Source organism: Limanda limanda, chromosome 7 (genome assembly GCF_963576545.1).
Source record: "Limanda limanda chromosome 7, fLimLim1.1, whole genome shotgun sequence".
Classification (NCBI taxonomy): Eukaryota; Metazoa; Chordata; class Actinopteri; order Pleuronectiformes; family Pleuronectidae; genus Limanda; species Limanda limanda.
The window spans coordinates 7,052,444-7,195,196 of NC_083642.1; the positions used below are offsets into that span (position 1 = coordinate 7,052,444).

The 142,753-nt window shown below is 41.8% G+C and overlaps 9 protein-coding genes across 16 annotated transcripts in view; 5 read left to right on the plus strand and 4 right to left on the minus strand.

The window, feature by feature from the left end:
• The first annotated feature begins 5,908 nt into the window (after positions 1-5,908).
• Positions 5,909-34,653, plus strand: mitfb (melanocyte inducing transcription factor b). Of its 7 annotated transcripts, XM_061074786.1 has the most exons (14): positions 5,909-6,016; positions 10,966-10,981; positions 12,161-12,211; positions 12,805-12,814; positions 19,202-19,228; positions 19,670-19,907; positions 28,279-28,494; positions 28,594-28,689; positions 29,379-29,496; positions 29,701-29,793; positions 29,913-29,963; positions 30,105-30,180; positions 32,994-33,141; positions 34,156-34,653. In XM_061074786.1, the coding sequence occupies exons 1-14, from the start codon at positions 5,909-5,911 to the stop codon at positions 34,546-34,548; spliced, it is 1,641 nt and encodes a 546-aa protein (XP_060930769.1). In that variant the 3' UTR covers positions 34,549-34,653. The 7 variants fall into 7 exon arrangements, with proteins under 7 accessions (XP_060930769.1, XP_060930771.1, XP_060930768.1 ...); XM_061074788.1 differs by lacking the exons at positions 10,966-10,981; positions 12,161-12,211; positions 12,805-12,814; positions 19,202-19,228 and adding an exon at positions 16,840-16,860 and having other exon boundaries at positions 19,683-19,907; positions 29,907-29,963; XM_061074785.1 differs by lacking the exons at positions 10,966-10,981; positions 12,161-12,211; positions 12,805-12,814; positions 19,202-19,228 and having other exon boundaries at positions 5,909-6,012; positions 19,667-19,907; positions 29,907-29,963.
• Positions 34,654-38,415: 3,762 nt separating this feature from the next.
• LOC133004673 (2-epi-5-epi-valiolone synthase-like) lies at positions 38,416-42,123 on the minus strand. Its single transcript, XM_061074145.1, has 5 exons — positions 41,996-42,123; positions 40,284-40,914; positions 38,971-39,207; positions 38,626-38,878; positions 38,416-38,504 (listed from the first exon to the last, which is right to left on the minus strand). The coding sequence occupies exons 1-5, from the start codon at positions 42,121-42,123 to the stop codon at positions 38,416-38,418; spliced, it is 1,338 nt and encodes a 445-aa protein (XP_060930128.1).
• A 2,926-nt stretch (positions 42,124-45,049) lies between these two features.
• Positions 45,050-56,836, minus strand: LOC133004756 (forkhead box protein P1-B-like). 2 transcript variants are annotated; one of them, XM_061074267.1, is made up of 16 exons: positions 56,742-56,836; positions 54,038-54,178; positions 50,933-51,070; positions 50,749-50,838; positions 50,055-50,175; positions 49,841-49,946; positions 49,640-49,747; positions 48,990-49,077; positions 48,582-48,659; positions 48,287-48,482; positions 47,974-48,050; positions 47,758-47,859; positions 47,483-47,610; positions 46,722-46,767; positions 46,450-46,610; positions 45,050-45,873 (listed from the first exon to the last, which is right to left on the minus strand). In XM_061074267.1, the coding sequence occupies exons 2-16, from the start codon at positions 54,161-54,163 to the stop codon at positions 45,711-45,713; spliced, it is 1,728 nt and encodes a 575-aa protein (XP_060930250.1). In that variant the 5' UTR covers positions 54,164-54,178; positions 56,742-56,836; the 3' UTR covers positions 45,050-45,710. The 2 variants fall into 2 exon arrangements, with proteins under 2 accessions (XP_060930250.1, XP_060930249.1); XM_061074266.1 differs by having other exon boundaries at positions 48,281-48,482.
• Positions 56,837-58,930: 2,094 nt separating this feature from the next.
• On the minus strand, positions 58,931-64,048 carry LOC133004784 (eukaryotic translation initiation factor 4E type 3-like). Its single transcript, XM_061074301.1, has 7 exons — positions 63,572-64,048; positions 62,544-62,616; positions 61,872-61,966; positions 61,729-61,789; positions 61,571-61,637; positions 61,334-61,489; positions 58,931-61,225 (listed from the first exon to the last, which is right to left on the minus strand). Exons 1-7 carry the CDS (start codon positions 63,727-63,729, stop codon positions 61,179-61,181), a joined length of 657 nt encoding a protein of 218 aa, XP_060930284.1. The 5' UTR covers positions 63,730-64,048; the 3' UTR covers positions 58,931-61,178.
• A 41-nt stretch (positions 64,049-64,089) lies between these two features.
• On the plus strand, positions 64,090-70,120 carry LOC133004783 (serine/threonine-protein phosphatase 4 regulatory subunit 2-A-like). The gene is made up of 9 exons (XM_061074300.1): positions 64,090-64,211; positions 65,611-65,692; positions 65,833-66,003; positions 66,802-66,895; positions 67,014-67,051; positions 67,181-67,255; positions 67,463-67,612; positions 67,710-67,978; positions 68,910-70,120. Exons 1-9 carry the CDS (start codon positions 64,178-64,180, stop codon positions 69,215-69,217), a joined length of 1,221 nt encoding a protein of 406 aa, XP_060930283.1. The 5' UTR covers positions 64,090-64,177; the 3' UTR covers positions 69,218-70,120.
• Positions 70,121-72,196: 2,076 nt separating this feature from the next.
• guca1b (guanylate cyclase activator 1B) lies at positions 72,197-73,503 on the plus strand. The gene is made up of 4 exons (XM_061075335.1): positions 72,197-72,400; positions 72,836-72,985; positions 73,095-73,209; positions 73,379-73,503. Exons 1-4 carry the CDS (start codon positions 72,197-72,199, stop codon positions 73,501-73,503), a joined length of 594 nt encoding a protein of 197 aa, XP_060931318.1.
• Positions 73,504-75,020: 1,517 nt separating this feature from the next.
• Positions 75,021-78,033, plus strand: oard1 (O-acyl-ADP-ribose deacylase 1). The gene is made up of 5 exons (XM_061075369.1): positions 75,021-75,126; positions 75,221-75,401; positions 77,371-77,429; positions 77,525-77,637; positions 77,742-78,033. The coding sequence occupies exons 1-5, from the start codon at positions 75,082-75,084 to the stop codon at positions 77,887-77,889; spliced, it is 546 nt and encodes a 181-aa protein (XP_060931352.1). The 5' UTR covers positions 75,021-75,081; the 3' UTR covers positions 77,890-78,033.
• Positions 78,034-120,276: 42,243 nt separating this feature from the next.
• Positions 120,277-130,920, plus strand: LOC133005584 (synaptotagmin-2-like). The gene is made up of 8 exons (XM_061075311.1): positions 120,277-120,472; positions 120,841-121,001; positions 125,604-125,741; positions 126,111-126,278; positions 126,761-126,928; positions 127,672-127,789; positions 128,153-128,286; positions 130,705-130,920. The coding sequence occupies exons 1-8, from the start codon at positions 120,277-120,279 to the stop codon at positions 130,918-130,920; spliced, it is 1,299 nt and encodes a 432-aa protein (XP_060931294.1).
• An 8,581-nt stretch (positions 130,921-139,501) lies between these two features.
• Positions 139,502-142,753, minus strand: part of LOC133005520 (protein phosphatase 1 regulatory subunit 12B-like) — a 12,489-nt gene continuing 9,237 nt past the window's right edge. Inside the window, exon 7 of the mRNA XM_061075225.1 lies at positions 139,502-139,819. Coding sequence (XP_060931208.1) covers positions 139,733-139,819 — 87 coding nt within the window. The 3' untranslated portion in view covers positions 139,502-139,732. The remainder of the gene's footprint in view (positions 139,820-142,753) is intronic.

The window sequence follows — 142,753 nt, forward strand, 5'->3', positions numbered from 1 at the left end:
TTTATGGAAGTCTCATTGTATCACATGACATCAGGTTATAGTATTTAGATTTCTCATTAGTTGTCACCATGACAACAGCCACGTTTCCGGGACCCATATTAAAGTAAAATGCTAAATAGGCTACGGCAGATTTCTTTCTTTTGCAATGTCATTAAGATTACATCAAACACAACATACAAATGTTATAATTATAATTATTATAATAATAATAATAATTATAATTATGATTATTGTTGTTAGTAGTAGTAGTACTAGTAGTACTAGTAGCAGTAGTAGTTGCTATTATTATTAATAAGAAGGAATCAATCCCAGCAAGTAAAATGTGACAATAATTACCTTAACCACTGAACAATATTAATAAATTCAGGAAAAGATGGCAACTGAAATACAACAATATAAAAAAAAAAAAACATTTAAATAATGTTTGCATTAACAAATATCCTAGTTTTAAGCTGTTTGGTATCAGAGGCTAATAGACTGTGTTTCTATCTTAACAAACTCTTACATCCTATTGCCGTCCTGTAAGAGAAACAGGTTTTATGTACGTTTAGCTTGCTCGGATGTGTTGTGTTTGCACGAAGGTTTTCTTTCCCACACACATTTGTATGTATATCGCATGAAACTGAGCTGATGTGCCGGATGTGTTTAGCATGTCGGACTCAACTGTCACAGGACACTTCAAATATCTGTATTGTTTGAATACCAACATATTTAATTGACTTTACAGCTCAACCTGTAGAACATACACTGAAAACATCCAGACTATTCAACATAATTTCAAGTTAACACATTGCTGGCGGGCAAATATACGTTTAGAAAATATAAATACCCCTTTGGTCGATGTAGCTTCGCTGCCAGGGCAACAATTATTTTGTCCATGCCACTTTAGAACACTGCAGCCAATGGATGAGGAGGAGAGATCCCAACCGGGTCCCAAGATGCTGGACATGCACCCAGGACTGATATTTATGTTTTATATTGACATTTGTAACTTAATTGTGCAGAGGTCCTTCAAACATATATACAAGGGATATTCACCATCTTGTCCTATATTCTTAAAAAAAAACAGCACCTAAGTTGGTATTCTGAAAAGTTCAAATCAAAAGACACAGTAACCAGATTAGCGGTGTGTGTTTCACAGGTGATACTCTGGAGTGTGGCTGCTCCTGAAATATTCATCGCTGACTTTACTCTTTTACTCGATTTTTCCAAAACAGACTGACGCAAATAAACAGGAGGCGTCAAACTCAGTCACACAAATAAACCCAGCGTTAATTTAACATTGAGATAAACTGACATTCTGCCTTTTGTGATTAAAGTCTGGTCCGCACTGCTGCTACTGTATGTCCTCACAAGGTCTACAATGAATAATGTTGTCAATCAGTGGAGAGAGGCCCTCCCACCACACCCCACAACCCCCCCACAAAGTCTTGTATTTTCTGACATCAGACATGAATAAATATCTCATTAAGATCCCCCATAACCATCTGTCCAGTGAGTCTCCTCCTTACAGGACAACGCTCTAGTAAACAAAAGAATAGGATTCCCTCATTACCCTCGTTACCCTCGTTACCCTCATCAGGCAGAATTCACTCAGGGAACTTGGGTAATACTAAGAATGTGCTTCCCTGTAATAACTAGCACATCAAACTTCTACTAAATCCAGTAATTTAAACATGTCGCCACACAGGACAGTAGTCAGCAAATATAGATGTTAATTTAAGACGGTAGCTCTTTTATTTGTGGAGCATTTTATTTTGAAATCTCTTGTATATAGATGCAAATATCTTCAAGAGCTCCAGAGTTGTTAGATATAAATATTAAAAGACAGAAAGTTCAATACAAAAATACATCAAGCAGGACTGCAGCATGCACAATACTCTGAACTGTGCAATATGGGAAGTTGTTTTTGTGTTTTTATGCATCATCGATTGTGTGTGCAATTATCTCTCTGTGTCCATTAAGGCTTAGTCAAATGCTGTTTGGCGGAGGCTTTATGCAAATACACCCACACTACACATCATTGTAATAAGAACTGGAGGGAGTTGGAAAAACAACAGATAACTTGATCTCCTGCAGATGTAAGCATGATGCAAAGGTTTGGGACAAATGAGTAAACACTGCGATGGGGAGCAGAACAACTGTGTACTTTTTCAAAACTACAACTTTGAGTCAAGACAATGATACTCATCAGATTTGTAAGTTGTTTGTCTCTGAATTAATTGCAAATTTCCTCTTAACTATGTCTATGAAATACTGGACAGATGGTGTGTCTGGTTTCACAACCCAAACTGTTTTAAATCACTGTATGTGTGTTTTTGTAAAGTTCTGTCTTACCACGCAGTTTTCCTTTTTCAGTTTTTCAAGTTGAGAGGCTGGGACTTTATGATCAAATAAAAACTTTATGATGACTGATCAAGGAGGGGAGTATAATCCCCTCTTATTCACTCTATTTGGACTACTGGATGTAAAACGGTAATAAAATGATAGGCAGAGACAAGTAGGCCTATATATAGAGTTTTGTTTGCAGTATGATCAGTGACTGTCAATATGTCAATCTGAGTTTCCTGGAAGCATAGCAGACACCCTGGGTTCGTATACCAGGATGTTTTGACTCGAGCACAAGGAAGTGGCAAACGGCCGCAGCTCACTGATCATATCTGTCTCCCATGAATGAGCCGCGACTTAAAACATGAGGAGAGTAGACAGAAGTAAAGAGGACTTGTGTGTTCACACCTGAAACTCGTCCCTGCTGCTGTCGTGCCACAGTTCAGGTCACGCTCAGTGTTACGAGCCGGTCATGTTTGCACTGGCTGTCACTGTTTATTAAAACTTTACAATGCTGAGTAAACGATGATGTGTTAGACGTTGTAATTATGTCCATGTGTTCTTTTATCTCTTGGCACGTGGTCAACACAATGCTGGACGTTATTCTATTGTGGGCCGCAGCTTTAATGCCATGCATTGTACGATATGTACATGTCAGCAGACTCACCGATTAGTGGTTATAACTACACCTGTCAAAGATTTGGTATGATGCCAATATTTTAAAATATATTTAAATTCTTGTTTGCCCAGGTTAAAATAAGTTTATTAAATAGAAAGATAGATGGATAGATAGATAGATAGATAGATAGATAGATAGATAGATAGATAGATAGATAGATAGATAGATAGATAGATAGATAGATAGATAGATAGATAGATAGATAGATAGATAGATAGATAGATAGATAGATAGATAGATAGATAGATAGATAGATAGATAGATAGATAGATAGATAGATAGATAGATAGATAGATAGATAGATAGATAGATAGATAGATAGATAGATAGATAGATAGATAGACAGATAGACAGATAGACAGATAGATAGATAGATAGATAGATAGATAGATAGATAGATAGATAGATAGATAGATAGATAGATAGATAGATAGATAGATAGATAGATAGATAGATAGATAGATAGATAGATAGATAGATAGATAGATAGATAGATAGATAGATAGATAGATAGATAGATAGATAGATAGATAGATAGATAGATAGATTCTTTAAATTGAGGAAACAGGATTATAATTTGTAATGCCTGTTTGCCCACGTAAAAATAAGTTTATTGAATAGAAAGAAAGATGGATAGATAGATAGATAGACAGATAGATAGATAGACAGATAGATAGATAGATAGATAGATAGATAGATAGATAGATAGATAGATAGATAGATAGATAGATAGATAGATAGATAGATAGATAGATAGATAGATAGATAGATAGATAGATAGATAGATAGATAGATAGATAGATAGATAGATAGATAGATAGATAGATAGATAGATAGATACTTTAAATTGAGGAAACAGGATTATAATTTGTAATGCCTGTGTATGCAGTATCATGTATTTGTATTTTATTTGTTTAGATGGTTGAAGAGGATCTATCTAATTATAACTTGTTTACACACTGTTCTTCAGGCTATAAAAGCCTCATTTCAAATGTTAATCTCATGATTTATTGGCATAATCTTAATTTTAGTGTAAGAACTATTGCACTCTAATAAAACGCAGGGAAGTCATTGTATCTTTTGGCATAAAATGGAAATAATGAAGTGAGGTAAAAGTATCTGGCATCGGTTTTGGGACCGGTTACATCCAGTTTTCTGTGTTGTAGAAAAATATTTCGTTGTTTTACCCAAATTGTGTTTCAACAATACAAAACATACTGTGTACTTTATATCAGAAGTATCAAAGACAGTATTTAATATACCCACTTGAGGAATTACAAAGGGCATTGTCAGGTCCTCACTCAGCAGAGGGCCCTGGGTAATCACGACCTTTATTCACCCCACAATAAAATGTGTTGCTTTGTCGCCTGTGTGTGAGACTGTGTCTTCTGTGAATACACTTGAAGCCCTGCAGGTCCTGCATCATGCCTCCTGATCCGACTGCAACCAGCTCTGCTTTTTTATATGTTTCTGAGCAACTGTGACTAAGAATAGAAATGTTGTGCAAATATTGGTGTTCTTTAAAAGCAGAATGTTTCCTTGCAGCTATGTCTGTTTTAAGTGATCATGGTTTAATTGAATGCTTTATTTATGGTCTTTGAAGTTTGTGCTTTCCAGCAGAGGCACATTTGCATGATATTTACATTGGTAAAACGCAGACTTTAAACCAGTTCAGCAGGATGAGACGAATGCAAATATTGAACTTGAATTTCCATCTTGTAATGGAAGGTGCCCCCTGTGGGCACACAACACTGGCTGACTATTTCCCCTTTTGTTTAGCTCTCTACTGCCCCCACGTGGTAGATAGGAGTCCCACTGAGGGGAAGTTGGTGAGAGTGAGAGAGTTGAGGAGGAGACGAGCAGCAAAGTCAAGTCAGTGTCTTCAAAGGAGGGAATCAGACATGAGGGTCGACCCAGTCTCCAGGTTAGTTGTGATTTGAGAGTAATGGGTGCGGGATCTCAATGATTTCACACTGGACATTTTGGGACAATGAGACAAATGGGAGATTGACTATTGACAATATTTGGATTTTGTGTTGTTTTGGTTCAGATTTGACCTGGATTTTTGAGTAGGTGCGTTTGTTAATTTGACCTTAACAGAGATGCATGTGTTACTGTTGTTGTTATTGCTATTGTTGATCATGACATCATCAATAATTTGTAAATGGTTTTAGCTCATAGTATTTCTTTCAATGGACGTTTAACACATAGGTAAGACATGGCAGTTGTATCTATAAACACAGGGGTGCTGTACAGGGACATTCAAAACAGCACATAGACAAAATGAAAAGGTTCAAAATGATAAAACACAGCTTAAACATAAACTTTATTGTGATTATTAATAATTTGTTGATTTTATCCTCTCATTACATTATGTACTAGTCTAATAGTAATAATCTAATATTTGTGCTTTAACAAAGTGAACCAACGAAAAACGTGTTCAAATAACGATATTACAAACTTATGTTAATATTTGTAATATATAATATATAAAAAAATGAGGCGCAGTATGAGGTATTAAAATAAAAATCATATAAAGAACTTTGGAAAACTCTAAATCCTAATGGACATGTATTAAATAAGACTTTATTCTATCTTTAAAAAGCTGCTGACACTGATTAGTGAAGGAAATTAAAACTTTTTCACTGCTTTAATCGCTCGGATGCTGCGACCAATGAAAATCACGCTGACACTGACAGCCGCGGTGCACGCCGGGAACTGTAGTGCGCTCCTCTCCGGCAGCCCCTCCGCGGTGCTGTGTCTCTCCGCCTTGCGGGACTACAGAGCCCCGGGTCCCGGACAGAGGAGAGTCCGGTGCTGGAGCGAAGCACCGCGGCACAGAGACAGCTTCCAGCCCGGGTTCGTGTCCTCCTCTCCGCCGAAACTCTGACATCCGACATCATGCAGGCGGAATCCGGGATCGTCCCGGACTTCGAGGTGGCGGAGGAGTTCCAGGAGGAACCGAAGACCTACTACGAGCTGAAGAGCCAGCCGCTGAGAAGCAGGTCAGTCCCCCGGCTCCGGGACAGCTATTTCCCACGCTGCAGCGGTTTTGGTGTTTAGGTGATAATTAGTCCTCGGAGGGTTTCGTCCTCCCGGGGGACGTGGGACGAGCTGCTCCCCGGCCCCGGAGCCTCGAACCCGGGACCCAGCTCCAGGGATTCTCCCGCTGACTTGAAGTTATGCAACACTTGGGTGTTGTCTTGTCAACATCAACTTCAAATATTAGCTGGTGGAGGAGCAGACAGGTCAGAGGTGGACGAGATGCTGCCTCACGGATCAGGTTCAGAGCCGCAGCACCAAGGGAGTGTTGTTTTTAACTTGGATCCCCCCCCACCCACCCCAAATAACAAATTTTAAATATTCTATGTTAACCCTAAAACAATAATTTGAATTAATTGGAATTGTCAGTTCAAAAAAAAAAAAAAAAAAATCACTCTGACACAGAAGTGGAGCAGTTTGGAAATTTATTGTCAATCATAATAATCTCAGTTAAAATTAATCAAAACAACAGATACAGATCCCGAAGAAGAGACAGAATCTGACTTTGAATTGAGTGGATTATCATTATTAATAGCCTGTTATTGCATCAGAGGATAAAATCAAAAGCCTAATAAAGGGCTGAGCAATAAAGACCAAAAACAAATCAAGATACAAGTTTTCCCATCAGTCAATATCAATGAGTATCTCGATAAATGTCATTTTATTTAATTTAAGTTTAATGTCAGGTTTTTTGCTGTTGAGTGAAGCTTAGGGTTTTAATCTCAGAAAATGACACTTTACGAATCTGATGTCGATCAATAATGTGTTTATATGTTTGCAAAGTGCATAATCTTATATTGCTGTTGATGGAAATGATATTGACGCTGTTGTTTTGCCCTAATTTTGGATCTGAGGGTATCTCTATATTCTGCATGTTGTTCAGTCCCAACAAAGCAAAGCTGTTATCACAGAAAACATGAATCAATAGCTGATATTTCCTCTGGCCTCTCGGGACCCGGACACACAAACACACTCTCTGCTGCACTCAGAGTTATTAGAAAGCTATTTTCAGCGTTGGCACATTGAGGCCTCTCCAAGCAATCAACATGGAGCTGAGTCAGGTCTGCGGGGGGGGGGGGTCTGGGTCTGACCTTTCACCCCCTTTTTCTGGAAGTGTGAGTGAGTCTGATATGTCTGTTTGTGCACGGTGTTAAATCCAGGTGCCGTTATCTCTCTGCGTGGTTCAGGAGTTCAGCACATCAATGCTTTGTGGAGAGGGAAGAGTGGGGGGGTGGGGGTGATGCTTATTTGCTTTGTGTTGGAGAATATTTGAGGAGAGGATTGTGATACCACTGTCTTATTGATAAAATATCGGTATCACTTAAATAGAATAAGTAAATAAGCTGCAGCAAGCAGCCAGCCAACTTCGCTTAGAATGAGGACTTGGAGCCAGAGGGGGGGGGGGGCAGCTGCCCTGGATCCGTGCTAACTTAATCTTGTTCTTGGATCTGCCCAAAAATAAAACAACAAATTGTAATTAGAGATATTCCGATACTGATGCCAGCATTAGAAACGCATCCTACTGTTGATAAAACTTTCGTTCTCCTGAAATCACTTCTTCTTCTTCTTCTTCTTCTTCTTCTTCTTCTTCTTCTTCTTCTTCTTCTTCTTCTTCTTCTTCTTCTTCTTCACAGCAGTTGCTCTATTCTGCCAATTGCCAAGTATTGTTTTGAGAGATGCTGCGAAGAAGTGATTCCCAGCGAGTGGAGCGTTAGCCACAGCTAGCTAGAATGTCAGCACTTTTTTGTTTGCACTATATCACGCTGGAAAGTCCCGCAAAAAAGAAAAAGTGATGTGCACCAGATGCAACACTTTTCAGTTTCAAGCTATTTACAGGAAGTAATTGTTGTGTATTCCTAGAGGTGCTTATTTATGTTCCAAGTTATGACTGTCGAACTAGATAAGATAAGTTCAACCTGAGCCAGGTGGCCTAGCAATGACTAGTAGCATATAGCAGCTGTTCAAATATGTCATATAAGTTGTTATTTAATTAAAAAATGTTTAATGCAATGGTATTGGTACTCGTTATCCGCCAGGTATTGGTATCGCGAAGGGAAAATGGTTTCAGAACACGCACCAGACTTTTATTATTCATCCGGACGTGGTTATTTCCATAGTCCCAGCTGTTTGTGTCTCACCCTCAAAATCCCTGTAGAACCCCAGACTAATGCATTCACGTTTAAAAACTCACCCCTGTGCCTGCGTGCTGAAGACAACACATCCCTCAGCAGAATCCAGTGGGATTATCAGTGTTCTGCATGTGTCAGAGGTGGTGATACATGGCCTCATTGTGAGGCTGAGACGTGTGGAGGACACTGCACCACTGTGCTCACACAGAGCTCTTAGTGCAGATGTTCGGTTGACTCCTCTCTTATTTTATTTTTCACGCTCGCGGGTTTCTCGACATGTTGTTGCAGATCCTTCCTCTGAATTCAGCCAATAACACAAGGCCGGGGGGGAGCAGAAACCGTCACGTCCAGCAGTCCCAACCTTTAACCCAGTTGTGCATTTTTTAAACTAATTTCTTCATTAGTGAAATGCCATTACGCTGTCACATACACACAGGCTGACTCGGAGCTGTGTTGCCGCTGGCAGAGCCGGCGTGACTGAAGGAGCAGGAGAATCACAGATTATTTAATTTCCTGTGGAATAATGTGGAAGTTGTGTTGCGTCAATCCAAGGTGTCCCACTTCCTCTTCCCGTCACATGAGGATGACCCAGCACAGTAATAATAGTCACAATGACTGTGTTGTGAGACATTGTTGCGCACAGTGGTTATAAGTAGCTCCAGTGATTACTGACTTGTGTGATATCTCGTCACGGCTCCCACCCGCTGTTTCTCGATTTCAAATCTCAAGTGTGACAGAATGTGATGTCGGCTTTCGCGGGTCTATTTGTTTTCTGTCTGCGCATCGTCTCGCCGGCGCTCTGAGGCGGGGGTGCAGACGATGTGCCAGACGTTTTGTGCCGAATATAGACGTGAGACAGGCGGTGAAGCCGGTCGTCTGTGCAGTGTAAATAAGCTGGATAAATTTAGCAGTGGATGTGTTATATCTGAAACCGAGACTTAGAGGGGGATCATTTTGTTTGCAGGAATACTTGACATGTAAATCCACTATAAATATTTATGCTGCAGTCATACTGAGGCTTAAAGACTTATGATGTGCTTGTAGTTCACGAGGTGACGTCCATGTCGATTCTTAAAATGAGACGTTTTACTTTGGTGAATATAATATAACAGCTTTTTTTTCAATAACTCCCATCAAATATGACCTAAACTTTATAGGAGTATTAAAGTTCACTGTCATATGAATAGAAAGACCTGTGCAATGAATTTAAGACTATATTGTAATCATCACTCTGATGGAAGCTTCCACAGCTGGACACCAGGGCCCCACTGATATCTGTTTTTAGGGCTTGATGCTTATAGGAATATTAGGGAGTAGAAAATATGAAAAGACTGATATATTGGCCAATATTTAATTTAATAAATTCTTATCAAATTGAATCAAGTCTTGATATTTAACAGTTTAACCTAATTATAAACAAAAAGAAAACATTACTACAACCAAACATGTAGAATATGTCTTTATATAAAATGTTAACATAATTGCACACATTTATTTTACATGGTTCATTCCTTAAAATACATGTTTGAATACAAGCACACATCGGCAAATACAGCTTGACTGTCCGTGATGCAATTATATGAATCTACTTCCTCTGTTTGTGATTGATGTTCTGTTCAAGAATCTTTCAGAAGATCAAAACAAAAAAACTGAATATTCATATTAAAAGTTATTTTAATGCAGAGGTAGACACTTACCAAACTCTGTGTGAACATTTTAATCACTCCTACTCTTTCCCCATCTGGAATATGACACTGAGAACCAAGTGTATCAGAAAGAAAATCAACCTGTACTTTAAAATAAAACATGATACGTATTTTGAAACCTCTCCATGAATGATATTGCAAATTGTGTGAGACAGATCGCTGAGTCAGGGGCCGGCGGTTGTGAAAGTTTGTATTAGGAGCAGCTTGTTCCCACGAAGAATCCAAGACTGAGATGCCAGGAGATTCATCCAAGATCTTAGAAAGAGCAAAAGGGCTAAATGACACAGGCAGGTGTTATAGCTGCAGTAAAATAGTTAAAGGGCAACTTGTCCTGCAGTCAACATCACTTTGCTGCATCATAACCTCATCTGCTGAGTCTTTTTTGCTGTTCTGCCTCAGAAAACCCTCCGAAACTTCGGATTATTGTTCTGCTTCATGAGCTGTAACACTGACGGTCTGTGATCTCTGTCAGCCTCTGTTGGTGACCGGTAGGAACTGCAAAACACCGGGAGGGCCACCTCAACAGGTTGCACCCTCACCTGCTATTTACACAAGTCCTTTTTTAACAGTTAACAAACATTAGTCTTTTAGGGCGTTAAGTATTATTTTCTTTACGGATTAGTCTGCAGGATAAGTTCTGGATCGATGTGAACATTTTATGGCCTATGAAACATGTAGTACAAATAGATCAAGTGAATCTACTTTGGCGTTTGCTGTCTGCGTGAAAAAGGAGCTCGTAGCTCTTCTCCTTAAACTCACATCTACAAACGACAGTTACATTAACTTTTCTCTTTTATTTGCTCATGGGCTGTAAATTAAGGATTAGTATTATTTTCCCGCCGTGAATCATCACCAAGGGTTCCTTGGCTTGTTGACTATAATCGTCACCTCCGAGGGGAAATCGAGTTGCGTGAAAAGCCGCTCTCTCTGTGTTTGTTCAACATTACAACGTAATTGATATGAACTTGAGAACCATGGACTCACTCAACCTGCTGCAGGAAAGCGTATTGAAATCCTTCCCCTGGGATCAGTGTCCTTGGTTGCTCTGCTTCCCCCTTGTTGAAGCACCGAGGGAAGAGAGGGAGCAGGAGCACACCGTCCTGCTGAACACCAGTAAAGGTTATTATGGAGGGCACAACACCTAATTATAGAAATGTAAACCAGCAAGTTCAAGTTATTTCACCCGGTGCTAGCTACCGGTTGGAAATACCAAGCAAAGACCCTGATTATCTCTTTGGATGCTTTAACAGCTTACCCTGCTTTGTTTTGCTCCAGCAGCAGTGCTAATTAGCAGGGAAGATGGTTTTACAGCATTTATTCCACTGTTTGTTTGAAGGAAATGTGTATTAGTGAATTTTTTGTAGAAAAATGCAGCATAGTTAAGCACTGATGGTTGATGGTTGTGGTGGACTTCTACATTTGGATATTTAGGCTCAACACTAATATGTTTTATTTAGAAAATGGGATTTTCAAACGAAATAAATCTTTCTCCGACGGAACGTTCTGGTTCCGAATCGGATTTAATCCCCTTCCATATGAAACATGCCTGAAAACACATCGCACCAGGCAGTGGATCATGAGTATAAACAAGAAGGCATGTGTGTGCCATGCAGGGCTGAAAACGCCACTGGACACGGGCCTTGTTGCAGATTGCCCCATTAACAGCTTGTCTCCTTCGCACGCAAGAAGTCGTAGGGTTGTGAAATGCAGAGTTTAGCTGCACGACAGCTGTTTGCAAAGACAACAGGGTCAGCATTCTACACTAGGTGCCGGGGCTAATGTCGGCTGGGGGGGCGGTCATGTGATAGAAGCCTGACGAATCAGCGAAGGCTTCATCATCACTGGAAAGACCCGGACAGCAACACGGTTGTGAGTGTCTACGTCATCGATTCTGCCCGTCCAGACTACAACACATCCCAGCTTGTAAACTAGAGCAGGGTCAGCAGGGTTTCCAAACGGCTCCGCTGCAGCTCTAGAACTCTGGAGTAGTGTGGACTGCCGGCGGATCTGTCCTTTTCAAATTAAAACATTTGACTGTAGCCTTTATCAATGTGTCATCTTTGATTTTAGGAAATGCTGTTAAAAGCTCTTCCCTTTTTTCCGCAGCTGCAGGATGTTGGGTTTCCTGTGGTTTATGATCTGTGTTCAAAAAGCTGCACTGGTTTTGTTTTCTTGTCAATTGAACTGGTCGTACTTGAGTTAATACAGAGTTTATACCTGCAGTTGTTTACATGGTTGAACTATGGTTGAACTTTCCGAAATCGTCATCATGTCAGTGCAGACACTAGATTACAGACGCTTCCCATTATCACTGATGTTTCTTGCTAGTAACTGACTGTGGGGGGTGATGCCAGCTGCAGCACTCTCTATCTGTGTGTGTGTGTGTGTGTGTTTGTGTGTGTGTGTGTGTGTGTGTGTGATCAGCGGGGGAGTCCGAGCATACGAGTGCACTGTCATGTCGGGTCAGCGCGCTGTGCTCCAGCAGCGAGGTCGTGCGGCCTGTCTGGACCCCCCCGCTCGGCTCTGTGAACACCTGCACCGGGCTGGAGACAAACTGGAGGATGCAGTTTGATCATCACACGCAGCTGGTTTGCACGACGGCGTTTTAACAGCTCGGTTTCACAGCTTCCTTTTAACGTGAGATCTCATTAACGGTTTCCCGTCTCATCGCTCTTGCACTACTCTCCCTTTATAGCTACGTGATGTTCACAAGACGTCGTGCACGCCCACTTTCTGCCTTACAATTGCATTGTTGTTCCGCCCTCATGCCGGCAGCAGAGGTAGTCGCAGAGCTGGATTCCATGTTTGTGTTGAAGGGAGAGCCGGCATGGCAGGACTGACGCTGACTGTTTCCTGTGTTACTCGTCTCACCTCTGAGTTCAGGGCGGTGCTTTGCAATATAAGATAGCACTCTAACAAGATGTGGACTTGTTTGATGGATAGTGAGGGAGTCAATGTACGTTTTCATCCAGAGCAGCAACACTAAAGCCTCAGCACAGTAGGACATCTTGAGGGTGAGTACTCGATCTGTTCGTTCAGTGTCCTGCCCAAGGACATGCAGATTGGAAGAGCCTGGAATCGATCCACTGACCTTCCAATTAGTGGACGGCTCCTGAGCCACAGCTGCTCTGCTGGAGGTTTCATCCAATTGAATCTGTGCAGCTTGCTGGTCTTTGCTTTTGGATTCCTGACAGGAAGGAGACAATCTGAAATATTACCAGTGAGCTTCTGTGGGTTTTGACAGGATGGGCACCAATTGGTAGTTGCATGTTGACCTTTGAAGCAACTCAACTTCCGATCCATGACATAACGAAGCCGCTGGTTTGCTCCGACCTGTTTGATGGTCGAACTTGACGTTCCTCACCTCGCACCTTTCTAATGATGCAATGTGGTCTCGTCTGACAGTTTCTGCAGCTTCAGAAACCGAATGTGTTCCCATGTCAGGCAGATCTGAGGACGTGGGAAAGCAAGAAGGGTTTGCTCTTCTCCCTCTTGTTCTCTAGTTTCTAATTCCATTATTCCTGACACTGTTTGCTTCATTGCATGTACAAATAAGTGCAACAACATAAATGCCTTTGAGGAGAGATTGTGTTGAAGGGTGCGGATTTATCCACATTTGAACAATTATCATGTTTCAACATTGTCTGGCAATATATAGAGGCATCTCTGTGGGAAAGGTGCTCCATACCTTTCCCATGGTCGTCCCCCAGGGATGAAAGCTCTCCTCTTTTATGGATGAATTTTCTCAACTTGCCGAGAAGCTTAAAGTCATTTAATTGTAGTTTAAACATGGATACCCTCAGGCTGTGGACATTTATCTCATATACTGATGGATCATTTCATATCTAGTTAACAATACCTTTACTTTAACCTAACCTAACATTTGTATTTGCATAGTATGGTTTTCATGTCCATGTCCCATGGCAGTGGCAGTAGCAGGAGGTGCACAAAAATGTATTATTCTAATGATAAATATAATTTAACTACAGTTATATCTTTATCTATTTCTTAAATGTTGTTTTACAAAGTTAGGAAAGCAATGTTTAAGTCAAGGCCGATGTTGCCTTACAAATAAATCTGAAGAGAGAAACTTCCCACGTTCAGAAGATGGATGTGAAAACAGCCTTTCGTGTCAAACTCTGCTCATTCGTCATTCTGCAGAGTGAAGGTAAAACTTATCATTGTCATAAATCTGAAAACAGGCTGGTTTCTTTAGCTCATGAAAAGTTGGCCTTCTTTTCAGACCCTGTGTCTTTTCAGACCCTGTGCTTTTACTGGACAGCGTTGAAGACCTGGTTGCCGGGTGTCCACTCTGAGGTGGCAACACATGTCCTGAAGTGAAACAGTATCTCTGTGAGGTTTTAAAGTGTCGTGTTGATGAACGGTGTGTTTCCAGTTGGCGCCTGCCCTCTGCTCTGCTCCTCTGTTGCTCGGGACGGGGCTGGTCCTCGGCCTGGGACTGTGTGGCGATTGGAGATTCCAGGCCAGGCCCTGGAGCCTCCCCCCTCTGACACTCTCTCAGCGCTGCACCGCCGGCATGACTTTCACTGCTCTCCAAGGGCGGGTGGTGCACCTTCAGAAAAAACAAACAAATATGGAGGCCTTAGGAGTGCAAGTGTACAGACCCTGCTCCTTTGACTGTCTGTGAGTATGAAGCCTCAGCATCTGTGATATTGTTGGCACGTGTTGAGGGATAAGTTGAATTATGTGTGTGTGTGTGTGTGTGTGTGTGTGTGTGTGTGTGTGTGTGTGTGTGTGTGTGTGTGTGTGTGTGTGTGTGTGTGTGTGTGTGTGTGTGTGTGTGTGTGTGTGTGTGTGTGTGTGTGTGTGTGTGTGTGTGTGTGTGTGCGTGTGTGTGTGTAGAATACTACAATTACATGTGTACATGAAGGACAGTGTGCACAGAGCAGTGTGTTGTAAAGTGTATAGGTCTTCAGCAGACTTCTCCTTGTGCAGTGTGTAGTTTTGAGTAGTTTTGGTTATAACTTGTTAAATTGGGGAATAAGCATTGAGCTTATGTGTAAGAAGTAGATAGCTTAAAAATCTAAGAATCTGAAACATCACAAAAGGCATCAAATGGGTTTATTTTGTAGCAGAAAAGTAGTTTGAGCAAAGTCAAATAACATGTCTTCCATCAGTCTTTAGATCAGGTTGTTGTTTTACCGTTATTGTCCATGAGGTAGCGCTGTTCATCGGTCACTAAAGGTTCAATCTGATTTACCTGCAGGGGCACAGGTGGCCCTGGTCTGACAGATCCTGTATCAGCTCAGGTTTGACACACGATCGAACCCGAGTTGCTCCTCTGAACTTTCACTTGCCTTCGCTGTTTTCTCAGAATGCAAAGCTATTTCATTATCTCGGTTTAGTCTCCGTCACACCGTCAGTCGGTAAAACCTGCGTCAAACACTCGTAAAACACGGAGTACGATGGAGATTCAGAGGAATCATGAGTTGGGTGGGTGGGGCTCTGCAAGACTGTGCAGCCATTGTTTTGTTTTTTTCTTTGAGATACACAAATGTGAGAGGAGGTGTGCGCAATCACACACACACACACACACACACACACACACACACACACACACACACACACACACACACACACACACACACACACACACCAGCGAAAAGTTAAAAAGGACAAAAGAGCTTTTTATGTATTTCAGTGGTTTGTTTGGCAAAATGCCACGGAACAGTTGAAAAGAAGAAAGAGAAGTTGATCTTTGCTTTGTAGAGAGTTTCTGGTCAGTTGTACACACACACACTAACACACACACACACACACACAAGTCCATCTGCTAATCAGGAATTTATGAACAAGAAAATCATGAGGTGCTACAACTCTCTCGCCGCACACCTCAGCTGTAAATCTCTCTCCACTGTTTGGAAACATGTAATTAGTCGAGCGTAATAAAACTCTTCCAGTGCAGACCCTTTGATGTGGTTGAGACTTCCATTTATCTTTCAGGTTTTGTTTGCATTTTAATTTCAGCCCAACTAATATATAGAAGTAGCTGATAGCTGTTGTGTTAATCTCAATGTTTGTAAAGACACAGTCATTCTGCAGCAAATAGGAATGTATGTGTACAGATCACCAAGCCAACTTGGTGCTGGATATGAACGTTGCCATCTTGTGTCAAGTCGGGGATGGAGCCTTAGGTCCTGTCGATACAGGCGCTCGACCAATCATGAGCCAGCTGTAGGGATGGGGGAAAAAATCGATTCAGTTACAAATCGCGATTCTTGTGAATGACGATTTTAAATCGATACGCTGCCTCCCAAATCGATATTTAAAAAAAAAACATGTTGACCAGCTCTTGTTTTTGCACAAGAATCTAAACATACCTAAGCACTAGCTTTGCATCGCCTACATGCAAACAACAATAGCCTACTTCTTGTTTATTTCAAAGTTTATATTTTAAGTAAACTTTTATTCATTCTATTTAATTTACCTTTTATTTATTGTTTAAAAGTAGCCTAAGTGGCATACATTTCTTTATCTGTCAGTTTGTGTGCAGTTGACAGGGGCTATACAATAATAGGGCACATTTTTATTTATTTTCTCTATTGGCTGCCCGGCAGTCATTAAGTTAATGTTAATATTTGAAATAAAACTGGTAAAGCTCTAAGTTAATTTGACTGTGTTGTATTTGAAGGAATGATTCAACATTTTTCCATGGTCCAGTATTTAAAATAAATAAATAACCAAAAGAAATCCCAGGAAATCGCAATATCGAATCGCAATACATACAGAATCGCAATACCCACAGAAATCGCAATATATATCGTATCGCCACCTAAGTATCGTGATAGTATCGTATCGGGAGGACCCTGCCGATTCCCATCCCTAGCCAGCTGTCAATCATGACGTCATGAAGCATCAAATAGCTAACTGGGTGGATGGTTGGGTGTGTAGGGAGGGAGGGAGGTAGGGAGGTAGGGTACAAAACCACTTCAAGAACCCACGAAACAGTCGATGTGTCTTTTCTCTGGCGTGCTGACTCTGGTGTAGTGTCTCTTATTCCTGGAAGTGCTGCTGCACCTTCAGGATGTTGTTTTGTTTGAGATCAAAATGATCGTATGTTTTCGTAGAGAACGTTCAGAACAGTGTGAAGATGTTTTGATCAGACGAGTTGTTGCCAGAACTATTAAAAGTCGGCCTGTTAGACTCAGGGGCGTCGCCTGGGAGTGATGTGTGTTTTTCTGGTGTAAAGTTCACAGGGGGGGAGCAGATAGAAAGCTGTGAAAGAAGCTTCTTGTGCAGAGATAACACTGTTTTTGAGGATGAACGTGTTAAGCTGAACTTTTGAGTTTGAGTCACGAAACCAAAATGGGAATACAAGTGATAAAGAAGCTTGTATCACGGAGAGGAAGAAGTAATAGATGTATTCATAAAAAATAGTGTGAGAGAAAGATCAATAGGGACATTGATATATGTGTGCGAACACGGCAGAAATATCTTTAGGCTACATTTTATTACTACACTTTCATCCACCCCTATAAAATGTAACATCCCACAAATGTGCACTTCCCACTGGACTAATGCATGCTGGGAAGGTTGCTAGTGGCGGATGCTGCTAATAGCTGCCCTGCAGACAAACAAAAGATATGTTTACATACAGTGAGTCTCACCAGAATACCTGCATTGTTTGCATCCATGTTTATAGGAGTCTTCTTCCTCACTGCTCCATTGCTTTGTTTGTTGCTGCTTCGCCTCCACCATCTGTCCAGCAGTGGAATGGCATGAAAACTAAATTAACACGTCAGTCGCTGTGTCTGTGTCCTCGCCTGCATGTAGTGTGTGTGGACCCACTCTTAAAGTCTACCCTCTATGGTGCTAATATCTTGAACTGAAGTATTTAGGAATTCAAATATATACTCTGTCAAAAGAAAGGAAGGATGGATGGATTTATGAGTTGGTGGTTGGATGTGTGGTTGGATGGATGGCTGGCTGGCTGGATGGATAGATGGAGAGTTGGCTGGATTGAGGGGTGGATGGATGGTGGTTGGATGGATAGAAGGTTAGATGGAGGGTGGATTAAAATAAACCCAAAACATTTTTTGAACTTTAAATTTGTGTCCAAGACAAACCCCAAAATCTGAATCTAATGAATTACTACGTCTCGACATTGTGTGCATGAAGTAATCAGTACAATGTGAAGTCTGTATTTCTCCAGCATGTTATACAACAGTGTGACATTTGAAATGATAAGGTTCTAATTAGGAAGTAATACAAGATTTAAAAAAGATCAGCACCTGTGTTTAGCATGGGAATACAATCAGCGATTATATCTGTTGACTGTTGTTTCTTGATCAGTCATTTCAAGTTGCAACTTCAATTTCAGATTCCTGTTTGTAATGAAGAGGACAAAACAGACACATATTCAGTTTCAATCATAGACATTTCCTTATTCAATTTCTGCTGAAAAATGACACATGACTTAGCTAACATGACATAACTGGGTTATCAAAATTGTTGCCTGCGAATAAAATAATCGGCCACTTGTTTCAGCTCTAGTTTAATCACAGTTATGCTCACGTTGCCTGAAGTTCAATTTTTTTATTTACGGAACCGGAGACGAGAAAAAAGGAAATGAAACTACTCTTTTGTTGAAACTCAAAAACACTCCACACAGTGGTGAAGGGGAGGGGAAAAGGAGAAATATCAAAAGGTTCGGTTCTGACGGCGGAAAGTGTTTGAAATGTCTCTGATGAAAGGAGCACAACCGTTCAGTTAAGTCACTCACACGAAGGAATCGTGAATACAAACTCAACTCCAGCTAAAAAGAGTCATAAAACCTGTTTGTTCATTAATTTATTCAGGAACTATTTCTCCTCTTTCCTCACAAACGAGTGGAACAACCACATAAAAGCTTATTCAACTGTGGATAACGGTCCGAACATGGTGGTTTTATGATATATTGTATTATAATGTTTGCTCTTGTGCACAGTTCAGTGGGTGTGGTGTCAGACAATGAGATTATATGCAGTGCAGAGGGGAGGCAGAGGCAGGGGGGGGGGGGTTATTATGGTATGTTGGGGAAAAGGCTGCAGACCGAAGCTGTGTTTGACTCTCCGCTGGCTAATTAGTGCGATTACTGCACAGCTGGATTGGCGAGACGTTTTGCTGAGTTTTATCAAAAGGATCACTCACTCGACGAAGGCTCCGGCCCGACAACTTCTGCTTCAGCAGAGTCTCTCTATTTTCGGACCGCAGGGCTCTGTCTGGGGGAGAGGCCGTCTAAATTTAAAGAGAGTGGGAAAACTTGAAGCAGAGTCGTAATGAAACATGTTCCTCTCTCTGTGATGTGCGTAAAGAAGAAGCTGTAAAAGCAGCGGCTGCCTTTTGTCTACTGTTCCAAAACCTAGGGATGAATATTTTATTGATATTTATCACAAATGAAAGAAAGAAAAGAAGCAAATGATCATATTTGAGAAGGTGGAATCTTAAAATGTGACTGAAATTCAATCATTTTCTTCGATAGTCTCTGCAGTGGTTATTTTCCTTTGATCAGCCACTTTCCTTTCATCATGTTAACCTTTTACTCCGTCTGCCCTCTTTCCATCTTCCTCCACTTTTTCCTGCTCATCATCCCCCTCTCTCGTCTCTCTTGCTTGACCTCTCCCTCCTCGTCTGACCTTCCCTTACCCTCTCTCTGCCACCACTCTTTCTTTTCACCTCTCCTCACCTCACTCATCCTATCACCCCCCCTCTCCTCTCCTCCCTTACATCCCACCACTCTCTCTCCCTCTCTCGTTCATCTGGCATCTCTCTCGTCCCGGCAGCAGCCCGTCGGAGCAGCACGGCTCCTCCAAGCCCCCGCTGAGCTCCTCGGCCATGACATCGCGCATCCTGCTGCGGCAACAGCTGATGCGGGAGCAGCTCCAGGAGCAGGAGCGGCGGGAGCAGCGGAGACAACAGGCTTCCCAGTACCCACAAACCACGGCGGCCCAGACCCCCGCCATCAACGTCAGCGTGCCCGCCAGCTTGCCGCCTGCTGCCCAGGTGCCGATGGAGGTGCTGAAGGTGAGCAAAGAACAGCCGCGGTGGTTTGTGGTGGGGGAGGAGAGGGAATGTGGCAGCTTGTGGGATTATCAGGATGTCAAAACGATGACAGTGTAATGTGTAAAGTTTCCACCTCTGGAATTAGAAGTTGCATGTGTCACTGCAGCGGTCTGACCGGTGCGGGCGGAGCTGTATTTATAGTTATTCACTCGTGTGTGGACAGTCAGGCAATCAAGGGTTTTCTTTGACTGTGTGTAAAAAAAAACACAGGAGTGAGTGGAGTGTGTTAAAATGCGTATATGGGGATTATCTTTTCCTGAGAGAATTCCTCTTTAATGCATGCTGTGCTTCCAGCCATTTGGATTTAGCCATCTTTAATCCTATTTGCTCAGCTACATTCACATCTTTTCCGAGCTTTGATTCCCTGGCAGTCCGAGGGACAGCAGAGCGCTGAGGTTTGGCTGTAGTAGTAGAGAGAGCGTTGTGTGAGACGCTGCGTTTCGACAGGACTCTTCTGGTGAGTTTCTCTGTTTGTTTTCAGGAAGGTTGTAGTCTTTATGAGATGACGTTAGAAATGTGTTTGAGCGGTTTTTTGTGACGCTGGCTTGCTGGTCCGCGATTGAACATTTCTGTGTCCTTTCTATTTTGTGATTTAATCTATGAATTAGTATCTTTTAGTTTTTTTCCCAGTACTCTTTACTTGGTGTCTTTGATTTATAATATTATTAAACCTCATAAAGTTGCTCGGTGGGAAGATTTCAAGGATTGTTTTGAGGCGATCTTGACGAAACTCTTCAGTGAGACGCTCCTGTTTCAGTTTTGCATTTGTGCTCTTTTTTAGGAAAATGTGGCTTTTACATGTTTTGAAGCAGATTTAAGTGAACTCAGAGTTTTTCATGCATTTGTTCTAACAAAGTGAGCTTCTGTTTTTATAATTGATTTAGTTTCTTCGGTTTTTTAAAAGACTAATGTGACCTTCATGGGAATCTTTTACACACTTATAATATTGCATTTGTGCATTTGTGTTTATTTACACTATTTACACTTTTAAAATACTTTGGTTATAAAAACTGCTAGAAAACACAAAGCGATGTTGTCTCAAATATTACCATGATAAAATATTGCATAGTATACCTGCTAAACATTACAATGTGAACTACAGCAATAATTTAGAACCCTCAGTGCAAACGAGGTCCACTCAGGGAATACATCAAAGTTTTTTAACATCAAAGTTTTAACTGTGTAATTACTGCTAAATTGAGCTGTTGAATCCTTTGTGTTGAACCAAATCCACACTCAGAGATTTCATGGTTACTTGGCTCAGCCACGCTTTCATCGCCCTGGATGTGTGTGGCAGCAGCAGGAGGACACACATACAGTATCTCCATTGAAAACAGTGCCCTCCTCATGCAGCGTAAACATTACTTGCTCCCCATAATCTGCTGCTCTTTGAGAGGTTTAGGACGCCCCCACCCTGAACCCCCGCCCTGTGTACAATACATCAAGTTAGAGTAATTTCTCTGCTTTGCCGAGAGCTTACAGACATTCTTCATTGACTGAAGTCCGGCGAATGAAAAGGCCGTTCCAGCTTGGCGCTGTTGAGCTGGGTTAACCTGCTCCCCTGTCTGTGGGTAGATTAGCAGAGTCCACAAAAAGCTCAGGGGTACCAGGCAGAGCTGCTGGACCTCAAAAAGTGCAAACATTAAGCTCAGATGAGTTTATCTAAAGACTGATTGGACCCTTAATTAACCAAGTGACCTCTGACCTTCTGGGGAATAAGTAAAGGATCAGTTTAGGGATCAAGACAAAGGCGAGCACAGCCTTACCACACACCGAACGCTAATTCAGTGAAGAATGCTCGTAATTAGCCCCCACTGCTTTCAGTCCACGGCGTATTCAGGAGAGAAAAAGCACTGCTTTGAAATGTATGTGGGATAACTTCCTAAAAGGGTTAAAAAATGATTTCACGATTCCTTTTTTTCTTTTCAAAGGATTTATGGTGCCATGAAAAGAACAAAGTCTTCAACCTCGTAAAACATGTACGTTTCTTTTGGATTAAACCGCGAGAAGCTCGTGACTAGTACGCATCAGAAAGTATACAAAGATACCACACAGATATTTGATTTGGCTTTGGTTCGGATAATTAATTCGAAGAGACGTTCTGAATTTGAAGTAGATTACGTCCAACACAAGATTAATCTATAATCTACGATAATTTACCGTGTATTTCTGCAACACTAAATAGATTTAGCCCCAGTATTTAACTTTTAGCTTCTGGAGCATTGCAGCTGCACAGAACTTCTCGCCACATAAGCCTTGATGCTAATTTTAACATAACATTTTTCCTTTAAGTGTTTGTATTATGCTGTTAATTTGCCAAGCTTCTGCGTAATAGCATGACGATACGTCAGAGGCGAAGAAGACCACACGTTGCTCTGATGTAGCTGCTCACACAATAGCATCACAGTTGTTGTGTTGCAAGTTCCCCAGTGCACGTTAACGGCTTAACTGTGAGACAAAGTGGCCTATTCTTCTCGTCAGCGCAGCAAACCGGGACGTACTTGTTAACGTATCCTGGTCGGTCCATCATGGAGTGCCCAAAGCACACTTGTAAAAAAAAAAAAACGAAAACAAATCGCCGTTTGTCATCCTGTTCTCCCCCTGCGTCCTCCCTCAGTGTTTCTGACTCGTTTGGGTTGCGTTGCCGAGGCCCCGGGGCCGACGGCTGCTGAGACATAGTTGTTCAACAACAAGACGTCTTGTTTGCTGTGGTTGCTGATGCTGAGAGCGAGCTGGCTGATGTCACATTTACAAACAGTGTATTTAGGAGAGAGTACATCCAGTGAAGTTGGGCAGAGTAAAGTTTAAGTCGTGTCTCCCGGCTCTGAGAATTCTCCATAATTGATTTGCTCTGCTCTGTGGTTTCTCCGCCGGCTGACCAGTCCTGTCTGTGGTGCATGTGTGCACGTTGTGAATGTTCGAAGAAGAGCCTTCAATGACTTTTCACTTTCAGACCAGTTCTTCCTAACATCTTAAGGCCGAGATGTTCCAGTTTGAGCTCTGCAGCCCTCTGGGGCTTCAGTGAACTCAAACCAGTGAGATCATCTCATTATGTGTGATAATTTAGGAAATCCCTGAGGACAGAAACAAGCTGGTAAAAACACCAACGCTCTTTTCAAATGCAAAGGCAAAGCTAAATCGCTAGATCTTTGAAATGACTTTTCACTTTATCGCCTAAGAGCTGCAGCTAATGCTTGTTTATGTTTTCATAATCAATTAATCTATAGATTATTTTTGTGTATTAAATAACTGAGCATTGGGCCTGTAAAACTATGCAATGCACATTAGGTGTATTCACATTGTTTTGTTTTTGTTCGACCTACAGACCAAAACCTAAAGATATTTTAATCCCTAATGAGAAAAAGAAAAGCAGATAATCCTCACTTAATCTCCAACTAACAACTTTAACTTTGAATCTGTGATTTTCATTTGATCAATATATGCATACATTGACTACTGAGACAAAAAGTCTGCACTGGGCAAAAAAAACATTTTCTAATGGGCCACCTCTGACTTGTAATGTAATGCACTCACCGACCTCGCAGCTTCTATTCTTAGTGCAGGAGGTGAGATACAATTGTATGCAGCTCCGACAATAATCCTCTGCACAGTTCTTTTCTATGCAGCCAGAGGCCTTATGTTTTCAGGTCGTCCATCACGTTCTCATGAAATAACTCAGTCGAGGGATTTCCTTAAACATTGATGCCAACGTTCACCTGGACTCTCAGATTAACTGATAAGAAAAATCAAGGCCACTGTGGGGTTGTAACAAATTTGATCCAAACGTTTTCCTGAACTTGCTCAAATGGTCAAAGGTTAGCGTTAGAGTGACCTCGTGTTTTTGACTTTCTTTTGACATTCATACTTTAATTATAACATACACTCAAAACCTTTCATTGAATATTGATATATTATATGAGTCTTTTCAAACATGGATGCAAACTGAAACTCGTCTGGTTGGAGGAGTCAAACGGCCGAGAGGCGGTCATTTCGTGGTTATTTCTGTTTTCCAGCTGGGCAGCTGACAGTTCTATGGATGTGTGAATTTACGATATAAACAAGGACAGACAGAGAAAGACTTGAGTCAGTGGGTCGTTCCTATCTGTGCAAAACCAAAACATTATGGCTGCTTGTTGCAGTGGTTTGTAACCTGGAGGTCAGGTGACACTTTCAACCAAAGTGTCACAAGATGAGTTTAAGGGTCTGGAAATCATTTACAGGATCAGAACCCCCCCCACCAAAAAAACACAATCAGTATCGGTAAATTGAAAGTCCTTTTTATGTTGAAATATTGCTCTTGCTCTAACCCTGACTGATGTATTTTAAAAATGCCATAATTAGAGAAGATAAGGTAAGATAAGATCAGTTAAAATATAATTAGATAAGATAATCCCACTTTCTTGTGCCAGTTTATTCCAAGATTACAGTATCAATTATATATTAGAATACAGTTAATAAAACGATAGAGAATTCAATATAAAACATAAAGGCCTAAGAAAAACTAATAAACTCATACAAAAGTGGAAGTAAGTAGCAATGATAATATTGGTGAGTAATGTGGAATATTGCACATAATATAAAGGAAAAAATATAATATTAACCATATTGCACATGAATAACACTTTTGCAAAGTCCATGTAAAAATATAAGTCTAGGGAAAACCCAGAGAAGCTGACACATAACTGAACTTAACCACTGTGGTGATCATTGTATTACTTCTGCATGTGATAGTAAACCTGACCTTCAGAGGCTCAGAGGCAGGAATAGAAAATAACAAAAGTGGCTAAAGTCTCTATTTTCCCACCAAGGCAGCTGCTCTAACATGGTGATTGTTCAGCTACAGAGAAGGACACCACACTCATGGGAAATGCTGCAGCCGCAGTTCGAGACGTTTTCCCACAAACAAATGTTAATCTCCATATCGGGAGCGAATTAAAAACTGTCACTTTGACTACGTAGAGGGGAAAAACAATCCCAGAGGATTTGATTACAGAAGAGGAATCGATTCAACGTTCAAATCTTTTTCATTTTGTCGAGCAGTAGGTAAAGACTCGATTTGCGACCAACACTAATGAACCTTTTTTCTTTTCTTTTTGCCCAAAGCGTGATCTGTGGTTGTTCCTTAATGGGTCATTGATGTCCTGTAAATGTGCCTCTGTTCGCTGGCACCAGATTTACGACCCTGTAATGAGGATTTACCGCCGTAGGTGATGTCAGTCGTATACCTGCAGGACACCACGTATGTTAATGCAACTCACATGAGTCTCCGCTGCAGAACAATGATAATGGATCAGGGCACGGAGAAAAGCTGTGACTGACTGTTTTGTTGTGCTGAGAAGTTAAAGAAAGAGACCGTGTGTAATTGATGTTTTTAAAATATCGTCCGTGGCTATTTTACAATGCACACCTGAAGGATCGGGTGAAGGTGAAGGATACTCTTTATTATCCCTGAGGGGCAATTTGTTTTACAGTATAACAGCTCTGCCATGAATTAAAACATTTGTGTAGGTTTTTAACATTGTCGGGAATATCTTAATGTATATATAGAAAGATGTATTATTTGAAAAACCTCTGAATTTAATGTTTATACTGTAAATAGAATCGCTATGACTGAACTGAATCCGTGTCGGTTGCTTTCAGACATGCACTGAACTCTCAGTTTTCTTAAATATCCTGCAGGGGCTGCGTGTGAGAACACAAATGTTTGAGTCAGTTGCTTCGGAGAATTTTCAATTCAACATTGCAGGCATCAGAAAAGTACTGGATGTTATTTGACTAGTTACATTTGAGGTCTTTGCTTCTCAAATTCTTAGAGAAGGTCAAGACAGTGAACACTCACAGCTTCACGGGCACTGGTTTCCATGAAGCTATAGTTGTCGACACAGATAAAACCAAAGCATCTCTCGTATCTAGGCAACACAGTTTGTCTTAAAAGGTGCGTTTCGACTGTTACAGACCATACAGGTGTGTTTAATAAAGTGCTCACTGAGTGTACACTTTACCTTTCTTTACTTTATTTGACAGGGACAGTGCATACAGTATGACATTTCTCAAAATATGCCAGAGTTGGCCACAGAGGCTAATTTTCATCTGGAGTCCCTGGGCAGGCGATAAACGCACTATGAAAAAAAGCATTGAAAATATTAAAGGGACAGTTCACCATAAAAGGAAAATTCACTCGTTATCTACTCACCACTATTGTAATGGAGTATGGGGGGCGGGGGGGACGGGACTGTTTGAGTCCACAAAGCATGTTCAAGGGTAAACAGTGTTGCAGCCAAATCCAATATAACTGAAGTAACTGGTGACCAGTTCAGAAGTAATAAAACAACAGAAAAATAACCACAAAATGCCTCCATGCTGCTACTGTGGTGTCGTCCAAGCCCCGACACTTAAATTTGACTCTAAACGAGGTAATTTACACTAAGTTTTTAGCCTCAATGTTTCGCTGTGATCCTCGTGCCTGGAGTCACGTTCACGTTCAAGCGCTTTTCTCCCTTTAGCAACTATAGAAGCAGCAAGAGACACAAACATAAAAGCAACAGCACAATACGACATAAAGTCTGGCTTAGGCAACATAAAACTAGAATGCGGAATTTACTGCCTAAAGTGAAACACTAAATGAGTGTTTGTGCTCAGCAGTCAAGGTTTTTTATTTTCTTTGTTCTTTGCTCCACCTGACCTGATATATAAGTTGCTGTAAGAGACTGAGTTATTTTCAGTTCAATAACCACAAGCTGTGGTTCATCCAATAACCATATAGTTTCATCTGGAGCCTGTGACCCCCCCTCAGCTCAGTAGAGCAACCCAAATCTTCTGGGGCCTCAACTGAACAAACGTATCTGTTTCCCAAATCACGTAGACCGGATTGTTATTCATTGGCTTAGAGACGCGGTTCGCCTGTTGTCTCCGATTAAAAGAGTCAATTAGAGACACGAGGAGAGGCGAGCTGCGGACAAACAAGGATGAGACAGACTTTATTCTTTGTGCTGTGTGGAGCTGGGAGCACATGCCAAGCATCCTCAGGGTTTGAGAAGAAAAAAAAAAAAAAAAAGTGGATGGGCCTATAAGTAAAAGCCCCGGGGGCAAGTCTCAGTAAAGGAGGTGGCCGTTAGGAAACAAAGGCGTTGACTGTAAGAACCACATCCTGACATCAAGTGATACACCATAAAGGAATAAATTCAGATTTTACATAAAACAACACAAATTTGAAAAGGCTCATTGTGTTATCCTGAGATTCTTTGACATGCATAACTAATTACTTTCCGTGCCCCTTTAAAGATCAGCTGGATGTGTCTGTCCTCATACTCGCAGAGCTTCGTCTCGACCGAGAGGGAAGCAGCTAGAGCACTTGGTAGTTCGGATAGAAGTTTAACACAGAAGCTGCACTTTAGTTTTGTCCTTTTTTATTTAACTTTTGACAGATCAGTCAAAGATGTTTGACATGCTTGGATATCACGGTTATGAGGTACGTTAAAGATTAAACTTATATTTAGAAGAAAAGTGTTTTATAATTTGCCAGCATACATGGGAAATAATAAGATGATGCGAGTCAGGCTGGATTTGATCAGATTTACCGTCTTTACGTCTGTAATAGTTTCTATATTTAACTATCTATCGTGTCTTTATTTCACAAATCACAGAACGTCTTTGCTGCTGCATCAAAAGAAATCAGGCAACATGCAGGAAAGGTTTTAAAAATACACTCTGCAAATGGGAGCTGGAAACACTGAGGCTCTGCTCCGGTTCTAATGTGTCTCAGCAAACTCTGTCTGAAGTGTGTTTATTTTCCTGCAGTAGCTTTTCTGGATCATTAATGCTGCGTAGGGATTAATGATCCACAGAAATCAAATGTATCCATAACCGGGGAGTGCAGAGATGGGCGGGCTTGTGATTTTCTTATTTTTTTTCATTTGCTGCTGAAAATATGCAGAGTCTCAGCGAGTGAGAGTTGTCGAGCCGGAGAGAAATATGTGGAAAATGTTTACTTGTGAGCCTCTTTGAGATAACAACTCCTGACAGTGTCTCAAAAGTAGAAATGCATAATGCATCGCGGCGTTTGAAATCTATGTCAAGTTTATTTTAATATTTAAGTCAGTGCTGTGACTTTGAGTTATTTTTAGAGTTTTCTTATAATCCAGTAAAAGACGACTTGTTAGATATGTATATATATATATCTCCAGACAATTTTTAGAGGTAGAGTATGTGAACTTTCTCTGTCTTTCTAATGAGCTCAACACGTCCTTGCTTTTATCTTTATTTGCGTATTTGTCGTATTCTCTTCTCATGTCTCCTTCCTCTTCTCCCTCCTCTTCCCCTCTCGCCCCTGTAGGTTCAGACTCACCTGGAGAACCCAACCAAATACCACATCCAGCGCTCCCAGCAGCAGCAGGTGAAGCAGTACCTGGGGAAGCTCGGCCCTCAGGTGTTGAGCCTGCCCTGCCACAACCAGCCCTCTGACCACGGGGGCATGCCGCCAGGGCCGGGCAACAGTGCCCCCAACAGCCCTATGGCCTTACTCACCCTGAACAACAACTGCGAGAAAGAGGTGACTGGATTCAAACCTGCGGAATATGGAATATACTATTTTTTTTGGTCATCTTTTGCTCATTAACTCATACTTGTTGTTATATCCGTTACGTTTTAGATGGATGATGTCATCGATGACATTATCAGTCTGGAGTCCAGTTACAGCGATGACATCCTCGGCCTTATGGACCCGGGACTTCAGATGGCGAACACAGTAAGTGTCCTCAACACTGAGTCCTGCATTCAGACCCAGTACTACAGACCCAGTACTACAGACCCACTACTACAGACCAAGTACTACAGACCCAATACTACATTCTGTTAAAGCAGAGATTACAAGGAACCCCTACAAGATAGCAAAATAATCCGGGGATGAATCTTTAAACCTTTCATGGATCCACGGACCCTCATTTGAGAACCACGGTGTTAAAGGTCACCACATGAGAGAATAGTAAACTTAATCCTATCCTATGTGATTTCAAAAGTCTCTACAGGTTTATGAAAGTTAAAGCTATCTCTGTTAAAGCATTGAATTCTAGCACTTTTGACGTTTAGGGGAAGTCTTCCTCAGCTTCTCCACAGATACTTAAGAAATGAATATAGCTGTTCATGACTTAGTCCTTCACTTAAACCTCCTTAAAGTCCCAAATTGTCCTTTCTGCAGATTTTCATCTCTGCCAAGTTTCTGTTTCCCGTCTGTATTTGTTTCTTAGTTTGTATTATTACGCAAAAGGTGCATTTTGGTGCAGATCCAGATCAGGAGGTGGATCAAGGATCTTTTGTCACTTTCTTTAACATTTTCTGTGTCACCACCTCTCCCATTAGTGCTGATTAGCATCTATGCAGGACGATTCGGTGGGGGGTCTGTGATCCCTGTTTAACGTCCTTGCTTTGTCCCCTCAGATCCCCATGCAGGCTAACATCATGGACATGTATGGTAATCAGGGTATGGCCCAGCAAGGTCTGCCCATCAGCAACTCCTGCCCTGCCAACCTGCCAAACATCAAAAGGGAATACTCCGGTGAGCTTCTCCCACCTCATGCATCGAAATCAACCGTGATCTGTGAAAAACCAATCGTATCATTCAGCTTCTCTAATGCACGCAGCTTTTTACAATTAGTTCAGTCCCCCTCCATATGTCGAGGTCAACTGTCCGTAACTGATGTGTGTTTTCCTGTGTGTTTTTAACATTTTAACTTTTAACACATCCTCGTTTGTCCCATAGTTTCACAATCCCCGGCCATCATGCACATGCTGGATAAGTCTGGTTCCTGTGGCAAGTTTGAGAACTACCAGCGGCCTGAAGGTTTCCCCGTGGGTACGTCTGCCTCCTTTACTTTAAAATGCAGAAGTTTGCTGCTGCACATTTTCTATATGATTCACTGTCACTGTTCATTTTGTGGCTTGATCTTAATGTTGTGTTATTTCTAGTTGCAGAAGTAAGAGCAATGGCAAAGGAAAGGCAGAAGAAGGATAACCACAATTTGAGTGAGTTTAAATTGCACTTTAATCACTGTTATTTCTATGTTGTACATATCAACGTAAAGGTTAATATATTAAAATACTTGTATGTGCTTTTAGTCGTCATTTCATCAGCTAATCCTATTTGTTTCTTCTCTGTTTTTGCAGTTGAGAGAAGACGACGGTTCAACATAAACGATCGAATCAAAGAGTTGGGGACTCTGATTCCAAAGTCTAACGACCCGTAAGTTACCTGTTATAGTTACTGTAGTGTCTGAAAGCATCATTTGTCACAGAGACATGTAAAGTCTCTTATGGACAAGGAAGGGAAATGGCAAGAAGTGATAAAAGTGGAAAATTTGTTTTATACGGCCGTGTAATTCACCCTGGAGCTACGAGAGCAGTGGGCTGGTAGATGGAAAGAAATAAGGCTGTGGTGGAGTCGATTATTCAGGTCATGTCAACAAAAGCAAAATAAAACTTTTGTACAATTTTAGTTTGAAATACAACCAAAAAAAGTTAAAGAATTTACCGTTGTACCAGCCCACATGTACATTTGAAGAAATGTCACAAAACTTTGAAATGAACAAACTCACAGAGTAGATGAAATGTTTTATTGCAGTTTAATGTGTTTACTTTGAGATGAAGAACTTATCAATCATATGTAAATTGTGTATGTATTTAGTGAGTGTGTCCACCCATGGTTGTTTTGTTAAACCCCAGCTGGGTGCTCCGCCCACAAACACACACACACACACACACACACACAGACACTCACACCTACAGACACACTAACTCGGTGACTGTCCTTCCACAAACAGCTAGCTTAAAATAACTTAATATAGTGAAAAGAAAAGAATGCCTGTCCTTTTGAAATCATTACTTTAAATGTAAATTCATTAATTCAAATGTAGGAAACAAATATGTTTAAGAGTTTAACGATTTTAAACCTTTATTTTTCTGCAGCTCCATAAAATCTCTTACATTCATCTATAGACGGGTTTCTGAGCTATGTCTTGGTAACAGCTGAGCGTATGAGGAGCAAGAGAAGTTGTTTTTTAGCCTGAATCAGTTTGAATCACAAAAATACTGCCTCTACAAAATATGCAAGTGGTTTTCACATTGAAACTGTAGGAATAGAGTTTAGTTTAGTTGTGTGTTTATGATTGATCACTACATTTTGCAGAGGCTTTTTGATTGACACGTGTTTCAGTTGATCAGAATCAGAATTCCTTTTAATGCCACGTATATTTGCATACATTGGAAATTGCCATGGTGTGGTTGGTGCACTGTACATAAAAACAAAACAACAATATATACAGTAAGAAACAATAAGTTATGGCGATAAATTATAGAGGAGCAGACTGAAGGCTTTAGTCGTTCAGTTGTTTTCTCCGGCGAGGAAATTGTTTTCATCTGAGTTTGTTCGTCAGTAAATTTGCAGGATTACGCGAAAAGCACATTTTAGATTACCATGAAATCTGTAGAAAAGATGTGGTGTGCGTCAGCAAAGAATCTTTAACATAGCGAGGTTCTTATAACATGTTTACAGATTTCTAAGTGATATAAATCACCTTTTGACCTTTTTGTAAAGCAAACTCCACCTTCTAAAGAAACCAGGACCCGTGTTCCAGTGTGAAACAGCAGCAGTGATACCACACAGGGTTTTCAATCCACTTTATTCCTCAACGTAAAGATTTGAATAACCATAAGAAACATGTCCTCTGCCTCATTGTGTGAAAGATCACCAACCAGATCCAACCTACTGACTAATCGGGAATTTACAAACAATGCAAAGTCTGCGTTGATTCCAATAGTTGACTAGGATCTTGTGACGGGGGGGAAAGAGGCAGTTTGACCCCGGATGAGGCGACCTTGTTTCTTGCAAACAGGAAACTGGTCTCTAACTGGGATTGTTTCCCAGTAAGTCCAGTAAAGATTGATTTCCGCCTGCGAATCCTTGACTCCAACCTTCAGTTCGTCCCAGAGCTCAGGGTCGTCCTTATGACTGCGTGTGACCTCAGCAACTTACGCATGCATACATTTCTAAATGAGCAGTGAGTCGTGCAAGGAACCAGTGACTGATTCAAATCCGTGTCCTCATTATTCTGCTCTTGTTTTAAACTGAACGGGCTGAGGAGGAGGAGGGAGGACTGCTTCACGTAGGTTCAGGCAGAATATTTAACTTGTTTGAAGCGATGATATATTTGTCTTTCTTAAAAAACACTCTTCCTCCCCCTCGATGTGTGCAGCCACTTCCTCAGCCCTCATTGAAGTGGGAATGTTGTATCGTTCTGTACAAAAGGTGCGATGGGGGGGCGTAGTTGTTTCTCCATTAAGTGTTAGTCACAGAGCCGGATTTACTTCTGTGTCAAAGAGGAATAGATGGCGTGGCGAAACGGATGCACACGCCGTTTTGTCACACGTCACGCCTCTGATTCCCAAATGTGCGCACTACACACTTTGACAGCATTATTTTAACTGTTACCGCGTAAAACAAAGCCTCCATTGTGACGGGTCCTCGTAAGAATACAACATATATAACAATACTTCATTACTTGGCCTGTGTTATATAGATATATTGTTTACTTGTGTACTTCCAAACTGTTTCCAACAACGCTCAAACCCAGAGAAATCCGCAATGGTATTCAAGGACATATCCTTTTGGTCGCCTTTTCCCAACTCTGCTACGTCTTGGGCAAACAACGCAAAACCCACTGCTAGCCAGTTAGCCAGTTAGCCAGTTAGCTGTTTGTTCTGGTCAGGTATAATGGATCCTGGTTTTTCGTTGGCGTTTGCTGCGTAACATTAATACGTTTTATTTTTACTTCCCCTCATGCGGGGTCATATATGTTTCCATCGACAATGGTGGTAAAGACGACAGCTCCCATGATCCCGCACTGGTTCACACTGTATAATGAAATGATTCACAGGCAAATCTACTATTTGGTACATACAGACTCCACACCGTAGGGCAGAGTCATACCAGTTCACACCATCCACCCTCAATACTGTGACTATAGAATATGAGAATAATGGCTCCTCTGTGATCTGCAGGGACATGCGCTGGAACAAAGGAACCATCCTGAAGGCCTCGGTGGACTACATCAGGAAGATGCAGCGAGAGCAGCTGAGGGCAAAGGAGCTGGAGATTCGGCAGAAGAAGCTTGAACATGCCAACAGACATCTGATGCTGAGGATACAGGTAAACAACAGCTTGGACCCTTTGATACATAACATGGTCATTCAGTATTTCAGGTATTCCTCAATTAACTTGTTTTTGATAATCACAAATACTTACTTTCATTTTTCCTTTCTTACTTTTGAGATAATAATCCTTTTCGTATCACTACCCTTCTAATGCACAACATGGGTTACAAATTACCCGGATCCATTTTCTCTGTTATTTTATTCATGGTTGAGTTGAAATAAATGCATTTTATCATTTGATATTCCATGTATTCATTAAATATCTTGTTTTGATAACCAGAAATCAATGTTCTTACTTACTGAATAAACATAAATCTTGTACTTAGGGAACAGACTCAGAGACCATGTGACAGAACAATATACAAATCATTAGATTAAAAGGAAGCTTAGAGTGTGGTAACTGAGTTAGAGAGGGGAGGGGGGTGGCCTCATCTTTAAGCCCACTCCACCTTAAACAAATAGATCCTTCCCCACTATTAGAAAACATTAGTACACTTTCTGGAAATGGGTCCGATTTCTGGGAAAAGGAGCAGAGGCACTAATTTGCAGTGTATCTCAAAGCGTGAACTTGTAACTGATTCACCACAAGCATCAGTGTGATTCAGCTTGGCCGGCCCTGATTGATGGATCACATTGTGGATTTGTTATGCAGTAATTAATTAGAGCGGCGTGTTGCAAAATCAGTGGAAAAAAGAAAAGAGATATTTTACGAGCCACAGTTAAGTCAGTGGAAAGAAAACGATTCCTGACCGGGCGCAGTCAAACAGCAGTTTTTCTTCTAAAGCAAATTTCATAGAAATTCATTTAAAATCCGAAAGCACAATTGGAAACGAATGTCAAGCAAAATAAGATCGTGAAAAAGAAAAGACTAACAGAGATAAAAAGGACAAGTTGTGTCAAATAGAATCAGATGTAATGATGGTGTGACCTTGTGAAGTAGTTGGAAGAGCAGAGGATTCTGGGAGATGTGTTGTGTCAGAGAGTGAAACGTGTGTTTGTTATTTTGCAGGAGTTGGAGATGCAGGCCCGGGCTCACGGCCTCAGCATCGTGTCCTCCCTCTGCTCCGCCGACCTGGGGCCCCGGGGCGTCAAGATGGAGCCCTCCCTGGAGGACTGCCACCCGGACCTGTACACGTTCCACCCACACCACCAACACCACCCGGCCTGCACCCCCGAGCCGCCCGGCGCCCTGGAGCTGAGCGACGGCCACTCCAACTACCAGGACGGCCACTACAGCGTCCAGGGCAAGCCCGGCTCCAAACTCAACGACATCCTCATGGAAGACAACCAGTCGCCGGTGAGGGGGGGGGACCCTTTGCTCTCGTCCGTCTCCCCGGACACGTCGAAGGACAGCAGCCGCAAGAGCAGTGTCAGCATGGATGAGAACGAGGAGGACTGTTAGCACCCCCTCCTGGAAGACAGCGCACCTGCATCTCCAACAACATCCTCCAACTCGCTCTCAGCTGCTGGACTCGCTCTCCTCTTTGTCTCATTTGGGGTTTTTGTTGTTTTTTTGTTTTCCTCCCGCCCGTGTTTACATGCGTTGAATCTTTTTTTTATTTTGTTAGGGTTTGTTTTGTTACATCTTTGTCTTTTCAGCCCCTGATTTCAAAGACTGATTTTTAAGTCTGTTTGCTTTTAATCAATACTTTGATGACAATGAGGTACAAAAATAGACGTTTTTGTATTTAAAAAAACAAATATATATATATATATATATATATATATGCATTTATCTTTGGATAGACGCTAGATTATGTTTATTTCTATTGATTCCAAAGAATCTAGGGAAGTTATAAATCATGGTCAGACGTGTAGATATTTTTGTGGTGAGATGAACACTGCTTTTTAAAAAATCATTAGCAATAATAGAAGAAAACAAAAGTCTATTTATTACTCTAGTGCTTTACACTCCTTGTGTCTTAGATTGAACATGAATGTGCTGATGCCTTATTGAGATGTGTAGACATCGATGTTGTATTGCTATACACATGTTTTTGGCTGTTAGCTGAGTCTTCGTCAGTCTTCCAGTTGAAATTTCTTCCTTGACAAATATTAATCCTTTGTAGATTTGATCTTATTTATGTATCTATGTAAACAGGACTTTATATACCTTTATGTACACATTCCCCTTTTAAACAAATTATTTATAATAAGGCTTTTGAAAGAGCCTAATGAAGTAAAAGCACCAAAATATAAACATCTCCTTTTTTTGATAATTAAAATGAACAAAATCAACGTCAGTGAGAGTTAATCTTTGGCTTTTATTCAGTGTTATGATGTCGAGATGATGCACAATGATCCAGTAACGATAGAGAAAGGTCAAGTTTCACCAACACCTGCCTCACCTGCCCCGTGCTGAGTGACCCGGCAGTGTGCACCACACACATCACCAAAACATTCCTCACTGCCAAAACTACTGAAATACTCCCAAAAATATTTAAGTGAAGAATCTTTTTTACAATAAAACATGTAGAATCTTGGCTCCTGTCAAAATGAAGGACACAGGCATCGAATTCACTCTACAGACCTGAATGTTTTTACCTTATTCTACAAATATATTTAATATGTGATTGATTTGTTAAAGATGAATCAGTTCAGTTTTTTTTTTTATTATACTCTTGTCTGTAGGAATCAGACGAACATACTGATCGTCATACGTGTTGATTCTTAGTTTTTATAATGGTCCATTCATTTCTTAAATTATTGTTTTGCTTTTGTTTTTACACCACTGCGATGACATTTCACATTCAGTATGTTGTTTTTATTTCCCTTTTTCCATTATGTGAACATTTATATTGCAACGGAGTATAAGGAGACCGCTTTGGGATTTTGTATGAAATGCATGACATTGTCAAAAACACTGGAATGACCTCTGTAAACTGAAACGTGGTTTCTTTGCCTGTTTTCTTTTATTTTTCTTTTGTATCTATGCATAAACTAACTATTGTATTTTGGGCTTTTTTTTGTTTTTCAAATGCAAACACAATATTGGATGAGATTGTATATTCTTCCTGGTGTGTGGTTGTTGTACGTTTGAGCGACTTGTTTTCAAACGTTCGCTTTTATTCGCCTTCGTTAACAACTACCTTGTTACAGCACAGCCTCCAACTATGCAACCGGCTGAAGTTGTGCCTGTCGAGCGGCGTCACGGCTCCACAACGTGATCTCCTCATGAATTAGTCTAAAGCAGTATCTAAGTGATGATCTTTTCTGAATTAATTTAAGTGCCTTACAGTCGTTTATTTTACCCTGATGATGCAACTTTGTGTGGATGTTTGTTTTGTTGTCCGGTGCTTCTTGGACTAAACCCCGAGGAGTGCTGAGTTATGCCTTAGAGAGCAATACAGTATACGGCACACTAAAAAAAATACACAAGACCAAAGTGTTGGGTAGGAAAGTGGAGCATTGTGAAATGAATCATCGTAGAAGTAAAGAGAGTAAAACATGCAATTAAACCTCTAAATTCTTAAGTTATGACTTTTGATTGTTGCTGATTGTTATTTTATCATTCTTATTCCCATAGAGTTTTATTTATTTAGTAAAGAAATGTATATTTTAAAGTGCCTTTTCAAAACGTCTGTTTTTATTTCACATCATATTGTCATGAAAGCTTTAGATCAGGGGAAACCGTAGATATGTAAATAGGAATGGTGAAACAACATGTCAGAGCAATGCTTGAAGTTAAAAAATATTTTTTAAACTGCAACATAATAATTTTAAGTGTCCAGATAACTGATTAGAAATTTGGTTCAGTCTCATCTCTCTGGATTTATTGTAAAAACATTTACAATTGGCACAAGGACATCATTTCAATTAATCTTTTACTTTATGATTCTTTATTTCACAATCTCCTCTCAGCTCAATACAGAAACATTTGGAGCTCTTTATATTTTTGTTTGTGCATTTTGTGTTTTCCTTGTGAAGGTCAAGCTCTACTCTGAAGAAAGTGTTGTTTTTGTTTCCAAAGTTGTACTGAATATTCATTTTGAGACTAGTACGAATGTAGTTCAAGGTGATAACTGCCAAAAAATGTGTTGCCAAAAATCAAAGTTTATATAAAAGACATGAACAGATACAAACCGCTGAGCTGAAGCACCTTTGTTTCTGTGTTTCTGCTTCGTAATTAAAAAAAAAAGAAGCAATACAACATGATGGCAATCAAACAGTGTGAGAGTGGAAGAAATAATCTCAACTGGAGATCCACTTAGTTACTAATCCCTGAGCTTTCAGGCGTCTTCATCAAATTATCTTAATGTTGATCTGCGGTCACGTGATAACAATCTTTGTGTTGTCACATCGGACGCAGGCAGCACTGATGAACCTGAAAGCTCAGGAGACATGTTGATTCACATCAGTCCCAGGTACCTAGCCTTAACACTGCAACACACCCAGACCTGTAACTTTGCCCTTTGACTGAACCCAGATCAGCTTTTGATCTAATGCAAACTGATAAATCATCCAAACCCTGAAATGTGACTTAACATCAGCGTGACACACATAGTGACGGCAGATTATTCAAAGCCTTCGCTATATGACTGATTTCTCCATGAATATCCCAACTGTTCATTATTATGATGGTAAAAACATTATGGGTAAACCACTAATGAAGAACCATGTTATCTTATGTCGGACCTGTGCTCGTTCTCATCCCTGTGGCTCATGCAAACACGTTCTCGGCTGATGATGCTACTGTTCTTATTGTTACAGTTTATATGAGATGAATGTAGCAAATGTTACTGTTTCAGATTAGTGAACTCAAACTCGTTGGTACTCGATGTGGAAACGATGTCGTGAAAAATATTAAAAGTTTTATTTGAAGGTTGATGGAGCTTGTGTTTTTCTTCCACAGCGCTTGAGCATCTTTCGCACCAAGCAATTATAACCGTTGACTGTTTTTTTTTAAGATGGGAGACATGACAGCGCCCAAAACGTTAAGCTAACCCTCCCTCCTCCCTGTTAGTGGATGGGCCACGGACCAAAGTAGACTTAAGATGATTTTTGTCAATGTAGGTGGTTCTTTGTTGTACTAACTTTAAAACACACTATAAAGTAGATATAAGCACATTTTTAAGTATTGATTGATCAACAATTGCATTTTTTACAGGGATATATTTCATATTATTTCCAGTATGTTTTACTGTCCGGGCAGCATATGTTCATAAAACCTCCAGAGAAAGACGTGTGGGTTCTCTTATGAATCATTAGCAATGAGGCAGATACATTAATAGCACTCATTGCTCATAGATGCTAAACAGGTGGATGTATTTCAACATGTCCCAGAGGGAGCGAGCTCATTGGTCCACTTCTCGTAGGCTTGGCTGAGGACATTCTCCTCAATCATGTCGTGGAAGATTTCTGTCAAAATCAGAAAAGTGTTTATTAACATCTTTGATCTCAGAGATACATTTTGTTTGGTTAGTATTTTACTCTGGGCAGCAGATTGTTGTCAGACGGGTTTGATGGTTTGTTATTCTACCTGCTTGTCCCAGTCCTGTGGGAAGAGGAATCCTCAGAGAACCGGCAGAGTGCCTCAAACGCTCCTTCAGGGATTTGTGTATCAGGGCCAAGGTGAAGTCCTGGTGCCACACAGGCAGCTCCAGTCCCAGCATGCACCGGATGATGCGGTGCTTCTCATCTGCTGTCAGCAGCCCCCTCTGGTGGGCCACATACACCATGAAGGACATGTCGATGTTGACCGCCTCCCCATGAAGCAGTGCTGGTAAAACTCTCTGTCAGAAATAACAGAGATTTGTACCATTCTCAATCCAGACCAGTCCAGGTAATAAAAAGAACAGAAACATAACAGAAGCTACTGTTTGACCATTTCTAATTCGGGGCTGATGAGGTGACCAAAATCCACCAGCCGGTCCAAATCATCCTCCCATAAGTTGGGAGCCAGCTCCTCCAGCATTGTTTCTATGGCGATCCGGGTGGATTCCGCGGCACTGTCTTCGTGTCCGGAGCTGTTGGAGCTGTCCGACTGCAGCTTGGTGTCCAGCAGCCTCCGGCCCTCGGCCTCCAGCAGCTGGAACAGGCCCAGGTGCTTCATCAGGGCCATCTGAGGTCAAATGGAAACAAATGGAAGTGAAACAATAAGAAAGTTGGTTTCTGTTTGCAGAGGAACGACCGTGCAGAACAACATAATTATATCCTCAGCATTTGTATTTCCCCTCCATTCCAGCAACAACAGCAACTATCGGCCTAAGAATCAGGAAGTTATTCTGCAAACAATTGCTTGGATTTGAAAAATGGTTATGATAATAATAATGATATACAAACTTTATCTCTATAGCACCTCAGCATCTTTATGTATAATTTAAAACAAAGTGCCTCACAAAATGCCTCAAAACAAAACCACACAAAAGAAAACAGGAAAACAAAACAGTCAAAACAAACAACATCCATTAAAACCGGTTAGAAAATCAGGCATTGAAAGTGTTTCCTATAAAAATATGTTTTGAACAATGATCTAAAAACAGACCTGGAGCTTCTCTTTCCTCCTCCTCCTCTTCATCACGTAAATGTGTCATCGATACAGGTTGCTGACTTCTTCCCCAGGCGACTATGGGTTATGAATACCTTGATTTCTTAGATATTCATTATTTCTGCCCATGTATAATATTTTTGGCAATTGCGTTATCATAATAATGTCTTTATTGCATCCTTCATCTCTGTCAGACTTTCTTCTTGTATAAATACTTCTAAATTTAAGATACTGCTTCACTTACATCAGACACTGTCTTCAGTTGTTAATTTGTTAACGTGCTCTGCTTTCTATGTTTTATTCCAATGAGAGACCTTGTGAATTTCGAGTATGGGCATCATCAACAAAATTGATTGATTGATTGATTGATTGATTGATTGATTGATTGATTGATTGATTGATTGATTGATTGATCCGTGAATAAGGTCCTCTCGGTCAGTAAAAGACCAGGTTGATTTGATATTGGATATATTTCTCAAGTGGAATAAAGTTATTGACACAAAGGCTTCAAAATCTAGAATGTGACAGAGGCTAGTGACTGTGGATTTCACATCAGTTATCAGGAGGTTAGTTTGACACACCTGGTCTCCACATGCAAGACCATCGGTAAAATCACTCATTTCAATCCTCAACGATGATGCAACAATAACCTTTAACATCTCTGCCATCCCATTGCTGATCTGACGCATCGGAAGAGTTTGGAAAAACAAGCGATCTAAGAACGTTGCCACCGGCGGGATGTAACTTCCCAGCTTGTTTTTCCCGCCGGCGAAGTTGACCCCTGTCTTTGCCCCCACGCTGGCGTCCACGTAAGCCAGAACGGTGGTCGGCACACGGATGTACGGAGTCCTCCGGCGGTATAGAGAAGCCGCCAGGCCCACCACGTCCAGACAGACCCCACCGCCGATGGCTATGATTGGCTCGGAGCGCCGGTCGAGACCAAACTCATGAACCTCCTCCAGGATCCTGGTCACCAACTCCATGCACTTGTTCTCCTCAGTGGTGGGCAGAGGGAGGATCTTAAACACGACGTCCCTGGACTCAAAGTAACCGACCACCCGAGAGCCGTACAGACGATCAACGGTTTCATCGATGACGATAAATCGTTTCACAGGTTTGGAGTTTCCTACGGCCGCTCTTAGCTCTTCCCCTCCTAAATGACCCCACAGCAAAGTGTCATTTCTGGGATCCAGTAGGTTTTGGCACTGAATGACTCTGTAGGTGAACACGATCGGGCTGATCACTGTCCAGGAGACTCCGTTTTCCGACTTCTTCTCATAGCTGAAGGTAATTTACAATAAAGCAACAAAAGGAAAAAGAAAAATTGGTTCAAAGTTTGATTCTGTGTTTTGTTGTTGATCACACAAAACTATCATACAAGTGGTGGAAAGTAACTGAGTCAGATATGAGGTACCTTTACTACATTATTTCCATTTATTGATATTATTTATTCATGCTCTCTACCCGAATACATTTATTCAACAGCTTAATTTGACTGCAGATTTTATAATACATTTTAATAAACATGACCATATTAAGGCACTATTAAAGTATGCTGTGAAAACTGAACACATAAACATGAACCAGGTCAGAACGTTATTAAATTAAGACTAAACCAGCTACATTTAACTAGAGTACTTAAAAGTCCCATGAGCCTTTGCACTCATACGTCCAATCAGTGTGAGTGTCTCAACTAAGTGCATTCAATGCACATGTCCAGGCCTCTGGGAGGCACCCAATTTCCTTTTGTGAGTAATGAAGAAATTATTAAATCTTAAAATAACTTTTGAGGTTTTGCAAGAACAATCCACAGGAGACAAACTGGAAACATTAAAAACTTACAACATATGGAACACTTGATTCTGAGGGATGAAGATGTATAGTGATTGTTGTCTATTCAAACGTTTGCTGAATCCTGACTGGTGAATATCAATCTATGAAAGAACCCTGGCCTCCTCAAACAAACACAGAGGGGAAAAACAAAAAGAAAATCACTGATCTCTCATGTGAAAACACCAAATCTGTCCATAAGGAAAAGGTTTTCATAGTGAAACTCGATATTTGAAGATAATATTTTACTCTATAGATCTGCTGTTCCCACAGCTGTTGTACACGTAAGTGACCTCAGCCTGAAATAGAAAATTACTCGACCTCCCCCAGCTTATGAAATCTGAACATGTGACCAAGAAGCATACAGTGGAAAAATGAGCCCGGACAAATTATAAATGTAGTTTTATTATATAATTATTCATAATAATAATGAATTTGCCAATAAACATTTACAATCCAGAATCAGAGCTCATGTCAAATCACACTAATCATTTAAATACGTGACCTGAATCCCTTTAAACTCAGTACTCACATTTTAGCTTGACTCAACTTTCCCTCGGCCCCCTGCCACTGCTCTGTCTGTCGGGTCCAGGCACCGTTCACCTGGACCAGATCGAACCTGGTCTGTGGTGAGAGGCTGCAGTCGTTAGGGGAAAGCATGGTCCCTGAAACCCCCGGCTCGGCCAAATGTCCTCAGCCTACTTCGTAGAGCAACGTGCGGTGGATAGTGTACATGTAAAAGGTCAGCGGAGAAAGTGTGGCCGAGGGGGGGGGGGGATGATATGCATATCTAATCACACGTTACAGCTGACTTAAGTAACCTGTACCTTTTAAAATTAACTTTTTGGTGAAGTGCCGGTTCTCTCACACGCACACAGAAACAAATCCACCAGTCAGGAAAAGTATTAATACCACACTGTAAAAAATACTACGTTTCCTAAAAACAAGTACAACTCTGAAAGCATAGTCAGTGAAATGCAAAACAACTCAATCATGCAGAAACATGTCCTGACAGTTATACTATTACATAAGATTATTATGAGTCAGGTATAAATAGCTCATTTGGGGATATTTTGCATAGGACTGCAACTAATTATGATTTTGATGGATGAATCTCCTGAAATAACAAAGTCCAACGTGACACCCTCACAATATTTGTTTTGTATTTAGAGGAACGATATTTACGAGTTTGTGCAATTTGCTGCAGATCTAAACAAAAACCTGGATCTAGCCGATTTAAATGTAATTCTCTCTCTTGGGCCTTGGAGGAGGTGTGATCTCTATTGAGTCTGACTCTATAGTGGATATGCAGCATGGGAAAGATGGGAGAGTAAAGTGAATATCAGCTGTGCAGTATGATTTTAAATAAATGTACAATGTGGTGCTGTTATTTGGAGGGGAACTCATGGTGCAGGTCAGAGGTGATGGCTTCACCGATAGCACACCTCTGATATCTCCATGGCAAACTCCACCAGGTCGCCTGCGTCCTTACAGGAATCAAAGAAGTTACAGTCCAGCTCCAGCTTGCGGCCGCAGCAGCCCTGTCCCTGCTCATCCCACTCGCTGGCCGCCATGATGTAATTGTACGAGGGAAAACAGCGGCTCACTGCCCTCTCGCAGGTAGCCGGCAGCAGGGCCATTAACTCGTGGAAACGACAGTGCAGACAGGAGAGCAGGAGAGCTGCACAGTCGTCTGGTGAGGGTGACGTGGGGGGAGCAGAGGAGGAAAAGGTCAAAAGAAAGATGTTAGATTCTCAGTATGAAGTGAAAATCTCTGAAAGTGTCATCTGGTGAACAAATCAAGATATGACTGTGTTGTTAATGAATTATCTGTCTCATGGTATTTTCTGTTGAACTGAATCAGCTGCTCCTCCCCTTCGAGCAGATAACATGTACCTCCAGTTCCGGGCTGGTAGGAATCCTCTGATGACAAATGGCTGCTGCTGCTCTTAAACTTGTCAGAACACATGGAGCAGCTGGAGCCGCCCAGTTCACTGCCCCCCAGGGCATCATGGGAGCAGGGCTCGGCCTCTGGCCAGTCCAGCTCTCGCTCGGAGCTGGTGCTCGGTCTGCGGTGAGCACCAAACATCCCAGTGGTCTCTCTGGGAGGACTGCCAGTCACTGGTTTGAGGTCACTGCCTTTGAAAGGACGAAGCAGGAAATAGGTGAATGTTGATTTGAAATGCACAAAGTATTACTGATGATAATAATAATCAGTACCGCAGTATTTATTTCTGATAGTACGAACTGGTACAGCAGTACTTCTTACTGATATATACTGATTAATAGAGTAACTGATAACATAACATTTCAATTTGCAGGTTTTACATTCAATCAGTTTCTTGTTTTCATGTATGAGGCAGATAGACATATTTATGATGAATAAATATATAAAGAAAAGGAAGAAATGCAATTACCACCTCATTTCAATCAAGGAAAAAAACACAATTTCTTTTGAAATATTTCAACATAAATGCTGATCTTTTCTGCACTGATTATTATATTAAACACATTTTAATATTAGTAACATAAATACTGAAAGCATTTGTGAATTATTTTGTATCAATGATTTGTTGTATTGCATTGTACCGCATTGCGTTGTATCTGTCAGGATAAAATCAACATTTAGTCAAGGAGGTGAGATGTTAAGTGTAAGATTTGCTTCATACAACTTCAGCAAGAAGAGATAAGATTAGATTTGATTAATCTGGGTGTAAACTCCCCTGTTAACGCTGGTCAGGGACCACATGACGTATTCCAGTGAGAAACAGAGCAAACTGAACGACCTACCATCACAAACACCGTCTCCCAGTCCCTCAAGCTTGATATAATCCTGATCCTTCACAGGAGGCTTTGACGGAGTTGTCATCTTGTGCAGGACAAAGTGGTGAGAAGAGAAACGCTAACTAAAGACTAACATTTGTCAAAGAATAAAAAATTCCTGCAAAATCCTGTTTTTGAGTTAAATATAGAAGAATCATGCAAGAAGCACACACAAAAAAAAACTGGTTTAAAAAACAACAGTAATCCTGGAGATTAATTTGCTGTAAATATTATCCCCGTGCTGGTTAACAATCCAACAGCGTAAAGCGAAGCCTCTGCAACACTGTAATCCCTCGGAGGTTGAGCTCAAGTGAGTCCCATCATCATGCACACACCCGCAATGTGAGCACACTCCACGTCGATCAATACTTGCCAGTCACGAAGCACAACTACAAATCTGTGATGCCCAGCAGATCCACTCAATTAGGGCATTTTATCCACACAGGGTCGAACCAGAGCCACTTATCAAACACCTCGGTTCTGTGGAGCCGTGTGTTATCTTCTAATCGCAGCTTTTCGCGATACAATCATGTTTTTTCAAACCACATCTGCTGGAAGCACAGAGGTGAATTTATAGGATGTTAAAATAGACATACCACAGTGGAAAGTTCACCACCCGGAACATTTGCTTTGTTCCATTACCTTCCATTAAGAAGTCATTACCGTTGACAGAGAGTGGGGCTATCAGCTAAAGAAACAAACATCAACAGACCTTAACTTCATTACTGAATACAACCGAAAATGTGGATAAAAGACACACAAGTTCACATTTATCATGATGAATTTATTATTCATAGAGATGCATCGGTTTACAATGATGGTAAATCTATAGTATCTAGTCTTACAAGCTCCGTCAGAGCAAATTTTAAACAATGTTCATGGAAGGGGTTAAGAAAAACCAACAAGCATAGAGGAGTAATACATATTCTTTTGATCAATCGATTATACTTTAAATACAAATATATCAGATCACGTTGGCAGTGAACATTTTCTTTACTTCCTCTTCATTTTAAATATTGTGACTACTAAAATAAAATCAGGTAGTGTGGCCCCCTGCTCAGCATTAAAGTAGCTACGAGGAGGGGAGGATTCTTTTTCATGGTGAAGTGCTAATTATCGATGTTCCCTTTGCTTTGGCGTCTCTGCTCTTCGTGGTCATTTTGTGTACAGATATATATATAAAATAAGAAAAAAAATCATGAAAAGACAATTTGTGTGATAACACTCTACTGTACAGAAAGAATTAAGAACTAGATTGAGAACGAAAATAAGAAAGGCAGATTTATATAGATTTTTCAGGAAAAAAATCCCAAAGAACAGAGTGGTTTGGTTATGTAGATGAAGCTGTTTTTGTTTTTTTTTTGGAATACAAAGTCACACAGGCGGTGAGTGGGAACTTGCAGCGGCGGACTGGGCCCTGGCGGTCAGAGGGACGGCATGCGGTCCAGATGCAGGTTGTGTCTCCCGAGGCTGCTGCTGTCTTCTTCCTGGCTCATCTCGGGGCTGTGGCCGTGCTCGTCCGGGCTCTCCGGAGATTCGTAGGGATAGTGGTCACAGATCTCCTCATCCTCCTGCTCCTCTTTAATGCTGGTTCGATAAATTGAAATAAAAAACCCACACAATCAGGATTTGTGATCACATATATGCATATTAAACCATAACTTAGTAAAAGGCCCAGTTCAGACCTGGTGTTAACATCCGTCCTGAGAGACCTGTTCACACCTGACAATTAAATGTGTCCTGCATTAGTCTCCTGTGGCACTTGGGATTGGATCGTACTTGCAGAGAGAGTCAGAAGAGGTTTAATGAATCTGGTCTAGCTGTGCTTTGAAGCATTTTACCAATTTAAGTATCAGACATTATGAGGTGGTCATGTTGTTGTGGCATAAATATATGTTTGATACTTTGGGAAACTGCAGGAATTTAGAAGACGTCAACTGTGACCGAGGAGGCATGAGCGTAACTTCATACTGCAAGAATGTTGCCACACGACCACCACCGACTGTGGTAAGTAATCAGATCTCAGGAACGATTGATGATGTGGTTTTGTTCGTTCAATCCTGATCTTAGCATTGACTGCTTGTGATCTGATCAGTCAGGATGGATGTTAACACCAGGTCTGAACGGGGTCAAATACACTGCAGAGCTGGAGGTGAAACTTACAAAGCCTGTGGGGGGGACTGTGTGGCACTGCTGTCACTGTGATATCCTGATCCATTAGCCAGGGCTCCATTCATCTGCTCCTGGAGAACATGAGGCAGGGAATGCAGTGGGATGCTTCCCATGGAGGCTGAACTGTAGTGAGAGTTGTCTAGACCAGCGCTCTGAAAAGAAACAGTCACACCCTCAGTTTTCATATGTAGCTGAAGCCATTCTTCACCTTCATTTATATTGACTTATAATCAAACATAATAAAAAAAGAGATGTGCTCTTACCTGATGAGCTAAGCTCGGACGGCTCTGAGAGTTCTTCAGCAGAGATCTGTTGAAACAAACAAACACAATATAACAAGTTAGGTCTATGTGTTGCCACCTGAGATAACAGCCACAGCATACTTCAGAGCTGTACACAGACTGTACACAAAGATACACAACGACATGACCGCTCCACAAAAGGAGAAGTCAAATCATCTTGATTCCCCCCTGGTGGCTGGCTGCAGTATAAGTCATAAACCCAACCTCCGCCATGTTAGCCAAACTAAAAAGTCAAATAAAAGGTGGCTTCTGTCATTTAGGCAGTTCTCATCACACTGGTGTATGTTCAAGTCATTTTTCCAGTTTTGCACAGTTCCAACAACAACATTATTATTCATACACTGTTTACTGCCGCCCTCACATGGCTGTGTACACTGTGACGCAGAGATTCCAGGTCTGTTTGTTTGAATCCACACAAGTTAAGTCTTTTGAGTCATAGTTACAAGGAATGAGAAAACAAAATTCTCACATGATATTTTCAATGATCGACTGATAGCGCTGTATCAAGGCGGGAGGTCACAGTTGTGTCAAAGTCTAAGTGTGACTTGTAGGTTTGTGCAAACAGCAAACACACAAGAGATGGCTCTATTTTGTTTTTGCACAAAATTCTGTTTCACACATTGCTTCGCCCAAATTAGTCTGATATTCGACAACAACTTGTGTCCCTAAGAGGTGAAATACTACCAGAAGAGTGACTTCTATCTGAAAACAAATCTACGTACCCGCTACCAGCCGTCTTCTGGGGCCGTCTTCTGTGGAACTCAATTTCATCTACCGTCCACACGGCTCCCTTCACGTTCTCCAAACGTACAAAGCATTTATGGAGGCTGAGATTGTGTCTGACGGCGTTCTGGAAGATGATGAAGGAAAGGAATTAAATTAGGAGCAGTGCACATCTGAAGTACTAAATTAGCAACAACCTAGTTGCAATGAAACACAACAAAACACTTTGCCTGTGTCACATTTTCATACCCAAGGACATTTCACAGGTTCGTACCTTCCAAGTTGCTGCGTTGCGCCTGAAATATGCAAAGTTTCTTGTGAACCAGTTGTAGATTTCATTTAACGTCAGCTGGTTCCGGGGTGATTCGTATATTGCCTGAAAGAGATGAAGAGCAATATAAGATTTACTGGAAACAATAAAACATGTGGATCTGCCACAAATGTGAATTCATTCATTGTGGCTGTGCTGAATGAGGAGGGTAAACGTTACCTGTCTTATGAGAGAGGCATATGTGAATGGAGGTCTAACTTCTGTGCTCAAGTAGAACTCCTTGTTATCAATTATATCTGTGGAAAAACATTAACAAGCATTGTTTATACATATGCACATACAGAATGGACTGGAAACATAGAAGAGCCATTTCCAATTATGAAAGAAACATATATTTAATAAGATTAGAAATAACTCTAAAAAGGGAAGATGAGCATCCCTGTGAAATTAACATGTATGTGTGCATCTCACCAGTTCACACCAGCGAGCAAAAGGTATTTTTGAAAGTTGTTAGTTGTGATCTCACCGTTACCTTGGCTCACTGAGCGGCTGTACCGCCTCCGTACAGGGGTCCCAGTGAACATGCTATTGGGAGTGAGGACTGATGGGGATTCAGAGAGTGGCGTCAGGGGTGTGGATGGTGCCGTGGCGCTCTGAGACAGGCTCATAGGAGGAAGGCCTTTGGGCAATGTTGCCTGGGAGAAGCACACGTTAGACAGCAGATTCACCTGAAAACACAAAGTAGCAGAGTCAGGAAAACGTCACTTTAAGTGCGAGCAAAACAATATTTATCTTAATTGAAGGACACAACCGTGGCAGGTACTTACAGGCTGCACTGCGGGTTTGGGTTCAGAGGACTTGAGATGAGCCATCATAGCTTGCAGTCGCTCTTTGTCCTTCTTCAACTGGGTGAGATGAGGACAGAAATAGAAGTTGAGAGTCAGTGAATTCACGGCTTGTGTTAAATGGTGAAATGACATTCAGTGTGGGAATGAGTTTGTTTCTGGCATCCTGAGGAGTGCAATTATCTCAACACATCACTTCTGCTTCCACAGCTGGTGTGAAAACACATTTTGGAAACATTCAGACTTTCCCTGGAGTTTTTTTAGAAAACTTACTTTTCGGTAATTAATAGAAAAGGACTGGCTATTTATAAAAGTGAACTGCTGTTAATTATTCCACTTGCTTGAGTTAAAAAAAGAAACATTAAAGGATCAGCTCAAGAAAAATCATACCTGTAATTCCAGCTGCTGAACCACTTGCATCTGGACACGACACTGTGCTGTACTCTTGTCGTCCAGTATATGTTCATTGTTCAAATGTCTGCAGAAAAGGTTTAAAATCACGACATGTTTGAGGGAAACCACTGTGCAGCTTTGGTAAATAGTCAAAATGCTTGAAAATCTAATTAATATAATATTTATACATAAGAAATACATACCAGTAGATACTTATTCACGATTTAAATATATTTTTTAGCTCCAATGTGATAATTAAAACCTATGTGCAAAATACAGAACATACAGAGAAGTGACAAACTAAAGGAAAACCAACATAAAGTGTCCCAGTAGGGTGTTAAACCACCAGCAGCTGCCATGACAACTTGCACAGAGCGCTGTCTGACACACCAGCCCAAAATCTCCCATTGGTTTTCAATAGGGTTTAGATCTGGTGACAACTAAGTTCATAGCATATGATTCACACCACTTTCATACTCATTGAACCATTCAGTGAACCATTATGAGCTATGTCATCCTGGTTCTTCCTCTTTAGGGTTTTCCTTTAATTTGTCTCTCTGTTTGTGCATTTCTTCCTTATACATATATACTTCATTCGTGTCAATGCACGTCCAGATATATTGAATAAGCAATGTTTGACTACTCACTTGAGAAAAGCCTGAAAGTCTCCGAACACCGTCTCACAGCCGGGCCATTTGCACATTCCATTTCCATACAGAAGATGGCTATTTTGTGTGATTTCATCCATTGTCCCACTGCAACAAATAAAATAGTCGACCATGATAAAGCTGACAGGTTTTTAAATGAAATAAAGGTAAATTGACAGACACATGAATAAGTTAAAGCACCTTTCTCTTCTCTTCAGGAGACCGTGATGACCATTGGCGGTGGATTGATGACTGCAGGACTCTCTGGTGTCTCCACTAGGAGACAGGATGCTACCATTCTCAGAGCCTGAAACGGCACGTTCACATTTGCAGTGTTTACTTTAAGTGTGCTGAAGACAAACAAGACACGATAACCAATGAACCTGAAAGTAAAAACAGCTTGCGGACAGATTACCTGGAGCTGTGCAGGGGCTGGTGGGAAGGACCGACAGCAGGCCTTGCCTCTGCAGGTTGAGGAGATGTTGCTGCTGCATCTGAAGGAGCTGCTGCTGGATGGCGATCTGCTGAGCGGTCAGCTGTGACAGAAGAAACAACAGGGTGAATTTCCATTTCTGTTTTCCATATCAAACAAAGCTTGATGAGATAACAGAACATGTACTGAACCAATAAACATCACACGGGACATGTGTTGTAGGTTTGAAAATGTGCCTTTGTCAGGTGCTGTCAATCAATGAGCTTACGATGCTATTTAGAGGAGAAAAACAAGCTCACTGTTTATTCCGTTTACTATAAATATTCTTTGTTCGTCGACCATTGTGATGCAAACGCTCTCAAAAACGACGTAAGTTCCCTGCTCGGACTTGAGTGTGCACTAAAGTACGTGAGGCTGCAGGTGATGGAGCTGGAGCTGAGCAACGTGACACATCGTAGAAGAATAAACTCGAAGCAGGAGAGGAGAGAAAAGATACTAACCCTAACCCTGATGATAATAATTACAGTATTTGCTGTCTAAAGAATTCCATCCATTAACCTTTAGTGCAACTGAGCTGAGACAAGACTCAGTAGGAATTGATTATCATTGTTGCCTAATAAATATTGATATAATGATCAAATATTCATGAGGTGATTCTGTAATGAATTAATGTTACCTCTTGGCTAACAATCCCAGCATTCTTCTGTTGCAGCAACTGCATATTAAGCTGCTCTTGCTGATTCTTGAAGACCTCCTGAATTTGTTGCTGCAGAAAATGTTGGGTGAAAATGTCCGTTTAGTGGCATTAAAACCAGTGTGAGCTAAAAATACACGCACGACTTTTAGGAAAAAGACATTACCTGGTGTAACATGAGTGCTTTCTGCTGCTGGAGCAGAGCTTGGAGCTGCTGAGGACTGAGGATCTGTTGCTGTGGGGTCTGTTGAAGCTGCTGTGGCGCCTCTGCTGGTGGGGTCATCACCGACAATGACACGGGAACCTGCATCATCCCCGGAAAAAAAGCATAGCAGAATAGAAGAGTGAATTAGAATCTTTACCACAGAAGGAGGAAGAAAACACTATTATCTAAAGGACACAAACACCCCAGTGACAAAAAAACGTGACATATGTACGCTGTTCTGGATGCGAGCATATGTGTGCGTGCCACTTACATCCCATACATTCCATCCCCGGAAAAACAGCCACATTTCAGCTGTTAATGGATTCCATGGTCATATCTGTACTTTTAACACAATTTCTAACAGGGATTTACATTATTAAATAAGGACTTGGACTTGAAAAGAGCTCTTTCACTACAGAGTCTGTTCTCACGCTGGACTGCAATGTCAGCCCATATGCTCTGATATAGAGGAGAGAAGCTCTTAAGGACCCAGCAGCGTTATAAATATCACAATATGGCTGTAGGTGGTTTACATGGGTGGTTAATACACTGTATTCATATAAAAAGAGAAATGGAAAATAGCTAAAAACAGCAAAACAACAACTAAAAACATACATTTGCAGGAATTGTCAACACATGATTCTAATTTCCCTCACTTTCCTGATTTGATTTGTGTATAAAATTTCCTAAAATAGTTGAATAGTTGATATCTGCCATAATTTCTTAGATCTTCAAGTGAATCTATAAATGACTTACATTATTTTTCCTCTATCAATACAGTTCAACTGAATGATTAATCAAAAAATCATTGTAGCTCTCCTCCTATCCCTCTTGCCCTACTTCAGAAAATGATTTATACCACTATAAATTCAGAGTTCTGCTTATTTATCTGTTCCACTTCACTGGTCAGTCTAGCAAAAATGAGCCTGGCTGCAATTTTTCAGCTAAAAATGAAATAAACATCAACAACAACAACAACAACAACTCTGGGTGGCTTAGGGGAATTAGAGCTCCAGCAAAACAACAACCAGTGCCACAAAAACAACAACAACATCCTCGGCTGGGAATGCAGCAATTACCACACCCTCCCCCCACTCACTGTCAACCCTCACAGCTCAAGGGATGTTTACTGTAAACATAAACAGAGTAATCAAAATCGCACAGAGATATAAATAATGAATAAAAAGCATACAGGGCCTGTTTACGAAAACAGAACTTGAGATTCGTATTTTAATTAAGGTCTGATCCACAAACAAACATTTCTCTCCGAGGCTGGGGCTTGTTTTGAAACGGGTAAACAAACTGACAGTGAATTTCACACAGGCTCTGGGCTAACAATAACAGACGACTGCCTCCTGGTCTGTCCTTTCTTGTGAAATTCAATGCTGCAGAGGTGGCCACCAAAGCATAGAAAATAGGTCTATCCCACAGACAGAGCCAGTTGGCCCCTCTATTTTTCTGTGGACACCATCAACACAACAACAGCCTTTGCCTAATCCCCGTTGCCATGGCAGCCAGCAAGTCCAAACATCTTCTGTTGTTGTTTTTGTTGAAAGTCATACCAGCGAGCAACTGAGTGTAAACACAGATCTGTTCCCGCAAGACTGGTCTTGTGAACTCTGAGATGACTGACAGCAAATAGAAACACTGAAAACTGGCTGAAAAACAAACACGATATGTTCCTTCTTATGAGAGTTAATACTTGCTAATGTGGCCTGATGGGTGCGGCCTGCGCCAAAAAAGAGGGACAATTTGCAAAAGCAGTTAAACTTGTTGTTATTTTTAATAAGATAAGATCTTAGGATAATAAATTCAGCAACAACATAGATATTTACAGAAGCAAAATGTTTAAACCTGAGCATGATATTCTGTGACTATATTCAAACTAATAAACTATTGAAAGACTTGGACGGACTTGACAATCTACACTCACAAGTCTGCCTAAAAAAATATATATGGGTTCTCAGCAATAGTGTGCTGCCTTGCCTTCTAACACAGCCCCTCTAACCCGCATGAGAAGAGTGTAAACAAACTTAAGAATAAAACGCAGATCGCTGTGCCCAGCAGGAGTTAGTGCTCTGCCTCCCCCTCCAAACCTCCTTGCAACCTCCCCCACTCCTGTGGTCCCCTCCAGCATAAATAAAAAACACTGAGCCTGAGAGAAATCGAGACAGACGAACTGAGAGGTTCAGTGATACCTTGACACGCAGAAAAACAAATAAGGGGGCTTAAATTCTCAAACATCAGTAAGCTGTCTGCCCTTGGTTCAGTATCACCTTCTCAATCGTATGTTTGAGGAGACTGACAAGAAAATATATGGTGTTTGGAGACCAGACCGGTTGAGTATAAAATCAAATGTAGCATATCTAATTGTGATTCACACTAAAGTGAAGTCAGAGCAGATGTGTTAGAAGCAACACTTACGTAGCATCTTGAACAAATATTTACACATGCCCCTATAAAGCAGTATGGTGCTATACTAAAAAAACTGCACAGTGGTATAAGTGGCTTTTGTGAATAGAATAATTTCAAGGCTGCCACAAAAAATGTATAATCTGTGAATGAGCAAATCAATCCGATTAATCATTGACTCAATACCAAACCACAGTGACATTGTATAATCGCTAATTTCATCCAACAACAACAACAAATGAAAACCCGAAAAAACATTCACTTAACAGTGAAAAACCAACAAATCCTCACAACTAAGAAGCTGTTAGTATCAAATGGCTTAATGTGTGTCCAAGGAAAAAACAAAAGCGCCCATTATAATTTTGCGAGACCACGATTGAATCTTCTTAAGATTGTTTTGGACCAACAGTTCAACTTTAAATAGGAAATCAGCAAATTTGCACAATTGAAATGCTGCAAACAGGAAATGTTTGGCATCTTGTTTGGAAAATGACCCAAAAAAATGTATAAACCATACAAAATGACACATTATATGCCATGATATGTTTTTATGGAATTTGCAAAGACTCAGAATTAAATTAATTTCTTATTTTGTCAATAAAAATGTTTGAAACCAATGCATGTGAGTGAGAAAGCTGCAGCTGGGAGACTGACCCTTGGTGCCTCTGGAGGAGGAGACAGGCTGCTGCTCAGTCGACTCTCATTCTCAGTACGACTCTCGATCTCTGTGTGACTTGCTGGAGTGGTGTGGCTTGTTGGTTCTGACCCAGACTCATGCATCTGGACTTCACTGACCTGAGAAAAAAGGAAACGTGTGAAAATGAAAAACCGCTGGATAGAGCAGAACAATATGAGGAAATACAGGAAGAAACCAAACACAATACAGCGTAACTTTCTGACAAAACTATCACTTAACAAGTAATTACAAGCACCATACCCCGAGGACAGAATTCTAAAAGTTGCTGTAATGATCTAATAATGCAGTCATTCAGTATGTGAAAGTTACTGTGCTGTATGGAACAGACCGTAGCACTAAAAGTTAAGAACTGCCCGGTTATCACCCTACCCACCAAGACAAACATTCTCCTCTACAAGTGGGAGAGGAACAAGCACAGGTCTATTTGTTGAATAACTGAGTGCTGCCATGACTACTGTAAACACAGGGGCCCTGGGTCTGTGTTTATGTGCAAACATATCTTCCTTCTGGAACAATTTACCATTAACCAGGTGGTGCAATAAACGTCCGTGGCAGGTAGTACAATGCACAAGTAGAGTATTATGTATACAGGTTGAGAGCATTTGAGACTGAAAGCTAAGCAGCATATAGGTAAACAAAGTGGGCAAACAAATAATGTGCACAGATGGAAACCAACGCACAAAGCCTGAGATAAAACTGACCACATAGGCTCAGTGATAACATCTTTACTTTAGAAAGTAACCCTACTGACAATTTACAAACTGAAATCAATCTGTTAACCGATCAGTCACCGAGGCACCACTGAGAGTCAACGTCAACATTTAGGTTACATCTGACAGGCGATAAGATTGAGCTTTACTCAGTTGAAGTCACGACCAACGCTCCACTAACAGTAAGCAGCAAACCAAATACAGATGATATAACGTTCAGTAATCTATGAAAACAACATGGTAGCTATTAACGTCCACAGCTGCAGCGATGTGTCATTCAAAAGGCAAGTTAGGACTTATACGGTTAAAACTGAGTTCCGTCTTTCCTAAAACTACAACCTATCTAATCCAAACAGGCGGTTGTTGGTGAGCTTTTCCACTGTTTACTTTTGCTTTCAGGATGAGGATTAGATGCGAAGACAAAGGGCCGTGTTTCCTGTGGGCATTTTTGAAGATGCCGGCGGTGATTTGGTTTTGAGAGCACGGCTGAACACTGGGCTCATCCCGCCTCGGCTCCACTGCGAGCAATATCAGATATTATCTACTGTGGGATTATGATAATTGAACAGTCGTGTTGCAGTGCACCTGTCGAAGGAATGGGCTGAATAATACGCTCTTCATGAGTATATATGTATTTTTTTTTTTTACTGTTTTTTTTAAAGTATTCTCACCACGAGCAACTCTTTAGCAGCGGGGGCCACTTTTCAAAGAATGGAGAGGAAACGAGGGAAGCACTGCGAAGGGACCTTTTCCGAAAGAGCAAACAAACACCACCTCCCCCATTAAACGCAGACAGTTTTTGTTTCTAACACGTGATGTTACACATGCACCACTGGTAACAAAAATATCAAGGAAATACATCCGAAAGAGAAGTGATATCACGCACCATAAAAACAGTTGTAACCACAATAACCTATACACCTGGCTACACACACGAGAAGCCCAAAAGAGGAAAGAAGGAACATATATGAATGTTAACAGTTCATTCATCGACCAAGCTAATTCTTTTTAAATGCAAAAACTAAATCTCAAATCTTGAATGAAAGGGAGCAGAAGGAAGAATAATCGTATAAAAACTCTCAAGGAAAAACAATTTAGAAAATAAAGACCTCAAAATGCAGAAAGAAATTAATAAGTGCATTTAAACCTAGGTGTTGATTCTTTATGCAGTATTTATTGATTCAAGACATGAATTAACAAAGCAAATGATTCCATAAATATAACAAAAAGACATATGTTAATATAGTATAACTAGTGTATTTAATCCTCTATAAGCTCAATACTCTTTTAGCTTTGATTTAACATTTTTAAATCACGTAACTTTCACCTGGTCTCGATCTGGTTCCTGCACACTGGGTTTCTCCTGAATTACAATCCAGTTATTCGACTCTCTTCCGCAAAAGAAAATAATAAATAAAAAGCTAATAACCTAGTGTACATTTCATATTGTTGAGAGTTGAATCACGTGTCTGAGGACCTGGCTTCGTCTTGTTGTGAGGCAGTTTACCCTCGACTACCCTGAAGCCCATGAGCAAACCTACACGTATCTCACAACCTGGGAAAACACACCGTGAACGGATCCAGGATCTGCGTTAACGTGGAGGAGTCGCTAGCTTCGCTCGCTACCGAAACGTCGAGTTAGCCAAACTGCAGTTAGCTTGACGTGCTAGCGTGTTTCAGGAGTTATAACACACATGACACACAACCTCCACCTTATCGCTGTCTTTTAATGAAACCGGTTTTTCTCCCCGACGAAGCGATCCGGGAGCAGTCTACGTCAACAGCACAACACAAGCTAGCATCCCCCCCCCTGCCCCCCTCCCTGACGCTAGCTTGACAAAACCCCCGATAATAAACACGTTAAATAGAAACACCATTAAACGCACTGATGTGGTTACTGGTTTGTCCAGTGGGAGGTGGGCCCGGGGTGGGACCGGAGGAGTTCACTCACCGGAGTTGGGCAGCGGAGCGTCGGTCGGGGTCGGACTCGTGTCGGTGTCTGAAGGAGCGGAACCGCGGAGCTGCTTCTTCTTCCCTGTTAGCAGCCGAGCTAGCCACAGGCTGCTAGCAGAGGGCGTGGCCTGGGTAAAAGTAAACAGTGGTGACGTCATGGCGACACGCGGGACTGTTTGAGCTCGTCGAGAGGATTTTGGGCGTTTTTTTTTACGGAGGACCATACATGACTTAAGTATAAATAGAGAAATAAATAAATGAGGAAATAAATAAATGTGGAAATATAATTAAGACATTTATTTAGACATTTCCGTATTTAATTATTTATTTCAGTATTTCAGTATTTATTTCCTTATTTATTTATTCATGTATGTATGTATTTATTTATACATTTATTTATTTATTTATTTATACTTAAGTCATGTATGGTCCTCCATATATTTTGGCTTTTTGGGGTTAAAAGAGAAAAGAGGGTTGTGTTGCATGGGAGAGCAGTTTCTGATTGGTTAGTTATGATTCATCCATCCATCATCAACACAGCTTTATCTGTACTTCAATATATAGTAAGATAATTTAACTCAATTCAACACCATATGTTATATATATATATATAAATACAGTTGTGTTATTTTTATATTCCCTAATATTGCATATGTTTCAGCACAGTAAATCCTATTATTAACTTTAATGTCCACTGTTGTCCTCCTACAGTAACTGCTAATTGTTCTCTTGAGACAGGATCAGCGAGATCAGCAGTAACTAGGAGGAGGATATCAGAGGACCTTTAGGCTAAAAACACAGTGTAAATGATGTAGTTTTGAGTCGAATTTGCATGTTTTATTGGATTTGGCTGCACTGCTGTTTACCCCTGAACGTCTAGAAGTATGGTGGTGAGTACGTAATGAATGCATTTTCATTTTAAGGTGAACAATCCTTTTAAGTCTCATATCCATGAGGATTGTTAAACATTTAGCAACACATTTCTAATGTATGTTTGGCAAAATAAATGATGGGCACCTAATTATAATAATAATAATAATATGTTAACATTGACATTGCCCCTGAAGTTAAATCTTGCAGTGCACAGGCACAGTGAGGCTTCACAGTCCAGTGTCAAGTTGTGCAATAGAGGTGCAATGTCTCCCTGTATCACTGACTGTACAGACCCTAGAAGTACAGTTTGTACACTTTACATTTAAACATGGAAAAAGTTCTCTTGGGAATCCGACCCAATTATGTGCACATTCTCTAACAATCATGTGTGAAAACTGCTCTTAAATTTTTCACCATCGATGTTGCTTGTTCGTGGTATTTTCTGTTACTTGTCTACCAACTGCAGAGTAGACAATCTGCTTCCTGTTTACCAGGGCCCTTTGTGCGTAGCTGGTCACATGATAAATGTTTTCAAGGGCACTTTAATCTCAAAATGTTTTTGTCCCATTTTGCTGATGTTTCTGGGCTGAAATATTTAACCTTGACTTCACCAGACAACGTCAGATACAGGCGAGTTAAAGTTTTGGAGTAAAAAGACTCGTTTGACCAATTATTATTTTGTTTTATTAAGCTATATCACATCATTAGATTATTTATACTGAAGCAGATAAGCAAATGAAGCTACAGTAAAATACAGGGACATCACCTGCGGAAGAGGAGTTATCATGTATATCTTGGGGTGCATATGGAACTTCTCTTAAGTGGGGAACAAAATATTTAAATCTACATTTTTGGTAGAATGATGGAAGCTGCAAAGCTGCAAAGCCGGTCCCTGAAAAACAAACAAGCAAGAGAAAAGAGAAAAACTACGTATCCTAGATATTAACAATATTTCAAGTTAATTGTAGGCAAATTAAATCCTTGTATAGATCTAAATACTTTTTGCTGAAAGCCTGTATTCTTATTTTTTGTGTTAATTCTTGTAGGCAGCCACACGAGGGAGGCATTTTCTTGCTGGTTGTCATGAAGCATCAAAGCTTTTCAAAGGCTCAGTATGGACAAAGTTATTATCATGGTCATGCAATGCCCTGATAATTACAAGATCTTATGTTTGAGGGCGGAGATACTGAACGAGCCCATGCACTCGTCTGACCTGGCCTTAGTTTCTAGAGAAACATGGGTCTCACAGTCCAAATCCCCCCCCACCCCATATTGATATCATACTTACACAACTATTCAAAACGGCAACATGTAGAACTTTCAGTGACTTTATTTTTTTCAAACATATGTAAAAGTTAACAGAGACAAATGACAAAAGTCAAACATGCCGCACACAGGTGATGTTTACATTCTGAACTGCTGGTAAACACAAGGCACCGTCTAAGATCAACAATCAGTTACAAGGTCTGTATATGTGCAGGGGGACAGTGTTGTTTATTCTCCTCTGTGTACTTATGTACTGCATGTGTTTAAAAATCATTACATGAAATAAGGAAAATACAGAGATGACAAAAGTAAGCTTGGCAAAGTCAGTGCTGTGAAAACTAACATGGTGAAATTACTTAAATTGAGACACCAGCACTTTAAATAATTAAATATTTGATTTGATTGATGAATCAAAGCAGCAATTCAATGAAAACTCCATATCTCTGTAGATATTATTCTAAAAATGTCTCTGTATTTTGTATTTTTACAACCCCTAGAAGAAATTCTGCTCTGTTCTTTGCAGCCTATACACATTCTCACTCTGTCACTAACACCTAAACACACAGGAAAGGCGCCTTTGGTGAGTTGTACAATGCTTCAACTTCCTTAATTTCACAAATAACAAATAAAACCTATTACATGTAAGAACACAGAAAATAAACTTAAAAGCTATGGATTTGAGAGACAGTGAAATAGTTTGGGAGCAGCAGCAGAGACCATCCGATTACATGTTTCACACAGATCTGACCCTGCTTCACTGATTGCATGACTTCAACAAATTGTATAAACTCATTTAAATACCCACAAAAGAGGAACATCTTTATTTCTGTGCCCCTTTGACAGATCTCTCTCTGAGTCATGTGATTATTTGTTGTTATCTGCTTTCCAAAGGGTAGGTTTTCACACAGGTCATATGAATAGAAAAAAAAAGTCCACATTTCTTAAGTAGTACTAAAAGCAAACAAATCATAACTCATGACAAAAAGAAACAGTTTTACACTTCATCAGAAAAAGTTGACGCAAAGCCAAAGCGTATTTGGTCTCAGGTGTCACAGCTCCATATAATCTTAGAGGGACTCTCTGATGTCATATACATTTACAGTAAGAAACAAAGTGCTTTATTCGGGACAACCACAACACAGCAAATCTGCCACGTGTTCTACAGAATAGAAATGATTGCATATATTTCTCAGCATCTATTCATGATAGTTTGTGTACTGAGGTCATTTGAAAGTTGACAAGAACATATTCCACTAATAACTCACTCATTACCTAAAGAAGAAAACAATAAGAAAAGAATGTGCAATTTTCTGTTCATATATTAGCAATACAGCAAACAAAATATTTATGTTCTCTCATTAGGCAACAGTATTTTGGCTGTGACATACAAAATAGAGAAGAGAAAAGACTAGAAAAGCTTTGTAATGTATTGTTAAGGTAAAGCTTTGCTATGTGGAACTCTGCTTATAGATCCCCAAAATAACTGATTTATATTGGAGACCAGGCTTTGTCTGTGCTCAGGCAACTGCACAAAACATACTTTAATACTAAGACTCAGAAACATATTCAGCTGGAGAGACTCTGTCCTCCACAGTTTCAGACCTACGGATGCGTGAGTCATATCAGCCACAGTTTTAGACCTACACATGTGCAAGTTCGAGACCCACTAAGAGAAGGAAACTGAGTAGTCGTATTAACATCATCTAGGCTGAAAAGTATTTCACCGCTCTATGACACAACAGTCACATAATAGTGAAGAGCTTTAAGCAGCACTGGAAATCTCTACTCAGATTTCCATGGCTGTCCAAACGAAGGTCAAACAAATGCTCTTAAAGTTTATGTTTCCTTTAAAAAACACAAAACAAGTAGAAAGTACAAAAGGTCTAAAACGGTGGCCGGGGGCAGGGACAGAGGCTCTCCAGCTCTGCAGGTCAATGATATTGTTTAATACATCTAAAAAATCTGCTGTTTTCATGAAGGTTTTTTGCTAAACTCTTCGGTATAAAAACATACAAACCTACCATGGATAAAATGAAACTAGAATAGTTTTGGCCTCTGGCTAAAATAAAGGTTATTTGGGATATCGTTATGAATGACAGTAGTGCTCAGAAGATGGGAAACTGCATCGACTGAGCTTCATAATTCATGGGCTCCTTTCGAGGTAATTAAGATTATACATTAAGCAACTATGAACTCAACAGCGTCAAAACATTTGCCAACGTATCACAGTCGAAAAACACGCTCATAAGCAAGGGAAAATACTGTGTGTCTGGAGGGTTCGGACGTACAAAATGTGCTAATGTCTTGATCGACCTCCTTCAAAAGCGTGGTGTTGCTCATGGGCTGAAATATAAGCAAACAAGAACAATGATGTTACATATTATAGTGTTATTATCAACCCATTAAAAAGCACTTGGGACATAATGGGTAACTTTCAAAGAAAATACTCACGTTTGTAAAACACCGCTTTGAAAGGTATTTGTGGGAGAAGCTCGTAGATCCTTCCTAAGATGTTTGAATCAGTAGCACAAGAAGCATTTCCATTCCAGACCTGAACGATGTCTTCTCTGTCTCTCATACTGACGCTGACGCCCACTACTTCATCCTCTGCAAGTACAGCAATGGAGTATGATTTTAATGAATCTCAGAACTACAGTATCGTTCAGATATTATACTGAAGAAACTTACCTGAGGAACAATAATCACTGAACTGTTCTCCAATGGTAGCCAGCAACAACTCCTTCCATACAGAAGTCTGAAAATATGAAGACAAATTTAGTTAGAGTCATTAGAGCAGCAAGAACGGATACACAAATAGTCAATAATAAATATTATACATCACTTACAGTGCTCTCTTTGGGAACTTTCATTTTCCAAACACCGCCTTTAGCGTTGCTTTCTTCTTCCCTGTATGCAAACCGGCAGGTTAGAGCAGGTATTTTAAGCCTGAACATGAACAACTATTCATTCATCTTTAAGCCAAACTCACCAGAGTGGTTTCCTTTCACCTCTCATCAGATGATAGCTACATCTCAGTGGTAAGCTGGAGACACCGGGTATGTTGTTGTAAACCCTCCAGAAGTTCTAATCCAGAGCCAAGGTGAACAGGGAAGCAGAGCATTATGTTGAGTCATTTACTGGCACTGGGAGTGCAGTTTCATATATCAAGCCACAAGGTATTTTCTTCATTGCTCTTAACCACAAGTGCCCTTGTGTATTAATCCTGACCTAACACGTTTGTTCGCTTTTGATTCATTTATCGTTTTGGCAGAGCACTGGACACCAAGACAACTGAGGTAAAACAAGCTTAAAAAGATTCAGGCTGAATATATTGTAGAACGTGAAGGAACTGCACACTAAACAGGGGGGCTATCAGTGTGAGTGCATCCACTAAATCCTCCACACTGGGATTGTTTTCAAGTCATTGGTGAAACACAAAGTCCCCTGATAAGAGTGTTTTATTTAAGGCTTCTGACACCATGATGGTTTGGCCTCGGTGCATTTGAGGTAAACAAACAACAACGCAGCGTGTGAAGATAAACATCTCAGCACACAATCTGGATTTGTGCATAAATAAAGACATTTTCCAATGAAATGTAGTAGGAACATCTGTGTGACACCATGTACCAGCTCTGTGTCTGTGTTTTGAAAAGCATCTCACCTGGACCGTCTCCACGGTGTAGATTTTCTTCAAGTTTGATTCACACTCCGCAGCTGTTGTACCTGGTTGAGACCTGACAACAAAGAGAAGAAGGCTCTAAATCCATTTTTGCACTATTCCGGGTTTGCAGTACTCTCATCACACCATGTGTATGACTGCATACTATGTGAATACTTATTATGCATACTTATATTCTGTCTACTTATATATTTACAGCGGGGATCAGAGAGAAAGATCATTTCAATCCCGTCTATGTCCCGTACATGAGGCAGAATTGACAATCAAGTTGACAGACACAGAGATTTAAACAGATTCTAATGATTAATTGACTCACTTCTTATTTACAAGCTTGTGAAGATCTCCCGACCTCTGACCAGACATGTTTCAGGTCAGAGCCCCATGATCATGCAGGTTTTTTGGGGGGGTGGGGGGGATCAGATGACACATGAGCCAGTAAACAGTAAACAACACTGACCCCATTTGAACGCAGAAGCTTCTGGTTGATGACACTTGTGCTTATTGCCACAACTGTTAGATTCTGCTGTGTCAATCTTGTGTGAATGCTAAATTGGGAGCTGTGTTTGAAATAATGGCAGGTTTGAAAATAATGAATCTTTGAGAACAAGCACCTGAGCAGTGAATCAACAAGTTAAACAGTGCAACCTGTGCTGCTTTAATACAAGTCATGGCTGAAGATCAACTGAATATGACCTTGTGTGAAATCATGTTGAGTTATTATTTGAGCGCCAGTTGGTCATAATAAAGTGCTTGTGTTTATTTTAAGACTTGGTGTATGTAGGTCATGGGAAAAACAAGCGAGCTGAGAAGCTGAAATCAAATCCAAATAACAACTTCTATCATGTTATATAAGTGTTATTACGACAGACAATAGTCGAGTCTCTGTTATAAACACCCATTAAACTCTATTTACAGCTGCTTCTATAACCCCAGGCCTCAGATCCTCTGCTGTCTTTGTTCTCATTAGATGAAAGGTCTTTGAAGATGGAGGATAAGAGAGAGTTGTTTACCTGTCGAGCCAGAAGGTCCAGGGCGAGTGTAGCGGCAGGTTGTCCATGTCCATGTCGCTGTCCATGTCCCTGGAGATCCGTCCCAGGTCCATGTCCCCGAGGTGGATGTTGTGATCCAGGAGACCCGGGCCGGAGACAATGGCTACGGGAACTGCCATTGTTTTGTTTGAAGTAAGTAAAATAGCCCACGAACCACTCGGTGGAGATGAAGAAACACAAACGAAGCGGTCCTCTTAGTGGAGATGCGTCCCACTGGTTTCCAGTACGTGGGCTGGTTTAGGTGAAATGAACCCAGATGAGCTGCTGTACCATTGGTCGCTTCACCCGGTCTGCGGCGTCACAACACCGGGGGGAGAAAGTGATGCCTCCCGCTGACAGCCTGGCGCGACCTCCACACTCACTTCAGGCCACTTCCGCCCTGGGTTGCGATGTTCTGTTGTTGTTGTTGTTGTTGATTTCAGATTTAAACGCTTCTTCCGCAAGTGTACATCATACGTAACAGCGCGCTTGCGCAGTAGCCGCTAGCCCCTGCTCGTTGGCTAGCTAGCTTCCCGCTGCTACTGCTAGCTAGCCAGTACTTCCTGCCCGGGGGGACTGGACACAGCAATGGACGTCGACGCGTTGCTGGAAGCGTTTCAAGGTGAAGTTAACACGAATCCACACGAACGAGTCGTGGTTAGCGAACGTGTTGTGTGTTTGTTTTGGCGTTAAAACATCTGGAAGGTGTTTAGCTAGCTCGGTAGCTTAGCTTAGCTTAGCATCGAGTGTCGGGTTAGAAGAGGCACACTGGTGTCAGTCTGCCTGGCCCTAATGTTTAGCTAGCACGGAGATAACATCTTCTAAAAGATATAAATTGGTCTTGTTGTTCTTTTAAATACAAGCTGGTTCATTCTCGTTCATACACGGACGCTGTTATGTAAACAGGTTGCTGGGTAACAACAGCATAAACATGCTAACTTGCTAACTTTCAGTGTAACTTTCCATGTTGTTCACTGACATTTGGTGTTTGACAGTGTCTGCATGGCCCCCCGCCACACACAAGGGCCTTTACAAGATTTAAACTTTTATTACATTAAATTAAAGTCGTGGATTGTCTTATTTTGTAGCAATGCTAATTAGAAGTGTTGTTATTAAAAAAAATTGACTTCAGTTCCCTCAGAAAGTCTAATAAGGTCTTGAATTGAATTTGAGTTTCCCTGCATGATAAAAGTTAAAACCTTTGCCAGTGAAGCTCATTGGCTCCTAATGGCCAATGGTGGCGTTTGGTGAAATAACACCATTGTTATGGTTACTGTTGCTGTGGAGGTTTGGTGTGTTTTCCAAGTCGTTCCATGTCTCTAGTCTGACCAGTCACTTCTTACAGAGGCTCAGGTCCTGAATCCCCCTGAACCCTGAGGCCTCAGGGTCCGAGTCCCAAAGGCCGGTTCACTAATCCATACATGGATCCAGGTCGTGTTAATTGATCAGTTATATCAATTGGAATTGTTATGTTCAGCTGGAAAGCACTGACAAAAAATGCAATGTAAGTGTCAATAAATGAACGCAAATAATAAATAAGTTTAGACCTTTTTGTCTGCGTTGCCAGTATCAGTTACATGGTATATTCCCCTATTCTATAAGGACATTTCTTCAGATTCACTGTCAATAGCTGACTCTCAGGAGGTGTTATACTGTTCATCTATAAACTGAAGGCAGGATTATTTTTGAGTGGGTTGTCCTGCAGGAGGCTTTTTGACGGCCTGATTTTTTTAGTTTCATTTTGGAGTATCAGACCTGAAGTGTTGCGACTTTTATCTAAAATCTATCTAAATAATTGGTAAATTCCTACATCAGTTATTTTGCCACTTATCTGTGTCTTAGTGCTTTCAGTGTTGAGCACAACTTTCTATGGCTGATAATTGGCACCTAATGACTTAATTATTGTTAATGCGCTTACCTTAAATACCACTCCAAAAGTAGTTTTACACTCTACAGGGTTGAACATGTGTGTTTAGGTTCATGTCAGATTCATTTTTTCACGTTGGTATTTGTATTTGCAGATTTTGAGAAGAAAGCGAAAATGGAGACCTGTCCTGTACTCGAGCAGTTCCTGTGTCATGTCGCCAAGACAGGACAGCCACTGTGAGTGACAACTCACTGACTGAGTCTGACTGAAATCTCTTTGCTGAACTTGTTTCTTTTCAAAAATGTGTTCCAAGAGTCAAGACTTTTTATTCTTTTGTGTCGCTGACATGCAGACTTGCTTTTCCAATACCTTCCAGGATCCTGTGGCCCCAGTTAAAACAGTACTTCATGTTTAAGTTGGAAAAAGTCATGGATGATTTCCACGCTTCAACACCAGAACAGAGAGTCTCACATAATCCCAATGTCGAGCACGTGCCCTTTGAAGAGATGAAGACGAGGATCTTAAAGATAGTGGATGGTTACAATGGGTGAGTAAAGCCTAGAATAAGCCACATTTCAAATTACTAACAAATCACAAGTTCATGTACAAAATTACATGATAAGGAAGTTCAAGCACATGAATGCAACGCATGTCCATGTCATTATTAGTGTTTTTATCGACTGAATATAAATGTGGCCAAAAAATTAATTGGTTATTGTCAGTTTTTTTCTTCTACATCTACTTAAAATTTATTTTTTAAAGGCAGTAAAATCGTAGCTTCAGTGTGGATACTCTCAATTTTCTGTAGTCTGTTCGTGGTGTGTTCCAAGTCAAACCAAATGGCCTCAGATGTTTGACACACTTGTAAAATATGTCTATGGGCTTGTCGATATTTTCAGACATTGTGGACAAGGCCAGCTTACATGATATGACAACCAACTGAGTAGTATGGGTAACTATGAACTGATATGTAAATGTACTTACACAGAGGATGTCACTTGAGTAGGCGTTCCTTCATTGTGGCTGCGGACACATTAGTGAAGGTGAAAATCGATGTGGCCCAGACCTCCTCTGCATGTTGTCAGAGGAACTGGATCTCACTGCCACCTCAAGTATCCTGGGTGTATTCACACCTTTTCTTAGAGCTGTCCACTTGTGATCAGACCACACAAGACGCATGTCAATGGCAGATATGACCAAGTGGTATATATCAGTCAAGAATGTTTTTGTCCTCTCTTTGCTCTAATGCTTCCCGCTTTGGCAATTTCTCCTAACAGCGCTGTACCTGGCTGTGACATGGCTGTGTGTGTCTAATCCCGAATATATTCCTTGCTAAATATTCTAGAGTCCCATTCACCATCCAGCGTCTGTGTGAGCTGCTGATGGACCCTAACAGGAACTACGCAGGAACAGACAAGTTTCTCAGGGGTTTGGAAAAGGTGAGTATTACACCGCACTACCTTGTGTAAGTCCACAGATATTAATACAATGTGTTTTCACTCAAGATAAGCTATAATTGTGATTACTGATTTATGAATTGCCATTTATGTGTTACAGAATGTACGGGTGGTCAGCTCTGTGTATCCCATGTCTGAGTAAGTACACTAATCACCACAGTATTCCTGCTACTGATGCACATTTACAGCTCCCTTGAAACGTGCTTATGTTGTCACACAAAGTTAAACTTAACGGCCTGTTGTTTTTGTGCCTTTGTACTATTGTAGGAAAAATGGGGCGTCCAGTGTAAACAGAATGAACGGAGTAATGTTTCCTGGCAACTCCACTCTATATTCAGACAGGTAGGAGCAACATACTGTTCTTCCACAAAAATTGAAACTTGCCTCATACACATCATTGGGAAGATGTTTTAATTTAGAGCAGATAACCAACAGAAAACCGGACTACATTGACGACAGATCAGTCTTCCCTGTTAATTTGACTCTTAGTTGAGTTGCTGATCAGGTGCTAAGACTTTTATAAGAAATGGTATTTTTCTTTTCATACAGTCGAAATGTAAATGGACCAGCCACGCCAAAACCACTCAACAGAACCAGGTTGTCGTTGTCATCTTCGCTCTCCACCAATGGGCTTCCTGACGGTCCAGTGGGCAAAGAGCCAGAGCCAACCACAGAGGAGGTGGAGGATCACCACATGAGGTAATTGAAAGTAACGAGAACAAACGTGGCACTTTTTTACGTCACATTAGTTCAAATGTCGATGAACCGATATCTTACACTTCTGTCATTGCTGCAGTGATCCCTCGCGATCAGAAGCTGAAGACACAGCAAGCAGTGGGACAAAAAACAAACATCCTGAGGAGGAGGAAGATTCTGATGATGACAAGCAAGAGGTCAAGAGGCTCAAGTTTGATGAAAAGGAAGAGGAGGAAACAGAAAAGGAAAAGAAAGAGTCATTGTGTCTTCAAGAGTCAGAGAACTTGTCAGAGATGCCAGAATCTTTAGAAGTCTCAAGAGGTCAAGACAACCAAAGTGGAACGTCTTGTGACACAACTTGTGATCAGGGTAAGTTTGAACTCATGCACACTTTGGTTTGAGTACAGTTATTGTACATGTTAATTAACACAACTTGACAGCAGCAAAAATGTGGATATGTGCTGTGTGTTAAAGGATAGACAACTGTTTTGTAATTTAGTTGCATCCTTTCAAAAGTGTTAAGACAGGGGGGGGTTGCATGGAAGCCAAACAGCTGGTAATGTTATTCCTCTACACTCTTCCTCGGCATAATAACACTGTTGTACAGTTTTATAGCAGTGGTACATTTATGTAATAAAACAAGTCAGACTGAGGCGTATGGGTTTTAGTTTGCATGAAACAAACTAGTGTTTATTCTTATTTTTGAACAGCCCTGTGGCGAAGTTCTTTGCAGGTTATGTTTTTTATCACTTTCCAAGAACTGTTGAACTTTGCTCTTTAAAGAACTTGAGTGTCTTTGCGTTCTTGTCGCTGGGAATTGCATAAATGTGGATAAAGGGGCTTACTCTGGACTGCTGACGGAAACTTTCCCAATTTGTATGCACATCAGACACAGTGATTGTACAATGGTAGTCTTCATTTCAGTAGAGTTAAGGGTTCACTGCATCTTTAGTTTCCTCACATATGTGGATCCTGATCACAACTTAAAAGAATTTTGTGCAGTGGTGAAATCCAACTCTTATGCATAAAATAAAACCTGCCAAAGACTGTGGAAATCCTAAAACTTTGTTTAAGTTTATCATTAACTCATGATTTGCTTCTTATCTCTTACAGTTATATTGTCCTACCACAGCAAAATATGCAGCTTTATCAGAATTAAATGTTACTCTTATTACCTCTACACTGATGTTTCAACTCACACATTCAGGTTCAAATTGAAAAAAATCCATAAAGTGATTGTATATAATCCACTGATCATTTTCAGAATATAACAGCATATTTTTCCTATTTTGCTCTTCAGAGCCCAGCAGCACAGGGACAGAAACCACTGAGAGGGAAGTAAGCTCATCCGGGGCAGGAGATGTTCACACTGAGGAGGATGAAAGCGCCGTGGACGAACCTGAGCCGCCCGCTCCATCGGAGGAGAGCACAAGCTTTGAACAGGACAATGCGGAGAGTACCAGCGGCGTCTGTGACGGAGAGGACCCGACCAGCGACAAGGAGGTCCCTTCCTCTTCTAGTAGTTCACCTGACTTGTCAACAGAGGGCGATGCTGACAGTTCACACAGCACAGACACTGCAGTAGAGCCCGGGGAACAACAGGACTAGCCTGAATCCAGTCTGCCAACTGACTTTTGTTATTTTACACTGTATGATACCACACCAATGGTATATGTGTAGCACTGTGGACCTTTATCCTTCAGGACCAGGAGCGATGTGACCTGGAGATTCCTCGCTGAAGGATCTTTTGTCCTCTTCAGTTTCACCTGCTCAAACATCAACCAGGTCATTAAACTAGAAGGACATGTATCAAAGAATATGGAGACTGCTTTTTAACAGTTGATTACTAGTTTTTCTAATCTTTTTTTTCCCTGTTCTTTTTTTTTATATATATATATATGAGCATTTTAATTTAATCTTGATAATTAATGTATTCCCCTATTTTCATTATTCATCTGGCATGTATTTCCAGGAGGAGGCGTCTGACAGTTTGAGTTCAAGCATCGTTGTTTGTCTCTGATCAATGTGTCTCTCTCCAAGTGAACATGGAAACCTGCCATCACGAATGCAAAGCAAAACTTCACAGATGTCTGTTCGCTTTAAAGCCCATAACATCAAATGTTACTTAATCAAAGTATGTTACATTAATTAGGATTAACCCCTTTGAAAATATCCCAGTTTCTCTTTGTTACTGAATGAGGCCAACGTTAACACACCATATTGCCAGTAGTCACCAGTTTGGTTGGATAAATTCAAGGTTTGGCTCAAGTGCAGCCATCTCTGCATCAAACACACAAACGCCCCGGTACGTTTACACTTTCTGTCATAACTTCGCTGTACAGCTGTCCCTTTTGATAGCAAGGATTTCTACAGTACACATCTGTAAATCAATTTTGTAGACTTGTAATACTTGTGTCCACTGCCTTCGTAAAACCGATAATGGCTGGAAGTTGAATGCTTGAGCTTGTATCATGGTATTCATGGAAAGCAATAAATGCTAAAAAAATTGAAGTGAATTTTGCTCATTTAATATTAAAGCTGCAGTGGGTGGGACTTATAAACATTATTGAGTCTCATCCTCAGGACGTTCAATACTAAGGTTTTTGGGAAGGAGGCTCCCAGTCCTGAGCTTCTCCCACCAGACGAACAGGAGAAGATACGCAGGCTTTATACAAGCACGTTTTATTGCATTTATTGTATTGACTTCTTTTGGAATCTTGTTTCAATAATTCAGTTTTCCTTTTTCCTTTTTGTATAATGTAGAGCTTTACAGTGTGTTTCAGCTCATTTAGCGGTCGGCTCTTACTGTTTCTGTTCACTCTAGCTGCTTGATTAGTTTTGTTTCCAGCCACATGCAGCTAGCAACTGTTTTCTGCAGAAAAATCTCTTACTTTCTCAACATTTACGCTAACTCCTGACTTTACACCATAATGAAGACAATGCTGCATTTGCCAGACACACCACATTATTAGCGATGTGGTGAATAAAGTAGGCATATTAGCAGGTTTGTTTTAGTAGAGGAAGTAACAGTGATGGATGCATCTTGTGTAAGTGAATCGTTTTAATCACACGAGGATAACATGGCCTTGACATTTCAAAGCTAAGATTATCACTGTCCCTGTTGTCAGCAGATATCGTGAGCCAGGCAGGTATTGGGCCAGGCCGAGCTTTCATCTGTAAACAAAGGCTTCTGTTTGTAACTGTGAACAGTGACGCTGCTGTTCTATTTAAAAACAGACTCCACAGACGACTCCACTGCCTCATATTCTAACATGGCCCCAGGCTTGCTATGGAAAGATGTTTCCTGCCATTTATTAACCTTATCTGTCCCTCTCAGTTGGAGGTGGGTGTAACTGAATGTCCATCATTGGTGCATTTTAACAACAGCACCACTCATTAGAGTCTTGAGTGAGACAGGAGCAACCGTGTAAACAGTAATCAGGTCAGCCGTAAATAGTCTGGAGCCTGAAGGTCAGAGCTTTCAGACATAACTATACACCTGGTCTGTGTGATTCATCGGCCTGTGAAGAGACGTCATGTGCACGGAGCGATTACACAAAGGAGCAAGTTAATATTCATGCAATTTTAAAAGCATCTGGAAAAAAATCGAAGCCGCAGCACCTGACATGTTAGTTTTTGTGATCCTACATTTACCGAAAATGCACCTCCTGGGGAAATGTAATTGCTTGGGTTTCAACAATATTTAGTTGTGGCCGCCTAATTTAGTTTAGTCTGAATTAAGAAAGCCTGATCATAGTGAGCTTCACCTGATGTTTGACTCCATCCTGCTTAAATTAATGTATTTTCCACATCATAGATTTGAGTTAGACTCAACCTTGTGTTCTTTAATGCTAATTACATGGTCACACATGAGATGTGATACAGACTTGAATCTTTAGTAACCTCTGCCCCTGAAGTTATGTTTCAAAATGTAAAATTGTGTGATTGGGCATTTTACAACATTTTCGTTTACCCAGGAAATAATTCATGGATCTTGATTAATGATGACATATTAGACATATTTTGGGATCTGATATGTTTAAGTGTGTAAAATTTGGTGCAGTTTAATTGAATTTAAGAGGACTGTTGAGCTTCTAGTTTTACCTTTAAAAACAGTTGAGTGACTTAGGTTATGCAGTGCAAGCATTTATTGATACAGTCTAAAATACGCAAGTGTTTTCTATAAAGCGAACATACAGTACAGTCACTATTCTCTGTTTGGTAGAGATAGGGGCCGAGGGAAACCCTGTCATGATCTGTCTGTGAACTAATTGATCTGGACACGTTTCTATTTCCATGTTTCCAATCCCTTATCATGTGATCCCGTGTGTCATCCTCAGAGAGGATATGAAGGGAGAGCCTAATAATAATTCAGCCTGTACGGACTTTCATGTCATTTTGATCGTTTTGGTTTTTGCCGATTTGCAACAAATTTAGTTACAACACCTGTCTCAGTGACTGAGGGCTGAGATTTATAGATTTTGTAATGTAGAGTGGGAAGCTCACAAAGAGTCTCAACAAGTCTTGTAGTTTCATGTAATGTAAGAAATCATTTCAGTCTGTAGAGCTTGAGCAATAATCTCCACTATGGGTCAGCGCCTGAGTGAGGAAGGGGATCCCGACAAGGAAATTGACGCGGCCGAGCTGCAGGAGTGGTACAAAAAGTTTGTGGTGGAGTGTCCGAGCGGAACTCTCTTCCATCACGAGTTCAAGAGCTTCTTTGGCGTCACTGAGAACAAGGAGGCCGCAGATTACATCGAAAACATGTTCCGAGCTTTTGACAAGAACGGAGTAAGTACGAACTTCGGCTGTGTGGAGAAAACAGGACTTGTGTACAGACGTCTGTCTCAGTTCAATATTGACACTTCACTTACCACAGTAATAGTCCAGATGCATTGATTGGAAGCATTTGTGATAATAGCAGCTAATGTCCTTCATTGATTATTTATTGTTAATAAACAGAATAAGGCACTAGTTTTGATAGTTGATTTATCGAGTATGTATTTTAGCATAAGCTTTTGAAATGGAATATTTACTTTTGTTAGTCTATTATAAAAGGAAATCTGATCCCATTTATTTTTGATTAGGGTTTCTTACTAAAGAGCTGTTTGTATTCTATCAAGTACTTTACAATACATACATTTTGCCTGTTAAAGTGAACCTCAGAGATCTTGTCTAAGTGTCTCTTCAAAGCAATCTCATGTTGTCCCTCCATGTCCACCGCAGGACAACACCATTGATTTCCTGGAGTATGTTGCAGCCTTGAACTTAGTCCTGAGGGGTAAACTGGAACATAAGCTGAAATGGACTTTCAAAATGTACGATAAAGATGGAAGTGGATGCATTGACAAAACAGAGCTTCTGGAAATTGTGGAGGTAATGTTTATTATGTGACTGTCTGTCACTGTCACTATATGCACCTGAATATTCCAAGATCAGCCAGCGGGCAAGATTAATCCCAACGTCATTCTCCTGTCACTCTCAGTCTATCTATCGCCTGAAGAAAGCCTGCCATGGACAGCTGGATGGAGATTGCAATCTGCTGAGCCCAGATCAAGTGGTTGACCGCATATTCGAGCTGGTTGATGAAAATGGAGATGGTGAGTGTTTTTCCATAGTTTTCGGTCAGTTTAAAATATTGCATGGATGATTTAAAAGTGCAGTGATGGGCTGCTGTAATGGCTTTGTGGGGTGTTAATGTATGTTGTTCGGTGAAAGGAGAATTGTGTGGTGAAACAAACCAGAGACTAACCATCCCTCCTCACTTAGGGGAGCTCTCGCTGGATGAGTTCATCGATGGGGCACGGAGGGACAAGTGGGTGATGAAGATGCTGCAGATGGACGTGAACCCCGGGGACTGGATTAACGAGCGGAGACGCAGTGCGAACTTCTGAGGCTGCAGCATGGACTGTTTATCTGTCACACACACACCCTACAGTGTGACTTACTTTGGATCCGCTGCAGTTTGATATGAATGAAAGAGATAACAACAAAGCTGTACTCCTGTTTTTTTTTATGTATGCTGGTGTATACGATTTAGCTGTAGGGCTACAACAATGCTGTATCTTGCCTGTAACAGGGTTTGATCTGCTTATTCATCTTGGTTCAGGTTTCACATTCAGGAAGTATACAACTATGCAGTAGTTTCAAATTAATTTATTGATGGTGTAGGTGCTGCAGTCATAAGATACACACTGTATTTTCTTCTTAGCTTTCTGTCATCAGTTTAATAAATATTCTGAAATCCTCGACACACTCTACACAATTGTGTTCCCTTTTTCAGGATGATTATTTTGCTTGTCAGGACTTTGTGGCCGTGTAAACAGTGAGATGTAGACGTAGCTCAGAACGTTGTTCACCTGAACAGAAAGAAATCTAGTAGATAATTGAATAAACACAGCTTTGAAAAGTTTTAGGATGTCTTCATTAACACCAAATTTACACTGCATGGTTACTTTCTTTAGACATTAATAGCAACAAGACATAAAGTTTCCTTTGATCTAGGAAGACTGACACTGCAGGAGTGGAGTTGTTTGTTTACGGCTCAGCATCAAAGGATTTGTGGTCCATGTAAGACCGCGTTACAGAACATCGTGTTTTAATGGCGTGTAATCAAACTTTGACGCCACGCCACGGTCACACTGTGTGACGAAAAAAAAAATCCCTCAGTTAGTTTTTATCTCCATCTTGTTGTGATGACACTCATCTCAATTTGAAGTTGATCCGATGAAAGACCTGGTACAAGAACATCAAAGTAAAAATGTAGAATATGGCCAAAATGGCCACTAAATGCAAAATAGCAGGCTTCCTGTTGTGTTTTTCCAATTGCACCTAAAGACTTTTTTGTTTGTCTGGTCATGATACACATGTGTATCGATTTTTGTGAAGACCGGGCAATGTGAACACGTTCCAGGGGTCTCGGGGGGCACCGTTGAGACATTTTGCGACGCCCATTGAATATTCCTCCAGAATACGTAAATATTCACCACTTTCTAACTTTCTGCAAATTTTGGTAAGAATTTGAGCATGTTAAAGCCCTCAAAAAGCCAATTCATTTGCCTGAATAATAATAATCCTTACAATTTCAATAGGGCTCATCTGACCTTTGATGACAGTGCTCGGGCCCTAACAAGATGGATCACAGATAAAAGTGTTTTAGGAATACTGAGTTTGGAGGTACTAGTAGCATTCTTATCACATCTATTCCTATCCAAGTAAATAGTGTTGAGTGACAGATTTAAAAATTTTTTATAGTAGGAGTAGGGTGTAAAGTAGGATTGAGGATAAAGTCGTTTGTTATATATAATATCATTATTAATATGAAGTGAGTGAGTCGATATTCTGGTTCACACTCCAGAGCTGAAGGTGGCGGCAGTGCGCGTTAAACCCGAGAGAAGAAGAAGAAGAAGAAGAAGAGCTGCCAATCATCACACGTGTCAGGTTGCAGCTTTAAATCAGTTTCATTCTTCACCATGTGGTCCGGACCCCCGGAACCAGGCGTCCCCGAGGAGATGAAGGTAAAAGTTAAAAACACATGAAGAAACGACAACTTCCGGTGCAGGTGTCAAACGTGAGTGTGTGTGAGTGTAGATAACTGTTTTTTGATCGCAGGGCGCGGTGCTGCCCCCTGCCGGTCAGCGAGCAGCAGTGCGCCATGTGACGGGGAACCTGTTCTCCAGCTGTGAGGACGAGGCTCTGGCTCACTGCGTCAGCGAGGACTGTCACATGGGAGCTGGGGTCGCCGTCCTGTTCAAGCGACAGTTCGGAGGAGAAGCTGAGCTAAAGCAGCAGCGTGAGTCACACCTTTGTTAAACCAGATTTACACCCAGGACACTGGGTTGTCTTTTTCTTTAGCTGGTTTGTACGGTAACCCAGTTTAAACTGAAGGACACAGATATGGTGTTCACAAGGGATGAAGAGGGGAATTCTTTATTTGGTCACTTAATATTTATTTTTCCTTGGTTTATCTCCCTCCTTTTTTTGCTATAAATAATAATTCATATGTGTTTATATCTGATTTTGGGTATTTAGGTGTATGAGATTGTATATGTGTAAATTACATTATTTGAAGTATAAGATAACTATTGATTAATGATTTATGGAGAAGGGGTGAGATTAAATAGATTTGTTCTGTTTCTCACTCCTTTTCAAATATTTAGTGTTTTTCTCATCACTGTTTGTAAATAATCACTTGTTTGTATAATTATATATAAAAAAATGTATATTTCCATGTTTGAAATAAATAAGAATGAATGAATGATAACAAAAAATTGTTCTGTAATATCTGGCAACATCACATGGTTTTAGGTACATTCAGTTTATCTTTATCTAGCCCCAGGGATAAAGGGAGTAACACATGAAATAAGTCCAAACAGAATTTATTAACAATAAAGCCAAATAAAAATAAACATGAAACAGCAATGCTCATGACAAAAGACATTACATTCAACATAGCCCAGGTTAAACCAAAGTTTGAGAACAATATTCCGCCTCCCAACAAAGGGAGTAACCTGTCACGCACAACAAGCTGACAAATTGTAGGCTCTCCACAAGCTTTCAGGTCTCCAGTACTTGATTACAATTCTGGCGAAAGCGTGAACCGCCACTTGGAGCAGAGCAGGGAGGAGAAGGGTTGAACCTGGAGAGACGAGAAAAGAAAACACACTCTCAACACTCTCATTACACGTCGCCACCTCCGAGGCGCTCGATCCAGCCTAAATTCCCTCTGCAGCTTTTCAGCAGCCATAGACGCAAAGAGCAATCAAACAAAGGGTCGAGCAGCAAATTATATGTTTTCATTGGTCAGTCTGGTTTTACATAAAAGAGGCAGGAGACAATGAAAACGCCTAAATCCACAGAAGAACTGTGTGGTACGACCTACCTGCAAAAACACTTTAAAAACCTTTGTGTGGATTTAAATGATGACAAATATTGATAATAGTTTGTGGTTATGAAAATTTGTATTAATGAATTGTTCTGTCAATTGGTAAATGTCCTTTTAGTCAACTGTCTTGTCTGGGTTTTTATTTCTTTGGTTATATTTCTTGTTAAGCACTTTGTAACATTGTTACTATATAAAACGTACTGTATAAATCACATTTATGATTATTATTAGTTTACTTGAAGCACTGAAGACTTTTGCACACTGTTCTGAGAGCAGGAGCTGGATGTTATCATGTTTCCTGCCTCAGCTCGGTTTGTGTTGCCGTTCTGCTTCTCTGACTTTACTCCAGTTCCAAGATCCACCGGCTAAACTATTCCCTATTCCAAATCCCTGCAATTTCCATAACAACTGTTCCTAATTTTCATCATTGGTCCCCCAGTTGCCAGATTGTTTCAGATCCCAGTTTGTTTCCATTTGTGCTCTTTATTCTGTGGACCTTTCTTCTTGTCACCTGTTAGTATTGTCGTGCTACCTCCTGCCTCTCTGCCGGTGTTTCAGCATTCATCAGTTTTCCTGTGTGTTTGCACTTGGCGGTGTTTGCTTCTACCACCAGCTGTGACAACAGGGAAATATTCTTGATGTCTTATGCTTCATTAAGTTCACATTTGTGTAAAATTCATGCCGACAAAATCTCCATTAGATTTTATAGCAAACATCTGTGGGTTGAAACAATCTTACTCCTGCACTGTGTTAGTTTATAATGACCCCCCCCCCCCCCCCCCCCCGCCTCCTTACCAAGGCATTGGTGTTGACGGGTTAAAGCCACTTATGTTTGATATTTGTGTTTTAATGTTGTTTTGTTTTTGTATCTGAACAGAAAAGGTGACAGGACAGTGTGCTGTGCTGAAGAGAGACAGACGTTTCGTCTACTACCTGGTAAAGAGTACATGCAAAGTTTCATGCTACTGATTCACCCGTGGACCAATTAAGACTTGTTGAAAAGACATCATAGTATATATTTTATCACAAAGATCACAAAGAAAAAGTACAACCAGAAACCCACTTACGACAGCCTGACCCTGAGCCTGGAGGACATGAAGTCACACTGTGTGAAGAACGGAGTGACAAGAATCTCAATGCCTCGGTTTGTCTCCTCATTAATTTGTACTTTGTTAATTTGCTCAATTCATTTATTTAAAAAAAGTTTTGGTTCTGTCACTGCTCCAGTTAAACTCTTGTGTTTTTCAGTATTGGCTGCGGCCTGGATCGACTGGAGTGGAGGAGAGTGGAGGAGATCCTGGAGCAGGTGTTCAAACACACAGACATCTCCCTCACAGTCTACAGCCTCCCAGTGAAAGCAGAGACCACAGTGATGAAGGAAAACATGCGCCGATGATGGATGGAAATGTTTATTATTATTATTTGAATCATGCACTTTTCTGTATTCCCCTCCCCACACATTGTGATCATGTGGATGATTATGTCAGAACTTTTTTTTTGTACAAATTATACTGAAATAAATATTCCTCTGTTCACCAAACTACAAGTTTTCAGCTATTTAAAAACATGTTCACACAGTTTTATCACTAAATCTTCCACCTGTCTTTTCTGGTTTGATATTACAAATGCTCTTTAACAGCAGGGTCTTAAAATATCTCTTTATTTGCCCATTCAGCCGCCAGGCAATTATGTTGTTGACTTAGCAAACGGTGTATTTGCATTTCTGTCTGGGAGTCATATAACTTTTAGAGTGCTCACTGAAGCGTCTGCAGATGGCTGCGGGTATTGTATGCTCCGTTATTGACCTATCTAATTGGGTATTGTACTTTAATGCAGCCGGGACCTGGTGAATGGACCAGATGTGAGTTGAAAAGACAGAGGAGCAGAGGACACTGACACCACACAGTCAATCCCTCATGTCCATTTTCTCCGGGACCAGAAACCCTTTTAACACTTCATCAAACTGGAGAGGAAGAGCAGGGAGGGGATCCCACCCCATCTCCGTGCCAGGTGATTAAGTACATTTTTGGGATTAAATAATCTTTAACTATAACAATATGCGCTTCATCCCTTGTGTGATTATCATAAACCTCAGCAGCATCGAGACAGTCTGAACAGGCTCCGTAGTTTTGCTGTCTGTGACCCTCCCACCCTCCTTTGGGGCACTTTGAATAATTCATGAGGAAAAGGCATTAACCACTGCGGCTGCCTGCCCATTCTCTCCCCTGTATATCCAGGCTGGCTGGAAGACTGTACTCCAGCATCACTGCAACCAACCCCCCCTCTCTCCTCCTCCTCCATCCTCCTCCTCCATCCTCCTCCTCCATTGTCCTCCTCCCTTCCCATCCCCCTTCATGCCTGGCAATTAGACTCCTCACTGCAGCAGAGCCACCTAGCTATACGCTGCAGTGAGTGCAGCTGAAATCGCCTTCGTCCGAGCTGCTTCACACCTCGACGTGCTGCGGCTGGTGGACCAAATGCATCCAAATCTGCCCTCACCCCCAGCTGATAGCTGCCCCCCCCCTAGTCTCTTTGTTCCCATGCAGCATCTACTGCTTGTCCCACTGCGGTCCACTGATTCGCCTCCGATGCTTTCCCCCACTCCATCCCATTCTCTCTCCCACACTGTCCTCCCCCACCTCCCCTGCTTCCCTCCTCCCTCTGTCCTCCATTCCTTTTTTTTTCTTTGCTCGATGCGTATGAAATTGCAGAGCTCAGCATTCTTCTCCACAGGCACTTAGGGAAAGAGAGAGAGAGAGAGAGAGAGAGAGAGAAAGAGAGAGAGAGACGAGCTTGGGAGGAAGGTTTCTGGTGCACCACATAACTGGCCCTCTTCCAATTAAAGAAGAGAGCTTATGTTATTGAAGAGCAGCTTAGCCAATCAGGAGGCAGTGCTAGGCAAAGACAGGAGGGGAAAGCAGCAGAGCGAGTGGGCAAGAGGAAGGGGGAAGAAAAAAAACTGCAGTGTGTGAGTGTGTGTAGTTTTTATCCCTCCCCTGAACAGATCTTTATCAATTTGGGTACTCCGGTCCTGGGGTGCATTTGAATGGGTGTCTGTGTGTGTGTATGTGACAGAGTTTACAGGAGGACAGGGTAAAGGTGTGTCCACGGGGCTGTGTTAGACTCCTGACTTGTTCATTCTGAAACTGGAAATAAGAGAAAGTAAGAGGAGATTTGATTATTTTTCTCTCTATCTCAAAGTGTGTCCGAGCCTGTGGAGAAAGGGAAGAGCGTGGTGTCCAGGAAAGAGCGACCTGCACAGAAGGTAAGCAGCTTCCTTCTCCTCCTACTACACAGGGCACGATGGGGTTTTACTCTTCTGAAGTTATTTGCTTTTTTTAGTTGGCGTTTGGCTCTTTTAGTCTCTCAAATGTTGAGATTTTTAGATATAAATGTGGATTTGTACTTATAAGGATCTCTTATGTTTTAAATACTGTTTTAAAGAAGAGCAGAGGGAGATGAGAGAAGGAGGGGGAAGGTTAGTGCGGGACTCCCTGATGCTTCCAGGCAAGTTTCTGTGCACACGGTTCTCTAGTGCTGCAGTATCCCATTACATCCCTGAGCGGAGCTGCCTCAGCATCCAGCCAGTGTCGGGCAGAGCAACCCAAACCAGCTCCCACCGCTCTGAGATGACGCTCACAGCCTAAACCTGTGTTTTTAACCCTGGTTTTTGGAGAAGAGTAAAGTTTTATCCCTCACACGCTGAATCCAGTGCACTCCAATAAACTCAGATTGACTAAAACACTGCTGTAGCCCATTTTAGTTTTGTTGTGCATAGTGTCATTGTGTATTCTGCGTAATGGTGGGGTCGCTTAGATAACAGATTGAATTGGCCGCGATAGCGTTATGAGCCTGGTGATGAGTTTTTTTTGTTTATCCGGTGTTTGGAGACTTCCTTCAGTCTAAACATGCAGCAAAAGTGGGCTCTCTGATTGGCTGATTGAGGATTACTGGTGACAATGTAGCAAAGGAAGAGAAAGAATAAGGCTATCATATCTATTTGCAATTACTGGGGTATTTATGCACTTTTCATAATTTTGATCCGAGCTCAAACAGCACAGCTGGAGTAAAGTGAAGCGTTGTTTGATTACAGCAAAGGTCGGCTGAAAACATATGTGTGTTTTCCACTATGCATTAATTATCGCCTCTCTTCAGGCACGTTCACAGTTTATTTGTTAGATCTCACTGTCTTTCTTTTGAAGTCTGACCTTCATCATATGTGAATGAAGATTTCATACTGTCCAGCAGTGGGCACTGTGTGTTTTCTCTGCTGGAAGAAGCCTGCGAACACTGGCCTGCTGCAGAATGGGAGGAAAGAGCGGATGGACCTGGTGTGTGTGTGTGTGTGTTTTGTGTGGGCACACTGAATAGCGATGCCAGACAGGATAAAGAGTACAGTATGTACCGGTGTATTCCTATTACTTTGAAATAAGGTTAATAACTTTCATCCCCGCGTAGTGGATGAAAGCAAATGAACCTATCCAGCTCTGATGAACCCGGTAACTGGTTTTAAATAGTGTTTCAATTATTCAACACTGAGTTATATGCAGGGATGAGGGGATGAGGGGAGGGCCACGAAGGAAACGTTAACTGTTTCAGCACCATGGACAGAGCACACACTGCTAACATGAGCTTCCCGCAAATAGTTTCATGTAAATCAGTGTAAAGAAGGTTGGAGGTTTAAGTATAAGCCAAAGCTAATTCTTCTAACTATATCTCGGCCGGTGACCTAATAAACCACCTGGCTGCTCACATCTCCAACTCCTTATCTGATATTCCAGTTGCCTGGGCCCATCTGTTCTTCTGCTTCCAGCTGATGACGTGAAGAAAACACTTTTCATTATTCATGCGCCTCTCCTTTTCTAGAACACTGCCCATCTTAAAGAGAGCTGTGTTTCTGCAGAGATGCTACAAAATTAGCTCTCAGCGGTTTTCTTTTGAAAAGCTCTGCACTGTCGTTGTCTCCTAGTATCATGACTCAATGCTCCAGGTGGGAGCGTCAGCACTGTGCTTTTGTTCTACTTTCCTGCTCACTTGAAAACGCCAGGCTGTGGGATGAAACTGACTGTAGCAACACAAACCTCTGAGTTTGACGTATGCCTTTTTCACAGCTATTTGATAACATCATTAAAATAGCTCTATGTGTGCAAGTAATTCATTATGTTTCTCATTAATCATTTCGAAAAACCACCAACGAGTTGCTGCAGACGGCAGTTTTGTCTCAGTGAAATCAGTGAAAAGTCAAATGAAAAAATATCTAATGGCTGCGCTCCATACATTTCGGACACCTGCTGTGACTCCGAGCTTTGCTTCATGTCCTGGTTGAGAGTGATCAGCCAAAGTGTCTCTGCAGGAAGCAGCCAGCATACTGGGAGACTCGTTCAGACAGCGATCATCAGAAAACCTCGGCTCTAATGGGAAACCTAAATGAGACCCCTTGCTGCTGCCAAGAATTATCCAGTATCCCTCTATGGTAGAAGCAGAATGCTTGGCATGGAGGGGGTTTAACTCATTAGATCTTAAAGCTGATGTAAACAATCAGACCTGTATCCTGTGATTTATGCTTAAATCTGTGATCTAGCAGCTACTTCATTGCATTTACACTTTGAGAATTTGCTTCTGAATGCTGGGAAAGCATTGGTGGTGCTACATGCTTATTTACCTTTCAATGTTTTTCTATGTGTAGGTTTTATCCTGAAACTCTTTCTAAGAATTTTGCCCTTTTTTTGGAGGAAGTGAGCAGCTGTCGGGCTTGTCATTGCTCATCCTTCCTGGTGAACGACACCCTCTGTCCCAGGCTGTGCGGCACGTGTCCCCCCCCAACACTGCTGTCACCGTGACATTTACAGTTAGCAACTATCCCCCAAAAACTGTCCACGGCCACGATGAGAGGAGGAGATACATGTGAAAACTCACCAAACTGGAAGAAATAGTGTTGCATCTAAGTTGAGCATGTTGTAGAGATAAAAATAGAGGACATTGCAGATGTTTGAGGTGAGCAGACCCTCTTGGGAATCTTAGAATGACACGTTGATAAATACAGTGAAGTGGGGGAAGGACGGTGTTTGTGCCTTCTCACTGAAATAGGGCACTTCATCATACTCTCCAGGGAAAGGTTACAGGATTTATTTACATGCATATATTTTGATAAATGTCTTTCTATTCCTGAATGTGAGCAGCAAAGGGAAGGGGCGGTTAAAATGAAGAAAATAACAGACAGTGTTTGACACAGTACGAGCGTGGAGAAAATACTGGCACGGAAAAGGACGACAGCAACGAGGAGAATGTGAGGAGAGGAAGGCAAGAGGAATGATACAAGAATGTGCGAGAGACGGAGCGAGAGATTGAGAGATTGTCAGAGGCAGAGCGAGAATGGAAGAGAGTGGGTGTGCATCGCCGAGCTACGAGCACTGCGGTACATTGCGGTGCCCAGCCCCCGCTGTGTTCTCTGCTCGCCATCCGGCTCCATGCACTGAAAAGACCCCTGCAGCAGCAGCAGAGCCCGCTGATCCACAGCAACCTCTCAGAGAGATCCTGACCCGGCGTCGTGCTTTCTGGACGTCTCACAGTGGCACAGATTTCTGAAGCAGCGATGGCGACACGGCGCTCAGGACGGAAAAACAGCTGACCTGCGCCCCGCCAACGCATTGTCATGTAGAGAGAGGGAGTATTCACTTCACACTCCCCCTGGATTATGTAAGCGTAGAACACATTCACTCTGCTCAACACCGGCTGAATGATCCCACCTTCCCCGGCTGTGTTCTCCTCATTAGGGAACATCTGCCACGCTGTTTGCTTTGTTCCAGAGGCGGCGTCTTCGCAAACACGGACGGACAATTTATTGAACTTATTGAAATGAGGAACAATGGGGAGGCAAACAGCATGTGCCCTTAAATAGCTCGTGTGCTTTGACATTTTGTTGATGCTGCTCTGTGTGGCCAATAAGAAATAATGATCCCCCCCGAATAACTTCTTTGTCTGATGCAGGCTCACGTGAAAGAAAGCACACAATTTATTTAGCTCCAAGTCAGGCAGTGTAACAGTGTGCATGAATGACTCACACAGGGGAGACTCACACTTAAATTGTGTTGGATTAATTATACAGCCAAGCAATAGTATCCCTGCCATCCCACGCAAACACACACACACACAAACACACGCATGCAGATGTGAAATAAATCTTAATCATATGACAAAAAAGCTCTAGGAAACGAAAGAGTAGCTTATTTCTGCTTCCATAAACAGTTGTTGCGTTTGCATCCCACTGGCCGCCTGGGGGGAGGAGGGTGGGGGGGGGTCGGACGGCTGAAGCGTGAGAGCTTCTCCCTCGGTTGTGTGTTCCCTGGTTTCCCTCCTCTCTCTGCTGATGTGGCTGATTCCGGTTGCAAAGCGTGTGGACTCTCCCTGCTTCCTGTGACAAGGTCTGATCGCGTCTCTCGTCACGTTTCCGAGGGAGCGGAGTCACTCACACCTCGAAGAGAGGTGTCCGAGTCGTGAGGGGGGGGTTGCCTCTGCACACCGGACTGCGTTTGATTCTGATTTGCACTGAAATCATCACCAGGCTTTGAAAATAATAATAATAAAAAAACATGTGCTGAAATAGAATCATACTGCAACCTAACACTCATAATCATATAGATTATATAAAACACGTCAAACAGTGTCTTTAAATGGAATATGGAATCTTTTCTTTGGAGGCTGCATTATACTCATTAAATAGATGTGTAGTGATTTATGTAAGACATTGTGTGAACGTTTAACCTTGCCACATATCGTATAAAGGCAAAGCTGCAGTCACGTCCTCAGTCGATGCATTTAAAGGGTAAACACACACACAGAGTGGAAGGTTGAGACCGGAGCCGTGAAGAGAAAACGAGAGAGCCTCTGTGGTTTTGTGTGTGTGACAGAGACGGAGCGAGGTGGGAGAAGGAGGCAGAGTACTGTAGTGTGGGTGAGCTGCAGCAGGGACTCGGAGTGCTGCATTGAGCTGCATAATTAATGTTAAGAGGGCGGAGCTAAAGGCGGAGATAACTTGCTATGAGGAGCGAGCCGCTTGCAACGCTGCTAGGACCAGAGCCACCTCTTTTTTTTGTTTATTTAAAATGTGGAATCGGCAGATGGAGCAAAAGAGCAATGAATGAAAATGACATTTTGATGCAGACCCAGGGAGGTTTGGTTAGTTTTGTTGTATTTATTTTTGGTCCAGCTCGGTGTCTCTGTCCCATCTGTTCCCTCGGCCCTCAAAGCCAATCACCCTCCACTGAGCTGCGTCCCACAGCCAAATGCCTCACTGCTGTCTCCCCAGCTCTGTTAATCATCCAATTTGTAGCAGAGCCTCCTCCTATATGACACATCTGGTGTAACTCTCATCTGGTCTGTCTGAGCTGGACCGTGAGGAGGGAGGAGGAGGAGTGGCTTTAATCCGCGGGATGCTGTTATATTTATAGTTATATCTTCGTCACAGATTTTTTTGTCGCTTGACTGCTCATAAGAGGAAACGCAATCTCACACGAGACCTGCTGCTTTTGAAGAAAATCTCCAATTATTATTATCACATGGTGTATTTTTAAACTCCTGCATTAGAGACAGCTGCCTATTCAGCCATCAATTCAGGTCACACGTTCGCAGCAATCTGCACATGCATGCACTTGTGTGTGTGACGAAGCTGCAGTCAGGGTCTCTCCTGGATGTGAATGCATGTTCATGGAAGCATGGATTCAGGCGATTGTATGTTCCTGTTAGTCTCCAGTGCTGTCAGAGCTCATGAACCTGTGTCGCTCCTCTGTCTCCAGGGCGTTATTGCCTGGCCGGTGACCACATCTCCATCGCACTGCTCTGCTTGCACCCCTGTCACCTAACCTCATCATCACTGTGGCTGTTCTGAGGTGATGACATGTATTCTGTTGCAACATGGCCAGCCTTCATGAGACCGCTGCACAGTAAAGCTCTGCGTGAAATGTGAAAAATCAAGCCATGAAGTGATTTTCCTATTTTGTTTTTGTATTTTTGTACATTTTGCTGAAAGCGGTGCGTCCCCTTTAACCTTTTACACCAACATTTGGAAGAATATGCATCTAAAACCTGCAAAGAAAAGGCGATTTACTCCTTTGCCATTGCGAGTGCACATTTCACGTTTGACCTCACAAACACACCGGAAAACAGGATTAGTAAACAGTAGAAAGAGGCATGAAGGCTACTGAATATATGTATGACTATGCGGGTTACTTTTCTGAAAAGAAAATATCTTTTACTTCCGTCTCTTCAAACTCTATTCCAGCTGAACGATGTTCGAATGCTGCCCGAATGGAGGAGGATGCAATTTGAGGCTGAGATTTGCAGGAGTTACCGACGGAGCCTTCATTTGCCGCCATGATAGCTATTGTTGAGAGTGAAGGGGCGAAAATGAATCTGTCCACTGTGGTGTCATGTTTCCATCACCGCTGTCAGGAGCTGGAGCCGTTAAATTCCTGTGACCACTGCGGAGTCATTCGATCAGGGAATCGACCTCTCGCTCGAAAACAAAAGCCAGATGTTAGTGGGTGTTACTGGGTTCTTTGTCTTGTGTGAAAGGGAGGTTTTATTTGGATGTGTTTGCCAGAAGATACTATTGGGATCTGTCCTTGTCAAAAGGGCTGAGGGAGCACACAGAGGCATTTGAGATGCTCCCCTCGTCGGCTCCAAGCTTCCCTATACACAGAGAGGAAGCAGATAATGACTGCAGTTCCATTTCGGTCCCCCCAGAGCAACAAAATCACCCTTAAATCACAACCTCGACATTATCGGCTGCAAGTAAAGGCGGATGCAATTTAACCTTGAAGGTGGAAGCCACAGAAGGAGGCAAGGAGCATCGTGTCGCTGCAGCATTGGATTTGTTTGGATGCAGGGATTTAATCTGTCTAAATAATCATGGTGGACTCTTTGATAGCTCGCCAACTGATGTCATAAAAACATATCTTCAGGGTCTTGGTGTGTTTAACAATGAAGTTCAATGGTTCGGATTGTATTTTCCAGTTTGCCCTTTCTCTCCTTTTTTCCTCTTTCCGAGCCTGAAAGGCATCAGGCAGCAGAAAGCTCAGAAAAGCAACACAGAGCCTCATTAAATATATTTATTTCTGTCCCCTGAAATCTTGGAAATGAAGAGACATTTTCTGTTTTCCTTCCCTCTCGGTTCCCACGGGGTTTTGCAGTGGGAGAGTTTAGTTGCCATTTCTTTGTGTTGCCAAGTGAGAATCTGCCCATCTGACATTCCGAACGCTGGGAGCGGTGCAAACATCAACAGAAACCTTGAACCTTTTCTCCTGCTTTAAAATCAACTCCTGCTTTGAAATCCTTCTGAGTGAAACGTCTCGAAATTAGTACAAACAGCACACGGATGTCGAGGGGAATGTGATAATTTTGTCGTTCCATGAAACCTGCGAGCTGCTGTGATCTGTGCCGTTTGTTTGTTTATAAATCAGAGGAATACACGGACTGATGATTTTCATTAGAGCAACATTGTGCAATGTAATATCAGCCCAGAACCCGAAATAATATGGAGAAGGCAGAGAGAGGAGGAAGAGGAATACTTAAGCTGTGTGAGTAGGTGCTCAACATGAAGGCTGCTGCTTTTCTCTTTGAGTTTTTTGAGGCCAGTGTGCAGACGAAGGACAGCATACAGAATTTTAAAACATCTCTGTGGGTTCTCACAGCAGTGGTCTGACATTTCCTCGGCTGTCACTGAGGGATGGCAAAGAAGAACTGAATCAAAGGAGAAGTATAAGGGAAAACAACATGTTTTACTTATGAAATGAAGGCTTATGTTATCCTCAGAGGCAGGAGAAGGTTTAGCTATGCTTTTTACAATGTGGGCAAGAGGCTTTTGTGCTTGTTACATAAAGAATTGTCTGAACAAAAAAGGAAATGTAAACATGGCTTTTTTATGAATAATATTCAGGAGTAAGAAAATGAAGATAATATAATTTTGATTATTGTGTGGGAAAATTACCTGATACCAACAAAGAAAACTAAATCTGCCGGATACTACAGTTTTCTTTTGTGACTTAAAGGTAAACTGTGCAGGATTTGTCTCTTGCTGTTTGTAAACACTCCACTCAGAGAGAGAGAGAGAGAGAGATAGAGAGAGACAAAGCCGTGAGTCAAAGAAACGAACAGATAAAGTATTTTCTTATTGTTTCACTGTTTTCTTAAAGGGATAGTTCCCCCAAAAAGGAATAAATTCACTCATTATCTACTCACCACTATGCCGATCGAGGGTTGGGTTAGGTGTTTGAGTCCCTGGAGTCTCAGGGGTAAACAGCGTTGCAGCCAAATCCAATACAATCAAAGGAACAGGTGACAACTTCTTTAAACGTAAAATAAATATTTCTGTCATTATTGGTTTAATGCTGTAAAAATTGCATGAAACATCACGACTGGCAGCTCAGAATTACCCTATTTGGTTGAGCATGTGTAAAACACAACCACTGCTGCACAGACTCTGGCTCTGAAGTCACCAGTGCAAGATGGCAGCACCCGTTTCCTGGATATTTTGGCTTCATTGGGAGGAAATGGAGACACGTCGTCCATCTTATTTACAGTCCGTGGACGTTACACACCTGCTTTCAGAAGGTTGAACCTAAAAACACGGCAAAGCAGAGAAAATACAGCGCAGGGTCTGTCCAGATAAATACAGCAGTGAGGCATAAGTGAAGATTGAGTGGGTTTACTCTTGTACAAGTCTATACACCAAGGTACGTTATGTGAGTGGCAGGTTACTTACGGTTCTTTGTAAAAGCCGAAGTTCCACAGAGTGTTGAACCATCCACTTCCCTCCTTCTCTGCTCAGGTCATTGTGCTGCTGCCACTCCCAGAATAAAAGCTTCCATCAGACCTGTTGTCGTTTCAGCAACAAAAGAGAAACCCAACTTAAACGAATCCAACTTCTTTGGGTGTTAAAAAGAGTGAAGCAGAATTGAGTTTGGACTGTGCGCGCCAGCCAAGTTGGAAGAAATCTCGCAGATCCGATCTCTCCCAAAAGAGATTATTGACTTGACGTTGGTTGGCAACTCCAAGAGCAAGATGGAGCGTTGCACAATCGATTTCTATAATAATTGGGCTTCGGAGAAAAGGACATGACATTCATTGTACTTTATTGATCAGAAATAATTACTCCCTATCTTTTGTCCAGCTCCATAAACCCTCTCTCGGCCGTGCTATCTGGAGAGCAGTTTGCAAATTATTATTTTTGCAATCTTCATTCGCATCTGGAGAGTTCTTCTCAATGATCACTCCAAGCCTCATGATACAGAGATCTGCATCGGACATCGTGTGCTGGTTAAATAAGGATGCTCTGTGAGTGTTAGCATGGCTGTGTTAATGGCCAAAAGCTTGCATGAGAGTGGTTGTATAATATCCCAGAGCTCAGGAGGAGAATCAGGTAAACAAAAGGAGAGGGGTCATCAAGAAGCCACTGTATTAGCCTTGTGTGCTGCTCTTTACTGGAGGGGACTGTGCACTAATTGGAAGCCTCAGTGAATCATGACTGTTCGGAGAGTCTAATTTTCTTCCCCATGTTACTTTAGCGAGCAGGCAGCAGGAATTCTTTACATTTTGCTCTATGTGCATTACTGAAACAGCCGATACTGTTTTTAGACCTGGCTGTCACAGTGATTAATGAAATGCAGTTGGCCAAACAGGAAACACGCAGACCTTTGTGTCTCTCGGGGATCCTTTGTCTACCGTCATCTCTGAAAAAGGCCAAAGCAGTGTTCACCCTAATTATCTGCTGTCACGGGTCTGCAGGAATTTTCTTTCTGCTACTTCTCTTATGCCTCACACTCATTGTACTGTATGTGTCCGTCACACCTGACCTTTCAACAGACAACACTGGACACACACACACACACACACACACACACAACTGGAGCCAAAGGTCTAAACATGGCAGTGTTCATGACAGGAAACCAGTACTTTGTTGAAAAAATATGCTGTAATGTCTTAATTACACCAGAAGATTGGTTTGCCTGCTATATGAACGTCTTCTTACAAATGAGAGAGGAAGATGCTTGGGGTATTTCAGAAATAGTGTCATCAACAACAACATCAACAGTATATATATGGTAAGGTGCTAACTAGCTTTGAAAAAACTTGACTGGATATTAAATATACTTATATGGAAGAACAACAGGGGATATATCTTACTCCCTAAAGCTTGTTATCGCCATCACCCCTCAAATCCAGTTTGTAGATTATCCAAATCTACAAACTTTTTCATATTTAATAGTCTTGGAGACAGAAACTAATAAACAATGCCATCCAGCAAGTACATGCACCAATGTAACCTACACCAACCTATTCGCCCATTCCACAAAACAATTCTCTGTGTTTCTGTGAGTCATCTGCAGATCCATATCTTTGCAGAGCCTTTTTGGCTTTTGAACTGAAGGACTTGCAGCATTCTGGCCTCTGTTTTCCCTGGTGGAGCCCTGTGAGTGTTCATCCCCACGTATTGTCTGCTGTTATGTAAACCTGACTGCTGTCGAGTGTCTGTCAATGCAGTGCCGGGTCCCATTTATCCAGGACACGGCTGGTTTGTGCCCCCTCATCGTGCATCAAAGGGGCTGTGAAAGCTTGTTTGATGTTTCCCCCCCCTCTCTCATAGACCTTCTCACAAAACTGTCCTTGACACAGTGGGCAATAATTCAGTTCGATGTCCCGCCTGGAGAAGTAGACCGGTGGTGCAGGGGCAAAGCACTCACCCACTTCGACTTCTTAGATCAGCTCCGGTCTGACCGTGTGTTCCAGAACACACAACGGGCTCTGTAGGTGGGTGGGAATCAAGAACTTGTCATGTCACCAGTGACTCCTACTGGTCAGTTAAGTGTATGGTAGGATCTACACACGTTGCGTCATGTGTCACGGAGGAGGCATTGACAGAGTGTCGGGATTTTTGTTTGGCTGTTCCAAACTCAGGAGAAAAATCCAAGGAAATAAAGATTAACAATAATAGGTCCTTTGTTATTGTTTTGATTGATAGACCCCTAGAGGCCAAAATTAGGTACTATAAAAAAGCAGAAATGCATTTTTTAGTGATCATGGTATTGATAGTTGATGAGTTGCATCGATAGCAATTGTGATCAATGGTTATTTTACATTTTCTCTAAAGTCTTCTGCTAACTGATATTAGTAATTCGATTTCATTGTTTTGATATTTATTTGTTCATATATGGGAGTATACTGACACAACCCTTGAAATATGAGTTTTTAAGTCGTAATGTTGTTATATATTCAATAAAAACTCTTACATGCAAATTAGCCCAGCCAGAAAGGGTAGCGACTCCTCAGCTGGGCTCTATCTCAGCTGACAAGCTTGTCCTCTGTCGGCCGGGTTTCCCCCCGGGTGCATCAACCCAGTGAGAAAATGACTTGGACTTATTGCTGATTGTGTTGCTCTCAGGGTGAAAGCAGAATGGACGTGCACGGTGCCATTACAGAGTTATTCATACATACATTGAAATTTAAATTTGTCTCCTTATCTCGTCGCCGGCATGCGGCAGAAAAAAGTTTAGGATTCTCTCTACAAACCTTTGCTTCGTTTTTGCAGCCTCACCATTTTCAGATTCAGAAGAAATTAATCCAAATTGGAAAGTTAAGCTTCAATAGAGGTTAAACAAACTGAGTGTTATGTGTTGGCGCACATTTAAAACAGCTTGTGCTGCCTGTTAAGCTGCCACTCCTTGTGGGGGTTTTTACACCTTATGTTGGGGGCAATTAGTACATGCAAAACGGAGCCCATGATTTCTGTAGCATTACTCCGTTTCAGGGATTTTTTTATGAAATAAAATAATTAAAAATGCTGTTTGTTTTTTGGTTCCCTTTTGGTTTTAAACACAGGATCAGAAAAATCGTGGAAAACACAGAGAAAACAACTCTGTGAGGTTAAAACCAAACATAGATGATATATCCGTGCTGGGTGTAATGATGCAATGTGTTTGCAGTGCTGCTGCTGTTTTATACTGTTCTTATTGAAAATTACAGAAGTATTAGGTCTGAGCAACTGAATAATAAAGAATTATCAGTTCAGGTTTAATAAAGAAGGGAAATGCAAGTGAATCAGGTTAAAACAATTGGACACTAGTGTCATGAGCACCCGTCACATCTGTGTTTAATAATATAAATTTGTAATTATAAGAAACATGATTCATATGAGAGTGGTTTTGCTTCAGGTAACGTTTCACTGCAGGGAGACTGTGTGGAGACTCACACAGTGACACTGGGAAATGTGAACACAACAATTAATTAGACTGGTCAATCTTTGACTGAGTGAATGACAAAACACCATATTGAGTGTGACGCACAGAATAACTGATAATTAACGGCATAATGAGAATTCAGAGTGACTTGGTTGCTGTCAAATATCTGCAGTGGCGCACAAAATGCCATTTTCTTCTGGTGATTATATGTTTCTTGATTTCTACACACAATGCAGTAAGTGGTGGTTTTCTATTGGATCAAGGCTGTAGCTCTGACTTACTATAAAGACAGATAATCAAACTACCACACAAACATGAACCGAAAGAAGGTGAGTTTGATTTGAAATATTCAGTTTCAAACACTTATTTCCACTTCTGCTATAAATCAGATATTGTCGAGATATCTGTTGTTTATTTGTCCAGAAATAGTCAGTAACACTGTTGGTTTGCAAACAGAATCCATGGCCTTATCAGCGACCGGTCAGATGTCAGACATGTCTGCCTTTAGCCCTAAAAAACGAAAGTGCTGCATTATTGAGAGTCTGACAACGGGACATTTTGTCTCTGGTGGAAGTTCAGCTTTGAAAAGCCGAGCAAGGTGAAGGAGCAAAAGACGAGAGTGAGAACCGTCCCCCTCATGTGGAAGTTCAATTTTTAATGGGGACATTTTTTAAGACTCTTTTTTCACAGTAGCATCCTTTAGCCCAGGTGAGGCTCACAAGATGGAGACAGAAATATCACACAGCTATAGTGTGAGCTGATGTGTGAGATTTCTGCACCTTGTGATATTTGTCTCTCGCTTACGGTTCATCAAAATGTGACACGGGCTCATATGGAGCGAAACACATTGAACCTGCACTTTGTTCTCCCTGATTCGCAATGGAAATCAACCCAGACTCCAGGATCAATGTTGCTCTGCACTCCCCTGCACACCGCCACTGACGCTGCTGACAAGCGCCAGATGGTGTGCTATACAGTGATTTACTGCTGCATAGCCGGGGGTGCAGTACTTTTTGCGAGCCTCTCTCCTCCTGAATAATTCACACAATACTGTCAGTTGGCTGTGTAGGATTTCACATATTGTCAATTGAGTGGAAAGATTTGGCGACTGTTATGCGTTTCTTCAAGGGTTCCTGGGTTTTAATTGTTGGGGCGTCATCGCACATCTGTCGGGTGCACTCAGAGGTAAAGATGATTGTTGTTTTTATGGTGAAAACCTGATTTAATGCATTGTAGCAGTCGCACGGCTCCCTTTAAACCTAGGATTGTTTAGCTGCAATAAAAAGGAAAGACAAAGGAGGGATTTAACTTTTGGGGTGACATTGAAAAATCACTTCAAAGTTGATATAAATGTTGACATGGTCATACCTCAGTTATCTGTCGACGTGGAGACATCAGATGTGTTGGAACTGTTGTTTTGTTCCTGGTTCTCAAGGAGCTACTACACGACTGGGGCGCTGCAGTGGCTGCAGTTTCTGAAGTGACATTCAATAGCCCACCTTTCCAAATTGTTTTGCTTCCCTTGTTAGCTGCGCAATTTCATGGGCTCATACCAAAGACCCGGGGTAAAGAGTTTGGCTCTTTGGGAGAATTCATCAAGCGTTCGGTCCAAGAACAAAGGCAAAGCGCAGTGAAGTTTTCCGGCCAAGCCCCGACACTGTTTGTGTTTTCCAGCCAGCAGCTGGCTCCCACTTCCATGTGAGCTGGTTCTTCTGCAGCACCGGATTCACTTCATTTTGTGAAGCGAACCAAAGTCTAACTGGATTCAAGACTTAATTATCATTATGCAACGCAAGATTGTACTAGAAAATTACAGATGGTACAAATTAATGAATAGATGATCAAGTCGTCGACGTTAAAATATGTTTGTGCTGGAGTGTGGAGGATGAAGTCATTAGTTTGACAGCCAGAGAAAAGAAACTGCTCTGAGGTCTGATGGTGCAGAAGCAGATTCGTCTGGATCCTCTGCGCCGAGAAGTGTCAGAAAGCATCTTTTCATCTTTTCCCAATTTATTTGGCGTCAACTTGGTGATTCAGTGACTATGGAGTCATACACAAGGATGCTGAACACGCTTAACATTACGCCCACTGAATTTCTGCATGTGAGCATTGTCATTGTGAATAACTTAGCTTGCTGATGTGAGTGTTTAGCTGAATTCAGCCTCAGGGAGCCACGAGCATGACTGGAGACCTTTTCCTCTTGTTCGTTGTTGCCTCGGGAACAAAACCTTCTTCATGAGGAGTTGTCGTCTGTGGTAATGCAAGTTGTCTTCCCTCTCACCAGGTGATACATCAGGTGATACATCAGGCTGATACACCTGGCAGGGCTGTAATTAAAATGTTGACCTGATAACAAGCTGTCCTGTGAAAACCTGAGCTCAGCAGGCTCATGGGCTGTATATCTAGCAAACAGCATTCAGTGGGACTGGTTTGTCCACATATAGATTTACATTGATATTGATTGAGATGACCCTTGAGAAAATGATCTTTTAATTGTCTTATACTGTTAACTGCCCGTGTTACACTGATTTCTTCACCGGGTTCTAAACAATCAAGAAACGGTGTTATAAAGAGTTTTTGGGGTTCAAATAAATCATTATCACCTGGAAAGTGAAATAAATATCGAGTCTATACACAGCAAAATGAAATTAGATGTTGGTAATGCACAACATTTTTCATGAACTTTTCAAAAACTCAAATGTTATCTATGGTCATCCAATGGGTCCTTTGAGTTCACAGCAGCTTCTTGCCCCAAACTGATAAGTTCACAATGAACGCAGTGTTTCTTTCGGCCATCGATTGCTCTTGTCTTCTCTTTACCTTCTTCCATTGATTGTGTGATGCCGCTCTCAGATTACGAGGCAATGTGAGGGCAAGTGATAATATGGTTCTGTCTGGGCTGCAGGAACCTCCCTAAAGCATATTGTCCCGTCCCCCTGAGGCTGCTGGTGAAAGTCAAAGCTTTCAAAAATACTTCATAGATGCACACATAAATCCATACAAAAATCCATTCACGAGTATCAGCTCCTATACATTTGTTTTGAATAATTTAACAGAAGCTCATCGTTCAGCCGAGAGCATCACTTTTGGTTTGATAACCAGGAGACATCTGTGCAGCCTGAAAAAGGAGCACGCGCTTTTCAAAAAGAGCAATAGTGTCTTAACACCTCTTCAGAAAACAGCTGGGGACAATATTTTATCCGTGAGAAAACCCTGATGCTGCTATAATTAAGTTTGTGCGGTCGTTGCTTTTAATAGAATAAAAAATATAGGAGAAACACACCATTGAGAGTTCTCATTTTAATCAGAGATGGGCGTGTTCGAGTGCATGTCTACCTTTCGCTCCCCTTCCCTGCGCTGCTATGTTTCAAAGGTCAGTACCTAATTTAGTTTTTAATGAGTGCTTAATTGAAAGGAAACTCTCCGTCTGCTTTACAGATGATCTCAGTTAAATATCGCAATGTTCTTAGGTCAAATCTTCCTCCGCTCGAGACGGTGACTTCGCCAATACACCAGAGACGTGACGAAAGGCAATGGCATTCGTTCTAAGAAGTAACACTACCTCCGAATTAGTCGTCAGAGGAGGGCGAGGACGTTATCAGCTGTCGGAGCAGCAGCATTCCTCACCCACGGAGGAGCTGCAGATTAAAGGGAGGCTCCTTTAAAGGCTTTAAATGAGAGATCGTCGTGTCGGTTGGCAGCAGCCTGCATTAAGCTCCATTAAAGACCTAATATTTGCACTTTAATTCAACACCTTATCGCTCAGCTGTGTGCATGGGGAGTGGTTCCTTGTAGATGGATTGTTTGTTGTCACACAGAACAGATTGTTCTGCTTTTCATAGACTTTCCTGTTTATTCTGTTTATTGGATGGTTTAAATGTTAATACAGTTTAAAATATATCATCTTTCCAAATTAGCATCTGTTTTGTTGCCATAAGCAGCAACCGACACAGATTCAAGCAAAACAACATGATTGCAACAGGACCAGTTTTACTGCATTGAGAAAGTGTTTTTTAAGATTTGGGCCTGTAGTTGTAATGGAGTTACAGTTGCGGCTCATCTATCGTTTGCCCTGTAGCACCGGTGACGGCTTACAAGGAGCAAAAAGAAGAAAACATCCACGCTCCTCTGACAGGTTTATAACTTCTGCCGTTTCATAACAAAACTGCACTTTTCATCTCGACCTTCTCGGAAGTAAGAATGATAAAATGTGTCCGGATGTGTAACACGGAGATGAATTGTTGTGTTGGGTTCGAGCAGCAATGTGCCACTGATTGTTCCTGCAGCCACAGACAGACCTTGGAGGGTAATATGGTTTATTATGTTGAGAGAACCTGTCCGAAAGAGAAAACGCTGCTTTCAGAGCACATTACTGAAACCTATTTGACATTTATAAGAGTTTGTTGGTCCCCTGGGGAATTTCTTGTTCTCCTTGCACCACACTCCTCTGAGGGAGAATGCAATTCAGAGACACTGAGGTCTGAGGAGACTTTTATGTCCGTCTATTCCCTTTTACATTACGTCCCTGCACTGATTGTCCTCGTCCATAATGGCCCACTAATCACCTGCATCAGGGAAATAACCTCAGACAACGCATCGCACAGTTACATGTGTCAACATATCTTTGAATTGTAACCGATGTAAATGCTCAGAAGAATAAAGTAAATTGATCTATTTCATCATTTCCTTAATGGTATTTAATCTTTCTGTCTAGTGTGGTTTGCAGTGTTATATTTCAGTCACGAGCCGGCGAGGAGAGAAGCAATTAATATGGAACGGTGCGCCGTGTCGTCTCCGCCGTCGACCATTTCTGCACGACTCCATGATGAATTACCTCATTTCTGCTCATAAACACAGGTCTCTTCTCACAGTGTAGCAGGAAGCCGGCGAGAGTGGCCGCTCTGCACAAGGATTTATGGACAGTAGCTTTGTGAAATATGGCATTTGACTCAAATAAGTGAGCAAAGTTCATCGTTTTCCCCCCAAAAAGCTGTAAAGAAAACCAGATCTTTCTTGCTGGTGTTTATGCTGTGTCATGAGGCTGATGGGCCGATACGTCTTAACCGCTGCCAGGCAGGACATTGAACCCTGCTGGACTTCCATTATAAGAGTGGATTTACCAGCTAGTGAGAGAGAATGATTCTTTAGAGAGCAAACGATTTTGCTTTGCTTCACATCATCTGTGTGTGTGTGTGTGTGTGTGTGTGTGTATATGGTGTTCACCTGAACTATGAAGTCGTACAGTCCTCTCTTCAAATCCTCTGGGAAACACTGTGCCACTGACGTCAGGTTTCTTGTTGGTCAAAGCACCGACAATGAACCTCATTATGAGACCAGTACGCCCATGGGTGCTCGTATGAGAGGGCATTTACTGTTCACACAATGTGGCCTCTGGACGAGAAACTGATGACTGCATCAGTGTGAAACTGTGAAAGACACTTGCTTCATGCTTGGTACTATAGGAATACGGTTTTTAATGTTGTTGTTGTTTAGTAGCTAACTCTAAAATCTAAAGTATTCCTGGCTTTCCTGAGTTGTTTTTTATAACTTAATCAAACCTAGCACTTCTGCTAACACCCTAGATCCACCCGTTTATCCTGTATAATGTTATGTGTTCTTCATTGAGTCATGCCAAACCCCTCCAGAAGATTTCAGGATAAGGCAATAAGAAAGTAGTAGAATATCAGTTTCCCACTTATTAAGTACTCTTGGAATTACCGGCGTACACGACTGGTGCTTTCCAGTTTGTTCCAGAATCAAATGATGCTGTTTGACGACTGCTCCTCTCTCCTTATCGGAGCAGGGCCAAGGTGTCATCACATGCATGTTTCTGCTGACTGTAAAAGACTCCCGCAGTCAGCAATCTGTCATGTAAGCAACTACCCATAATGCTCCTCTCCTCTCACACTCTGAGAAGCTGTGTGGAATAAAAGCCAACGGCGTTCTTTAACTCAGACAAACGGCATGATGCGCTCACTGATGAAAACTTCGGCTCATCTGAATGTCATTTGAAGGACATTAATATGTTCTCATTCGTATGCCATCAAAGATTATAATATTTTCCATAGCATTTCCACATCTGTGCACATTTCTCTCCGGGTAGAACTCAAAGGTGACATCTCAAGCCTCATTTGCATCTTTTGGATTGAAAGATCTGTGGTTCAATCCCCAGCTCCTATGGAAATATGAAGTCCTTGTGCCCTGTGCATGCGTGCGTGCAAACTCAATGAATGTGTGTGAAGGGCAGAACTGTACCGTGAAGCACTTTGTTAAGCCCTCACCTACCTGAGCACTGAGGTATTACACATAGCCGAGCTTTGAGAGGAGCCTCTTTATAAATCTCTAAATCTACGCCGCCGTGTTATGACCCAGCTTGTTTAGGGAAAGAGAAGCAACATAAAACCATCTTTGTTTTGCTCATATAAATAATTTTACTCCCTAGCGTTCACAGCGTTTTATGACGTTGAAGCCCCCCCCCCTTCCGCCTGTCAAACGGTCTTTATGCAGCCATCTCCGATCAATCAGGCTTCCGTGGGTGTGTGCATGCATGCGTTGGTTAATCTGCGTGTGTGTTTGTGTAGAACGTGTGAGTTGTGTGTCGTCACGTCTTTAGCGTGTTCGCCTTCCTTCTGGCTCCACGTTAAACCCCTGCATTGCAGCACTGCCAGTGGGATTTCAGAAGGCACGGCCCTCTTTTCTTTTTTTTCTTCTTTCCTCTAACCCTCCATCTTCACAATAGAGGGATTAAATTTGGGCCAGATTCCTCCTGCGTGGAAAGCTCCTCGCTCACACATGCACATCTTCCAGTGTTCATACGCCACGCTCCAGAGAGCGAAGGGCAGCTGAGAGCTCCCAAAAGTCTCCTGTAGGCTCCCTGTGCCCCCCCCCCTGTCTGAGTGGGACCACGTGTCTTGGAGACAGACAGAGAACGAGCGAGAGGAGGAGAGGAAGAGAAAACATGGAATCCTCTGGGGTTTCGCCCAATTCAACTGCTGTCTGAGAAGCTGCACAATAATTTTGTTAAAGAATGAAACGACTGTAGTCTGGTGCCTGGTGACTTTTGGTGTGGACTGCACGTTGCTCTTCATCAAGCAGAGATCGTTTGGGGAATAAGAGGCAACAGGAATCAGAGGATGATCTTCCTCCCGGACAGCAGTGTGACTTTCTCTCCAAACAGTTTGGGAACATTAGAGGAAAGCTTCACTTCGAGTCTCTCGTCGAATCAATGAGACAAACTCACAGTCAAGTAGAGAGTCAATAAAAACAGACAGATGGAACACTGCTGCAGAATTTTTCATTTCACTTAAAACGCTGGAAAAACACGTTAGATGGATTTTGTAAGGTAGCTGCTTGAAACAGGCCCATCAATAACTGAACATGTACGTGTTACATGCTGGACGTGTCTGACACACAGCGCTGACCTGATTTTCTTGCTCAGGAAACACAGAAAGGTCGAGTAAGGTCACTAGAGCATTGTCTGTCTCGGCCGATTCAGTATAAAGGGTATATGGTGAGACACACCACCATTTTGATGGATCTGTGCCCATTGAGCTCTCTTGGGATATTTGCTCAAACAGGATTGGCTGTTTCTTGCTCTGCCGCTGCCTCCCACACATTGAGGGTTCAGGCTTGTGATGCTGGTGAACTGCTGCAATGTTTTTATAGGATTTTTGTAGTATAACTAAAACCTTATTACCCCAATACGCAGAGGAGGTCATGTTGTTGTTTGTTCGTTAGCTAGATTACGTAAAAAACGACTGGACGTATAATCACAAAACCTGGTGGAAGGATGAGATATGGGTCAGGAGATAACTTACGAAAATATCGCGTTTTTCAACTTCATGGATCTCAATGAAAAAGGCTGTTAAGGGGACTTATATTTACGAGTGTGTGCAAGTTGTTGCAGATCCAAATAAAAACCAGGATTTAAAGAATGTCCATGTGGTTTGGTAAGAGGCCGGTTTGCCTCGGCAGCAGAATGAGCTCTGCTCAGTGACATTCTTGTTTAATCTTGCATTAACTGTGAAAAATATTCCAAATGAGAAAAGAATTCCTCCACCTGCAGTAACACCTTCAACCTGACCTTCGGTGATTTCAGCTTATCAGTGTTCATTTTGATTTGACTCCAGCGGCAGCACGGTTCACCGACGCTGACTTGTAATGGAAATCAAAGAACAGAGTCTTCATTAAATCCTCTTTCATTTTTCCCTCTGCACTGTTTGGTCCCTCGGGGACATAAATAGGTGTGAGAAAGATCCAATTATGTTCCCCAAGAGGCAATTCCCCTGTAACGTGATTGTATCTGAGAATCTGCAAATCAGGGCCCGTCGCCGCTGTCAGCTCGCCCATTTATGATCTTTGAAGATTTTTCTTTTTTTTGGAGTGAGATTTGACCTTGTGTTTGTCCTCATGGGATAACATTTAGTTCTGCTTGGAGATTATGTGAGCAGACACGACCTTTCACATGAGGGTTTGAGGTCACACATCAGGTTGATTGAGTGTGTTTGTTTCCTGTCCTTGTCGTTTGACCTTTCCTATCTGAAATAAAGGAATGTACAGTGTGGGAGTGCTGCATCGTGAGGCTTCTCTCCTCTCTGTCACCCCCCCCTCAGCTCGCTGCAAACAACTCACTTTGACACTTTCATGGTGTCTCTATGAGGACTGCAGGTATTTCACTGTGCAGGGACACACAGGGTTCCTCAGCCTATTCTCCACGGTGAACCATGAAATTATTCTGCGGTGTGGAGATTCTTCCTCTGCCATTGTGTTGTCGAGAAATATAGTCGGCGATTCCTCAAAGTGCTTTAACGATGTTTGTTCTTGGCATAAATGCTACGGTGCCAGCATGCTGCATTGATCCTGGGGTGCTACTGATTTAAAAAGCTATAGAAATGGAAAATCAACTCTTTGAGTATGTTCAGCGGAAAAATTAAATCCATGTTTTGTACAGAAGAAAGGCTGCTCCGGTGATGGCAGATTTAAATTGTGACAATTGTGTTCCTTCACTGAAGTGCAGAAATTGAAGTTGGTTATCTCTCCCTGTGGATGTCGCTCATGATACAATTACAATGAAGCAATTAAGTCCAGTGAGTCATGAAATTGATTGTTTTGCCCAAATAGGAGAAGGAAATTAGGCCACACATAGAAAACTCTCAAAGGTCCGTCGGAGAGCATGGATTGAATTTGACTGATCATAAAAAGTTCTTTAATTCGCTCATTGTTCCGGGAAATGTTACGTTGTTAGGAAGTGACGGAGATCTAATCGTTGTACCTTCGAGGAACAGGTTGACATTTGGGGAAACTGTGTTGGATGAGACGACTCTGATGTCTTTAGTCTAAATATCAATCCACAGCAAAGCAGACTGTTACTTTAGCTTTGCACAAAGATTGGAAGCACACAGGGAATCGATCCTAGCTCTGCCCAGAGGTTACAAAAACTACATCAGGAGATTTTGCAGAACTTTCTTACTTCTGACACATCTGACCAATTACTCTTGTTCTGACGTCGGAAAGTAGGAAGGAGGAATTGATTTTAAGTCATATCGCCCAGCACTAATATATAAAATAGCTAAGCCTGAAGGGTTCGATTTTTCTTATAAATTAGTAAGTAAAGTAGAATGAGCCCCAGTTACAGTCTGCTGAAATTCAATCAAGCTGCACCGAATTGAAAACACTCGCAGATATCTGTTCTCTAAATGTGCCAGATTTGTTTTACATCAAGATGAAATATTCCCTGGAAAAACTATGAAATTGTCCTATCTTGCAATGTTAAGGAAAGTGATGTAAAACTAGGTCTTTCTTGGCCCATTTCCAAACTTTCCAACAAGTTTCGTGAAGATGTGCCCGATAGTTTTTGTGTAACTCTGCTGGAAACTCAAGCAAACCAGCCGACAGGGGTGAGAACATAACCTCCTTGCTAAAGAAAGGACTTTTATAAATCGTTATTGTGGTGTTCACGTTATTCTGAAACTCTGTGTTGCTGTTACTTAGTTTTTTCCCATTGGTGAAAACTTCTCTCAATATTCTAAATTATTTACAAATGGCTCATAAATTAATCTTTAGAACTCAAAGCTCACTCGACTCTGGTTTATTTTACGCGATGGTTTAGAAATCTGTCTCAGGTATTGAATATTGATTCACTGCTATTTTTCCCAAGTGACACTCATGAGGGTGCCGCTCAGGTAGTGACAATGATTAATTCAATAACTGGTGAGGCCATCGTGTGCACTGGAGAGCTGCCAGCCATAATTCATTCATCCTGCAGCCTTGCTGATCAAAGCAGTTGGCTTCAGGCATATATCAGCTTGTTTCTGTGAGAGGGAGACAGATATCAATATTCCTGCATCTGGCTCAAAATGATTTTTCACTATAACACGGATCTTAATTGTACAAAGTTTCCTTTTTGTTTTTATCCACATTTAATAGTTTTAATTCAGGGGGAAATGCGAATCACACGAGATGTTTGTGGAGTTTGATTTAAGCCGTGGATTATCTTGGATTGAAACGCACGCGGCAGTTTAACAACTTTCAAATCAAACGCTCTTTAACATAATCGAATCAGATTGAGCTTCAGTCAAAGTTTGAAATCAGCTTTACATTTGATCAATTTTCCATCTTGTTTTTTTTAATTGAAGCAGTGATGAAGAAACACAACTCCAAGGGATTCAGATACAGATGAGTGAAAGAGTGAAAGAGTGAAAGAGTGAAAAGGCCTCTCTGAGTTCACGTTATGTCCCTTTCTCTCCTTCAGGGTTCCAGACTGACGACGTGCTCACTGTGATTGCCTCCAGCCGCTGTTCAAGGATCGAGAGTTTGACTGTAAGTATGTTTTCGAGGCTCTGAGCCGTAACTGTGAACTTAAAGGCTGCGAGACAGGGTGAGCGAGGGAGGAGGAGGAGGAGGAAGAGGAGGAGAAGGAGGAGGAGGGGGATATTCTTCACTTCATCAGAGCGGCCCAGCGTCATCGCAGCGACCTTCCTTTTTAGAAGGAGACAGATCACTGCACAATGTTTCATGCCTCCGTCCTCTGCTGCTCCCCTCTCAGAAACATCACCCAGTCCTCGTGGTCTCAGGACTCCGACTCGCCCTCGTCTCTCTCTCTGTCCACTGAGGACACGGCACAGATGGCAGACTGTCCATGGCTGGCTGCTCTTTCAGACCGGCCCGTAATCTTCCTGATGAGCTGCAGGCTAAAGACACTTAATTGTACTGAGAGGAAAAGCTGATACAAAGATTTGATTCGTTATTTATTGCTCGTCAAATTATTTCAGAGCACGTGATGCAATGGAAACCAGTGCAGCCGTACGGGAGAAGTAAATAGATCTGGGCACTTGTGTAATCACATGTTTTGGACTCCACTAGATGTCAGCATGAAGCACAGTGCGCTGGGTTCCCCCCCCCCCCCCCCCCCATCTGTTCTTAGAGAAGCTTTGCATGTGCCAGGGAGGAGGGAGCCCACTGCAGTGTGTGGTGAGCAGGAGAGGCGTGGTGAAGACGAGGGTGCAGCCCACCGTGAGGAAGCATGATTTACTGTACCATCGGCTCTTTGTGCGCCTGCCCCTGCACACTCCAGCACTCAGCTGATTAATCAGAGTCATTTCCATGAGTGATGGAAGCTTCAGTACCTCAAGGGGGGGGGGGGGAGCTAATAAACCCCCAGCGGACAACAGCCACGCCTGGAAGGACGGTTACTGGCGGCCGGTTTCTGTACCGGCTCTGTTCAAACGGCCATCTGACATTACTCAGCCCTCCCTGTTATTAACATTGATCAGCTCCATAGATACTGAATGCAAATTCAAACCCCAGGGACGAGTGGTGCACGATTAGTTGTTGGAATATGCAGCGCTGTCGGAGGTTGAAGCTTTTAGTAAATGTAGAAGTGATTTACATATATATACTATACGCATATACAGAAAAAAAGCAGCAGAATAAATGAAGGTTGAGGCTCATATCCATGGATGGAGAAGACAGAAAATAGTCCATAAAAGAGTCTGTAACATGGAGATGAAACCTCATATGATAAATCAGAACTACAAAACAAAGATGTTCTTGTTAGACCTTTTGAAATCAACATAAACACATTTTTAGGTTTGAGAAACTCGCTGTAAACGGACTTGTTATTGTTATTATTAGTTCATATAGCAAACATGTCAGCCAATCTTAGGATATGTATTTTTGTCCACCCGGCCTAATATTCACTCTCCTTCCAGCTCTGTCCTGATCTCTTCCCCTCTGTGTTCGCTGGCTGACTGCTAACATCGTTTGTCCTCTGTCTGCTGCTTGGTAGATAAAGTACAGTGGGAATGGGGGGTTTTTAGAACTTTATTTTCTTTAAACACGGCTGAACGGGACACTATCACTGGTGAGAGGGAAAGAAAACAGTAGAAAATGTCTTGAGGAAACATGGAATCTAGTGATAAGTTCATTATTATGCGTAACACCTTTCACCAACTGATACTTTGATGCACAATATGAAAAGATCTACTTACATCTGCTCAATTGTGTGTTACTGGAAAAAGTTTAAGTGCAGTTAGTTATATAAAGATGATGGTTATGAGGGAAGGATTTTTAAAGGATTATTTACATAATTTGACACAACACTCTAAACAGAGTTAAAATTGCATATTTAAAATTAATAAACAATTAAAAAATATATATTTTCACGATTCATTAATCCTATTTTCTTCCTTGATTAATGAATTGTTCTAAAAAACATGAAAATTCATCTTAGAACCGAAGCTCTTCCAACAAACCATATTCCAATTATTCTGCAATTTATTGAAAACCAATTCTGACACGAGGGAACCATCAAATGTTTGACATATGGGATCATTCGCCAATCATATAAATTCTCAAATCATTTAATTGACTTTCATTTTCTAAACCATAGAGATAGATTACTTAAAAGTTTGGTCTTCCTCCATGATAAAACAATTAATTTTATAATTGCTTCTCATGAGGCTAACTTTTAACTAAAAATTTGCCAGTGACTCTGAATTGGAATTTTCACTGGCTGCATCTTTTCAATCTTCAGTTGCAGCAACAACATTTGAACCAGGTCGCAGCAGAGAGGTTTTCCTCTCACTTATACATAAAATAAGACAACAAACCCAAAGTCCTGCACTGCTGCACATCCTCACATCTGCAGCGGCACGTTGGACAGATATAGACCCAGATCTAATCCCTCGGCACCGTGCGTTTGCCACACGCTGGTGACGGCAGCAGCCACTGGAGAGATGTGTGGAGCAGCAGCCATGCTTTACAGTGCTTCCTGTTTGAGGCCATCGCAGGAATCTCTTGATTAGAAAAAAGAAACACTAGATGCTGTTTTATGATTGTACACGTGTTTTGCATCTTTCGTCTGTTTGTGTGTAAGTTTTCTGAACTGCAGTGTATTATTTCTCTTCGTCATCCCTCCTACTTCCCTCTTCATCCTCTCTGCTTCCTGAGGTTCTGCTGAACATCACTACACTCTCAGAAGTCGTCGCTGTTAACGGCGGCTATGCCACTTTAATCATTGCACAGAGGAACACATGGCGACGCATGTGATTTCTGCAGAAGAAGCTGTGTAAGGGAATGCATTCTAATGGCTTCCTGTAGTCATTGACTGAGCGGCTTTAATACGCGGCTGTGAGCTCCGTGCAGTTAGTTTCCACGACACACCCGCCTTATTAAATATGTATTCCATGATGCTCTGAATCTCTCCGGAGACGTGGCCTGCTTAGTTCAAAGTGTGGTCTGATGGAGTTTATTCTTTCCTTACTTCTTACCCAATGAATTTACTCCAATGATAACTTGATGAAGAGTGTTTGTTTGTTTGTGTGTGTGTGTGTCTGTGCAGCATCAGTCAGCAGTGTGTACATCGAGAGCATTCAGGCCACGGCTCACGTCTCACGGGACAGATGTTGCTCAACATGGGTTTACCCAGCATGCCATGAATCTCTGTTGGATCAATATCCTGGTCCCATGCAGGCAGTGAATCAGTTCACTTGTTTCATGGCAATGGGCTGTAAGATATCTCTCACAATGTGGAACCGGCTGCACACAGGAACACAGGGTAGCCCATCTCCCATAGATTCAATACAGAGGCCTAAATGTCATAACACGTCGATGAAGAGGGAATTGGAAAACATGTGGTGTGTGTAGCTTAAACTGCAGTGGAGAGCTGCCATTTTATTTCCACCCTACACAAATACAACATGGAGGCAGCTGCAGGAAGCGGCTTTGATGATGTTAAAGGTGATGTTCTGTATTTTCTCTGAATGTCAACGGATCCTGATAAAAACCAAAGCCTTTGCTGAGGTTGTTCCTCTGTGTCACACGTCAGTCAGCCACACCGCTGCACTTCCTGTATCATGTTCTTCTTTTGGATGAACCTGGACACTGCAGTTTTATTCAAATGTGTATTTTCCAATCCCACACGCACTGTACTGCAGCTGCAAATACTCAACCTGCACCCAACCCAACAAAAATGATAATTCCTCAAGCTGAATTATAATTAATTTTAAACTACAACTCCCAGTTTTAATTAAACTACTTTGCAGTTTTAAAGCCCCTACAAGGAGTGTTTTAACTGGTTATGAAACAGTCTCATTTTAATATCCCTGCCTCTTTATAACCTACAACTGCAAATGAGAGATTTAGGGAGGTAATTGGCTTTTTCTATTAACTACTGTCAATATCTGTGATCAGATCGGATTACCCAACGATCGACAGCAGTCAGGCCTGTAAAGCATATGTTTACCTTCCCGCCAGCATGGGTTTCAGTTTCAACTCTCTTTAATCCCCTGGAGATCTCACGTACCCCAGAGACCACCGACATGACCTTCCCAAACTAAATAGGCGGCGGAGGGAGAGGAAACAGAAGCGGGCGGAAGCGAGCCGGGCTAGGCGCCATCGGCTAAAGGCTAACCCGTACAGACCAGAGCTCCAGAGTCTGATCCTCGCCAATGCCAGGACTCTTACAAACAAGATGGATGAGATCAGAATGAGAATTACGCCTCATCGTCACAGAGGGGGGTCCACAGTCTCAAACTATGGAAACACTGTGTTTGGGAGGTCTTGATGTCGTTAGATGGATCAACGCAGTGTCGGTCTTTTCATGAGATTTGTTAGAATATAAGAAAATACAGAATAACGACATACCTCATTTAACTGCTCTGCAAACCCCAGGTGAAGATAAAAGTAGTTGTATGATGACGTGCTTGTGTCATTAAGAGAAGAGCTTTACGTGGAATCCCTTCTAATTCAAAAGCATCATCAGCATGACTCTGTGGACCTTGTGCTGAGAAATGTTTTGTTGGCAAAGACGTGGGAACAAATGAAATTCCTCCCACTCTCTTCCTCACTTGTATGTTTAGAGGGACAAAATGTACCCCCCCCTGGGCTCACTCTCCATCTTTACTGATTGAGACTTTATTGATTTCTGGTTCAAGTGCTCATTGCTGGCCAATAAGGAGAGTGATTCACTTAGGGGGACGATGATAATTCTCCGTGACACGCTGTCTCACCCGCAGGGCTCCAAGCTGTCTGCTTCAGCGTAGGTGTAGAAACCAAAGAGGGTGTCACCTAATGTCATTAACCAGGCAGATTTACACAGTTATATGCAATAAGGGGGGGAAACAGCAGTGTGAGCCAAGGGGTCTGAGGCCATTGCCGACCATTTAGGAGTATTTAGCATGATTTTTATATTTTGTTAGAATCTTTGATGATTTTTAATCATTGGATCATACTCAAAACCCTTTTTATTAAAGGGATAATTCACCCAAAAATGAATATTGACTCATTATCTACTCACCACTATGCCCATGGAGGTTGTTTGACTCAACAAAACACTTTTGGAGTTTCAGGGTTAAACAGTGTTGCAACCAAATCCAATACAACACCAAAGGAGCAGTATGGAGGCATTTTCTTTTCTTTTTTTTTGTTGTTGTTGCCATTTACGTCAATTGATGTTTTTCATTCTTGGCTGAACTATCCCTTTAAGCTTTAGGAGCTCATATACAGCAGCGTGTAAAATCCTATACACATACTGTATATGCACCATATAATATGCAAATATTTGCAAGTATTTAAATCTTCCTTGATGACAGTGGCAGTGATCCAAGTGTAAAGACGTAATTCAGATAAAGGGATGGAGAGAGAGAGAGAGTCAGCAGCAGGCTCCATGCTGCGGTAAGCACACATCCTCCTCCTTGTGTTCGTCCTATTATCTCGAGGTCTCATCTACAGTGTGTCAGGTTTTTTTTCTTTCTTTCACTTATTTACATCCTCTCTGCAGCCTCGTGAGCTGAGGAACAAATCCGAGCTGCAGCGGAGTCCCCGGGCGGCGGCGCTGGGAGAGGGAGGGTGTGGGGGGGGTGCCGGTCGCACACAAGAGCATATGGATGCTTTTGGGTTTGCCCTCATGTGTTTGACTGGGGCACAGATTGCTGCATACGGCGCCTTGTGAGCAGCATCGCAAATCAGCCGGGGTCGAGCGCCGGAGTGCAGGACGGAAGATGGAAGAGAGAGAGAGAGAGAGAGAGAGCGAGGAAGGGGAAGGGAGAGGGGGGGAAGGAACGGAGGGGAGGGGGATCCTTTCAGTGAAAGGGACAGAAATAGTGGAGACAGGGAGAGGAGGAGGAGGGGATTGAGAGGAAAAAGAGGTGGGGGTAGTCACAGAGAGAAGGAGAGAGCATGTGTATGTGTGTGTGTGTGTGAGTGTGAGTGTGTGTGTGTGTGGGAGATCAAGTAGTGCTGCAGTGGAAACAGTGTGAAGAGGACTGCAGCTCCTGGTGCTGATGGGAGAGCGGCTGAGGGACGATATTCAGGCAGAGTAACCTCGACCCTGAAGAGCCTCTCTGGTGGTGGATGGGTGAGGCTGTTGTGGACAACAGGATTACGGATTTACAGGAGGACTCGGTAAGGGTGTGTGTTTCAACTCTGCTCTCAGCACTTCCTTTTGAAGGACTTCCAGAATGTACAGCTGTCTTTTTTAAATGCTGCATCTGGCTTGTTGTCGGTGTTACAGGAATGTACTGTCGGTGCTGTGTGAATGTGAGGTCCCTGTGCATGTGCTCCGAACTTTACTAATTCGGAAAGGAAATACCGAGCATCCTCTGGGTCCTGATCTGCCCCGGAGTCCTGCTGAGGAACTCATCTCTTCTCGCAGTGTGTGTGCAATCTCTTACGCTCTCACATCAGGGAGTGTTGGGTGGATTTTTAAGCAAGAGGGGGACTGCAGCCCTGTATCTAGATTATTCTCATTGATCATGCCTCATTTAGCTTGCCGGGTGGGTGTAGTACATCTTTCTTTCCTGGAGAGTGTCCAGAAGGCTGCCTCTCTGACAGATGCTCTGCTTTCCCCTTTAGCTACAGCAACATCTCTCACAACCTCACGTGAGCACGAGGGAAACAGCCATGTGGAGACGAAGGAATGACACAGAAGCACTTCGGCTCCACTGTATTATTTCACACGATGTAAAAAGCAGACACAAGGCACGGTGTTTATCCTCAGAGACCAAAGAGACAGACAGGAGAGGAGGCTGACAGGAGTGCTGAGGAGTGGAGAGAGTAGAGGGGTGGGGGGTTTATAAAGTGCTGCAGGATGCTCTTTTTTCTCTCTCTCCTGCTGCCTCTCATGGGACGTATAGCACAGGCAGCACTGAGGTAACACTACCAAGGACAAACCCTATCCTGGGCTGCTTGTACCTATTACTGCCTAATGCTGACTGCTGCAGTCCTGCATCAGGCCTGTCACTCGCACAACTGACTATTCACTAATTCCAATTCATTAGAACAAACTAACTATAAATAGCAGCAGCATTATACCTGAAGTGCTGCATAGAGATGTGAGAATTTTAACCCCCTAATTCTAAAAGGATTCAGTACCTTATGCACGAAATAGATTTGTTTGCTTCTCCCGTCTTTCTGCAGCCTTGTGTCCTGAAGTCACATCTTGAAATATAAACCAGGTTTCTTCTTTCCCCAGAGCCTCAGTCTCGGTGCTGTTGTAATTATCAGAGGCAGTCGATGGCTCGTATTGGGAGAGGTAATGTGATCGCTCAGGTTTTAGATGTGTAGTAAACAGTGTGGAGGATGTGAGGGATCATCTGAGCTGTATATAAGCCGAGTGTATACTGTAGCAGCATGCATGTTTACTTCTCCAACATCCAGTGAGTGCAGGAGACTTGTTTGATACCGAGCATGCTCTGAAGCTTCTTTTTTTTGTTCAGCTTCTAAAACATTCAGACAGGCTCATTAAGTCTGTACCTCAGGCTGCCACTCCCAGTGGCTCCCACACTGAGAAATACTCTCCTGGTTTCTCATATTTAACCAGAAAAATGAGAGGAAGCTTTGAAGTTCACCAATCTCATTTCTCCTTTTTCTTTTTCGGCTCCCCGTAGGAGGGCAGCTGGAGCCCGGATGCGGGAGCTGCTCAAATAAGAAGAGACAGAAAAGAGGCTTATTCTAAGTGCCTTGTAGAGTGGGTGTGCCCTTATGTACCGATACCACCCTTGTTTTCCTACCTCCTGCTGCTGCTTCATTAGCTTGAAACAGTTCCTCTCAGCTCAAATGAGAAAGTATTCCTCCAGCGGAAGTCTGCTCAAATGCACTGGATCCTGGGGATGAGTCGGTGATTTTTTCCCTCTGACACATTAGAACAACTGTCATTGTGATTGCTTGTCAGCTCCTCGCTGCAGGTGAGAGCCACTCGCGGCTGCAGCCCATGTGACGGCGTGTTGTTGGCAGAGGATGGCAGAGAGATTAAGTGTTAAACGGTCAGGCGCCGTCACCCTCAGCTTCCTGCCGTGCTGATTGGGCTTTTTCTCCACTCTGAATTCTGTAGAGGGGGAAAATCGTGCCAGGTTGTTTTTTTGTTGTGAGATTTTCAGCAGATTTTCTCTTCTCACCTCTTTGCTTTAAGCTGGAGGGGGAGTGGTGATGGTCATAGAGAGCAGAACACACAAGAGGGTAACACTGTGGAGAATGAGTGAAATGGTTTTCACCCTGTTTCATCATACTGGGGCTGTTGCGTGTAATGGCTACGGTGCCACAGAGATTGTCTGTATCGAGAGTTACGAATGAGTAGTTAATTTAATAGGACAGTTTGGGGAATACGCTTCAGATTGATAGACTGCATGAAGATGGACAACGTGTCTCCAGTTCAGCACTTTTCAGAAATGAACCCAAAATATCCTGGACTACCTAAATCGACGCGAATACATTTTCTGTATCTTGACTTTTTAGTTTGGTCCATCTCCCATCCACTAACATGGAGTAGATGGAGGAGTTTGACCCACTTTGGCTTAACTTTTGGCGTCCATCTTTATACACAGTCTATGGTCTGTTCAGTAAATATGAAGCCACAATCTGCAGCCAGTTAGCCTAGCTTAGCATGAAACCGGAGGTGGCAGCTAGCCTGCTATGTCCAATAGTAACACCAAAATATAACATAAGATAGCCTGAGATGTAGTTTTCCCATATAGGCTCATTTACAGATCATACAAATGAGAGGAAACTTGTTAACTAATGATCTTTAAAGAAGCTTTAAGGAAAACTTCCACACTCCTGCATCCAGTGTTTGTGCTAAGATGTTGATTATTTTCTCGATTAAGTGATTAGTATTTGAAATTTTTTGAAAGAAGTAAAAATTGCCCATGACAACTTCCCAGAGGCGAAAATGTCAACCAGGTGTCAAAGAGTGAAACACCTTTAATATATTATTACAGGAAGCAAATATTTATATAAGTAAAGCTGCACCAGCAAATATCTATTGAATAATTGATTGATTGACTAACCGGTTGGGCTTAAAAGGTAATCTAACCTGCTGCTGGTTATAGCTTAATATTATAAAATAGACAGAAAATAATTCATTGTAGATCTTCTCATCTGACACTACTCCAGAACGTGAAAGAATATTCCCTGTAATTATATCTATTCCTTTATTACAGTTATAATGGAAGGTATTGATTTTCTAACTTGAAAAATAAATCACTCTCTATATCATTTTCTTTTTGAAATAAGAATGTCGGCGCGGCCTATCTGCATTGCCGCAGAAGCCCTCACCCCCTTTTTTTTTACATTTTCTCCCCACAGCCTTACATGCAGATTGGGTCACTATCTCTGTGACAGAATGATTAATCGACCTATCAGGGGACAGGGAAAGAGGTTGAGCTGAGGGGGGGGGGGGGGGATGTATGGCAACTGGCTGTAAACGATCCTGCAGCTGCTCGTTCAGCATTCAATCCTCTGTGTCTCAGTTCTCAAGGATCCCTCCTGATAATAGCTGAGTCACATTCAGCTGCAGGTGAGAATAAGCATTCTTTTATCTACAGCTGCAGGTTTGTAAATGAGCCTCTCTGGAACGCCCTTCGGGTCAGCACACAATGAGATATATGAGGGAGAGGCTTTTCTCTAATTGTCCTCAGTGAGATGATGTGTGAGGCACCTTCTTGACATCCTTATCTCAGCCGCTGCTCTCACATCAGCAGCGACACCAGCAGGATTTCCTGATGCACTTTGCGTTCTTGTTGACGTGAAAAGTGTAATTGCCACGTTGACGTCTCTGACTGATGCCCGTGGAATCTCTTATTGTTTATGTTTTGCATTCAGAGCGTGTCGTCCTGATGCTAAACACACAGGTCTGTAAATGTCCTGCTCTGGATTGATGCATAAGCAGTTGTCGAGTGAATGTGTAAATGTCACGCTGTTGTTTTTATTGGTGCAGAGTAAAGTTTATCGCAAAGGTGCTGACTGGGAATAAATACAGATCTCATCAGTTCATCTCAGGAAGGAAATACCAGTGGTTTGTTTTTGAGGTAGATCAGAGGAAGTAAACTTAGAAGGTGACGGTTTTCAGATATGTATTGGAGGATGGATATCATCCTGACATTTTCCCTAATGTCTAAGTTAGTTGATTCTGACATTTTCTGGATTTTTTGTAAAATGTCTGAAAGAATGTCTGGACATTTTTTCCTTATGTGAGAATACAGCAGAAACATTTCCAGAAACTGGAAGAATACAAATATATCGGGATGGAAAAGGGATGTAATACATCTAGAAGATCTAAACAAGACAAAGAGATTCTAGTGCTTTTGACCTTAAGGGCTCACAATGTTTTCTTTTTTTGACAAAGTGACATAACAGACAATCGTTGAAATGCTGCACAATTATTAAATGTCAGCAAGTAAATGTTTCCCTGTACAGGCAGCAAAAACAGAAACTTACTTTACAGACCATTTTGATTAAAGCTCGACACATAATAACTGAACCATAACATTACTCTGTTAAATCTTTGTTACTGATTATTTCAGGATGTGGTTGGATATTGCTTTGGTATCTGATTCTCCGATTCTTTAAGTTTTACCGTACCGCAGCAGCAGGCTCCATCCATTACCTGTGGTTGGCCTGAGTGTGCGTCACCGAAAAAACAAAGCAGAGGAGCTCATTAATAATGAGTCACACACAAAATGCCCCATTTCTGCTCGAGCTCCAGAGGGAAGAATAAGAGAGGAGACGTAGAACAGTCCTGAGATGGATTCGGTACAAACACATCTAATTATAACCTTATAAAGTGTGAACTCTAGAACCTGTAACACTGAAGTTGGAGGCTAGCTCCTCCAGTTGAACGCTTTAATCACTGTTAAGTAAACTGGCACCAGCCCTCAGAAGCCTGGCACCCTGCCTCTGATGTATTGTGGCAGGAGGCTCGAAGCCTCTTGGTCAAGGGCTTCAGAATCTGGCTCTGGCGCTGCAACACTCTGCAGTGTGTTCTGTGTGTTTTGCGTTTGCCAGAGCTTTTGTCAGTCTCCTGGCTCTCGACCACAAAATGACAAAAGAGGGGAGGGTTTTTTGCAGCTACATTAGGCTACCTTTGCAGAAATCCGTCTCTGACACACTTAGCATTTATCCGGCTGTGCATGAGGCCGCCTGAAGTCTTTTTCTTCTGCAGGACTGAACTCTGACTCTGGGTGCAAGTGATGAATGAGAGATACGTGGCCGTGCGGCGTCTCGTCGTGCAGCTCGGCTGAAAAAACAGCAACAGAAAGATGCAACTCGAGGCAGCGACAGCGATGAGAAGGAAGTGATGCATCTCTGCTGAATATTCTGAAACATTCAGATGAAGAACACAGAGCATTTCTGAAAAGTTGTATCAGTTTTGAGCTCATATTCTGAATAAAAGTAGGAATAATAATTGCTGCATTTCTATCATGATATTGTTTTATTCTTATTACTCGTACTTGTAGGTTCCGATCAGACCTGGTCCCACAGGGTATCTCATACTTCAGCGGTAAATAACAAGCAACGCAGCCATCACTATACCACATGTAATCCTATTAAGACTTGGCCAAAATGAGACTATTATGACTGTGGGGGGCCCCAAGTCCATTTCAGCGGGCGTGAATTACCATGGAGTAGCACGAGTTCAGGGACAAAGCTGCACATTATCTCTAATTGAAACGACTCCACCATCTCAGCACAGCTTCCTCACTCTGGTAATGCTCTGTCTGACGGATCCGATGAAATACTATGTCCCTCGTTCTCCTAATGTTGCCGAGTATTTCATCTGAAATCCAGTCCAGACGGGTCCGAGGTCAGCCGTGACTCAGACGCAGCCCGAGCCAATATTCTCCCCCCTGTTCGAGTGTGTGTATCTTATAAATTCGAGATGCATGTGATGCCTTCTGAACAATTAGCCTGTAAACGATATCCTCGCCGGCTTATGCAACCCGGCTCGTGCCTGAAATAGCTCCATGGGATTCAGATGAAATGAAACAGCCACTGCGCATGAGAAGTATAAATAAAAAAATTAGAGCACACATGCATATGTAACTTCTCCGAGAGAGAGAGAGAGAATCTGCCTCGCTGTGGAAGAAATACTCCCTCACATAAACGGTTGGTCCAATCAGGGACTCTCTCTCTAGTTCTGCTTGAGCGTTAAAACAAGAGAACATCCATCCCACTGTGATGCAGCAATCACATTATAGACTTGGGAGGAAATGAAGCTGCACAGCTAGTTCAGCTGGAGGCCAAGAGCTGCAGCCACCCACGCCTCACCCGTTATGTCACAGATGCTCGGGGTCTCAGTGGGGGGGGCGGGGTGATTTCACCGGGGTCACATTATTCTACGTTGCTCAGATTGCTTCGTGTCTTCCAGGGCCCGGTCGCCTGGTGGCCTGTGACCAATGAGTAGCCGCTGCTGTTGTCACGCATTGAATATACAGCAACCTTTTCCCTGTGCCCTAATATTCAATACTTAATTTGCCGCCCCAGTGCTCCTGACTGTTGCCCCCGAGCTGCGGTCACGTGACCCCACCCACTCCCCCCCCCCCCCATAGCCTGTTTTCTCTCCGTTTACAGACGCCATTTTGAATCTTTATTGTTAAGACGCTTGTGAGCCCTCAGCCATGTGCTGCATTTAAAAAATGGCTTTCTTTAAACACACACACGTTTAAACACGCAAACACACGTAGAGACTGTCCACTGGCAGCTGTGGGAACTAGTGTAGGAGGCAAGTTGTCAGGGCTGGGGGGGGGGGGGGGATAAAGGACATGGCCGTCTGGCTGTAGTCCGTTAATTAATTGCTGTTCAGGGCACTTGTTGTGTTGTAATGAAGCAGCTGCACGACTCCAGCTCTCTCTCCTTAGGTTGTTTTTCTCTCGGATCCCAAACCAGGCTGCTAATAGGCCCTCAACAAACACAATATCCCCACAAATGGCGGCGGCTCCTCCTCAGGCCGGGGGTTTCCCTTCACTGGGGGGGGGGGGGGGGGGGCGGGACGTCACGCTCTGTGGTCAGCGAGCCGGCGCACACGAGCGTGACGTCAAACGAGGAGAGGACATCTCTCAGACGTGTGTTTACGTGCGAGAGCGATCATTATTATCATCTGGGTTTGACAGGAGTCGGGTAATTAACTATAAGAGCATGGAGCCCGTGGGCACATTAGAGTGTTTCTATAATGATGATGATCGAGACAACATATGATGTGATTATCCATGGGTGTGCCTTTTATTATGTAAAGTGTTCTACTTTACTTTTCTTTCTTTATAGTAACACATCTCTGCAGTGTGATAAACAAATGCAGTTCAGCACCTTGACTGTGCAGCAAAGAGCAAACCCCATAGCTGTGTGGAATAAAAGCTCAAAAATATCTGAAATTAGAGAGAAGTCGTATAAAAAGCAACAAAAATATTCTACATGCAAGAGCTGCGTCAAAAGTTATCATCACCTGCTGATGATACCGATAAAATCTTTGCTACAAATCACAAAGAGGAAGGTGAAGATAAGCAAAAGCTGTTAGCGGAGGGTTTTGGGGTCTTTAGGAAGAAGTCCCTGAATTTACCTGATGCAATATTTTCCCTTCTATTGCATTCCATCCCTCTCTTATCTGCACAGCTTTGCCTTTGAGGGGGAGCTGGAGCCAATCCCAGCTGTCATTGGGTGATAGGCAGGGTAAACCCAGGACAAGTCTATCATAGGGCTCAAATATAGACGAGCAACATTTCACCCTTACACTCACACGTACGGGTAATTCAGAGCCTCCAGTTAACCCAACCTGAACGTGTTTGGACTGTGGAAGGAAACCAGAGGATCCACAGTGAACCCGACCCGAACCCTGAACCTTCTTACCTGAGATGACAGTGCTAACCACTGCTTTGCATTGCAATGAACACGTTTCTTCTGATTCTGTCTATATCAATTTCTTTGTTTTTCAACCCTAACAGATAAGTACATAATCACAAATACAAAAGCAATTTGTTCCCTGCATGTGTTTAATAAATAAAACAAGCATGATTCAATATCCTCTCCCCGTTTCAACTGTCTGTCTCTCCCTTCATGTGTCTCTTCATGGCCGTCAGAGTTTAAGAGACATATTTAACGACAGTAGATTTTCAGTATATCTGACGTGTTAGTACGAGGGGGGGGGGTTCTGTTCCCATTTTGTTTGTGTGCAAAGATAAAAGTCCTTGATGCTCATCCAACTCGGAGCAGTGTGTCTAGAGATAAGCGGCGGACTACGACCGTCCCCGCTCCGCTCTGGGCAATGGAGCTGAGCCATTTTGTTTTAGCAAATTATGATGACTCAAACACTGACAAAATGAGACTCACATCGGGAGACGGGGGGTTCAAAACTCCCACAGATCTCAGTCAATCGACTATTATGTGAAATGAATATTGTGTAATAAGTAGATTTTTAACCCTAATTCATCCGAGGAAGGTTTTCCTGGCAATCAAGGCTCTTGTTTCAGCGAATGTCCTGCTTTGCACTTAAGACAATTACACACATTCACACCTAAAAGCTGCTCAACAAAACCACAGTGAGTCGGATCCATTAGCCGCTTTGCAGCTCCACTGGAGCGGATGGAGGTTAAGAGCCTTGCTCAAGGGCATCTGACTGGTGGTAATCAGCAAAGGCCAAGCTCTATTGCTTCCTCTTCCAGATTTAACCACCAACCTCCCAGTTAAAATCCAGGAAGACAACAGGGAATCTGACTGGGAGGTCGATGATTACGTCCCTGAACCAAAAGATTCAAGTTTCTTACCTTTATTTCTTATATTCTATAAGCTCTGAGAGTGAAAAGTGCTTCTATATTGTGTATATCTTGTTATTTATGGATGTTCATGTTTGTGTCTCTCTGATTTTAGCTGTGCAAGCATTACGTTTCCAAAGATGGAAATCTTGGACATGCAGTCAGTCTGCACCACTTTCCAAAATGACACATGAATCTGGCTTTATGGCAGCACTATGAAAACCATGTGGCCCGCGCAGTAGATCAGACATCATTACCTCTTTGCCTTTTTAAACTAAACTAAAGAGTTAAACCTTGTCCCATTCAAGAAACTACACAAACTATGGCTTCCAGTGTTGACTAGCAGCTAGAAAACGGTTTAATACCTTGTTAATATGCTCTGAAGATGTAAAACTACATTCTTTAAAAAGCAGTTAACATAGTTGCTTTGTCAGGAGTGAGCACTGAGAGCTTGCCGGGAAGCAGGACTAATGTCCGTAATAAAACAATACTGCAGGTCTGTGTCCTCTCTGTCCGTCCTCGTCCTCAGAGTGGAGGAGATAAGATGTTGGAGCCCATGTCCATGAATGTTAATTTAATTGGTCTGGCTTCTCCCGATGTGAGGGACAAACAGGGCGAAACGCACATAAACCTGGAGGCTTTCAGCAGTGTCACAGTTTCTACAGTAATGTCACAGAATCTACAGTAATGTGCAGAGCGGAGACAGTGAGGCAGGCGATTGCCCTTTTATTAAGTGTGAGTCATTTTCTCCATAACCCGAATACAGCACGTACATTAGCTCAGTTCACATCTCAGACTGTGATCATAAGGATGTTGGTCATTTGGAACAACCGCCTACAGAACAGCAGCAAGGTTATTTTAATATACATATATTACAAGATATTATGAGCTAGTCCTGCCCCCTGATTAATAAAATTGTATCCTTCTCGCTGTCAGTCTTAATTTAGTCTTAATATGTGACACTAAATAGTCGCGGCAGCAGCTTGGACGGTTGAATGTGGGGAAATGTCTCTATTTTTTTACCCTGACTTTAATAAAAACCAGTGGCAGTAGAAGTCTCTTGTTGTTATACTCGTCGTGCTTTTCTACTTCTCTGAGTCGAGGTCTCACCCGATCACTCAGCGCTCGGCTGGCAGGCTCCACTTGTTACGCTGTGATTTCCGGGGCCGATAGGAACTCTGATTGAACGTCCACTTGGTCCCGTGGAGGAAACACTGCTCGCTGGGGAAAAGGCTGCTAGTCGTTTGTTGTGTTTATTTCTCCGCTTAAACACCTCCCTCCCCCCCCCCGCCGGCATTGTCTCAGCTACGTAGCGAGTAGCGTCCAGACAAAACAAAGGTGTGATGAATTGATGAGTGATGGTTATTCTTCATAATCATTGTCCGTAACTCATCTTAATATATTGTCCGCTGACCTCACAACCCTGTGAAATATGTCTGAAACTCAGTAAAAGGCAGAGTGCGGTTTGTCGTGATCAATCATTTATATAAAATGAATTCTTGGTGCACTTCCTCAGTGGAAATGGATTGGATGTTACCGAAGGTTCCGACCTTTCCTGAGTCATGGTAAAAAATAAGAGATTTATCATTTCCGAAAAGTTTCCGAAAATTCATCACAGTTGTTTAGGTCACGTGTCAAGAGCGGGTTTATGAGATTAGAGAAAGAGTTCAATGCATCGATTCACCTAATTTACTTAAACCCCAAGTTTCATCGAATCAGATCCAGTTCTTTAACCATTTCTTAGAAACTCAGACCCACATTTGTACCAGTTTTTAGTAAAATCATAAAAAATCTGTGTTTTACAGTTATTACGGATACTGTATTTGTCTTTTTCTCTTTTTCCTGACACTTTCTCGTAAGACTCTTTCACTATTGCCTCTTCATCCTCTCTAGAACATGACTCGCCCACTGGTGATGTAATGGTTCACTTGTTAAAAACCAGCTTTGCTCTTTTGGTTTCAGCTGGGAACCAACTTTAAAATTCCAAACTAATTTATTCCTTTTTAAATCCCTGAATATATGTCATCACATACACATAGACGCCTCACACACTAGATTAACACTGAGTAATCTGGGGGGAATTTGAAATTCTATACTCTCTTTTAATTGCATTTAGTTTTCTGATGTTCTCTCGACTCTCTGGAGAATAAATTGATCAAGATTGTTCTGCGACTGAACCTAACTCCCTTGAATTTGAGACTTCTTGAATTATATAGCCATCACTTTCCTGTTGCAACTCAAAACACCTCAGTGGCAAATGTGGGAAAACCCGATTCCGTCCGTTTGAGTCCAACTGTGTTTCTCTCTTGTGGCAGATATTGAAGAAAACAATCGTGGCTTCCTTCTCCTCAGTGTCACCAGAGGCAGAGACTATATTCCCCAATTTGTCCACGGTGCAGAAGGCTGACACGTGTCACGCTGGTGCTCCTAATTACATTTATTTGTCAGATGCTTTCGCCCCGAGCGACATCCATTTCTGTCCCATTCAGACCGTTTCAAAGAGCAACGCAGGGGTTCAGTGTTTTCCTCCGTGACGTCGCAGCCTGTGATCAAACCACCAGTCGTCCGACAGCTGTCCCTCTCCACCTCCACCTGAGCTGAAGCCCCCGTTTGATCCCTTTTCATAACCTACACACAAGGATGAGATTGAGTGCCTCTGATCAGCGGTTCATTCAGACGTCAGCCTTAAAACCACTCCAACCATAACAGGTGGCGTTTTGCAAGTGCGCCACAAATCACTCTCTCATTTGATTGTTTTCTTTATGCCTCGTTATGGATGTCAGACTCGTCGTGGTGCTGCATTTGTCCGTGACATGTTTTGGCCTGTGTGTCATTTTTCTCTCTCAAATGAGCCCGGAAACATTGAAATTGGCTGAATGAATCAAGCCTGTAATGAGCTCCTGTCAATATCTTCCACCGGAGTGGGGTATAATGTGCGAGTGGAAGAGAAGTGGCACTTATGGCTGGATGACTTCAGGTTTTTCAAGCAGTGCTTTTCTTTGTTTGTGCTGTTTTCCAGGGGCCGTGCGTGCAGCCTAAATGACGAAGTTCAACTTGTTCAGGCATCAGACATCACCCATGGTCGCTGCCAAGCCAACCGGGGCCAGTGCCTTGACTGTGACCTCAGCGCCCGTCGCATCAGTCGCTGCCGACAACTCCACCGAAGCCGTCGACAACAAAGACGCCTTCGACGACATCAAAAACAAGTTCCTGAATGAAATCGACAAGATCCCACGTGAGTGCCGCACCAAACGCCCAAACTGTTCCGATCAACCAACTCTCTATCGATGTGGCTCCTGAGCAATCATTTGCGAATTAGATTTTCTCCCTTGCTGCAGGCGTTGGCGGCCTCATAATGTCTTTATTCAGTATTGATCACTGGCTGCCCTTCCTAATGGCAGAGAAATCTAATTTTCACCCAATCTAATTGCTAACCCAGCACCTCTCTTACTAAATATATTTGTCCCAGGACATGACATGGAGCAGGCTAAATGATTGGTTGATCAAATGTCAAAGTATTTTGCGTCTTCTCCTTGTGGGTGTGAACGAAGCCGTCTATACATTGATCTGTATCCAACCTCCCCCCATCCCCCCTTTCCACAGTGCCATCCTGGGCCATCATCGCCATCGCCGTGGTCGCTGCTATCCTCGTCCTAACGTGCTGCTTCTGCATCGTCAAGAAATGCTGTTGCAAGAAGAAGAAGAACAAGAAGGGCAAGAAGGGGAAGGGTGACATGGGAATGAAGAACATGAAAGGCGGAGAGGTATGTTTCACAGCAGGAGGTCGTGTCACGGCAGAGAGAGAGAGAGAGCTTACGCCCACGCAGTAAACAAAGCCAAGCAACATTAGCCTCTATATGAGCCTGTGATGTAACAGCTGTGGGACCTACAGAAAAGCTTTTCCCCAGGACTGAAAGCAAACACGAATGTAGAGATACGTTTGGCTCAGATAAAACTAGAAGGGCGCTCTACCTCCCAAAGGCTAATTTACCATCTTGCCTTGTCAAAGCATTGTTTCCCATTAATTTATCTACACTGTGGTGGCCCGTCATAATCTAATTTGTTCCGCCACAGTTTCATAATGAACAAAACTATTTTTATACTAAAGTGAGCAGCGCTATCTGCAGCTCTTTGTGCTCACTTGAGCTACCATCCATAAAGTTTTTACCGTCCACGCAGACAGTTAGACCTCATAGTTCCAGCTGCAGTTGTACCTGCAAGTGGCATGTGACGCAGTTTTCTCTCTTATGAGATCTGCTAACCTGTCATTTAAAATGCCTTTAAGGTGCACCCCCGCTACAGCTATAGACTATATTAACTCTCTGGGAAACGCAGCAAAGAAAGTGGACAAAAATAAATCCTTGATCCACCTTTATATTTGGGTCCACACCAATATTAATTTGGTAGTTGCTCGAGCCATGTCCCTGCTCTCCACAGAGTTCCATGAAAATAGGTTCAGTAGTTTTTTGCGTAATCCGGCTAACTACCGAACAAACGCTCATGTAAACATTTCCTCTTTGACGGAGGTAACGAGCAGCATTTTAGATCCGTCATCCTCATGTTACACGTTTTAATCAAGTCACATAGAACAATTTTAATTGTGGCACAGACTGTTTAACCTTTTAATGTCTTTCTAACCGAATCAAGTCTAATCCCCGCAGGTATTAATTACATTCTTTATCCACCATGATTATGTTTTATATCTCTCTTCTTCTTCTTCTTCTGTTTTTTTTAAATTTTTTTGTTATGTGATCTATTTGTCATGAACGTTATTGTTGCTATTTCTGTCACTTGTGCTTTTTGGGATTTGAGTGGAAAATGACAGGACTCTTATCGGTTCAGCCCAACCATGACTTTCGTCGTCCCCCCACCCGCAGTCATTAAAGAGTAATTATGAGAATTAGCAGTTGGCACAATGGTGTTGTTTTGGGCCCGTGATTATTATTTTTTCTCTTCACACGTGTGATTGATGATTTGACAAAGTACAATGAGGCTACATCTAAAACCGGAGTTGGCTTTTTCTTTCTAAACCCGCCGGCCCTGCCGCACCAGATAGGATTGTGCTAATGAGGAGGCGCCGCTGTCTGTCATTTTCCACGCTCTCCCTCCAGTGTAGCTGACTGCATTTGCTGTGATTACCCTTCTTTGGTGTCTGCTGTGAGTTCAATCTCTTCCTTTGTCTCTGCTCTCCTCCTTCCTGCTTTGTGTCTTATGTGTGCTCCGTGTATCTTGACTGTGGTGGACTTCTCTGCCTACGGTAGGTCTGATGGCACGCGGCACCCCTCTCTGGCCGCACTGTGTAAGCGCAGACCAGGGCAGGTGGGGACTGGTGGTGGTGGTGGGAGGGGGGGGCTGGGCTGGGCTTGGATTGCAGTGATGATGATGATGATGATGATGATGACAATGAGTTGCTATGGCTTCCTTAGTTTTTTGCAAGCTTAGGTGCTGCGGGTGCTTGAGGAATCTTATGGGAGCGTTTAGGCTGCTTCGCCACTGAACTGATATGCCCGCACCAACTGCTATGTCTTGATTATCCAGAGATTGCAAATGTTTTTTTAAACAGACAAGCGACCTGTTTAAGTGTCTATGGTTTGAAATGAACGTGAAACTCATGAGCCTTTGAATGACGAGTGCACTCAGCAACTCACTAGAGATCACTAACATGCATGTGCAAGGGCTAAGCTGGATATTTGTCATGAAAACTCAAATAGCTGAGACGTAACGTAACTGAGAGCTTTGGGCACGTTCCCCCCCCCCCCCGACAGGCCTCAAAGAGCTGAGATCTCACAAACGACTCCTCTCCTGAGAATCCCATTGACTCGCGTCTGAAATTCACAAACACGCTCCGAGTTCCTACGACAGTTGAAGCTGTTTGAATCCATTGACAAAGACCAGCATACGCCCTTGCAGTAGGTACCATTGAATGGCCACAACTTGACTTGAGAGTAACTTTCCTGGATGACCCATGCTGCTGACATACGAGGTGACAAGTCATTGACACGCCCTCTCTCCCTTGAAGCACTGGGGGTCTCACTGAGGAGAAATGGTGGGCCGGGATGTTTGCCCACATTTGCAGCCAACTACTGATTTCAGTCGATTCGAAGGTTAAAGCTACGATCAACCAACATATTTTCTCTTGATGAAAACCTCAGTGCCGAGCTTGAAACTCCCCCCACTGAGGTGCCCCCCCGGGCATCCATTCAGACACACCACGTCTTTGTCTTTGAACCCCCCAACGGGATTTGAAAAACAACTGGGAATTCTCAATGTAGCATGATCCCTCCATGGATGCGAACATTTCACATGTGCAGACATTTGGGGCCTGACACGATAACAAAAACGGTAAAAAAAAAACAACTAAAGTTTTATCTTCATAAACGATGAATCATTTACATTCTCCATCCGAGAGAAACGTGGATCCTGCATTGTGTGGCCTGGCATGCTAGAATGAAAAGCATTTACCATAATAAAGATGGAGAATGCCACGTGTAAGGAATATTGTGTGAGAATGAGTGTGTGTGAGAGAGAGAGATATTTTAAGCATGCACGAGAATTTGCATGTAAGCAAATGAGAGTGTGTGTATATGTGTTGTGTATGGTACAGTATGGTATGTGTGTGTGATGGTGTGTGTATTATCTGTGTGTGTGTGTGCGCGTGCATGTTTGTGTGTTTGTGTGTGTTTGTGTGTGTGTGCGCGTGCATTTTTGTGTGTTTGTGTGTGTTTGTGTGTGTGTGTGTGTGCGCCCTGTTCCTCTTCCAGCTCATCAGTGAGTAGCTGGACCCTCCAGTCTTACGAAGACATCCGTGTTTTTTTCAAGAAGACAGCCATAGGAAAGTAGGCCATACTGAGACCACGCAGCTGCACACAGTGTCCGAGAGGAGACTTTACTTTAGTATTAACATCTGAGTGAAAAATCCCCCCCCGCTCCATTAGTCATGAGCCTCTCTGAAGAGGTCGCTGGGTGGAACGTAAAAGCAAGATGGAGGATGAGAGAGGACACAATTCACCTTTTATTGAATCTCTGTTTAATCGTTGAGGTTTTTAGTCTCTTTCAAGCGATAAATGAGAATAGGAGACAAGTAAAAGCAACACAACATGCATATGAGATATTAGTCTCATATGCATGTACTATAAGTCATGAGTACAATAGAAGCACTTCCAGAGTAAATAAACTAATGAGTGTTCGGTACGTCAGGAGGAGAGAAACAGCAAACAGTCACGTCGGCTTGAAGTAAACCTGTTTGTGTTGCTGCAGGAATCTTTACCTTTTCAGTTTAAACACAGTTTGAGAGCGTTTCAAGTGTCAGGAATCAAGTGCGTCAGCGGCTTGATTGAATCCCGTGGTCGGCGTCCGTCCTTCACTCTCAGTGAGGACGCCGTGCTCCCTGAGACGGCCTGTACCCGAAACCTGCTGTACACGGGGAGGACAAAATACCAAGAACACCTTTCACTAGAGTGCAATGATAAACTGCAGCTCTGTAACAGATGAGGGTTTAGCTTTGTGAGGCTTTTTGAAAACAATATCCTGAAATAATAATAATAATGTCCTCCAGCCTGTTTACGTGTGACTTTGGCTCATCCGTCTTTCCTCTGTGTGGGACATGTCCTCAAAAAATTTTTAAGACTTTGCAGACAACTTAACGTGACTCATTAGGGGTGAGTCATACTTTGTGGATTTGTGTTGCCACAGTGAATTCCCTCAGTTTCCTGTTTTAATGCTCTAATTCCACAATTAATGGCAGCGACACAAGTGAGTTGCGTTAATGTGAAAAAAGCAATTCCCGATGTTAAAAGCTTAGTATTATTATTTTTATAATTGGATTGCATTAGATTGCATTTTATTTATAAGGTGTTCCTGACTTTTTCTGTCCTCCTCCTGTATGCTGACTGTTTTCTGTGTTGTTCTTCTCTCTCTCCCTCTCTCTCAGTCTGTCTCTCTCTGTCTCTGCACTCTTTGCACAGTAAACAGGCGTCTATTGAAATCACATTTTCTACAAGATCTTTGTCGTCCAGGAGAAAAATCCCCTGCCTCTGATTTTTAATCCGATTACAACAGACATGTAAATGATCATGGTTAAAAAAATTAAATAAAAAGAAAAACAGCAAATGGTGTCACCCAAGAAATAGTGAAATCAAGTCAGGTTGCAACTGTGGTCATTGATGAGCAGATTGCACTAGTAGCAGCGGTGTGAGCGGGGGGTAAGTGGCAGGTAGGTGCTGTGACTCACCTGACTGCTGATGCCCTGAGGTTTGGTGTTCAGCACGACCGCCGCCTCAGAACCGTCCTCTCACGCCTCCCTCTGCCACCTGCCTCCCCCCCCCACACCCCCCGCCCCCCCCCCCCCTTCCCATCTGTCCGTGCAGAAACTACAGGACGACGATGACGAGGAAGATGACGTGGAGCCCGGGCTGACTGGGGACGAGAAGGAGGAGGAGGTGAAGGAGAAGGAGAAGCTGGGGAAGCTGCAGTACTCCATCGATTACGACTTCCAGGAGAACAAGGTAAGGGCTCGAGTGGTGGATGAGGTACTCCAACATTTTACTACAGTAAAAGTACAGATAAATAGACATTGAGTGAGAGGCGGGGTCTACTGTTGATGTAAGAGTACCACATTAAGTACGTACTTGCTTTTAGATATACTTTAAGTATTCAAAGTAAAAGTACATGCCGAGTGTAGCCTCCCTAAAGCAACGTTCCAACTGCTTTGCTTTTCATTTTCTTCTAAGAATGAAATGCATTTCTGTGCCTCTTTCCCTGGTTCCACCTTTTCCTCGGACTTCACTTCAGATTGAGTTGTAGTGTGTGAGCTTAGGAAGGGTTCCCGGTGAAGTGGGATGTAATAACACGCTTCCTCCTCGCTCCCTCCTCAGCTGACTGTGGGAATCCTGCAAGCCGCCGACCTCCTCGCCATGGACGGCGGCGGCACCTCTGACCCCTACGTCAAGGTCTTCTGCCTCCCTGATAAGAAGAAGAAGTACGACACAAAGGTCCACAAGAAAACACTCAACCCCGTCTTCAATGAGAACTTCGTCTTCAAGGTAAGCCGAGGCGCCGTGTGGTCGCCCTTTACTTATTACTTATTGAAACAGCATGTCCCTCTTTCTGTTTAACGGCCAGACGGGTCTTGTAAAAGGTGAACTGCTCCTCCTCTCTTTTGCCCTTTAGCTGAGTTCCTGCTGAGATTCTTTTTGTGGCCGGCAGTGATAAGCACACATAGTGAAGGTGTCTGACAAGGAGACTGTGGTGGAGAATCGAATTAAAGGAGAAGGCCACCTCCTGTGCACCCGGCCTGCTGACACAGCTTTATAAAAAGAAAAGAAACAATTCAAATGGTTTTACCTTGTCAAAGTCAGGCCGGTTCTGCTAAAGCAGCATGTTATTAAGTCAGGACATATGAGCTCCAGGCCAAAGTCACAACCCATTTTGTTGTATGGTTAAAATCGGGCTGACTTTTTATTCATCTGCTCAGAAACTGTTAGAAATGTGTGAATGTAAATGTTCCCTTGTTACTGTGTTACAGATCCCCTTCCAGGAGATGGGTGGGAATACTCTGGTCATGGTCGTCTATGACTTTGATCGCTTCTCCAAACATGACGTCATCGGAGAGATTAAAATACCCTTGAAAAGCCTTGACCTGGCTAAGCCAATTGAGGTGTGGCGAGACCTGGACAGCGCAGATCAGGAAGAGGTAAGGGCGCCGCTGCCGCCGCAGGTTTGTGGTCTCAGACACACGGAGAGAAAATCTGAAAGTCACAGACAGAAAACACTTTAATCTTTACGAAGCGACTTACTTACCTGATAACCACGAGCACAAGGTGCCGACTTTGTCTCTTTAACAGTCGGGATGAAGGTCGTGATCTTTTTGGGGTTTGTAATTCTCACTTACTCTGCTTCCTCTGAGGTCAGGCAGTCAGTAGTTTGATGCTTTCACCATTACGCTGCCTCAGGGCATGAAAAACTGATTTGAATCGATGCAACCGCCTCTTCCCCGGGGTCACCTTAAAAATAAATCACTCACTTTTGAGTTCTTCTGCTTATTCAAAAATAGGTTTTGTCGTCTCGATCCAGGAATGATTTCCTGGGAAATTGGTAAAAATGTCAAAAAAGAAATCCTTATCTCGTACTGCTGAACAAAGCCCAAAAAATAAAATGAAAATTCCGGATCAGTGCCAAAAAGTCATTCTTCCTTGGCTCATATCGCATCCTTCCAAGTTTTTTGTGGCAAATCCATTCTGTACTTTTTGCATAATCCTGTTGACAAACAGACAGACAGGGATGAAATCAAGCTCAGGTAATAAATGCAAAAAAAAAAAAAAAGGGGGACAGTTTGTGAATCTCTGATCGCACATCAGAGAAACAGACATCTGCTCTGTGTCAGACGTCCTCTAACTTCCTCTCTCCTCTCCTGTCCTCTCCTCGCCCCCCCCACAGCCGGAGAAGCTGGGTGACATTTGCATCTCCCTGCGCTACGTCCCCACTGCTGGAAAACTCACCATCTGTATTCTGGAGGCTAAGAACCTGAAGAAGATGGACGTGGGCGGACTGTCAGGTGCTGTACACATCACGGAGCCGAGCTTCAACCATTACACTTCATTATCACATCCTCACACATGAAAATATTCCAGTGTTCCCAGTCTCACACAACCAGGCCCTCCAGTCACCTCAGCGTGGGACGTGGATGCTCGCGGCGTGACTGCAGCTCTGCTCACGTGCTGACGCTGCAGTACCCACCATGCAGCAACCCCCCCACACCATCCCAACCCCATCCCAACCCCCACCCCCCGTGGCTTCAGTGCTGGCCCCATCTGTTGGTGCATTAAAGCACTGCAGCCTAAATGTGCACGTCACAGGGTTTCTCTTTTCTTCTCATCAGCTCATCTTGCTCTTTGCCCTCTCTCTCTCCGTTTTTCAGATCCCTACGTGAAAATCAACCTGCTGCAGAACGGAAAGAGGCTGAAGAAGAAGAAGACGACGGTGAAGAAGAACACTTTGAATCCGTACTACAACGAGTCCTTCAGCTTTGAGATTCCTATCGACCAAATGCAGGTGAGTACCTGGAATAGTGCGTCTGAGGAGGTCACCACGGTATCCTACAGGTGGAGAGGTTCTGTTCAATTGAGAGAACTAGTAATAACAACTTAACTTAAATAATAACTTAAAAACTGCAAATTTGTTGCCTGAATTACTATCTGTGCATAAAAGAGAAAAGTTTAGACAACAGAGGATCCTTTTAAGGTAAAGGTGAGGATAAGAACACAACTCAATTCTAATTTAATGTACAAAGAGGCTGTACCCTGCTGTAAATACTATAAATGGGGAAGATGCCATCATACAAAACAGGATATACAACCATCACCGAGGTTGAATGTACTGTAGGAGTTTTTTTTTAAAGACAGCAATACTTAAATCAGAGTGTTCCTAATAAACTGGACACTGATTTTTAAAAATTGATTTAATTATCCCACAAATGTCACGTACGCTATTCAACAAAAGCTGTTTAGGATGTAAATGTAAATGTTAAAAAAATATTCATATAAGAAACAGAGGACTATTCTTTTATGATGCAGGATTCTTGATTTCCAATGTGTTTATTTTGGCAAATAAATCAAACGTGCAAAACACATTCTAAGTAAAGTCGATGCAACAATTAAAAGGTGGAGAGGTTCTGTTCAAGCGAGAGAACTAGTTATAAAAACTTTTAAATTATTACTTAAAAACTGCAAATGTGCAAAACCAATGTGCCACATGAAGCAATGCCTGAATTACTACTACTACTGTGCAAAAGAGAAAAGTTTAGACAACAGATGATCTTTTTAAGGTAAAGGTGAGGATATGAACACAACTCAATTCTTAATTAATGCACTAAGAGGTTGTACCCTGCTGTAAATACTGTAAATGGAGCAGACGCCATAATACAAAACATGATATACAACCATCACTGAGGTTGAATGTACTGTAGGACAGACAGGGATACTTAAATCATAGTGTTCCTAATAAACTGGACACAGATTTTTTATATTTGATTTAATTATCCCACAAATGTCAACTAAGTTATTTAGCAAGAGCTATTTAGGCTGTAAATGTTAATGTATTAAATATTCAAATAAGGAACAGAGGACTATTCTTTTATGATGCAGGATTCTTGATTTCCAATGTGTTTATTTTGGCAAATAAATCAAACGGGCAAAACACATCTAAGTAATTTATCAAAGTCGATGCAACAATTAAAAGGTGGAGAGGTTCTGTTCAAACGAGAGAACTAGTTATAAAAACTTTTAAATTATTACTTAAAAACTGCAAATGTGCAAAATCAATGTGCCACATGAAGCAATGCCTGAATTACTATATGTGCAAAAGAGAAAAGTTTAGACAACAGATGATCTTTTTAAGGTAAAGGTGAGGATATGAACACAATACAATTCTTATTTAATGTCCAAAGAGGCTGTACCCTGCTGTAAATACTGTAAATGGGGCAGATGCCTTAATACAAACAGGATCTACAACCAACACCGGGGTTGTAGGACTATTTTAAAAGACAGCAATACTTAAATCAGAGTGTTCCTAATAAACTGGACACTGATTTTTGATAATTGATTTAATTATCCCACAAATGTCACCTAGGTTATTCAACAAAAACTATTTAGGATGTAAATGTAAATGTTAAAAAATATTCATATAAGAAACAGAGGACTATTCTTTTATGATGGAGGATTCTCGATTTCCAATGTCTTTATTTTGGCAAATAAATCAAACATGCAAAACAAATCTAAGTGATTTATCAAAGTTGATGCAACAATTAAAAGGTGGAGAGGTTCTTTCCAAGCGAGAGAACTAGTAATACAAACTTTGAAATAATTACTTAAAAACTGCAAATGTGCAAAATCAATGTGCCACATGAAGCAAGGCCTGAATTGCTATATTTGCATAAAAGCGAAAAGTTTAGACAACAGATTTTTTAAGGTAAAGGTGAGGATATGAACACAACTCAATTACAGACAGCAATACCTAAATCTGAGTGTTCCTAATAAACTGGACACCAATTTTTGATATTTGATTTAATCCTCCCAGCAAAAACTATTTAGGCTGTAAATTTAAATGTTAAAAAATATTCATATAAAAACAGTGGACTATTTCTTTATGATGCACGATTCTTGATTTCCAATGTGTTTATTTTGGCAGATAAATCAAACATGCAAAACGCATCTAAGTCATTTATCAAAGTCGATGCAACAATTAAATTCTCCAGTCTACGTGGAGAGATGAGGAAGCCGGAGACGAGACCCTGCTGCAGGCTGGAGACGTCCCACTGGCACCAGCATCTGGCCACTTTGCACCAATCACTACAATTACTCCCTTGTTAAAACATGGGTTCCCCCGTTTTCTGTGTCTGTACTTTGGATGATTGTTATATCCATGTGTTTATTGGGACTTTCTCAACCTCCCTCCTCGTTTTTTTACCCCCAGAAAATCCAAGCCGTGATCACCGTGCTGGATTACGACAAGATTGGCAAGAACGACGCCATCGGGAAGATCTGGGTGGGAAGCAAGTCCACGGGGGCGGGGCTCAAACACTGGTCCGACATGCTGGCCAACCCGCGGCGTCCGATCGCCCAGTGGCATCCGCTGCAGCCGGAGGAAGAGGTGGACGCTTCCCTGGCGGCCCTGAACGCCAAGAAGTAAACCCCACCCGACCACATCGTCCCCACCCGCACCTCTCTTCCCCATGCATCCTCCCATCAGGCCCCACATATCAGTGTATATTCCAGAAGATCACCCTCCTCCTCCCCCCCCGACTTTACATCCACTCCCCCTCCCACCCTCCTCCTCCTCCTCTTCCTCCTCCTCCTCCTCCTCCTCTCCCACTGCCACCTTTGAAAAGATCCATAGATACCATTCGACATGATGGGGAAATATAGTTTAAAAAAAAAAAAAAGCATCATGTTATATTAGGACAAAAGAAGACAAGTTAACAGGATGGACAGAGACTCCGTTGATTTCCTTTAAATCTATTTTTGTATTGGGGTTGTGGTTCCATTAATAAGAATACAGAGGAGACTATATAAAGAACAGGTAGAGTGCTATACGGGAATCTGGTGATAGAGGGGATAAAACATAACGTTCACTCATAGTGTTCTACTCAGCCCTTCCCTTTAGTGACACAGTTTGCTTAGAATAGCGCTTAATAATAAAATGCTTTATACTGCCATAGGACAGAGAAATAACACAAGCAGGTCCATTCCTTCGGTGTGTCGTGCACCATGTTTCACACCTGCCAGTGATCCTACTAGATGATTCTGTTAGTTTGAAGTACATTCCTAGAGCTGGGTAGCCAGTAGGGATAAGCACATATATCCGGTTACCCACGAACACACTGCCGTTTTCGATTCGTTAACACGCCACCCTTCGTCTCAGGAAAACTGAGAGGGAAACTGAAGCTCCATGCCTTTTTTTCTAAACGGGTCGTTATTATTCTTATTCTTATTCTTCGTATTATCGTTATTATTCTAATCCTCCACTTGACGGGAACGAAAGGTCGGGATTTCGAGAAAACTTCACTTTTCGGTGACGTAAGGCTCATGACGAGTGCTAGTTTATCCATGAAATGGAATAAATCAGGGGAGAGGGAGGAAAGGATGGATTTTCGGTTTAAAAGGAAATAAGCGTGTGTGTGTGCGTGTGTGTGTTGTGTTGTGTGTGTGTGTGTTGTGCGTGTGTGTGCGAAAAGAGGCTGCGTCTGTCGTGTGAACAACAAAAAGCAAAGAAATATCAGAGCCGGTGCAACAGAGACTGATTCCAACCACCAAACGACATGATATTTACAGAGTGTCGATTACTGCCCGCAGTCCACCACCACCCACCACCCGCCCCCCCAACCCCCCCTCCTCCTCCCCCCCCCCCAACGCCTCCGATTCTGTATCTCACTTGTTCAGTGCTACTGCCATTAGTCATGGACTTGACACAAGGGTTTTACTTCAAAGAAATCCCTATAACCGTCTTACAGTCATAAAGGAGACAAGCCTTCCAAGTAACAAAATAAGCAATTTTCAACTACCAGGGACGCCTTCCAGTCAGCGGTGTTGTTCTCTTCATTTCTCTCTTCTCCTCTTTTTGTTTTTTCTCTTTTATTGATCCAGCTGTATTTCTTTTTTTTTCCATTTTTATTTAACTTCAAAACCTTTTTTTCCTCAAGCACTTTAAAAATCCAAATGTTACGTTTAAGTACCCTCAGAAACCAGAGCTTTAATTGTTTGTGTTAAGATTAGCTGGGTTTAAACAAAAACACACACAAAAAAAGAAACGAGCGAGGGAGTGCGTTATATTTGCTTTATTTGTTTTTTGCCTTTTTTGTGTTTGCATATTGCGTTCTTCACTTGATTGAAAGGAAACGGTCTGGAAGAAGGCACTGATCTGTGTGTATTTGAATACACAGCTTACCAAACTGTCGAATTTAATTGCACTACTGGGTATTAATTCTGTTCTGTGATTGTGTAATTATTTTTATTTATTTTTCTCGTGGTAAAATGTTGTGAGGTTGAATTTTTTTCTGTGGCACAACAGAGAGGTCTGCACATGGACTGGATCTAATGCTGCTCATCCACAGAATGTCATCGATTCATTTGGAAATTAATATTCCAACCGTCCTGTGACTAAATCCAAATTGTCCTGAAATAAATTGGCAAAATAACTTAATTGGAAATTAAAAATCTGTGTGTGAGCACCAACAGCGACAAAACTAAATGTTGACTGTAAAATACATGTAAATCAAAAAGCAGTCAACACCACTGTTTCCTTTTTATTGATTTAATGAATGTTGGCTCTTGTATCTTTCTCTCTGTTGGAAACTCGGTATGTTTTTATAACCGAACACAGACCACGGTCACGTTTCTGTTTTTTTCGCCATCGTCCGTCTTTCCTTTTCCGTTGATGAAGCAACACTAAAGAAAAGGCAACATGGAAGCAATCAAGCAAACCCATCGGTGTGTAGTTTTGCCTATATACATAGTTCATACACGTTGATACTGCATGTTTATACAAAAATACTGTACATAAGAGCATGTTTTAGAGACGAAGCAAAAATATCTCGTGTACGTAAGTGGGTGTCATTTGTCATTTTAATAACACGACGAAGGGGATTAAAAGAAAAAAAAAGATGCACTGTATATTTTCTAAATGAAACAAATGTGTATTTATTTTCCATGAGGGTCATTGGAGAGAATGTCATACAGTACAACTATTACAGGACTATTACTAATAAGAACCTTTCCACGCCTGAAAAAAAAAAAGCAAAGTGTGTCGTCCAGTACCGTGTGTGAGTTCATGTAGGATGAAAATGTAGCCGCATGCTTGCTATCTAATTCCTTGTGATCAAAACCGTTTTTATTTTATTTTTTTATTTGATGCCATTTATCTTCCATATTTATGTTTTCTTTCAGCTTTTATCTGAAAGTCACTGTTTGACTTCTTTTTTAAATGTCATTGCTGTTTTTTTAATATGTTTTTGATTTATAATATTTGGAATCTGGGGTTGTCCAAGTCTATAAGGTTTTTCTATCAGCAGATTTGGCGATTTATGGTGTTTTTTTGTTGTTTTTTCAGAAATAACTGCAGAGAAGAAGGTTGAATAATTCTGCAATCTGTAGGTGGATTGTAGGAGTTATTATTTCTGCCAGTACAAACCCAGAATCAAGTCTTTTGGATCACATCTTTATGTACAATTCATTTCCAGGGGCCAAAAAAGATGAATAATCCCATTCCGGTGAACACTTGGAAAACCTTCTTCTCTCCGTCTTTCCTTTTTCTCTTCGTTTCTTTTTCCGTGTCTATTTAAACGACCTGAAAACCCTTTCACGACTGTGTCTCTTTTACTGTGTTGATTATACAATAACGTGTACGTGTATTATACAAGATAAATGAATAAGATAAAACTAAAGCCATAAAACTCAAGCACTAACTCTTTAGAGCTCAGCTGAGTAGCTGGAGTTTATTTAATAATGAAAAAGAAAAAAGAATATCTGACGTGTTTGTTTTGTTTTTGTTTTCCTCGGCCAGTGTTTCTCTCTTTTACATTCCGCTCAGAGGTCTTTGTTCATGGAGGGGGGGCGAACTCCACGTCACTGTACATACGTGAGCGTTGGGAACAGTTGTGACTTTAGTAGAGTGACTGTGTGTTTTTCTACTTTCAGAGCTGTTGATGTCCTTGTTTCATAGAGGTAGCTGATTTTACAGTATTGTGATTAGTAATGTATATGCCTTGTTTTGATAGTATGAATACTAGATACAATACCACTCCTCACTAATACTGCGAAAATGATATTATACATATATATATATAAATACGAGAGTGTGTTCTATTCTTGGGCCGAGTGCAATTTATGAACCAGACTGGGTCGCTCTTTAAGTTTCTCTTCTGCCGCCTCAGCAGCAGATTGTGCTCGTGACGACATGTACAGAAAAAAAAGAAACACTCTGCTGCTGATGTGATGCTTTTCGTCGGGTTCCACTTTGAAAACGTCTCAAACAATTAAGTTCCGACAACATCGAAGCAAACGAGAGAGGAACTTAAACGGGTGTCGCTCCAGGTTTTAGGTCCGAATCCCTCCCATAGAACTATGCATTAAGTTATGATTTTCACAACTACATGGCATAGTATGAAAATAATATAAAAGTATATGACAAAATATGAATTTATGTGGGTTACAAGGAATAGTTTTTAAATTTCTAGAGAAATGTCCTCTCTGGCAAAGAGTTAGATCAGAAGATCGATACGAGTCCCATGTGCTTAATATGAAGATGGAGCCAGGAGATGTTAGCTTAGCTTAGCACGAATACTGGAAACGGAGGGAAACAGTTAGCCAGATAAAATACAGCTGTTAGCATCTGTAAGGGAAGACTCCAGGAAGTTATCGCATTGGGACAGGAAGTAGCTGGACTTTTAGATTCTAGGGTTGATTTTTTAAATTATTTATTTATTTTTAAATATAAGATATAACCCTTATTTTTTGGTTTATTTAAAAAATGAGACATAGCATTTAAATCAGCTTGTTTCCCGTTCTACGTGCAATGCTCAGCTAACTGTGTCCTGGCTCCAAACGTAAGGACACACAAATCAATCAATAATCAATCTTCTAATCTAACTCGCCCCCCGAATCTCCATTTCTTCCAGTTTACCTCTTGAGTTGTTTTCCTCTGAAGTAAACTGCCTCCTCTCTCGCCCGCCCGCCCCCCCCCCCCCCGGCAACAATCGTCAGCTCTGCCGTGCGACGCTGGCGCACTTGATATCTAATGCAATATTATAATGTCCCATCAATACTGACTGTGACCAAATGATGCACTGATGAGTGTAATTCCAGATTTTCAGTAATACTGCCGCTGCCTGGTGACAGTCGCCTGCGTCGGCTCGACCCGAACGCGTCGGGCGATGAGGCGAATGTGATCACGGGTACATTTTACAGCACACTTTTTCTGTTTCCTGTCTCTGCTCGGGGTCACCGCAGTCACATGACCATGAAGTTCTATGGGGGACTTGGAGCTGTGTGTGTGTGTGTGTGAGTGTGTGCGCGTGAGTGTGTGTGTGCTTTAATAGATGTAGGCCCTTTAGCAGACACGGTGCAAAAACACAAAACTGGAATATTATGATTACAATATACAGTACAGGTCTGCATGCGTTGGTCACATTGCTCATCGTTCAACGTGCATCTCTCTCTCTCTAAGTGTGTGTAACCATCTGAGATCCGGGGGGGGGGGGTTAGCGTGTTCTGTCGATATCTGCGCCGATGCACGAACAGACGTTCTGCACAAATGCATCTGAATCTGTGGCGTTCCAGCTGTGCCAGGGCACCGGTCACACAGCAGCCGTTTGTGTTTTCCTCGCCTGTTTTTAGTTTTAAACAAACGCTGGGATTCTAAAAAAAAAAAAAAAAAAAGGGAAATCATCGTCCAACCTGTCAAACTGTGTCGAGCCGCCTGTCAGCAGGTAACGACACGGCTCGGAAACACGCCGTCTTGTCTCCTCTATTACTCGCTGTATTTCTTCTTTGTATTCTTGTGCACACGTGTAATCACTCCTTGTGTCCTTTCTTTTCCTTTCTCTTACTTCGAAATCTTGTGATGTGTACGTCTAATGTAGAATGCAGGACTGTGTTTGAATCGATTGCCGGAGATGTGTCACCACAACGTTTCCAGGTTTTTTTTTCCCCCGTTTGTGTCTTTGTCCTGTTTATGTGTTTTTCCAGCGATGTCCCATCAGTATTGTGATGCTGAACAGGAAGCGGACTCATCGGGCTCCCCGGTGAATCGGCTTTCGCTGAGCGTGTAAAGAATGCCGGCCTTCATGTTTACAACATGGACATACTGTATACTGCCAAACATGCAGGACCGAACCAAACTCCCCCTCTTGAGCGCTGAGTCCTCCACCTCGTCCCTGATGCAACTGTATTCTCAAGACTCTTTTGGTTTGACTTCCCTTTTTTTGCCCACCTCTTTCTCTTCTTCGTCATCTTTTAGAGCATCGGAGGGCAGCCGGGTTGTGTCCTCTAGCTGTGTTTCTTCGTGTCTAGTGTCGTGGTGCGCGTGTTCATGTCAGTACTTGTGCCTACTGTGGATCGCATGCTTTAGCCCTTGACTGGACACAAACGTTGCTCACAAACTCCTCTTGACCCTTGTGTGGACAAACGTTGGGGATCCTTATAAAGTCATCAAGGGAACCAAATAACTTATTACAAATTTATCATATGTGTTACCAGTTCTGTAAAAAAACAAATAGGAAATAAAGGCCTTTTAATTACCATGACTGCCTTGTGTTTGGTATGCAGTGTGTTGGGCTTGATGTGACACACAGACACTTCTCCATCTCTTTTACTGTTTATTAAGCAAAGTGAGTTCACCAACGTGTGCATATTAAACTATCATCAACACATTTCAAAACTTTTCAGAGTTCAACACAGCACGGATAGAAAGAGCTGACACGTACTGTGTCTTATTTTGAAATAAGAGTTTAATGGATGTGACCAAAGAAATTATTGGTATTACATAAACCATCACAACTGCTAAAGGAAAACATCAAACATCTGGAGACTCTTGATCAACCATCAGGTAAAGAGAAGACAGACACAGAAATTAATTTATGTCGGTGATTCAAATGAAGTCTGGCAGTTTATATATTAAAAAATGATGTGACATAGATACATAAAACACCTGTGATGTGGGGAAGATTTGATTTGCTCCTGGAGGAACAACTTCAAAACAGTTGATGGATTTATTTATTTATTTTTCAGATATCAGATTTCTTAAATACCCTCAATAACTATGTTAAGTTTGACAGCAATATTCAGACTATTGGCCTTATTCAGGATAAACATTTTAATCATGATGTTTACATATGTTACTAATAGAGTATTTCAATCATATTGTCATTTACGTGGTACAGAGCATTAACGGATTATTACTGATTATTCATCATATCTTCATTATGTCCTAGAACACAGAAACATTCAAACTCAGCTCGTGAGATTGAAGTACTTCACATGTCTTCATTTGATTTTTGCTAATTTCGAGTTTATCCTTATTCAGGTTAAAGAACAGGCAGTGTCTTACTCAGACTTGTATTTATTTGGGTATATATATATATATAAATTAATTGTTTTCATATAGATATTATATTGCTGTCAACAAAGTCATTGAAGGAGCCCATATATTGAATAATACAATTAATCAAGCTTCTAAACAGAGCACAACAAAAGCTGTTGGTGTAATATATTATATAAGATGTAGTTTGGTGTATCTTATAAACCGGCGACTCAAACAGTCAATAATCAATTTCACTTGAGTTTTCTCTCAATTTCACAACCCAGTTTTGCCAAAAGTCAAGTGATGGTTTTTTAAATAGAATTCCCAAAGCTTTGGATTGTGCTCGATATTGAATATTAGACAGAGTTATGGAATCTAAAATGTCGGTAGTGTTTTATCTCCCGGTGGATGATGTTGATCTTAGTGTTTTTATTACCGGCTCAACCAGATCGGGTTTATTCCTTTGACAGAAACAACATATGAAGATCAAAACTAAGAGACACATAAATAAATAAATATATCTCTGTTACAAAACATAATATAGTACTCAGTTTCTTCTGTGTAGCCATTCTGAGGATTTGATAATCATTATTATTTAACTGGAAAATGTAAAAATAAAAAGATCCTCTATGAAGCACATGAAAAAACAGCTTCTGAAACCACAAATAGCTGCGACACAGAGATTGGAAAATAATCGATCATACTAAAAAAACATATATAATATTCTGAAGGTGATACCAGTGATGCCTCTGTCATTTCTGTACAAAGTGCATCTCAGGCACGTTTCTTAAAAACAAGCCTTGTTAAATAACGGATTGTGATTAACAGAGCTGGCTGCTGTTGCTCTGATGATGTATTAAAAGGTTTCTAAAGGAAAGTTTTACAGTTTAAACACTTCAGTGAGAAGTGAAAACAGAGGATTCCAAAGATTTCAGCTGTTTGGATTTCTGACACGGTATCTTAGAGATTAAAGATTTTATCCTTCAAAGAGAAAATCGAAATTGTATCGCAGAAATTGCATCTGCAGCACCAACACTTAAATTATCTGCTGGAACAGAAGCTCCTTGGTCAGTTCATTTTACCCATTTGGTAAAATATTTTGAATGATATAAAGATTTTTTCCCAAAACAAGAAACAATATCAGCCGAGTCTCATCGTATCTCAACCGAACGTGAAGAAGAACTGAATCAAACAGGCTTCATGTTATAACATTAAATGTTGTAATGTTATAACATGACATATAACTGTGTTTCAATATAAGACATTTAATGCAGTAAATATATTTCATGGTTGTGATGATAAATGTTTTATCGCGTGACACATTTTCTGTCGTAATTCCTTGAAAACATCTTGTTCTAATGATAAACATTTCTCGATATAATTTGCGGTTGATCAATTGTTTTTTTCTTTCGTGCCCTCAATAAACTAACGTAGCTGATAACTGGAGTAATTAACAAATAAAATCAATGATATAATTGGTTTCTCTCTCTCCGTTTATAAATAAGACAACGTTAAAAAACTTCTGCAGTGCAGGATGTGACAAAAAACGTGACTTTATATTAGATGCAAATCCTTCATGCAAACCCCTGGACTTGTTTCAACAAGGTATGAAACAACCTAGTTCTACTGGTCCCTATTTGATTAATATGAAATATGAATATATGGCAAAAACGGCACTAAATAATGAAGTAGAAACAATGATTGTAACTCCAGCGTACATTGTGAAACATGTCTTAAAACTTCTAAACACCTTTTAGAACTTCACCAGTCGCCAGTGGGAATTTATTTCTGCAGCCAAGATGGCCAATCACCATTATCCACCATAACTCAGAGAGGAGTCACGACTGGTGATATCTGGGGAAAATGAAACTGCTGTTTCAGGGTCGGAGTGTCCACACACAGAGAACATAGGGCCTCACATATCATTTCATTTCGACAGTTTGCTGATGACTCGGATGAGCGCCCCGTTCTCATCCTTTAGCCTCTGGTTGTCTGACTTGAGCTCTGTTAAGATCTGGGAGAGCAGAGGGAGAGAAGTGATATCAGGAAACCGTTAAAACTTCAAAGATACACTGCACAGTCTAGGTTTCAGTAGTTTGTGGAGAGAAAGTTTTCTGATTTAAAGCCTCAGGTACAATGAGGCTGTTCATCAAATAACTTGGATCACTACTAAAAAACAAGTTGGTCTCAAAGTTTTTTCTCAGTGGAGTTGGAGGCCAGGCAATGAGGACATGCTCTGCAGCAGCTGATCATGCAAGTGAGACGTGACTTTGACGGATGAGAAGTGAAAGAGAATGAAGTCAAAAAGAGGGAAGCTGAGAAAGGGTCAAACCTCCAAAAACTAGGTCTCGTCTCTCACGAGGAGCAACGACTAAAAATAACCGTCGTATTTGTCAAAGTTCTAACCCGCTGCTCTGATGTGACACGTAGAAGAAGAAACAAAGGAAACGAGCGAAGGCACCGACACGTTCAGAACCTGTGGGAAATCACCTCTCATTTTCTTTGTAACCTTTTATTAGGTGAGGGAAAAAATGATTATCGAAACATTCAGCTCAGAAAACGTCCTGATGCTGTTAAAGGAATAATTCGACATTTTTGAAAAGCATCTTTTCACTTTCTTTCATTCTAGCACTATACAGTACCTCTAAAGATAAATAGATAGATAGATAGATAGATAGATAGATAGATAGATAGATAGATAGATAGATAGATAGATAGATAGATAGATAGATAGATAGATAGATAGATAGATAGATAGATAGATAGATAGATAGATAGATAGATAGATAGATAGATAGATAGATAGGTAGATAGATAGATAGATAGATAGATAGATAGATAGATAGATAGATAGATAGATAGATAGATAGATAGATAGATAGATAGATAGATAGATAGATAGATAGATAGATAGATAGATAGATAGATAGATAGATAGATAGATAGATAGATAGATAGATAGATAGATAGATAGATAGATAGATAGATAGATAGATAGATAGATAGATAGATAGATAGATAGATAGATAGATGGATAGAGGGATGGATGGATGGATAGATAGATAGATAGATAGATAGATAGATAGATAGATAGATAGATAGATAGATAGATAGATAGATAGATAGATAGATAGATAGATAGATAGATAGATAGATAGATAGATAGATAGATAGATAGATAGATAGATAGATAGATAGATAGATAGATAGATAGATAGATAGATAGATAGATAGATAGATAGATAGATAGATAGATAGAAATATAGACATATAGATAGATAGATAGATAGATAGATAGATAGATAGATAGATAGATAGATAGATAGATAGATAGATAGATAGATAGATAGATAGATAGATAGATAGATAGATAGATAGATAGATAGATAGATAGATAGATAGATAGATAGATAGATAGATAGATAGATAGATAGATAGATAGATAGATAGATAGATAGATAGATAGATAGATAGATAGATAGATAGACAGATACAAATATTTTATTTGTTGCTTCCCTGACGGTAAAAAACAAACAAATCTTAAATCCACAGAGAAACAACAGGAGTCCCATCCCTGTGTCTGTGTTCTACACGACTTCATTGTGAGTCTAATGATCTCACACATTTCATTTCCTATGGAAGATTGACCACAGAGGCTGTTTTCTTGGCAAACAACTCTGCATTGATTACACAGCACATTACACAGGACCTGCCTGTATTTATTTCACTGTTTCCACACCGGTAACTATCATAACATGCATTTATTCTCCATGCAGCCGAGCTACTGTTGATGTGTACTTTACCAAAATAATGCAGTGATCATGTCATGGGAAGCCCCGTGCAGAATGAACGTGGGTAAAAATACACTTCAAAGGGGGCTTATGAGAGACGTTGTAGAGAAGGGAGGGGATCAGCAGGGCTCTGATAGTCATATAGGAAAATAGTGTTTTTTTAAAAGAGTGCAGGGGAAGATGCATGCAGTGTTGGAGGTGTGTGAACATCAGGAGGGTGCAGGACCTGCCTGAGAGGAACACAGCAGAGGACGAGAGGCTGTGGAGGCACCAGAAGGACAGAGGAGTGCAGAAGTTTTGTGGCTGAGGAAGGGAGAGGAAGGGGAGGAAAGGAGGACAGGCGGTGTCGGGGGATCAGAGGTCCTCCGTCTCCGGCATGGCGGCCGTCTCAGAGAGGCGGGCGAGGACACGCAGCATGGCTCTGTTCTCCGCCAGGAGACACTCGTTCACCCTCCGCAAGGTGTGGACCTGAGCCAGAGCAGGGAAAGTCTGCACAGAGGAGGAGAGAGATACAGAGAGGAGGAGGACAGAGAGAGCGTGCAGGGAGGCAGGCCGTGTGCAAAGAGAGAGAGCTCACATAGAAACTGTTTACAGGGAAGAAGGGGGGGAGAAGAATCTGGATCTGAGACACGTATCAGAGCACTTACAGAAACAAATATTTACCCAACCAGGAAGATTTGAGGAGGAAGAGAAGAAGCTGCCACAAGCAAAGCAAAGTTTAAAGCCAGGTCTCCTTCGGTTTGACCCAGGGACTGAATTTAAAGATGGACGACATGAATGCAAGTGCAAACGTGAAGCCAAAACATCTCAGTCGCCACCTGGTGGATGGAAGCAGTATGCGTCTCAACCCTTCCTCCTACATGTTAACGGATGGGACACGGACCAAACTAAAAAGTCAAAGTTCATGTTAAATACATTTTTCTCGAACGTGATTTCTGTCATTTTTGGTCGTTCTTATATAAAATCACAGATCGCAAATTATGTGAATCTCCCCCTGGTGGCTGACTCCAAAATAGGTCACAAACCCAGCCTCCTCTCTTTGGCACGTGGACCAACCATGACATTTCTCAGAGATAGATTCTGTTATTTTAGTTACTTATCACACTGTTGTATATTTTCACTCATTTTATTTAGTTATTTAATGCAATAAAAAAAAG

Excerpts from the sequence above, each read along its gene's own strand:
- LOC133005584 (XM_061075311.1), top strand. The coding sequence starts at position 120,277 with ATGACGAAGTTCAACTTGTTCAGGCATCAGACATCACCCATGGTCGCT. Across the intron at positions 120,473-120,840 it reads TGAAATCGACAAGATCCCAC|TGCCATCCTGGGCCATCATC; the intron begins GTGAGTGCCGCA and ends CCCTTTCCACAG. Across the intron at positions 127,790-128,152 it reads GGACGTGGGCGGACTGTCAG|ATCCCTACGTGAAAATCAAC; the intron begins GTGCTGTACACA and ends TCCGTTTTTCAG.
- LOC133004673 (XM_061074145.1), bottom strand. The coding sequence starts at position 42,123 with ATGCTTTCCCCTAACGACTGCAGCCTCTCACCACAGACCAGGTTCGAT. Across the intron at positions 39,208-40,283 it reads GGATGGCAGAGATGTTAAAG|ATGGCCCTGATGAAGCACCT; the intron begins GTTATTGTTGCA and ends ATTTGACCTCAG. Across the intron at positions 38,879-38,970 it reads TCAGCCCCGAATTAGAAATG|AGAGTTTTACCAGCACTGCT; the intron begins GTCAAACAGTAG and ends TATTTCTGACAG.
- LOC133004756 (XM_061074266.1), bottom strand. The coding sequence starts at position 54,163 with ATGCATGAGTCTGGGTCAGAACCAACAAGCCACACCACTCCAGCAAGT. Across the intron at positions 50,176-50,748 it reads CTGGGATTGTTAGCCAAGAG|CTGACCGCTCAGCAGATCGC; the intron begins GTAACATTAATT and ends CTTCTGTCACAG. Across the intron at positions 47,860-47,973 it reads ATGCCTCTCTCATAAGACAG|GCAATATACGAATCACCCCG; the intron begins GTAACGTTTACC and ends CATCTCTTTCAG.
- LOC133004784 (XM_061074301.1), bottom strand. The coding sequence starts at position 63,729 with ATGGCAGTTCCCGTAGCCATTGTCTCCGGCCCGGGTCTCCTGGATCAC. Across the intron at positions 61,490-61,570 it reads CAGTGATTATTGTTCCTCAG|AGGATGAAGTAGTGGGCGTC; the intron begins GTAAGTTTCTTC and ends CTGTACTTGCAG. Across the intron at positions 61,226-61,333 it reads CAAAGCGGTGTTTTACAAAC|CCCATGAGCAACACCACGCT; the intron begins GTGAGTATTTTC and ends CTTATATTTCAG.
- mitfb (XM_061074786.1), top strand. The coding sequence starts at position 5,909 with ATGCAGGCGGAATCCGGGATCGTCCCGGACTTCGAGGTGGCGGAGGAG. Across the intron at positions 29,964-30,104 it reads GAAGGATAACCACAATTTGA|TTGAGAGAAGACGACGGTTC; the intron begins GTGAGTTTAAAT and ends CTGTTTTTGCAG. Across the intron at positions 33,142-34,155 it reads ATCTGATGCTGAGGATACAG|GAGTTGGAGATGCAGGCCCG; the intron begins GTAAACAACAGC and ends GTTATTTTGCAG.
- oard1 (XM_061075369.1), top strand. The coding sequence starts at position 75,082 with ATGTGGTCCGGACCCCCGGAACCAGGCGTCCCCGAGGAGATGAAG. Across the intron at positions 77,430-77,524 it reads GACGTTTCGTCTACTACCTG|ATCACAAAGAAAAAGTACAA; the intron begins GTAAAGAGTACA and ends TTTATCACAAAG. Across the intron at positions 77,638-77,741 it reads ACAAGAATCTCAATGCCTCG|TATTGGCTGCGGCCTGGATC; the intron begins GTTTGTCTCCTC and ends TGTGTTTTTCAG.
- guca1b (XM_061075335.1), top strand. The coding sequence starts at position 72,197 with ATGGGTCAGCGCCTGAGTGAGGAAGGGGATCCCGACAAGGAAATTGAC. Across the intron at positions 72,401-72,835 it reads GAGCTTTTGACAAGAACGGA|GACAACACCATTGATTTCCT; the intron begins GTAAGTACGAAC and ends TGTCCACCGCAG. Across the intron at positions 73,210-73,378 it reads GGTTGATGAAAATGGAGATG|GGGAGCTCTCGCTGGATGAG; the intron begins GTGAGTGTTTTT and ends CTCCTCACTTAG.
- LOC133004783 (XM_061074300.1), top strand. The coding sequence starts at position 64,178 with ATGGACGTCGACGCGTTGCTGGAAGCGTTTCAAG. Across the intron at positions 64,212-65,610 it reads GTTGCTGGAAGCGTTTCAAG|ATTTTGAGAAGAAAGCGAAA; the intron begins GTGAAGTTAACA and ends TTGTATTTGCAG. Across the intron at positions 65,693-65,832 it reads GCCAAGACAGGACAGCCACT|GATCCTGTGGCCCCAGTTAA; the intron begins GTGAGTGACAAC and ends AATACCTTCCAG.